Here is a 144179-nt window from a genome sequence, read left to right as displayed (position 1 = left end):
TTTTATTGTAGACCTAAAACTATTCTTTAAAAAATGGTCTTTTAAAAAAGTTACATTGCATGGGCTCCTTTCCCAGAGGTTCTGGTGTTAGTACTTTAAAAAATACTAATGCTCGGGCTCCTCATGGACTTTTTTTTTTTTTTTTTTTGCGGTATGCGGGCTTCTCACTGTCGTGGCCTCCCCCGTTGCGGAGCACAGGCTCCGGACGCGCAGGCTCCGGACGCGCAGGCTCAGCGGCCATGGCTCACGGGCCCAGCTGCTCCGCGGCATATGGGATCCTCCCAGACCGGGGCACGAACCCGTATCCCCTGCATCGGCAGGCGGACTCTCAACCACTTGCGCTACCAGGGAGGCCCTCCTCATGGACTTTAAAACAAAGACACCTGGGTAATCCTAATATACAATCAGTGTTGAAAAACCTACATATATGGGTTTAAAAGCATAGTAAAAATATGTTGATTTTGAAATAAAACTAAATCAAATTTTTAAAAATTGTTGTATAACTTACAGCAACAAAAGGAAATATATTTGTACAGATGAAAAGTGCTTCTTCTGTTACCATTTTCTCACAAATACCACTTCCAGAGCATCTTTATTTTATGTGCTGATTTCCTTTATTAGAACTTAATTTCTGTTATGGTTCAGATCTGAAACCTGTATTTTCTTCAGTGACTTGTGCTTTCAGATTTAAGACAGATGTTTTATCTATTCACCTTGCAATGATTTTAAATATTTTGAATAATGTACTACCACTTCTAAGCTACTATCACAACTATTGAGATATCATTTTAACTTACAAGTTATCAACTTCAAAACAACTGACTGCTTTAGGTGTTCTAGGGAAATCAAGCCAGCCCGCCACAGTTGCGCTAGAGTATCTTGCCCCTTTAACTCCCATTGATAATCTCTTTTGTAGGTGAAGAAGTGACAGAAGCATTAGAGAAGAATGATCTAACATCTGGCTGAATATTTGCTTAAAGAGTGTTAATTGATGGAGTTATCAATTCCAGCAAAGCTTTCTAATATTTCATCAGAAAGATTTGTAGTTGATCCTAGTCAGAGTAACTTAGTCCTAGCTAATTTATTGATTAAATATACAGATGATATGCAAATCTAAGTATTAGAGGAGACAGAACTGGCAATAATTTCTAATGTTTTGAATAAAATAATTAATATTTCAAAGCCTGATCAGTGGACTTAAAGCCTAAGAGTGATTAACATAAAAGTGCTATGTTTAGGTTTAACCAACTAATGGCCTAAATACAGAATTTGACTCACTGGTAGTTATGATGTAAGAGGTAGTGGCAAGCTGTAACTAAGAAAAGTAAAAAACAATATTCATGACATTGTATTTACAGACATAGGAGAGCTTTAGAAGGAAAAAATAAACAAATGAAGTGAAATTCTAGAGATGGAGAGGCTTGGTGAATTTAGCTCACAAGATATTTTCTTCCATGGTGGCATCTGCCATGCCTGGAGATGGACTGGGGATGTGCTTGCCACAGAGAGAAGGATGCAATCGGGGGCAAGAGAAACCAGCAGGGCTTTTGATGGCCACATGAGCTAGTGTGAAAGACTGGAATCTAGAAGGATCTCAAACTCCTGGTATGGTTTTTCCATGGGATATTTGAGTGCTAGGGTAGTAAGGGGATCTTGGGGGGCTGGACTGTAATAAAATCCCACACAATCTCATGGTGCTTTGAAGGAAAAGTCCCACTAGAGGGAGGGGTCCACAACATACAGATGACAAATATCCTCCTGGAGATACTTGAAACTAGAGGTGGAATGATTCTAATTAAAGCTAAAACCTAGCTTTGACTTAACTTAATTCCTGATAGGATTGTTTTGATCAGCCTCTCAACTCATCTGCACAACACAGGATAGGGTAAACCATTTCTTGGAGAAAATTAGATCAATTTTAGACTGTTTATTTTACATATGATGTCTAGTACATAATAAAAACTTAAAAGACTTGTAAAGAAGCAAGAAAATGTATCCAATAACTGGGGGAAAAAGTCATTGATAGAAGCAGATACACATATATGTTGAATTGGCAAAGACTATAAAATAACTACCTTAAATAGGTTAAAGAAATTGGAGAAAAGATTGACAAAAAGGATGAAAAGATAGAGGATTTTATTAAATAATTGGAAACTATAAAAAACAATGAATATTCTGGAACTAAAATATTCAAAATTTTAAATGAATTTTGCCATCATCTTGAACAAGGCAAAAGATATGATTATGGAACTCAGGGGCAGGTCAATAAAAAACCCAAACTGAAGCACAGAGAGAAAACAACTAAAAAGAACAATAACAAAGCATAAAGGACATAAGAAATACAGACAAATGGCTTAATATGTGTATAACTGGAATATCAGAAAGAGATGAGAGAATGGGATAGAGCAACATTTGAAAAGATAATGGCTAAGAATTTTCCAAAATAGATAGAAGATATCAGTCCACAGATTCAAGAATCACAGTGAACAGAACACCAAACAAGATAAATACAAAGAAAACTGCTAAGCACAGGTAGTGGCAAGTGGATGTGCAGTTCACATTTCATTGTCCGGGGCTGATCAAATGACCATACCTAACTGCAGGGGTGTGAAAAGAAAGGAAAGGAGAGCAAGATACTGGTGACAGCAGTGAACCTCAATATGTCTACACATGCCTATTTTACTAGTCTATACTTTTAATCTCCTTAAATTTCTCTGACCTATATAATTTACTTAATTTGTCTCTTTAGGAATCTTCTTTATAGTCATCTGAGTTTGATCTGTGCTTGAGAATGAAAGAAATATAAATTTGGTAAATTTCACTAATGGGGATTCCTACTGCCTTTACTTCCCCAGCACCTGTATTCTGCCATGTCACTGCAAGCATTTGGTTAGTCACTTCCAGAATCACTGGACTCACCTTCTCCCCTTTCTGAATCTTCTTTGGTGCTGCTGTTTGGAAACAGTCAAGTAAAAATCTGTGCCACTCTTAATAGTTATATGTTCTTCCAATTATTTAATATATACATATATATGAATATATTTATTCAACAAATTTGTATTGAGCACCTACTAATTGTCATGCTCTAGTTTAGGTTCTAGGAATAAAACAGTTAATACAAAAAATTTTTTTTACCTATGTAGAGCTTATGTTATTTTGGGGGGAGACAAAAAGCAAGCAAAATATAAGTAAAATATATTTTATATTATTGTATAATAAGGCTGGAAAGGAAAATGGAGGGTTGCAGTTTAAAGATGGTGTTCACAGAGGCATCATTGAGAAGGTGACATCTGAAGAAAGTAGAGAGTAAATAAGGGAGCTTTCTGAGGGAAGAAACAAAGACCAACACTTGAGGAGTAAGTAGAAAAATCCCTGAGGTAAGTGTGTGTGTGCTTGGTGTGCTCAAGGAAAAATAAATCAGCAAATGTGGCAGAAGAGAAATGAATAGTGTGTGTTGGGGGCAGAAGTATTGGAGATGAGGTCAGAGAGGCAATTCAGGCCAGATGCCAAGGGGAGCCATCACTGGCTTTTTCCTCTGGTTTAGCTGGGAAACCACTGGGAGGTTTTAAACAGACAGGTGACATAATCTGACTTGAATGTTAACAAGCTCACTCTGACTCATGTGGAAAATAGATTGAAGGGGGACCAGAAGAGAAGCAGATTCACCACTTAGGAAGCAATTGAAATAATAGATGAATGATGGTGTTGGTTTGGACCAACTATGAATGACAGATGTAGTAAGACATTGTTGAATTCCTTCAACATTTGAAGGTTGTGCTGATAAATATGCTTACAGGTGGATGCAGAGGTACAAGACAAAGAAGGAATTCTGTAACTCTAAGGTTTTTGGTCGAACAACTAGAATGATGGGAAGACTATGCTGGGCTTAGAGAAGTGATTGGAAACTCAGTTTTGGCCTTGTTAACTTTGAGTTGCCTATTAGATACCCAAGGGGAAATGACTGATAGGCAGTTGGATACAGGAGTTCATGGGTCAGGGCCTTCTAATGCTGATGGGAATTATTCACACTGAAATAAAAGGTTGCTAAGTAGTAACATAAAAACATATGAAAAATACAACACACTGCTAAAGGAAAACACATGTTCAAATTCAGAATACTCTAATACTGTAATATGGTGGCGTATTAGCCATTTAACTCTAGTATAAAGATTAAAGGACAAAAGTATAAAAATAACTGTAGCTACAATAGTTTGTTAATGGATATGCAATATAAAAGGTAAATTGTGCCATCAAAAACATAAAATGGTGGTGAGTAAAAGAGTAATTTTCATATGAGATTGAAGCTAAGTCATTAGCTTCAACATAGAATAGACTGTTGAATCTGTAAGATGTTTTATATATGCCTCATGGCAACTACAAAGCAAAAACCTACAGTATATACACAAAAGATAAAGAGAAGGGAATCAAAGCACATAGAAAATCAAGTCACAAAGGGAGATGGCAAGAGGGGAAGAAAGGAACAAAGGAGCTACAAAAAGCAAAACAAAACAACACAGAAGACTGTAAGATAACATTAGTAAGTCCTTACATATCAATAATTATTTTAAATGTAAATAGATTAAATTCTCCAATCAAAAGGCATAGAGTGGCTGAATGGATAAAAAACAAGAGCCAACTATATGCTGCCTATGAGAGACTCACTTCAGCTTTAAGGGCACACAGGTTCAAAGTAAAGAGAAGGAAAAGGATACTGCATGCAAATGGAAACCAAAAGACAGCAGGAGTGGATATATTTATATCAAACACAGTAAGGTTTTTGACCTTTAAGTCAAAAACTGTAACAAGAGACAAAAAAGGTTATGTAATATAAAGGGGTTAGTTCATCAAGAGGATACAACAACCATAAAAATATATGTACCCAGTATATGACCAAATACTTATAGACCCGAAGGGAGAAATAGACAACAATACAATAATAGTTGGGGACTTTAATACACCACATTCAATAACAGATGGATCATCCAGACAGAAAATCAATAAGGAAGCATCCTTGAAATATACTTTAGATCAAATTAACCTAACAGACTTATACAGAACATTCCATCCAAGAGCAGTACAATACACATTCTTCTCAAGTGTACACGGAGCATTCTCCAGTATAGGTCATATAACAGGTCACAAAACGTCTTAGCAAATTTAAGAAGATTGAAATCATACCAAGTATATTTCTGACCACAAGGACATGAAACTAAAAATCAATAACAAGAGGAAAACTGGGAAAATTCACACACAAAAAAACACATTCCTAAACAACCATATGGAAAAAAAAGTCCTTGACATTAGTCTCAGCAAAGATTTTTTGAGTATGACATCAAAGCACAAGCAACAAAAGCAAAAATTAAACAAATAGGACTACACTGAACTTAAAAGTTCATACAGAAAAAAGAATCAACAAAGTGAAGAAGTAACCTGTGGAATGGGAGAAAATATTTGCAAATTATATATCTGATATGGGGTGATATCCAAAGTATATAAAGAAATCATACAACTCAATAACAAAAAACCCCCAAATAATCCAATTAAAAAATGGGCAGAGGAACTGAATAACATTTTTCCAAAGAAGACATACAAATAGCCAAAAGGTACTCAACATCACTAATTAAAACCACAATGAGATATCACCTCACACCTGTCAGAGTGGCTATTATCAAAAGACAAGAGATAACAAGTGTTGGCCTGGATGTGGAGAAAATTGATCCCTTGTGCACTGTTGGAGGAAACATAAACTGGTGCCTCCACTGTGGAAAACAGTATGGAGCTTCCTCAAAAAAATTAAAAATAGAACTACCACATGATCCAGCCATCCAGCTTCTGGGTATATATCCAAAGGAAATGAAATCAGTATCTTGAAAAGACATCTGTACTCCTTCATTTGTTTCAGCATTACTCGCAACAGCCAAGACATGAAAACAACTTACATGACCATCGACAGAAGAATGGATAAAAAAATGTGGTGTATATATAACAATAGAAAGCTATTCATCCAGAAGAAAGAAGGAAATCCTGCCATTTGCAACAACATAGATGGACCTTAAGAGCATGCCAAGCAAAAGAAGTCAGAGAAAGACAAGTACTTTTTTTGTTGTTAAAATCACTCAGTTATACAATATAGTGTTATCAACTATAGTCACCATATTTTACATTAGCTCTTCAGACGTTATTAATTGTATAACTGAAAGTTTGTACCCTTTCACCAGCATCTCCCCCATTTCCTCCAGCCCCTGGCAATCATTTTTCTACCCTCCGTTTCTATGATTTTGATTTTTTTTGGGCTTTTATTTTTTTAGATTCCACAAATAAGTGAGACCATGCAGTATTTTACTCATAGAATCAGAGAGTTAGAATGGTGGTTGCCAGGGGCTGGAGGGAAGGAGAAATGGGGACATGTTGGTTGAAGGGTATAAACTTCTAGTTATAAGATAAATAAGTTCTGGGAGATTTTATACAGCATGTTGATTATAGCTCCCAATACTCTATTATTTACTTAGTTGCTAGAAGAGTAGATCTTAAATGTTCTCACCAAACAGGCGCACCCATGCACACACGTGTGCACACACACACACACACACACACAAGTGGTACTTAGGTGAGGTGATGGAGGTGTTAACTAAAATTATTGTGGTAATCACTTCATAGTACATACATGTATGAAATCATCACACGGTATACCTTGAACTTATACAATGTTACATTTCACTTATATCTCAATAAAGCTCGGGGAAAAAGAGAAACCAGCAAGGAGAAAAAGAAGAAAGAAGGTGCTTCAAAGAGGAGGTAGGAATATACCCTGGCATATGTTACTGATAATGCAGGTAAGATAAGAGCTGAGAATTGATCAGTAGGTTTAACCACTGGCAGTCATAAGAAGCAGAAGCACTGTGGATGTGCTGCTTATGCATTGTACAAAGGTCCGTTCAAATAGGTAAGTGGTTGTGAAATACTCCCTGCATCTGCTACATCCACGTGGAGGGCACAGCTATTTACAATGCATCCATTCAGATGGGTGCCCTTTTCTAATTTGCACAAGGCATAGTATTTACTAGCTGAGTCCCTGTTGACAAAGGCAATTTCTGGGCCAATCCCTGTTTGGAATGTGTTCAAGAGAGAATGGGAGGGGAGAAGTTGGAGACAGTGAGTATGGACAATTCTTACCCGCAGGGTAGTCTATCAGCAGTAGAAGAAAAATAAATTGGGAACTAGAGGGGGAGGTGGAATCAAATAAATTTTATTATTATTTTAAAAATGGGACATTTACTAGTACACCTGAATGCTGATGGGAAAGATTCAGTACAGAAGGATGTTGTGTGCTTGCTTTATTCTAGACACTATATGTTATCTCATTTACTACTTTCCATTGGAAAAGTAAGAAAATGGGAATGGAAAGGTTAAAAAACCACATCCAAAGCTACATACTTGTTTGTTTACTGCTGTTTTCCTCATGCCTAGAAAATGTCCAGCACATAGTAGGCAGTCAATTAATATTTGCTGAATATTAACCAGCAGTTGAACTCACATCGTTTAATTCCCAATCCTGAACCTTGAAAGGTTGGACTTTGGTACCTTTTTCATGCAGGTCTATGTACATGACGGCAGTTTATTTGCTTTTGTGGAGAGACAGAGGAAAGAAGACATTTATTCACAAGACTTATCTCCCTGCGGCCCAGGAGCATGATTTCCCATTTCTGCATGTGGCTTAGGACAATGTCTGGCACAATTTAAGTATTCAGTATGATCAAGGATTTGTTTATCCAAAAGCCACTTGATTATGGGAGTTGGATTAACATTGATTATCCTACAAAATAATTCATTCAATAAAGTTAAATTTAGAATCTGTTTTAAAGGCTGATGTTTTACTGATTATAAAATAATGTATGCTCATTATAGAAAATACAGAAAATGCAGAAAAGTAGAAAGAAGGAAATCAGTTCACCTCTAATCCCAGTTATCAAGAGACAATTGCTTTTGATCAATTTGGTGCATTTTCTCCTGTCCAATAATTTTAAGTTCATGCTGTGGAACTCATTGCAATAATAGTAACAACAACTCCGTTGCTTGTGCACGTGCAAGGTACATTACCTCACTTAAACTTCACAACCAGCCTATGAAGAAGCAATTAGTTCTGTAACGTTTTATAAACGAGGAAAATGAGGCTCAGAGAGACGGAGCCACCTTGTCAAGGCAGCCAGTGCAGCCATATTAATGCCCTTTAATTCACCCCTCTGATTTCAAGTGCTATTAAATCTAATTTTCTCTCAGGTTGATAAGGGTCTGTTCTACTTTTAAGTGTCTGTCGTGCACCTTTAACAATTAAACATTCTCCTTGAAATTCTTCATTGACTGAGGCCCCTTGAAGATTCCCGGCTGTCCTTTGATTCCTCTTTCTGATCTAAGCAGCCTGATTTGTAAACATACAGTTGCTTCATGGCCTATTGTTCCCTTTAACAATTCTCAAGCTCCAGAAAAAAATGTTTCCTCGGATTGTTAATATACATATATTTTACTGGCACAGAACCTGATACAAAGTCTTGACACAATGGAGATGCTGAATAACAAGAACAATGATTGTTGAATCAGTAAGTTCTTCCACATCTGTATCCTAATCTTGTTGCTACATTTTGGGTTACTTACTCTCCTTCTGGGACTCAGCATAGGATGAGGTGAGAGAGAGAATATGTGAGGACCTTCTGCTCTGTTTAATAACCTCTTTTATGATTTTATGGGGAAAAAGAAACAGCACTTTGAAGGCAGAAGGCTGAGGTAAAAGACTGTTGTTAGGCGCGGTTTGGGCATTTGATGCATTGTGTGGATAATGACAATGGTCAGTTCTTAACAGCATCAGTGCTTCCCGCATCGGAGCATTGTTAGGCTTATTTGCTGTGTTAAATCCCTGCTGTGTTAAAAGGGGAAATAAATATCCCAGTTTCATTTTCATATTATTTTTGCAAGGGAAAAGAGAATCATTTTTTGATATACCCAGCTTTTTAGCAGCCTGCCAAAGTTACTATTACCATCATTTGTTACACTGGCTTCAGAAAACAAAACAAAAAAATTCCTATATTCAGTAAGTCCGTTCAGAACCTATTTTATTTTTAACATTCAGTCATGCCTCTTTGCTGATCTTCCGTACTGCTGCTGTGTTGGCATTAGCTTTGCTATTTATGATTTCTGCATTTCTATTATGACTCTCACATGTTCTTTATTTCAGTGCAAAAATATATTTGACCTATCCTAAAAAAAAACAAAACCCTGCTTTTTAAAATCCAGGTCCTTCTGCAATTGTTTCTGTATGTGTCTTCCAAAGCTTGGTGACCAAATCCAGAACTGGGAAGGGAGGAGGTTCTACCTCATTTCTATTCCATTGGAGTGGAGTTCATCATTCCTTCTCAAGTATCCAGGAAGGTAGTGATCAAGTTTGAGGAAATATCTAACTATTGTTCACCTTCATGAACCAGTGCATTTTGGGTGAGGATATTGGAGCACATTCCTGCCCATTTTGGATATGCTTTCAGCTTTGATCATGTTTATGTTGGGAATCCACACAGTCCTACTTCTGGTTAAGGGTAAGGACCAGACTTCAAAGTCTGTCTCTATACTGACTAGCTTGGACTTCTCTTGTAAAGAGAAAAGAGGATGTGTTCATGTTTTGATCCTGCTTGGATTCCACATGGAGCCTTTCCTTTTCCCCCACTACAGGCTCCAACGTTGCAGCTTTTGCCTTGGTCTTCTCTTTATCCACTGCATCCCTCTCGTCTCAAGCCTAAATATGGGACATGTTAAGTTCCACTTTTTCCTGCTATTGCTTGCCAGCCCTGAAAAGCAATATATATTCTTATTCCACATGCTTTTATGTGCCCAGATAGGTATTAGGCCAGTAGTTCTCATCCAGAGTGATTTTTCCCCTAAGGGGATGTTGGCAATGCCTGGAAGCATTTTTGATCGTCGTGACTGAGGTGGAGGGAGTGCTATTTAACAGCAAAGGATGCAACTAAACATCTGACAGTGCACAGGGTAGCCCCCAACAACAAGGAATTACCTGGTCTAAAATATTGGTAGTACCAAGATTGAGATATCCTGTGTTGGGTCCTGAATATAAAAATTGTATAAATCACAAGACATTTCTTCATATAAAGTAAAAACATTTTATAGGTGCTATAGTATAAGACAATACTGGTTAGGCACAGAGAACATAAAATGAGTTATAGTAGGATTGGAGTAGGGGGAGCTGTCAGGACATTTTCATTGAACAGATAATGCTTTGTCTAAGACTTGAAAGACAATTGGGAATTTTTCTTGGTGTGTAGGGATGTGGTGAAGAGTGCATTTTAGGCTGAAGAAGTGAATGAAGCAAAAGCTAGAGGGCAAACCGACATTTCAAATTTAGAGAATAACGTATGGCAGAGGCATGGCATGTGCAGCTATGACATATCCTGTATGCAGAGCCTCACACACCATCCTAAATCATTGGTACTTTTTCTCCTAGAAAATATACTTAGCAGCAATGTGGGGAGAGGGGCCTGCATTGAATATTTGGAGACTGGAGCCAGGAAGCCAGTTAGGAAACTATTCTAATAGTCTGGTAAGAAATAGTGGGGTGAGAGGGAACGTGGCTTGAACTGTCAGGCTAGTGGAAACCCAGGATGACCATCCAAGGGCACGGCGACTCTCTGTATAACCCTCCCTCCACAGACTGTGTAGGAGACATAGCTGGTTACTGCAGGTAAAATTAACTAGGTCATTTTCTCTTGAGTCAAAGAAATATTCGCTAGAAGGAGGCTGTAAAGCATGTAGTAAAGGCAGGGTTTGCTGTGAATCTGAAAGTTTACTGTTCTTTGCCCATCATTTTCTAGATGGACTTCCCAGTTTCAAGCAAAAGGGTTAAGTAAATGAAGTGTGGTTCAACGGGGAAGTGAACACAGGCAAGGGGCAGATTTGGGGAAAGATAACATGTTCACTGAGACTCCTATGGGACATTTAGGGAGAGATAACTTGCAGGAAGAGACTGTCACTGATATTAGATTTGGAAACCATCAGTTTGGAGGTAATAAATAAATGTAAGATCAGCAAGAAGACCATATAGAGCAATTCAAGAAAAGGTTTTAATATAGAATACTGAAGAGCCCTGTTATTTAGACGCCAGCAGAATCAGAATTTCCAGTAAAGAACATAGAGAAAGCTGGTAAATAAGAAGAAAAAAGTGGTGTCAAGGAATTCAGCATAGATAAGTTTTTTAACCACTGTTTCCAGGGATGGGGATTTTGGCTAGGGTGGATTATTACATTTTAAAATACTCTTCTATTTGACTTGTTACATTGAGTACGTATCCTAAAAAATACTCTAATTTTAATTTTATTAGAGTATAATTTACTAAAATGTACTCTTTTGGTGAACAGTTTGATACCTTTTAATGAAGATGTTCACCCATGGAATCTCATTCTAATCAAAATATAAAATATTCTCTCATCCTAAAAAATTCCCTTGTGAACCACTGCAATCACAGCTGCATCAACTGCTGCCTGAGTCTCCAGCCTGCCGGCGTGCCCTATGGGGTCCAGACTTGCAGCCTCCACAATCGTGTGAGCCAATTCTTTAAAATATGTCTCTTTATAAATAATATAAACATAATTGTGAGTCTGCTTGTCTTTTCCTCTCTGTTATTAGTTATGTACACATTTAGGATTGTTGTATTTGATGAGTTAATACTTCCATTATTAAGAAATGCCCTTCCTAACTTTTACAACATTCCCTGTCCTGAATTCTAATTAGTCTGTTATTAATATAGCCACTCTTGCCTTTATATGGTGTTTGTATACTATATTTTTTATATTCCTTTATTTTTTATATTTGTCTCCTTACATTTTACAGGTAATTTTAAAACAGTATACAGTTGGGTCATTTTTAAAAATCAAATCTGACAATCTCTTCCTTTTGATTAGGGTGTTCAGACCATTTTTATTTAATATGGTTATTGATAAGGCTAGATTTAAATCTGACATTTTGTTCTCTGTTTTCTATTTATTCCGCTGTTTTTTTTCTCTATTCTTGTCGAATTTCGGAATAATTGAGTCTTTTAAAATTTCACCTTATCTTCTTTGTTCGGGCTTATTACCTATAACAATATTTCTTGTTTTGTTATTCTAGTGATTGTTTTAGGATTCATAGTATACATTTTAAATTTATCATGCCTTACCTTCAAGGGCATTATGCAATTTCACCTATAAGATACTTACAATAGTGCATTTCCATTTCTCTCCTCCAAGCCTCTATGCTACTGTTGTCATATATTTTACTTTTATACATATTATACATGCCACATTACTATTTTTGTCTAAATAGTCAATTATCTTTTAAAGATATTTAAATAGTTAGAAGAAAATCTCATATATTTACCCATGTGCTGCTGTTTCCATTCTCTTCATTACTTTGTGTAGGTCCATATTTCTGCCCGGTGTCATTTTACTTTTGCCTGAAGAAGGTTTTAAAGATTTCTTATAGTCCAAGTCCTCTCATAATACATTTTCTCAGGTTTCATATTTCTGAAAATTTTTTAATTTCCCTTACAGTTCGAAAGACATTTTTGCTGGGTATAGGATTCTAAGTTGGTGCTTATATTTTTATTATTATTTAAAATTTTTAGTACTTTAAAGATGTTGCTCCACTTTTTTTCTTTTCTTTTTTTTAAACATCTTTATTGTAGTATAATTGCTTTACAATGGTGTGTTAGTTTCTGCTTTATAACAAAGTGAACCAGCTATACATATACATATATCCCCATATCTCCTCCCTCTTGCATCTCTCTCCCACCCTCCCTATTCCACCCTTCTAGGTGGTCACAAAGCACCTAGCTGATCTCCCTGTGCTATGCGGCTGCTTCCCACTAGCTATTTATTTTACATTTGGTAGTATATATAAGTCCATGCCACTCTCTCATTTTGTCCCAGCTTACCCTTCCCCCTCCCTCCACTTTCTTCTTACTTCTATTGTTTCCAACAAGAAATCTGCTGCTGTCTATACGTTCCTCTTAATGTAACGTGTCTTTCTCCACCGCTGCAATTGTTAAGGTTTTTTCTTAAGTACTGGTCTTGAGCAAGTTGATTATTGTGTATCTTGGTGTAGTTTTCTTTATGTTTCTTCTGCTGGAGATTCATTGAGCTTGGATTTGTGGGTTTATAGTTTCCCTCAAATTTGGAAAAATAATCATACATTATTTCTTTCAATATTTCTCCCTTTCCTTTCTGGGAATTCTAATCACACATATATTTGGTAACTTGAAGTTCTCCAACAGCTCATTGTTCATTTAAAATTTGTTGTCTGTGTTTTATTTTGAATTAGTTCTATTGCTATGTGTTCAAGGTCATCAATCTTTTAGTCTTCTCTTCTGCAATGTCTAAACTTCCACTAATCCCATCCAGTATAATTTTCATATCAGATATTAAAGTTTTCACCTACAGAAATTTTGTTTGAATCTTTTTTTTATAGCTTTCATATCTCTACTTAACTTTATGAACATATGGAATGCAGTTATAAGAACATTTCAATGCCCTCTGCTAATTCTAACATACGTACCAGTTCTGTCTTTTTCTTTTGATGAATATTCTCTTCATTATGGTTCATACTTTCTTGCTTCTTCACATGTCTCATAGGTTTTGACTGGAAGGCAGTCATTGTGAATTTTACATATTGGTTGTTGAATGAGTGTGTCCAGTCTGGCTGGTATGAACAGGCACTTTTGTCAGCTCTCTCTGAGTGCCCTGCACTGTTTACTCTTTTTGGGTGGCTCTGTGCAGAGCCTCAGGTAGTCATCTCATACATATGTACTGACAAGAACTCTTCTGAATAGCTAAGCATCGTAATGGTCAAATTGTTAAATTCCTTGGTCTTCTCCAGGGACTTTAGAAAACTTTTAAAATAATTTTGATATGCGGTGAATATAGATGTCTGGTGTGGTCAGGATAAAGCACTCACATGCCACTTCATGTGCCCCATATCACTTGCATTCACTAATTTATATTGGGATGGGAGATCTCATGAGATAAAATAAAAGAATTGGACCTGACCACCAATGAGGTTCAAGGCTATACTGACATACCAAATGGACCACAGTAACTCTAATGGAGCCCTCTTCAGGAAAGGAAATAGGACCCCTGAGAGATTTCATGATACAAGACAAGGACTGAAATAGTGAGCCAGATATAGTGGGCTGAAAGGAGAAAGAAGTATTGATTCTCATATAGCTAGGTGGCTGTCACCAGAACTCATCCGAATCCAGCCATACATGGGATAAGTGGGAGGCCAGGGTGGAGTGCGGAAGACGTGAATGTAGCTACGTGCATGGACAAATTGAAAAAGCTGAATTGATCTCAGACAACTTTGCTGGGTACACATTCTCAGGGAACTTAAAGAACAATCACAAGATTTCTCACTGTATCACCTTTGCCCAGGTGAATGAGTGGAGAGCTACATAACAATGTACAATAGGCAGCCTGAGCTAGTAGCACTTTATTATGTCAAATGAACCCAGGGACTGTAAGTTACTCAACAAGGCTAGTAGCAAGGCTGGTGGTGTCACTGGCTCGCCAGCTCCAACTACTACTGTGGTGGCAGTGGTGAGGAATAGTGCTGGAGGGACCAGTTGACAGTAGCAAAGGTGCTAAGGTTTTAGGCAATCAGGCACCTAAAAGCAGTAGCAAGATTAGATGGCTAGATATGACTGGCATGTCTGTGGGACTAACAGAACCTGGGCTGCAAAGCCATGGTTTTACTAGCTGTGACAGTGAGTGAAAGTTATTGATAGCTGCTATAAAGCTTTGCAGTTCTGTGTTCTAATTAAGGGGCTCGCTCCCACCCCACCTCCACCCCCATCAGTTAAGCATAGCGCAGAAAAAGCTTTCTCCTTCTCACTTCAAAAATCATTGAGAAGGATTTCTGATCTAGTTATGGCAGTGGCAGCAATTGAATTAGGAATAGAATTCCAGCTTTGAATGGCTTCTTAGTAAGATGGTGGTGCCTAGGCTACATGATCCTTACCAGGAAGCAATTGCATGCTGTGACCATCATGACAGATTTATGGACATTTGTCAGCACTGTTGGAGATTCTCAGAAATATTGGTATAAGAGAATTCTATAAAATAGACTCCTACCTCCTTCAAGAGGTGGGGCCTTGGGGCTTTGATATTTAAATGCAAACATGAATGGCAATACATTTATATTCACTGTCTGGGGAAAGCTCCATACTTGAGCTATATGATTTAATATATAATTAGATAATTTAAGAAATTAGATAAATCTTGTTTGAGGTCCGTTGTGTCTAAAGCATCAAGATAGGCCCCATAAAGCACTGATCAGATAATTATGCCCTCTGTCTGAAAAAAACTTATAATTTCATAGAAAGCACTAGATGAGTGTACAGTGTCCATGGTATAATGTCCAGTACAAAAGGAAATCAACTTATTTTTTCTGGATACTATGTGCAGCCATTTAGTTAAATCCTTAGAATTTGGTTTCAACAAGGCATGTAGTGTGAGAAATGCAAAGTCCCAAGGAAGAAGCAATTCAATCTGATTCAGGAATACTTTTTTTAAAATTAATTTTTATTGGAGTATAGTTGATTTACAATGTTGTGTTAGTTCCTGCTGTATAGCAAAGTGAATCAGCTATACATATCCATATATCCACTCTTTTTTAGATGAGTTTCCCATATAGTCCATTACAGAGTATTGAGTAGAGTTCCCTGTGTTGTACAGTAGGTTCTTATGTCACACACACAAAAAGAAAACTACAGGCCAATATCACTGATGAACCTAGATGCAAAAATCCTCAGCAAAATACTAGCACACTGAATCCAACAACACAGTAAAAGGATCATACACCATGATCAAGTGGGATTTATCCCAGGGATGCAAGGATTCTTCAATATACGTAAATCAATCGATGTGACACACCACGTTAACAAACTGAAGAATAAAGACCGTATGATTATCTCAACAGATGCAGAAAAAAACTTTTGACAAAATTCAACACCCATTTATGATAAAAAACTCTCCAGAAAGTACATATAGAGGGAAACTACCTCAACATAATAAAGGCCATATATGACAAACCCAGAGGTAACATCATCATCAACAGTGAAAAGCTGAAAGCATTTCCTCTAATATCAGGAATAAGACAAGGATGTCCACTCTCACCACTATTATTCAACATAGTTTTGGAAGTCCTAGCCATGGCAATCAGAGAAGACAAAGAAATAAAAGGAATCCAAATTGGAAAAGAAGAAGTAAAACCGTCACTGTTTGCAGATGACATGATACTATACATAGAAAATCCTAAAGATGCTACCAGAAAGCTACTAGAGCTCATCAATGAATTTGGCAAAGTTGCCGGATACAAAATTAATGCACAGAAATCTCTTGCATATCTATACACCAACAATGAAAGTTCAGAAAGAGAAAGCAGGAATACTTTTGGGAGGAGTTGGGATCTGAGGCAGCACTTAAGTGGTGGGTAGTATTCAATATCTTAAATAGCACACACCAGGGAATAAGAGCGTTACAGGGAGAGGAAACCATGAAGGCATGAAGTAGAAAATGTGGGCATTTTGAAGGTTGGATGGATTATTAGGTATAATGCAGGGGAGTTGTTGAAGGCAAGGCTAGAAAGGTAGGAAGGACATAGGGAGGATTTCATTGACCATTAAAGGCAATGAAAAGTCTGAGTGTTTTGGGGGCAGAGAAATAATAGGTTTATCCGCCTCTGCATGATTTCCCTAGTTCCACAAAACTGGACCTACTTAACTTCCTCCCTCCCTACTTAACTTCCTCCCTCCCTCCCTCCCTCCATCCTTAACTACAACCCTGCCCAGGTTCTCATACCAGACTAAATAAAAAGCACGGAATATTACAACAGAGTTAGCATCTCTACCCCTAAATCCAGTGGGACCTAGCCTTGGCCACCCTCTATGACTCCTGGAGATACCTATCATTCCCATTTTTATTTCTAATGGGAACCCGATTTTCCCTCTTGGAAACTCTGGTTCTGTCTATGCCTGAATCCTGACTGAGCCTGCCATGCCCTTGGAAAACTATGGATACTATGATTTTCCCGATATCTGTGGTGTTCTCTCTTGCTTTTGGTGACCAGCCTCATGCCAGTTTCCATTTTTCTTCCCCTTTTTTCCATCTTATTTGCTAAAGAATCATTCATCTTTGGGTCAGATCTACAAAATGTAAAAATGATGAAAAATACTAATTTGGCAGCAATGTAGGGAATGGTCTTATTTAAAGCAAGTCAGTGGGAAGGCAATAAGGCCCTGAACTACAGTAATATGCAGGGGAAGAAAAAGAAAAGGAAGAACTGGTAGAGAGAGTGGGACAAAGAAAGCATTTACATTGCTGAATTAATAAAAAGAAACGAGATTTGTGGAGTGAGGGCGAATCAGGACTTGGTAACAAGGTGCAGGGAAAGCTGGGAGAGAAATCCCAAGGACCTGGATAAAGTTCCACACCTGGGTGACTAGGAGAGGAGTGATGTGAGCAGTCAGAACACAGTTCCACTCAATGGGAAATGCCCAGCTCAGAAAAAATGAATTTGAGAGCCACATAATGGGACTTGGATTGAACTACTCTCTATTTGAATAAAGTGAGAAAGTGGAGAGTTTGGAATGGGACATGTTGAGCTTAATGGTAAAATTGTTTAAAAAAAAAAAGCCTGAAGGAATATTTGAGGAAGATATGTAGCGTGTATATTGATTTGGGGAATCTCATATCTTGGTGTGATAGTGAAAGTCATTGTGGTATAAGAAGAGGTGAACAGAAAGAAAATAAAGCCTCTGAAGGCAAAATCTAAAAAAAAAAAAAAAAAAAAAGCACATATATGTTTTTAGTTATGTATGTGATAGAAGGAACAGTCCCAGTGACTGGAATCAGTGGCCGTGGTGAGGATGGCTAGGTGACAACAGCAGGAGGGGAGCATTCTAAGTAAACATGTAATCTAAGTAAAAGCAGTACATTTTCTAAGCAAATGAAGTTCCTTTGTAAGTTTCTTATATGTCTCTGCCATCCTCCACCAGAATAACACTTCTAAGTCTTATATAGAAATTCTGTAGTCTTATATAGAAATTCCACCACTGGCTGGCTTCCCAGGTCCCCAGAGTCTGTGATTATGTTAAACAACATAAAATTGCCTTTTTTTTTTTTTTTTTCTTTTTGCGGTATGCGGGCCTCTCACTGTTGTGGCCTCTCCCGTTGCGGAGCACAGGCTCCGGATGCGCAGGCCCAGCGGCCATGGCTCATGGGCCCAGCCGCTCCGCGGCATATGGGATCCTCCCAGACCGGGGCACGAACCCGTATCCCCTGCATCGGCAGGCGGACTCTTAACCACTGCGCCACCAGGGAGGCCCAAAATTGCCATTTTAATGGACCAAAATTGGTTGAACATTTGAAATTTTATATGGTTCCACCTAATAGGGCAGTGAGTTTCCGATGGAGATAAGCACAGCAAATAAACGTTGCCTGTTCTCAAATCCCAACCAGCTCTTCTATCCTGACAGATGGGCTGAACCACCTGTGAAATCTAAGAATTTCTTTTCCTTGAGAGGAGAAGCACTGCCTTAGGCTCAAGTAGGTTTCTGTCTGGTTCCATTCATTGCTGCCTTCCTGTGTGTCTTGACCCCATGCTTCTTGTCTTGAGCTCTCAGGTGATCAGGGTCCTAGTAGTATGTGTGGAGAATGGTGGGGTTCTCACAGATTAAGTCTCATGGAGACCCAGCATATTCGTGGACCTGGATGAGCATCATACCAGCTGGGTCACCTCTGGGCAAGTTGTTGCTTAGAAGTGAAGAGAAATTCTCTCCAGAAATAATAGAGAGGACTCCAGCTTGACAGTTGGTGCATGGGATGTCTGAGTGGTCCCCTGTGTTGATCCAGTTCCCAGACAACTTCTGGATGCCCAAACAGTGTCTGTCAGGAAGATACAAACGCTCCCTACTGGTCATGCTTGTACTTGATCCTTTCTTTTTTTGCCTTCTCCATAATATCTCACCATTCCTTTTGCAACAGATCTTGTTGAGGTTTTATAACAAAAGTTAGTCAAAGAATAAATTTTGTTCTCCTTGAAGGTAAGAAACACGTAATTTTAAACAAACTTCTGCAACAAAGGAAGTAAAAAAAAGTTTAATTTCTGTATCAAAACAACCTTGAGGGCTTCCCTGGTGGCGCAGTGGTCAAGAATCCACCTTCCAATGGGGACACAGGTTCGAGCCCTGGTCCAGGAAGATCCCATATGCCACGGAGTAACTAAGCCCATGTGCCACAACTACTGAGCCTGCGCTCTAGAGCCCGCGAGCCACAACTACTGAAGCCCACACACCTAGAGCCCGTGCTCCGCAACGAGAAGCCACCTCAATGAGCCCGCACACCGCAACGAAGAGCAGCCCCCCTCTGCCACAACTAGAGAAAGCCCGTGTGCAGCAACGAAGACCCAACACAGCCATAAATAAATAATTTTAAAAACCCAAAAACAACCTTGAACATTCACAACCTGCCACAACAGGTTGTCCTAAAAATGGTTAATAGCAATAACTTCTCTTCACACTCTGTGGACAAGGGTACTTTTTGAGACAGGTTCTCTTGTACAAATAAGAGCTGCATAGCTAGAAAAGTTTTCTATAAGGGTTTACTAAATGAGTAAGGAATACAAGGACAATGAAATCTTCCTTGTGGTAAACTGTGTTTATCATGTAAAGTTTGGAAAGATTCTGATCTGCTCATTGAAGGGCTTTGTCATTCTTGCTTCTTTGGTCTGGCCACTAGATGATGTCTTCTGGAAATTTTCAAAATTACAGTACTTAAAAAAATTGCTGGGCATTTGTACAGCAAAAGTGACAAAACACAAGGCCATTGTGTAAGCACTGATTCTCTGAGGAAATGCACAGGCCTGAGGTTTTGGGCTTCAACGGCTGAGAGGCACATTTTTGCCATCCATCGTCCTAAATTTAAACATGCCTACCATGATGTGTTTCCTTAAAGGAAAGAAAGTGTGGCATTTTATTTCTAGCTGGTTGTCTGAAAGAAAAGGCAGGATTTTTAATGGAAGGAGATAATGTCTGCTTTATGTATGATGAAGAATGGAGATTTCAGCAGTTTAGCTACACTGCTTGTTGTCTGGGGGCAAAGGAGAAGAGATAGCTGAAGTTTTGTGCAATAGAAGGGTGGTCCCCATCTCTTGCCATTCTCCCTCTGACTCATTTGTTCCTCTAAAACATACACATATATGTCACCAGGACACTTGTGCGGTTCTCTCAGCCAGGCAGTAGATTTTAGTGCCTTTTGTGTGAAGTCAGATATGCAGTGTTCATTGTTATTAGCTAAAGCAATTGCCTCTGAACCACCAGAGCAAACCGGAGGGTAATTGGCTGACTTCAGAGCAGCTGGTCGCTGGGCTCAGGCAGCGGCGTGGCACTGCGTTTTCCCTCCACCTTTTTGTGACTTATTGTCAGTGTGGCCACACCCTGAGGCCTTCCCAAATATTTTCTGTGTGACTGAAAGTTGCAGTGCTTTTTCTTAGTAATGCTTCCGGTTTCCTTTTGGTCCTTAAATATTTCATCTTCTCGGAGGAGGGAAGGGGAAAAGGGAGTTGGGCTCTAATCAGGGAAGACAGGATTGAGAATGGGATTTTACCCCATCTGGAACTCAAAACTCTGCACCAAGCCTAGTGCAGTTACTGAAACACCAGTCCAGTTTTGTAGCCGAAACAGGCCATAGAAATCCAATAAAATATATTGAGGTCATCACAGGGACAATTTTCTGAAATAGATGTTTTTGAAGGAGGGGATATCTGTGATCAACTGACTTTCCATCTCCCAGTCAAAATATTTGTTTTCTGAAGCAGCAAAGTGGCTTTTCCCCCCTAATATTCCCATATACTCATAGATGGCTGAATTCCAAATACCCTGCCATTATCCTTGAGTTTACAAATGGACCTGTCTGAAGGTCAACTAAATAATCCTTTTGAAGCTAAAGAAACTAGCAAACTGTAGAATCATTTGCTGTAAAAGTTAGAGTCAGCCAAATTAAATGAAGCTGCATAATGGGGGATGACCCCATAGGAGGGGAGAGATATTAGATTCATTCAGCTTGTGCCATTGCCATGAAGCAATAGCAATCTGGCAGCATCTCAGATGATGCTCTGCTTTGGCACACGTTCCTCTGGAACCTCTAGATGTGCCCTCTCCTCTATATGGATTTTAGTAATTTTTTTCAGAGCTAAATTTTAATCTTAAAATGAAACAGGCATTTTAGGATACTCATATACTCTTAAGAATTGGAGTGGCCTCTCTCTCATCTTAAATTTTTATCTTCTAAACGGAATAGTTGGGGGAGGGGGAGGGGCTTGTATGTGTGTATGCATGTGTTGGGGATGAGAAAGGTAATAACTGGGAAGACAGTCCCTTTCTGTTTTCCTAGATGCTGACAGTGACTGGTTATTCATCCCTACTTGGTGTGGTTCCTGAGAAAGATTTTGAAAATAGAAAAAAGAGTTCTAGATGGTACTATAGAAAATTTCTAGTCCATATTAAGTTGAGCAAGCCAAGGAAACCAAAGAAGTTAGGAGTCTTGCCTGGTGTCTTGTCTCTTGTTCATAACAGAGTCACTACAAGAACAGCAGTCTGTTTTCTCCCAGGACAATGATTTTTTTTTTTTTTAACTACAGTAGCCTACCTAGATAAAGGTAAGGAAAATGAGAGTTGGCTCTGATACTATGAATGAAACGATCTCAGGCAAAAGAAGTAACTTCTCTGAGCTTACATTTCCATCTGTAAGATGGAAATCATAATGACAATCATAGTGATCTCGTCACCACTGTGACGATCAAAAGACATGGTGTGAGTGAAAGCTTTTTTGAAGAATTTAAAATGTTGTGCGGATATTAGAATTCCTTGCTTCAATTAAACCTTTTTGTACCTTGTATTTTGGGGGTAGGCTGGTGACTGCGCTTGAGCTTTTGAAACAGACTCCTTGACAACACGGGTAAGAAGCATCAATGCTGAATGTTTGTAGTAACATTGTAGGTAGTATTTCTGGGTGTGTGTGTGCATGTATATATAGGGATGAAAGTCTCAATCCAGCCCTGCTATAACACAAAGATGGGCATTTAGAGTGAGATGTGTTACTAAAGTGAAAAACTTACTTAAAAACATAGGGTGAGGGAAAATGCAGGTCTCTGTTCTTTCCTGGCTAAATGGGCTGGGTGTCTCTTGGCCTGTGGGTTTCCTTGGAGCCATGTCTCTTAATGGCCACCAGTGCAGCAGAAGCCACCTATGAGAGCAGACACTGGTGTGTTCCAGATGTGTAATGCTAGACAGTAGCACCAGAGGGCAAGTTTTAAGAGCTAGAGAAAGGGGTGTAGTAAAAAAGAGATTTGAAAATCTTTTAATTTACTCAGTTTCATCTCAAGCATTCCAAAAGGCAGGGTTCTCTACCTGCATATAGAATCAAAATCCTGGAATAGAGACCAAATCCCAACTCTAAGTCAATATGAAGACACCCAGTACAAGCAAACGCTCAAGCAGAGTTCACAGTGACTAAAAGAACAAAGGAAAAAGAGAGGGAGATTAGGGCATTTTGCAAGCAAACAGCTTTTATACCTTTTGCACAAATATCTCATATGAAGATCTTGGGATATATGCTATTTGTTTATATTGAAATAAGCAGCAGGGCATTTCATCTACGAAATGCTTTGGTGATGAATTATAAACAGAGCAGGAATGGAAAGGCCAGTGAAACTCTTTTGTTGCCATCAGATGATATATAAAATATTTCCAGACACCAATTCTCTTGGAAAGTCTCCAATTTGGAAGATTATTTATTGGGGAGAGATGAATTCTATTAGAAACAAATAGAGTCGGGAAAACCGTAGACTGGGAATGAAAACTATTAAAATCAAATGGAGTCAGGAAAACAGTATTACAATGTTTTTCCTCCTAAATTTAAACTATGCTGTCTGAATATGAGTAGAAAACAGAAAAGATGGTATGCAGAAAGCAGGCATTCGCCCTACCATCCTGATCCATTCGTTGTAAGAAAGAACCGGCTACAAGCCATAAGATCTAATTACCCAGAATTGCCTTTCCTGCCCCAGAGCAATCATTTTGATGACAGCCTTCTCTGCACTGTAAAACAAGATGGGGAACCTGTGCTGTATAAACTGCCTTGCGCTTCCTTCCCTTCGTCTGCTATCAGCCTCTCCATCTCATTTATTTTCCACACATTAATGGTAGCAGTCACCTTGAGCCGGTGATGCAGAGTAATTTTCACAGAAACCTTGATCAGAAACCATAAATCAGCCTGATGTGCTTTTATGGTCTAATAACATTCCGGTTGCTCCTACAAGCCTGTATGTAAAACTGCACTGCAGTGAGTCCTTCGGATGTTTTTTTTTTCCCCTTTTCGTACAGTGCATGCGCCTGCGCTCTCCAGGGCTCTCCCCAACCCTGATCCCACCCCCCCTTCTCTTCTCACTCTCTACCTTTCTAGGTATAGTATTTATAGACACACATGTGCATGGGCATTTGAGTCACATGGATATAGTTCATTTCTAACGAAACCACATTTAAATGGCATTATACATACTCCTCATGGTGGCAAGGGAGGCAAATTCTCTCAGGAGCATAGATGATGCATTCATTGGGTTTTCATTGCTGCATCTTAACAAATGAACTGCCCCTGACCCCAAAATAAAATAGCATAACCATTTTGGGACCATTCGGTCTTTTAAATGATTCAATTATTTTTTTTCTTATTAGGACACTGGAGGCTGCCCCCATTCCTCAGGGCTACACCGTGGCTTGGTTGGCTTGAAGCTGAGCTGTATCTGATTCCTTGCACTATGGCCCACGGTCTGCAGTACCACTGACCACCCTGTCTCCTACTGCTCCCTAGGAGGCTGAATTAATATGGAGCAATGGGACCAGAGGAGAGGCAGGGAGCAGATCAGTGAGTTTGCAGGAGGGGGTGTGGAGGGCTGGGTGAATGTGGCAGGGAAGCAGTGAAAGGGGAGTTGGGTTGGCAGGTCAGGGGGCTCTGCTGAGAGATGGGGTGCTGGGCATGTCACCAGGAGCTGACAGTGACAGTGATGCTGCAGCTGGCAAAGAAGCTCCGGTGTCTAATTGGACTGGTGTGGGATTAGAGGTAGAATTAGCAATGCATCTGAGTTAACCATAGTGGGGCGACCTCACCCCAGCCTGCCCCAATAATCTAATCGGATCTGTGCACTTCAGCTCAGAACTAACAACAGCAGCAAAACGAAACCAGCTCAGGCCCAATCCACACATCCTTCACCTATCTGAGAGCCTGCCAGCCAGACATCCCCTGGGTGTGTGCGCCTGTCCGGAGCATGCAGCAATTTCTGGTTTAAAATGTTTCAAAAATACAGCCTCTCATAGCTGTGTTTTCCTCAGAATGGAAATATCTGCAGCAAGCCAGTGTCACTCCTGCATTGCCACTTGCTGAATTAGTACAAGAAATCAACAAAGACTGTTTGACTCAGTCTGAGAGAATGTTTAGCCTTGCTTTGGAAGTGAGGAAAGCTGGCAATGATCTCTGATTTTTCACTGCTAATGCATTGAGTGATAATTACTCCCCAGTAGACCTATATAAATTCCAACCTTCTTAACTGGTGCTTCATGAATATACTAAGGGGAAAAAGGTACCCTGGGGCATTAATCAAATTTGCCAGGGTACTACTGCTTACTGGTTAAAAGATACATCTGAAATTATTTATACATATATCTATTTTTATATGCCTACTAACATTGCTCATGTGTGCACTCATGCGCACATCTGGCGTAACAACAGGGCAAGCCTTTGCAAGGACGCTTCAAATGTCAGTGGAGGGGTAACTGCGGAACATGGATCTTGTCTTCATCTGTAGGGCTCTTTGTTTTCAACTGTAAATCATGATATCTAATTCCCTCACTTCACACATAATGGTGACCAGGTTAGGCAGTGGCCACAGCATTTGTTAAAATTTATTTCCTGTAGTCTTAAAAATGTGTTTTTCTGTTTTGAACCACCAATATTTCAGGAAGCTGCAACCAGCCCTGCACCCCAAATCTTCAGTAAAAGCTCAGTATTGAATTTTCAGAAGTTGACAGGCAATTTCTCCTTTTGCAACGGCCTGAGCTTTTCAGGATTGCAGTAGCAAAGGCTAAATGTGAAAAAGAAATGGGGGTGAGCAAAAGCTCTTTCTCTCCACAGCGGCCACTGCCCTTCGATTCAGAGACCAGCATTTGTTGTCTGTTTAGGAGCTATTTCTAAACCCTCCTAGCTGGAGGCAATGTACACCAGACCAGTGGGGTGGGAGCAGTAAAGGAGAAATGCAGTAAAGAACAAATTCTTTTCAGATTAGCTGATTGGCAGTTGTGAATAATGCAGCTCCAGCACTAAAGCAAGAAAGAGCAGCTTCAACCTTGGCACTCATTATTTTGCTGTAAGCCTTTTTTTGCTAGGAACATTCTTCTCTTTCAAGTCTTAAACTATGTTAACTCCTTATGATCTAGCCATTTGTCCAAAAGGGTGAACCATAAGGACCCTTTGTTGAAACCTGTAAGTTGTGGATGTGAAATGATAGCAAGAAACAATGGCATTCTCAAACACTCTTCCCACCTGCACTGAAATTATGACAGAAAAAAATTTACCCTCTGGGTTAAATACTATTCATTCTGCATCAGACCCGAAAGGCATTTTGAAAAAAAAATTAAAGAAATTTGGTACATATGTGGTTTATATGTATGGCTACATAAAGAACTCAGATCAGTTAAAATGGGAAGAGGATATATGAAATGGTCATTTAGTGATTCTAAAGATATTTTCATTCTTGACAGTCATGAGGATACAGTCCACCAGATTGATCTTTAAATCCTCTGACCTAGTTCTGAAAGTAAATTATCAGACCAATTATAGGCTGGATTTATTTCAAATTGATATAAAATAAACACAATATAAATTAGTCTTTTTGCTTAATTATTTCTATGATTTAACAATAATACGTTTGTGTTCAATTATGACATTTATTGAGAGAGAAGGAATTTTTCTACAAAATCATTTGTCTTTCCATGTATTTCCATTGTTTTATTAAAATATTTCTTTCCAAATTGTTTATTTTTATCCTTAGGTCCAATGATTACATTATAATTTTAAAATGCTATTTTTCTTATTATAAAATCAATAAATGTTTTAATAAAATACTAAATGGCTAAATATATAATTTGTCTAAAAGAAAATTTGATCTCTCAGACCCTTCAATTGTTAAGAATAAGGGATTACCTAGTTTCAACACTGTTAGTGGCAGTATTTGTGGAAACCTTCCATTGTTTTTTTTTTTTTTTTTGCATCCTAAATTGTGAACCTTTATGAATAGGAATACTATCTCAGTTATCTTCACACTCACCTCAACCTTGTTTAGAACCTGACTCACATTTGGCATTCAATATGCATATTTTGAATAAATACATACATAAATAATAGTATAGGTAGTTAATTGCTGGGATAATATACTATGTATTTTTAAAGTATGCTAGTTTTCTTAATTATACAGTACAATAAAATAACACATTTCTAGATATCTCACACAAAAAGCAATTTGGGAAAAAATATTAAACTTTTCTAACACTATTTGCATACACCGTTGTGATACTGTTATTTATAATTAGAAATATATATATATATATATATATATATTTGGTCCTTGTCCCATTTCTGCCACAGAACTCCCCAAACCCTTGACATTTTCTAAGTGTTCAGAGTGATGAAACTATCTTTTGTTATAGTAATGAACTGGCTTTTGGAAAGCACCTACTTTCCAAAGTAGTTGGGGGCTGGTTGCCAATGGGGTCAACCGTGTGATTTGAGGGTTGGAACTTTCAGTCCCACCCTCTGACCTCTGGGGAGGGGAGAGGGAATGGAGGTTGAGCCAATTGCCAATGGCCAACGATTTAATCAACCCTGCCTATGAAATGAAGCATCCATAACAACCTAAGTGGACAGTGTTCAGAGAGCTTCTGGGTTGATGAACAGAAGGAGACATTGGGAGAATGGCATGCTCCAAGAAGGCATGGAAGCTCCCTGCCTTTTCCCCATGGCTTGCCCTATGCATCGCCTCCATCTGACTGTCCTTTTATAATAAACTGGTGATCTAGTAAGTAAAATGTTCCTGAGTTCTAGCTGCTCTAATCTGAGGAGGGGGTCATGGGAACCTCTGATTTACAGCCAGTTGGTCAGAAACACAGGTAAAACCTGGTCTTTCGACGGCCATCTGAAGGGGGGTGCCCTTCACCCTGTACTTCGTGCCCCGGTCCGGGAGGATCCCACGTGCTGCGGAGCGGCTGGGCCCGTGAGCCATGGCCGCTGAGCCTGCGCGTCCGGAGCCTGTGCTCCGCAACGGGAGAGGCCACAACAGTGAGAGGCCCGCATACCGCAAGAAAAACCGTCCTAAGAAAGCCATTCCTGCCCCCTCAGCCAAATATGCTCCACCTCTCTGTCTGGGCTCTAAAGATTTCTCATTATACATTTACAGCTCATGCGTGTGGGACTCTGGTGCAGTCATGGTAGACATTTGTTCTCTTTGGTGTTGACTGTCAATGTTGTCTTTCACATATTTGCCTATAATTACACAGACAGGACAGTGAAGAATGACTCATAATATTCTTATGTCTACTGATAGGTATGTTCTAACTCTGCCCCCCAAACCAAAACTTTTGTCTTTATTAGTTAGTGTACATTTATTTTATTTTTCCCTTTAGACTTTTCTAAAGACGCTAGTTTCTTTATTCTTGTTTTTTTTTCTGGAGCATGTATCACAGAGTTTTGTACATGACTGGGGTTCTATAAAGATTTGAGTTTAAATAAATCAGATATAGTCTTTGTAGAGGGCATCAAAGAGGTAGGACAAAGAAGAAATCAGTTCTTCAATTACAAATTACTTATCAAGGACCTACTATGGTGATTAGGTGGTTAAAGGTACAGGAATACATAGAATATAGTAAGTGCTTGAAGGGAAGAGGCTACCTAATAGAAGGAGGCAGGCTGATAATTCTAGGCAACTACAATTTAATGCAAATATTAAGATACTGGGGACAAACACAGTCTTTTATTGGAACTCACAGAGGCACATCTTTTGGAAGGGTTTTTAATTTATTCCCCTCTTCTTTTCAAACCTTCTAAAGGTGCTTCGGTCTCGTGAGAAACAGAGTGGAAGAGAATTATGAAAAATTATTTTAAAAAATAGTAAGGGAAATAGAAGAAGGATGAGCAGGCAAAAACAACCCTGGAGAGACCTGCACACATTAAGCATGTACATGAGGGAGTGAATGTACCCAAGTGCCGAAAGGCAAGCCTCTAAATCAGAGATTGTGTGGAAGGCGCCCTAGGAGAAGGCTCTTCTCAGAACTCAGCAAGAACAGCTAAGCAGAGCAGCTACTGCACTGTGATTTTGCATCCCTGGTGTCAATATTTTCATCAGCTGCCAATAACAACTTGGAGTTGTGCATCTATTCCCTAAGAAGAGTTGATATGAAATTAAAGATCACTGTTACCTTCCAAATGTTTTCAAATTCTACCTGGGGGTGGGGAGAAAGTTCCCTTCATTGCTTTGATGATTATCATCTTTTATGTGTGGTGTTTTGTTTAGGTTAATTTCCAAGCAGCCACAGCAAATTCAGCCCCGTGCCCGATGCCTTGCTCATAGTATCACTTAAGAAATACTTGTTGAAAAAAATAAATGAATGTAAAGGTGAGACATGCCAGCCTATTTAAAGGGGTGATCCATATATTTTCCAACTCGGGACACTTCAGGTTGTAGGATAAAGGAATTCAGTGTTCTGTATAATTCACCTAGCAGTCATTATGATCCCAGGCGAGTGGGCATATGGCCATTTCTCAGGATGAATCAGGACACATTTTAGTAGTTAGTTCTGGCAGTTCAAAGTGGAATGGATTTATTTCAAGAGGCTCAAGAAAACCTCATTTTGAAGGCTCTAATAAAAAGTAAGGATGATAAAGAACACTGTTTTTCATGATAAGGAAAATTCTGCCTTTCAAGAGAGACATCATAATTTCTTCTAATTATAAGAAAAATGTTGCTGCCTTGAGTGCTCTTATTCATGTGTACAGCCAAAGGGATTTTCTGCATAAAAGAATAATTAGGTTCTATCCCTTCATAATAAATAAAAAAATCAGCTATCTTTCTTTTCTTTTATACCTTTTCCCCCTCATATTCTTTGACCTCTACTCTGCTGAATCTTTTATATGTCATGGAAGGAAGATTTAGAGGGGCTTTGATTTCTCCAGTTCCTTTGGTGGCTGGCAGTGTTTGCTGTGCTGAATTTGGAAGTGCCTAATTTGGGAATTCTGTTCATGTTGGGCTGTAAACTGATCAGATTTCATTTTATGTGTGAAGATCATTTTCCGTCCGTGGATTTAAACATTTTATTTGCCTGAAATACATAGTACATAATGCACTGTGGGCATTTATTTAGGAAAGCTCTTAAGCAACTTTGTTTTAGAGACAAAGGACATTCTGGGAAGCTAACCATATGAACAGTGACAGAGAAGCTGGGGTCACCCCACAGTTCTGAGATGGTGACTGTAATCACATCTGGAATTGCTGCATTATAAAGGAAGGTGCATAAGGAAGATAGCTGAGCACAATCAGAACTTTTCATTGACCTGATTTGTGTGGTCCATAATTCTCAACTGCGTAGATAACTGCTGTGAGAGGAAAGATGCGCAGCTGTAATGGAATTAATTCAACCCAAAATGTCAGCAAAGTAGAAAGAAGGACTGCTCAGATTCATAGTGAATGATAATATAGTTTGAACCTTCTGAGAGATTAGAATTTGTTAGACTTCAAAATGGAATATGATCTTTGGCTTTAAAATAGAAAAATCAATGATAAATATAGACAGAAAAAGAAGTCTCAGGGATTAGATTTTTCTAAGAAAGTTTAGTGGCTTTTTGAAATAATGATGATAATAGCCACCATTTCCTGACTGCTAAATCTGGGACAGACCTGGTTTTAGGATTTTAAGAACATTATCTGTACTCCGTACTGCAGCCCTGGACAGTGGAGAAACTGAGAGGTAAACAACTGATTGGCTAAGATCACATGGTCAAAAACTGGTGGTCAGACTTCACTTTTAAGTGGTTTTATATCAATATGCTATCCAACCTGGCACTGAAAAAAACCAGGATTGTTTTTTTTTTTTTTTCTCCTTATAGAGAGTTTTATCACATGAGCTAGATGATACCAAAGAGATAGGCAGTAACAATTTGGGTTAAGGGCTCTTTGAAATAATAACTGCCTAAGATCAGCAATCGATCAGGTCATATCTAGTTCAGTCATGAAGATGACCTGTGCGTCTGCTTGAAGAGGGGTGACTTCCAATCAATTGTTGAGGAGGGGAGAGCCTTCCTTTCATAGTTGCTCTTTAAAATCTTTCATTCTTCTATTTCACTAATTTTTTTCTTTATTAACTGTTATCTGTAGAGTTTCAGGGGCTATTCCTAGCATATCAGGAGAGGGAAATGAAATCATTTTGTCCACAAGAAGCACAACACCCACTTAAGCAGGAAGGTAATAGCCTTAATACGCCTGTGTGCTGTGCTTAGCGAGGCAGCACAGCATGGCCCTTGAGAGCAGGGACTTGAGAGCCAGACGAGCCTAGGCTGCCAGTTATATGCATGTATGACTTTGGAAAGTTATTTAGTCTCCTTGTGCCTCAGTTTCTTCACCTGTAAAATGGGGATGATGATAAAAAAAAAACAGGGCCTATGTCATAAGCTTGTTGGGAGGATTAAATGAGTTCATACATGTAAAGTGATGAGAACGTCGAAGGCCTGTAGCACAATGTCAGAGTAAGTAGGATATAAATATGGGTGGAGTATTTCAGGTACATTCTCTTTATTGAATCCTTACCATATCCCTGTTGGAAGGTTATGTTATATTTATTTTACAGATTAGTAAATGAGTCTAATAGAGATTAGCTAATTGGTCCATAGTCACTCAACTTGTAAGCATTCAAACCTCAGCAAGTCAAGGTCCTAAGCCAAACTGGGATATGAACCCAGTCTGTGTGATGTGAGTGGTTTTATTCTTTATATTCCTGGTTGAGGAGAATTTTGCCTTTATGGTTTTAATATATCCAATATCAGTATATTCATATATATGATATACATATATGATATTGTATACTGACCCTACGGCAGGCAAGAGTGCCAACTTTACCGAATGTCACAAAGTCCTTGTCCTATTATCCACACCTTTCATAGTGGAGTGATGAAGTACATGGCCCCTGGCCCCAGACTCTGCCTGGATTCGAATCCTTGCTCTTCTACTTACTCTCTGTACACTGTGGGAAAGTCATTAAATTTCCTCATGCCTTAGTTTCTTTATATTAAAATAGAGATAGTACCAATAATCTTTGTCAGAGAATGTGATAATTAAATGAGTTTATCTATTTAAAGCACTTAACCTGACACACAGTAAATGATACATAATGTGTATTATTATTATTATCATTATTTCTACTGTTATTTTTCTTCAATGGTTTCAGATTAGGAGTTTTAAGAAGCCTTGGCTGACTATGCTAAGACCTCTAAATAACAACAACAGGAACATGAGAGAATTAAACAATGTTCCACGGCTGATAATTTGAAAGATTATAAAAGAAGGAGGGAGACTTAATCCTGATAACGTTAGGATGAATAGTTTGTTCCCAGGATTATTTTATGGTTAAGAATTGCCATTCATTTTCTTTTAAGAGTCTTTTAAGGGTCTCTTCCCTCTACCAGAATTGAACTGAATACCAAACAATTGAGTTGAATCAATATATTTTCAGGGAATTTTTCTGGATTTTTATCAAGTATATTTAAGGGGAATTTCAGATTGACTACAGCTAATCAAAGAGGTTGTTATGAGTTGGGAGATGAGGGAGAGAAGGGATGATAATGTATCTAAGGGGAAGGTAGATATCCTATCCTTGAAGTTTCCTAGTAACGGTAAAGATTGTCTTCTGGGCTTGGCTACCTATCCACTCTGTATGTGTGAAACTAAATATTCCATGCTCTTCTCTTCACCGCTTTCTCCTGCCCAGCAGTATTGCCTTTTTTCTCCCTCTAGCTTTTTGTATAGCCTAACACCCTCTTTCTCTTATATGAGTCAGAAAATTAGAATATATTCTTATTTTTTTCTTCCCCTTCACTTGCCATGTCCCCTCAGCGATCAAGTCTTCTCCTTTAATTAAGCTCTACTCTGTACAGCCTCTCCTTTTGCGCCATCATGACTTTAGATGAGGGCCTTGTCAGGTCTCACCTGAGTCACTGCAATAATCCCCCTTCCCCTTCTACTCTCCTGCCCCCAGTGTTGCTCTACTCCAAAGGATATACAAAGTAAATTTTCTTCTCATCACGTGGCAACTAGTACTTAATATATTTCCACGGCAAGATTTCCATCCATGGCTCAATCTCTGGTCTTACTCTTGCTTCTCCCTCCCTCTCTCCCACAGTTCTCCATCCCTGAACAAATGCAAACCAATTGTATTAAAATCCTGGTGATTTCTCAAATGGGTTAATCTTTGCCTTTGTCATTGCTGCTCCTTCTGCCTGGAATACCCTCAAGGACCTCCACTTCTACTCATAAATGGTCACCTGACTAACTTCTCCTAATCATCCGCCAAGACCCCACATGCTATCACTTCCTCTAAGAAGATATCCCTGATCCCCTCAGCCTCCACCAGGTACATCTACTAAATCTTCAAACCTTATCAGTCCATATAGTAATTATTTGACCATTTTTCTTTCTAAGTTGCAAACCTCTGAAACTCAGGTATTAGATATTTCCTCTTTGTTTCTTAGGGCCAAGCACAGTGGCTTTCGCTGAATAAGTGCTCAATAAATGTTTGTAGGCTAATTAAGATCCACAGCAATAAAAAATTTAGTCTTGAGTCTCTTTGCAAGTGAGACTTTTGTAGGTAATTCAAATAATTAAACAGCAATAAATTAATAGTTTCTGGTCAAAAGTTTGGAATGTCTAAACGGTTCATATACCAATATCCCAAATAAAAGTTTGTTAGTATCTCCTATGAGTGAAGCATAGTGCTTAATATTTTATATTTTTAAAGAACTTTCTAGTTTTCAAAGTGCTGTAACATGCATTATCTTTGAGGTTCATGACAACTGTGAAGTAAGTAACACAGGTATTATCCTCATTTTACAAATGAGAAAACCGAAGCTCAGAAAGAGAACTGCCATACATAAAATCACTCACACAGAAGTAAGGTAATTTGAAATCCATTTTAGGACTCTAAAAATATAAACATTTAAGCCTTTACTACACACACTTATTATTTCCACTGTACCATACTGCTTTCACATTACCTACAATCAAGCTGGGGAAAATTAGAAAGAAGTAAAGTGTATTAATTTACAGAGAAGTGCCAAGGACTATGTGTATATTTTAATTCAGTCCTCAAAATAGCCCTGGCAGATAGGAATTATTAATCCATTTTACAGATATAGAAAATGAAGTCAGAAAGGGTAACTTGCTAAAGGTTGCCAAGTTATTAAGTAGGAAAGCCCAGATTTTAAACTGAGATTTGTCTAACTCCAAAATTCAAATATGCTTAATCCAAAAAGGGGGTGGCTAGCAGACCAAGGAAGCATGAGAGTCTTGAGTTTAATCTGGAATGGTATTCATAGCCAATGAGTCTGATCTGGTTCGTGGAAGGGACCCAACCCTAGGAGTTTTTTGGAAAGAACTTGAGGGTAGCTTCACCCCAGGAGAAAATGACTGGACTATAGCAGGACTCCAGTCATTAGCTGGTGATAAAGGAAGAGTGCTCAGTCTTCTCTAAAAAGGGGCTTGTTAAATAAGGGCTTACTGATTTTCTGTAGGGTTTAGAGCAGGGCAACCATCCAAGCAGGGAACTGGAATGGGAAGCAGGAACTAGGACAGGAGACAAATCACACATCAAAGGCACACAGGGAAGGGGAGTGGAGGGAGATGCAGCTCATCTTCCTGAGATAGCCTTCTCTTTCTCTGCACATCCTTGAAGTTTTCTTCTACTTTTATTCTCAATCCTTATGACTTCATTTACCATCTCTGTGTTGATAAGGCCCAAATGTCATAGTTCAGACCTGTCTGAGTTCAGACTCCTGGCACCACTGCATGATAGACAGCTCCACTTGGATGCCTGCAGACACTTCACGCTAAATATACACGAAGTTGAACTTACCATATACTGCCTTCATAAAACATACTTTTCATGTTATCTCTATTTCAGTAAAATGTAGCACCATTTATCCATTTGCCCAGGCAAGAAACTTGAGTGTTATTCTTTACTTATACATCTCATTAATTTTTCCTCGCCCTTATCTGATCAATCCCTTAATCTTACAATTCTATCTCTTTAATAGCTCCTGAAACTGTCCCGTCCTTTCTGTTACTCCCAGGGCTCAGGCTTTCGATACCTGATGATTGCCTTCAGCCTTGCTCATCTCCACACTGTGCTCCACAGTGAACTCAGAGTTATTTCTAATGGGCCCATCTGGTCATGTCCTTCCTGTGCTTTAAAACTTCCATGTATTCCTTGTTGCTCTAAAGATGAAGTCTGACCTCTTTAGTGTGGGGTATAAGGGCTTTTCTGACTTGGCGTCTGCCAACCTTCTCACCTCACAGCTTACTCCCCTCCCACAGAGTTTAGTCATATCCTCGATGCTCCAGGGAAGCATTTTAAAGTCCCTGAGGAGTGGGTGAGCAAGGGGACCTCTTACTTGTTCTCACTCACCCCGCTGCAGCAGGGGCCCCAATAAAGCCTTGCCTGAATTTCTTGTCTGGCCTCTAGTTAGTTTCTATTGATCAGGGAAGGCTGAGAGCCCTGGTCGGTATCAGATTTATGATGCCCAATGTGGGGCAGCTGTCCCCTTCTGGGGAGAGGATCCGGGCACCCACGGGACCACTGAACGCAGCTTTCCTGTGGGTGACAAGCAGCCACCTGAACCTCTTATTTCAGCATCACTGTGTTTGGTAAGTCTGCCTTCCTGGCCCTTGGGGGCCTCAGTACCCTCATTCAGGCAACGCTTTCCTCTCCCCCTTGTCCTTTTCCCTCTCCTGGTATCTCTCTACTTCTCCTTTCTCTGTTCTCTCCTCCTTCCCTCCTATCCTTCCGAGAGAGGGGACATCGGGCAGCTACAGCATCACTCCTCTCAGCTGTGAGGCCATGTTCCCTCTGTCAGGCAACGGTTCACCTTGACAGGTGACAAGCAGAGGTGGGAGAGGCTCGCCTCACACCGTGCCGACCCTGGTCCAGCAGGCTCTCCCTGATGGGAGATTTATGGGAGTGATAGAGGTTTAAATCTCATATAGTGTAGTAACTGAAAGTCTGATCCTCCCAGCATTCTCACCTTTATTTTCCTGCTCTTTCTCTTTTTCAGTCTTTTCTGTCCCTCCGAACTTTACCTCTCCCTTGACCCTTATACCTGCACTCCCGTCCCCTTTATCCTGAAAGCTTCTTGTTTGTGTCTTTAAGTTTTTGTCACTGGTATCTTTGTTTTATGTAGTTTTGTCTGTCTAACTACTCCTGCACGTCTCTGCCAAAATTGGGGGCACGGTGGAGCATTTAAACCTTTAAATACAAACGCAGCCTACAGTGCCTGAGACTCCAGCCTTGGGTTACTTGGTGGGATTTTAGAGAACAAAAAGAAAAGAAAGGAGCTTGTATTTTTCTCTCTTCCGCCGTTGCAATGTAACTATTCTTTCTGCCTGAGCTCCAGGGGCTTGCATTTCCCCCCCTCTGCTTTTGCAGTATAACTGTTCTACCTGGGCTCAAGGAGCTTGCATCTTTCTCCTCTGCCTTTGCATTGTAAGTATTCTGCCTGGGACCTCAGAGAACTACCTGATTCATCTGTAGCCCCCGGACTGAGGGGAAAAAAAAAAAAAGAGCCATTTTAAATTCAAGTGGGAAAACTATGAGATCTCTGGTTTTGTAGAAATGGGTTTGTCTGGTTTAAGCTTGTGGGTTTAATTAATACAGACCAGTCTTTAGAGTCATCAACATTAAGTATAATACTTTTATTGTACCTAGGGTTACTGAAAGTCAATAAGCACATATTGTTTCTGTTATGAAATTTGTCAACAGGGAATATAACCTGATATGATTAAATTTTAAGTAAATGTAACTGGGATAAGGACTTTTTGGTAAACTCTACAGGAATAATTATGTTTTGGAAACATCCATCTAAAACAGTCTCTCCAAATCTTGGTAAATTGAAACTAAGTTAAATGATAGGAATTCATTGTGTACACAGGCCATTTCAAGTAAGATGGAATATTGGAATATTCATTGTTAAACAGGTCTAAATTTACCTACTTTTGTCTTCTTGTGAGAGGGAAACTAAAGCTGTTTGGTGCCACCTTGAGATGTTCTCTATCAGTCTGTAGAATGCTAATGAAAAAGACAGTTTATGGTTGCTTAAGGAAAGTAGGATGCGTGTTTTCAGAAAAGGTATGAGGAATGGAAATATATTTTTGTTAAAGGAAAAAAGGTGTTTTTGTCCCAAAGCTGGTTATTTCTAATGGAAAGAATAAGGGGCAAAGTATGGTTACAGAAAGCTGTAGAAGGTTTGCAGAAGAGGAACATTGAGAAAAGAATTTTGTATGTGGTCAAGGTTTTCTAAGTTTGGATTAAATTTAATTAGGTAAATGGATTTTATTAATAGTAGGCTTATGCAAGACTGGATTTGGTTTCTCTCCCTCATAAGGGAACAGAATTTTCCTGGAATGCTGCTTTTGATATCAGATTGTGTGAGTTTCTGTGTCTTTAAGTGATCTGTATTTATTTTTGAAAATTTTTTTCACCTTAGCTCAAGGAATAATTGTTTCACAGCGACTTATGATTCTATCTGACCAGGTGTTTTAAAACTTTGAAATTTTTGACAGACTTCCCAAATATCAAATTCTAATGAGAGTTCTTTTGACCTCCAACTAACTTTGGGGTGCTTCAAAGGGCCCCTGGAGCGTCCCAAAGAGAGATCCTAAACTAATTGGGTTCATATGGTATGTTAAATTACATGGGAAACATTGTCCGAATTTGCTGTTGCCAGTGTCAGATGGAATCATCAGCCTCTCCCCAATTTTACTGTAGCCACCAAACAGATAGGGGAAAGGGTTTTGGGTTCTTCTGCTGTCTAGTCTCGCCCCTTACTCTATGTCTAAAACAATCACCTGTGGGAATCCTCCTACCTCTAGGCCCTCAAGTCCTGACCCCCGTGGCATTTTCCATTGCGTCCAACTCTAATTCCTCCAGGAGTTCCTTTTTGCACCTCTAGGACCCCCTTCACTCCAGGCCTTGGCAGCCCATACCTTATTACAGACTACCTCTTGGGCTGGCCACTTCCAAGCAGCCCACATCCTAGGCTTTATACATGCTCAATCTTAAGTAATACACCCCAACAAATTATTATAGGACATCGTTATAGGACATAAAGTTTATAGACAACAGATCCCCCTCAAGGAGAGTCCTGGCAACGCACCGGCACTGGTTCAAATGTCCCCTATTGTGGACTCCTCGTGCAAGGGACTGATGGCCAGAGATGTCTGGTTAGGTGATGGGAGAGTAAAGGACGCTCAAAATCCCATTAGGTAAGAAGGGAATTCGGAGGACACGCCAATCCCCTCCTGACAAAAGCCTCCTAGTAAATGTCTCTGGGATGCCGGACTTCATTTCTAGGAGCGTTTTTGGTCACAGGTTACTCAACATGGGAGGATCTTCTAAGCCAGAAGAAACACCTCTGGAATGTATCCTTAAAAATTGGAAATTTTAAAAAATAGATGGACTGAAAAGGGAAAAACTTAAGCTCTACTGTAACACTGACCGGCCTTCATGTAAGTTGGGGGATGGAGAAAAATGGCCTGAAAATGGTTCTCTAAATTACAATGCCATCTTGCAATTGGATCTTTACTGTCATAGGATGGGAAAACGGACTGAGGTTCCCTGTGTTCAAGCCTTCACGATCCTTTACCAAAACCCCAGTCTAAGCAGCTCCTGTAGTCAACAGAAAACAATCCTGACATTTTAGATGATCCCCTTTTAACCTTCCCCAACTTTCAGGGGCGAAACCAACTTTCTGCTGCTTCTCCAGAGGCACCTGCTTCTCCAGAGCCACCTACCTCCCTGGAAGCACCTACTTCTCCAGATCCCTCGGACCAATCCCTCACTCTGCCTCCCTATGTCTCTTTATACCCTCCATTGCCCCAGGAGGGAGAGACTAGTTCTTCCGGGGTAACTTGTAAGGGAACTTCCTATCACCCAGGATCAGGAGAAGTATGCCCTCTTAGGGAAGTGGCAAATGGGGAAGGGACAATCAGAGTACATGTGCCCTTCTCTTTAACTGATTAAGCCCAATGCAGACAGAGACTGGGCCTGTTTTCTGAAGACCCTAGTAAGTGTGCTGAAGGGTTTCAGGCCCTAACTCTGGCCTTTGATTTAAATTGGAAGGATGTCCAAATAGTCCTATCTACTTGCTGTATCCCTGAGGAAAAACAGAGAATTTAAGCAGCAGCCCAGGGGCATGCTGACCAGCTTGCCAGGGACCAACCCGAACATTTTGTTATGGCTGGAAACACAGTCCCAAATCAGGAGCCCTGTTGGAATTATAATTTCCGGGTGGGAAGAGAAGCCAGGAAACACATGATCCAATGTGTATTAGAAGGGATGAGAAAGTATATCAAAAAGCCAGTTAACTATGAAAAGGTTAAAGGAGTGACCCGAGAGGAATAGGAAAATCCAGCCCTCTTTCAGGGACGGCTTGTGGAAGCTTTTAGAAAATTTATTAACACTGATCCATCCACTCCCGAGGGTCAATCCCTGCTGGGACAACATTTTATCAGCCAGTCTGCCCCGATATTAGGCAGAAACTCCAAAAGTTAACAATTAGGCTCACGAAACCCTGTTGCCCCAACTCCTAGAAATGGCCTTTGGGGTATTTAATAATCGAGATCAAGCTGAGGAGAAAGAGAGAACTGGACGTGAAAACAAGCAGGCCAGGGCTCAAGCTAAACTGATGATCATAGCTGTCAGCCATGCCTTGCAACCTCAGGACAACCCAAGGGGGCCAAGGAAGTTTAACCATCTGCCTGGAGGTAAAACCAGCAAGGGCGAATGCTTCAAATGTAAGTCAACAGGCCACTGGGCCAAAAAGTGCTAAAAAGAACTCCCTGTTCTATGCCCAGTCTGCAAACAAACAGGTCATTGGAAGTGGGACTGTCCCCAGTCCCAAAGGGGAAGGGGGGCTCCCACTCCCAAGATGGCCATGCCGGATGAATGAGGTGGCCCAGGGATTCTGGCAGCTCCCCCCAGTGAGATTTCTAACTGTTTCGAGGAGCCCCAGTTGGTCCTTGACTTAGCAGGTAAGAAAATCAATTTTTTAATTGATATGGGAGCCACTTACTCTGTCCTGATCTCTCACACTGGGCCTCTTTCCTCTAAAAGCTATACAGTGACAGGTGTCGACAGAAAGATTCGCACCTGTTTCTTCACTGGACCTCCCACTTGTGTCAATTTGAACAGCGCTTGATCTCACATTCCTTTTTAGTTGTGCCTGAGTGTCCTACCCCACTACTGGCTAGAGACATTCTGGGCTCCCTTGGAGCCACATATTACTATTAGGAGGCCCCAAGCAGCCCCTTTTCTTGACTATGATTAAGACACATCAGCTGCAAGAACAAGGGCCTATTCCCAACCATATTCTACACACAGTAAACCCTGCAATTTGGGACAAAGGAATCCCTGGGAAGGCTATAAATGCCCTACCTGTAAAAATTAGCCTTAAGCTAGAAGTTGCTTATCCTAACAAGAGACAGTACCCCATAAAGCTGGAAGCAAAAAAAGGTTTGCAACCCCTCATAGATAAATTCTTAAAACATGGCCTCTTAGTGCCCCATCAGTCTCCATGCAGTACCCCTATTCTGCCAGTTGTTAAGCCAGCTGGGAAATATCAAATGGTATAAGACCTTAAAGAAGTAAATGATGCAATGGTCCCTGTACATACCCTTGTGCCTTATCCTTATAACATATTAGTCCAGATTCCTGGAGATGCCAAATGGTTTACTGTTCTTGACCTCAAGGATGCCTTCTTTTGCATCCCAGTTAATTCCTCATTTCGGTATCTGTTTGCCTTCGAGTGGACTAAGCCCCACTCAGGCCAAATGCAACAATATATCTGGAGAGTACTGCCTCAGAGGTTTCGGAACAGCCCACACTTGTTCTCCCAGGCCCTGGAAAAGAACTAAGGAAAATACACCTAAAAGAAGGGGCCATTCTACAGTATGTAGATGATATATTAATATGTACCCCACTATGGAGGCCTCAGATCAAAATACCATTGAATCCTTAATTTCCTTGGGACCTGGGGTTACAGGATCTCCCAGAAAAAAACCCCAAATCTCAAAGAAACAAGTTAAATATATGGGATATATTATAAACCCTGACAGACAGTTATCTCCAGATAGAAAACAAGCTATATTAGGCCTAAGTGCCCCAAAGACAAAAAAAAAAAAAAATCTTTGTACTTTCTGAGGCACGGCAGGATTTTGCAGAATTTGGATTCCAGGATTCAGACTAATGGCTAAGCCTCTATATGAAGCCACTAAAGGCTCAGATACGGAACTATTACTTTGGACTGAGGAACAAGAAAAGGCTTTTCATAATATCAAACCAGGGCCTCACCAGAGCTCCTGTGCTGGGCCTCCCTGATTTAAAAGAACCATTTATCTTGTACGTAGCTGAAAAACAGGGGACAGCTCTGGGGGTCTTTGTGCAAAAGCTAGAAGTTCCTCAGGTTATTTTTCCAAGCAAACTTTGTGGCCTGGCTGCCTCCGGGTGGTAGCTGCCCCTGCTTTATTAGTGGAGGAAGTGAACAAACTTACCTTTGGACAGCCACTGGAAATCCAGACCCCTCATCAAGTATGAGGGATTCTGGAAATTAAAGGTCACCACTGGCTAACTGGAGGCCACCAGGCTTTACTCTTTGACTCTCCAGAACTAACCCTCAAAGCTTCCCACACCCTCAACCCAACTATACTCATGTCCACAGAAAGCCCAGAACTAACACATTTCTGCCTTGAAACCCTTGACCAGGTTTATGCCTGTAGGCCTGATCTAACAGACCAGGCCATAGAAAACCCTGAGGAAGAATGGTTTACTGATGACAGTAGTTTCATTAAAGATGGAGTCAGAAGGGCAGGGTATGCTATTGTGAGCTCTTATAGTGTTATAGAAGCAAAACCTTTGCCAGCTAACACTTCAGCCCAGAGGGCTGAACTAATAGCCCTACCTGAAACCTTAACCTTAGGGAAGTAAATTATACATATATATATATATATATATATATATATATATATATATATACACATATATACAGACTCAAAATATGTCTTCCTTGTTTTACATTCCCATGCAGCTATCTGGAAAGAAAGAGGACTTTCAAATGCAAAATTTCCCCTGTAAAATATGGGGCTGAGATTTTACATCTCATAGAAGCGGCTCAAAAACCAAAACTAGTAGCAGTCATTCAGTGCCGCGGGCACCAAAAGGAAAATTCTCAAATTTCCCAAGGGAACAACAGGGCAAATTGGGAGGCAAAGAAAGCAGCCCTCATGCCCATACCAGATAGAAACCAACACTGAGAAAATTCGAAAAGCCACTTGCCTTCAGCAGATAATTAACCACTATTCCTAGCTATTCAATATGGGCGGGGAAATTGAAAACTGGTTCTCTAGTTTGCTCTCTTGGATCCCACAAAGTATAAAAAAAATTCTGGCAGGAGGTTTTCATGTTCTTATAACCCTTTTCTTTTCAGTCATACTGATTTATGTCACTTTTTTTTTTTTTTTTTTTTGCGGTACGCGGGCATCTCACTGTTGTGGTCTCTCCCGTTGCAGAGCACAGGCTCCGGACGCGCAGGCTCAGTGGCCATGGCTCACGGGCCCAGCTGCTCCGCGGCATGTGGGATCTTCCCAGACCAGGGCATTAACCCATGTCCCCTGCATCGGCAGGTGGACTCTCAACCACTGCACCACCAGGGAAGCCCTATGCCATATTTTGTCTAGTGCTCCATTGTCTTCCCTACCATTGTAAACCTGTGACTCAGACTTTTTGGTCCAAGAAGGAGAGCTGAGACCAACAGGTCCAGATCTTCCATTCTAAAAATAGAGAAACACATTAAACTTTAACCCTGAGATTAACAAAAATATATACCCAAGGAGAATGGCTTCTTGGCAAGAGTGACATCACCCCCTTTGTCTGGTCAACAGTTAAGGAAGCCCAAAGTTAACCTGGTTCCTTCCCTTTCCAGGCTCTTTAATGCTTATTGTTGTTCTTCTCCTTTCTACCCCTTGTTTGTTTAACCTTCCGGTTAAGTTTGGTCAAGCTTCAAGAGTTTGAAGTAAGGCTCATGATGGCTCAAGGAATTCAGCCCATTCCAGTGGAGAGTGGCCCAGGTCCCTACAGGTCCTTAGAACAGTCAGCAAGGGACTTCTACACCTCTAGGGTAGGCTAGGGTCTATGGCCCCTGTCCAGCAGGAAGAAGTTTCAGAAGAGACCTTCGGCCTCTTACCCCTGAATAAGGGTGTAGAGTCTTTGGTGGGGAATGAGACAGGCTGGGACCTGGGGCCCTTGGATGAAGTGCTACAGTGCTACAGTGCTTGCACCTAGACACACCTCTCCTTGACCAACAAAATACAAAGAAACTGTATGGGACTAAAAATAACTGTGTGCATGCAGCAGTGGGGCAAATTCTGGACCCAAAACATACAAAGAGACCAAAAAACCCAAACTGCCACTTTTGAAGAGCCTAGAGCAAACATGGGGTGTTTGGGAGCAAAAGCAGGGTCCTGAGCATGCTCCCTGCACACACCACCACCTAAGGGATGGGCAAACCACCTAAGCCATGCCTCCGGTCTGACCCCTGGACACACCCCTACTCTCACCCCATATAAGGAACAAGCTTCCCCTCCCCCCACAAGGGAGTGAGCAAGGGAACCTGTTGCTTGTTCTCACTGCCCCCCACAGCAGCAGGGGCCCCAATAAAGCCTTGCCTGAATTTCTTGTCTGGCCTCTAGTCAATTTCTATTGATTGGGGAAGGCCAAGAACCCTAGTCGGTATCAGGAATAGCCAAATGAGAAGACACACAGAACAAAGTTTAGGGAAGTGGGGTGCGCTGCTTGCACACCCTATCCAGGTGTGTCACCATCTCAGCACATCAGCGTGTTCACCAACCAGGAAGTTCCACTGAGCCTAAGTGTCAGGAGTTTTTCTTAGGGTTTCATTAAATAGGTATAATTGATTAAATCATTGGCCACATGATTGAACTCAATCTCCAGTCCCCCTCTCCCTTCCCAGAGGCTGGGCTGGCCCAAAGTTCCAGAGGTTTTATCTATATGATACAGATTTTGAAATCATTGAGAATTGATGTATGGGCTTGTCCATGTTTAATTTTTGTGAATATTCCATGTGTGTTGGAGAAGATTGTCAGATCTCCAGATTGGCACAGTGCCCTATACATGACAATTAAATAAAGACTTCTAATAACAAAAAAATAAAAAAAAAATAAAGTCCCTGAAAGTCTTCCTTGACCCCTCCCCCCACAACTGGGTTGGGTATCCTTCGTATTCCTATGGCATCCTTTGTCACATTTACCTCTAACATAGCACCTGCCATATTTTATTAAAACTGTTTAAATTTTATCTACTCAGTAAACTGTAAATTCTTTAAAAGAAGGAATGATATGTTTTTCACAGTTGTTTCCCCAGAACCTCTCAAGGCAGCTGGTACATAAAGGTGATCAACCAACATAAGTTGAATAAATGAAATGAGTCCCAGGGGGATCATCCTAGCTGGAGATCATAGGCCAATTCCAAAGTCACTGCTGGTAGGAGGATAATGAGTCTAATGACAGACATGGTTCTCCCTGGCTCTGGACCTTATACTAAATCTGTAACTAGAAGACATTCAATACCAGCACTGGCCAAAGATGCACAGGCAGGCACAGCTGGTTTTAGACTAAAAGCTAGTATTTCTGACCTAACTTCAGACTTTTATTCCTTTGTGTTCACCCATAGAAAAAATAACACAGAGCCTTGCCCCTTCTTGGGGTCCTGGTCTGTACAGAATCTTACAAGCTTGCTCGGATTACCTTCCCTTGGCTGTCTCACCCTTTGTGATGAAAAATTTCATAGGCTGAAATAAAGGAAGAGATGGTGTTAGCAGATAAAATTATATAAATTTATGGATCTCATAGGATTTATTTTACTTGAATAACTTTCATTATTCTCTTTAGATTGATTCTTGAATAATAAAGTAGGCTCACTTAAAAATAACAGATTGATATTTCTAGTTTTTTAGTGGACCATGTATCCAAAAACTTGCTTTGGTATGTATAAAAGCATCATGGAGAAAATCCATCCATTGGCATTGGGTAGCTTCTGAGTTTCCTTTTTTTTGCCACATAATCCCTTGGCTGTTCCTTTGATCAGCAGTGCAAATCCTAATTAAAATTTCATCTGATAATTTGATTTCACGATAAAGATCTATTCTCAGTCAGGAGCTTTGCCTCCTTAAATTCCCGAGGTTAATGAAAATCACTAATCCAATGGATAAACAGGCAATGGGAAAGTCAAATCATAACTTTCATGTTTTCAAAAATACTGTGACTTAAGGGTTTCTGGAGGCTCTTACAAGGAAGAGAGATTGAGATGCAAATTTCACTGAGAGGGAAGAGAAAACTTCCTAAGTGGGAAAGGAAATTATGTAAATGACGTTGTTTTAAAAGTACAGTGCTTTCTAGTGCCACAAATCTCACAGGTGTTGAGGTAGGAAAGGACAAGAAGGTGAAGTTGAACCTTGCAGAAAAAAACTTTGCAATGGATTCTGAAAATGAAAACTAAATTCTTGCTTCACATCTACTTGTCATGTGGCCCCTGAGTCTCTGGGCAGGCCCCTCAACTCTGAGTCTAATCAATGTCAAGTTCATCAAAAAAAGGTCACTTTCTTTCATCAAGAAACCAACAATGAACAAACTTGGGAAGTAAATTGATGGTTTTTCTTTTCAGAATCCTATTAGTTCTGGGAAAATTCCAAAAGACTTTTACAACATTCCCCAAATGGCCTGAGCTAATAGCAGAGTTCAACGTATTAACATTCAGCAGGATGAATCCATATTTATTTCATGAAATTTAATTATATACCAGAAGAAAAAAAGAACCAAGAGGGACATAGAAGCGATAATACCAATGCACTGAGAAAATAGGGAAAGGAGAACAGTCGCATATATAGCTGAGAGATGGCAAGAAAGAGAGTAAGACAGAAGCAAGATTTAAATATGCCCATGACCACTTATTCTGAATACTGCTATGAAATACTGGAAATCACCTCCTGAATTTAAAGAGAATCTGTTCTATGTTTGCTTTATATCATCTAATTATAACAAACCATCTGTGAAGAAAAACAGACATACAACACACATGCACAAACATAACCTCAACGTCCAGATGAAAAGTAAATTAAGTCTGTGTTTGTACACTTTACCCAGAAGGTCACTGGTTCTCATTTTTCTAATCCTCTCTTGTAATAAGAACGTCCATAAGGCTTCCCTGGTGGCGCAGTGGTTGAGGGTCCGCCTGCCGATGCAGGGGACACGGGTTCGTGCCCTGGTCCGGGAGGATCCCACATGCCGCGGAGCGGCTGGGCCCGTGAGCCATGGCCACTGAGCCTGCGTGTCCGGAGCCTGTGCTCCCCCACGGGAGAGGCCACGACAGTGAGAGGCCCGCGTACCACAAAAAAAAAAAAAAGAATGTCCATAGATAGTTCCAAATCATTTATGGGAAAGCTTTTTTTTTTTTTTTTTTGAGGTGGCTGGGAAATAGGATAAAAAGTACAATTTCAATTTAGAATTATAGAAAGATCAGTAATGATGGCAAAGCCACTGCCTACTGCCAGCCCTCAGGTATGCTTTGTGAAAGAAGTTCGTGGCTCCGGGCTATTTTGAAGTGAATGCAAATCATCAGTCATTGAAAAATCTAATACTAATTGAGTCTCTTGTCAAAATGTACAGTTAAGAATCTCACTGCTTTCTTATTTAAAAACAGTGGCTCTCTCCTAGCAAGGTAAAGGAGGAAGAATAGCAGGAGTGTAAGACTTGACCCAATAATGAAAAGGAATTTATTCTCATCGTTATCATCCTTCAAGCGGAAAAACAGGCATCACTATGACCTTGAACCTGAAAACAAGGGTGTGTGTGTGTGTGTGTGTGGTGTGTTTGGAGGGGACAGGGGAGGGTGTATCCATACACACCTTTTTGAGCCAACCACTTAGGGTTCTGTCTTTCATGGAAAGAAAGCCACAACAATTTTCATTCACATAACACATCCAGAAGTTTATCTCTCTCTTTTAAAAAGGTGGTTGTATTTGTCTTTCTTTCTCTATCAGACACAGTCCAGGGCCCAGCTAAACTTAAATGACTTAAATCACATACAGTGGATTCTAAACAGAGTACATGTAAATGTGAAGTGGTTACAGGAATAGAACAATTGGGTTGTATAATAGATTCTTCATTTCAATCCAGAAGTAAACAACTCCTGTGTAAACATCAGCTCTGTGAGTACCATCTCCCCTACCCCCCATAAAAACTGCTTACATTTTAGATGCAAGAATATTTGCATAGTGAAGAACTTTTATAAAGTCCAAATTACCGATAAAATTACCTGTGTATGGGTATCAGAATAAAGTGAAATAATGAATATTTACTGAGATTCTTCTATAGACAAAGCACATTGCTGGGGCGGATAAGAAGGCACAGTACAGTGTCAGCAACGTCAGTCCTCTAATGAGACAAGTGTCTGTTCTCAGGCAAACACTGTTCCCACTTACTGCAATAACCATACAAATAAAAGGGAAAAATACAGCAGATAGCGCACTTGTATGAAGTATACACACATACATACATACAAGCTACATAACTGAGAGGCTATATAGTATAGTGTCTGAGGGCACAGCCTTGAGCCAACTGCATTTGAATCAGCTCTACAGCTTCATAGCTATGTGACCTTTGGCAAGTTATTTAACCTTTAAGCATCTCACCTATAAATCAGAAACAATAATAATATCTGGGACACAAGAGTGTTATGATGCATAAATGAGTTAATCCATGTGAAGGGTTTATCTCAGTGCCTGGCATATGTAAGCGCTGATTCTATTATTATAAACCTGCAGCAGATACCAGACACATATACATAGATGGAATACATACATACCATAAACAAAAGCATTTAGGACAGTATATCTGTCTTCCAGAGGTTAAATCTAGTTAGAAAACAGATGCTATAAAGAAGTAGACATTAAAGCAGGGAAATCTAAATTTAAAAATGAAAAATACCAAGAGTTAAAGATGGTGGACCGAACTCTTGCATTTATTTCTGTACTCTCCCAAAAATCCATTAAAAGGAGTGTGAAGTACTTCTAAAAAATAATAATCAACAAGGACGAAAAGAAATGGAAGAAGAGACAAGGTATCTGTGTAAGTAGAAACCAACAAGAGCAAGCTAGTGAATGCTGCGGAACTCCAGAAAAATTCCAAAGCTGAGAACACTAGGGAGGAGAGAACGGCTAAAAGTATGTATAAGGAGCAACAGGATCCCCCCCACCCCACCTTTCTCTTCTCCAATACTTGCAAACAGGTGACTAGCCCTTTCCCCTTTTCTCCCCTAGGACACACCTACATACATACACACACTCAAAAGGCAAAATGGAACCAGAAAGAGCTGGAAAAATAGAACCAGAGAGGCCGTGGACTTAGCACATCAAACATACTGCAGGGCAGGTGAAATGAGGACTGAAAACAGGGCTCAGATCAGTCTGCATATTGAATCATGAGCTTCCTAGCACCCTACACACAATCTTACCCTCATCATCCACAATCCTGCTCCCAGGCTTATACCCATAGGTGAAAAGTTATAGGATCCCTCATTCATGAAATGAAATTGAAGATAATGCTGTTAAGAAGTCCTCCAGTGAAATGCTCAAGTTCAGCTGGGAGAAAGCTCTAGGGACCAGCACAGAGCTTCCCATTAGCTTTTGAGTACCTCACTTTCAAATATAAATAGGGAGCCAGGTTTCACCAATTAGTTGAAGAATACCTCTACCAGGTATGAGACAACCATACTAAAGACACTTGGATAAAACAGCCAATGCAAGGTGTAGGAAAAACTTTAGAGAAAGTATAAATAGTCTCAGAGTGATAAGTAAAGATATTTCACTTATGAAACAGTAACGGGAAACTGGGTACATGGAAGACAAAACAAAAAGCCAAACACAAAATGAGGCAATTATGGAATTAGAATCTGAGGATTAGTAATGAATATATTCAGCTGGTACTTCCTCCTGGGATACCAAAATCACTGTCAACAAAATGCACACCCTTTCCTTCTCCCTAACCCCCAAGCCAAGAAAAGTGAGGATGCAGGGATCTAAATCACGACATCTGCCCTAAAGGTTCTAGAGGGCTAAAAATACTCTTACATGTACGTCCAAACAAAGGGCTTACATCCTTACATCCTAAGGCAGGGGTAGAAATACATTTTAGGTAATGAGAATATTAGTAGAACTCCTTTCTTTGCAAAGGACGGAAACCCAACTCTTTAAGCTAAGAGAGTAATATTTTAGGGATAAAGCAAGGAGATATTGCTGGTATGAACCTGGCAGCGCCCATTAGCCCATGTGCACAGCTGTCCCTAGAAAATGGGTAGCAGGCAATGTTAGATGTTTATTTCAATGACAACACAGGAAGGTATATTTTTCTGTTTAAAACAAGACCATAGCTGTGTCAAAGTGAGAGCTACCACATCATAGTATGTGATTCAGGAGTCATTAAAAAATAATAATTAAAACTGCTATATTCGTCATTGCTTAATTACTTTACACTTGTTGGGGGAAAACTTGACATTAATATGATTTTTTTTCATATAAACTTGTAAAAGAAATATTGCCCTGAATAAGATGACTTTATTCACGACTGTTGCAACAGGAGAGAGAGATTAATGCTACAGGGGAGACAGACTGAACTCAACTCCACTGACAAAAGGTGGAAGGAGTTTTTTAAGTGTGAGGGTGAGTTAGTGGAAAAGTACTGGAGGAAGCTGGCAGGGAGGTTGTTCAAAGTGTTTGCTAACTGACACTTATTAAAGTTAGGCTCCTGCCCTCCCACAGAGACTGGGAGGGGGCACTATCTTTCTTGACTACATTTCAAAGGGATGGCTCCCAGGTCCCTGAGAAAGACATTTCTGGACTGTAAAACTGGCAAGAGGCTGGGAAGAGATTTACATCTCAAAGGGTCAGAAAAATAATTCACAATTCAAGTTTTCTAAAATAAATGCTGGAAGAAAAGGGAGGTGGAGCCTGAAGTCAGGAAGAACCTATCTGAAATTTAGTTGAACTGAGGAGAACATCAAGGCTGTCTTGGTCAATCTTAAGTATGAAAACTTAATAATTCCCTTTTTTTATAAATAAAGTAGAAAGAGCATGGCATTTGGAATGAAAAAGACAAGGAGTTCAAATTCCAGATCTTTATCTCACCAGTTGTGTGAATCCCCATTCAGTTATAGTGAAAACAAATATGGTAAATTAAATTAGATAATGTATGTAGCGTGTTTAGCTCAGATCCAGACACAGAGCAAGAATTCCTAAATGTTAGACCTTGTTATTATTAAAATGAGACTGAATTTAGATCCAGCAAAAGTTTCTGGTGTCTCCTGATATGATGCACTGAAAAGAACAAAATTTCACCTCTCTGATATTTCTGCCAAAAATGCATAACCTGAATCTAATCATGAGAAAACATCAAACAAAACCAAATTAAGAGACATTTTCCAAAATAGCTGACCTGTACTCTTAAAAATTATCCACATCATTAAAGAAAGAATGAGGAACTGTTTCAGATCAAAGGAGCCTAAAGACACATGATAGATAGCAAATGATCTGAGCCAATGATCTGAGATTTTCTTTTAGTGTAGAGGACATTATTGTGACAATTGGCAAAATCTGAAACAGACCTGTAGATTAACTAAAAGCATTTTACAAATGTTAATTTTCTGATCTGGATAAATTTTACGGTGATTATATGAGAGAATAAGCTTGTTTTTAGGAAATATACACTGAGTATATAGGGGTAAAGAGACATCATGTCTACAATATGCTCTCAAAAGGTGCAGAAAGAAATATGTATATGGAGAGAGAGAGAAAGGAAGAGAAATATAGAAAGCGAATGTGGTAAAATGTTAACATCTGGGGACTCCAGATAAAGAATATACAAGAATTCTTTATTCTATTTGTGGCAGCAGAATAATGCTCCCTCCTCCCTAAAAATGTCCACGTCTTAACCCTGACATGTGGTTATGTTAACTAACATGGCAAAAGGGACGCTGTAGATGTGAATAAGTTAAGGATCTTGAGATAGGAAGATTATCCTGAACTCTCCAGGTAGGCCCAATATAATCTCACACATCCTTAGAAGTGAAAGAGGGATGTCAGAGGACAGTGAGAGTTAGAGAGACATTTGAAGATGCTACACTGCAGGCTTTGAAGCTGTAGGAGGGGGCCATGAGCCAAGTAATGCAGGTGGCTTCTAGAATGTGGAAAACGCAAGAAAACAGATTCTCCCTTAGGTCTTCCAGAAGGAATGCAGCCCTGCTGACACCTTGGGTTTTACCCTGAGACTAAATTTGTGGTTTTTTGTTACAACAACAGTCAGAAAGAAATACACTATTCTTACAACTTTTCTATCAGTCTGAAATTATTTCAAAATAAGTTTTTAAAAAGCTTATGGCAGATATTTCTTAGAAAGACAGCATAATCTTTTAGCTGCTTTGGTCTAAATATTCAGAGGTGGAATCTGAGTTAAAAATCATGGAATAGCCATAAAATCTAAAAAGTAATTACACCAGAATCTCAGTAGGCTATTCAATAAAAGTCTACATTGAAATGTAGCACTGAGCATGTTTCACAACTATTTTTTTTATTGGAGTATAATTGCTTTACAATGGTGTGTTTCTGCTTTATAACAAAGTGAATCAGTTATACATATACATATATCCCCATATCTCTTCCCTCTTGTGTCTCCCTCCCTCCCACCCTCCCTATCCCACCCCTCTAGGTGGTCACAAAGCACCGAGCTGATCTCCCTGTGCTATGTGGCTGCTTCTCACTAGCTATCTATTTTACATTTGGTAGTGTATATATGTCCATGCCGCTCTCTCACTTCGTCCCAGCTTACCCTTGCCCCTCCCCATATCCTCAAGTCCATTCTCTAGTAGGTCTGCGACTTTATTCCTGTCTTGCCCCTAAGTTCTTCATGACCTTTTTTTTTTTTTTAGATTCCATATATATGTGTTAGCATACAGTATTTGTTTTTCTCTTTCTGACTTACTTCACTCTGTATGACAGACTCTAGGTCCATCCACCTCACCACAAATAACTCAATTTCGTTTCTTTTTATGGCGAGTAATATTCCATTGTATGTATGTACCACATCTTCTTTATCCATTCATCTGTCAATGGACACTTATGTTGCTTCCATGTCCTAGTTATTGTAAATAGAGCTGCAATGAACATTTTGGTACATCACTCTTCTTGAATTATGGTTTTTCTCAGGGTATATGCACAGTAGTGGGATTGCTGGGTCGTACGGTAGTTCTATTTTTAGTTTTTTAAGGAACCTCCATACTGTTCTCCATGGTGGCTGTATCAATTCACATTCCCACCAACAATGCAAGAGGGTTCCCTTTTCTCCACACCCTCTCCAGTATTTATTGTTTGTAGATTTTTGATGATGGCCATTCTGACTGGTGTGAGATGATATCACATTGTAGTTTTGATTTTCATTTCTCTAATGATTAAGGATGTTGAGCATTCTTTCATGTGTTTGTTGGCAATCTGTATATCTTCTTTGGAGAAATGTCTATTTAGGTCTTCTGCCCATTTTTGGATTGGGTTGTTTGTTTTTTTGATATTGAGCTGCATGAGCTGCTTGTAAATTTTGGAGATTAATCCTTTGTCAGTTGCTTCATTTGCAAATATTTTCTCCCATTCTGAGGGTTGTCTTGTTTATGGTTTCCTTTGCTTTGCAAAAGCTTTTAAGTTTCATTGGGTCCCATTTGTTTTTTTTATTTCCATTTCTCCAGGATGTGGGTCAAAAAGGATTTTGCTGTGATTTATGTCATAGAGTGTTCTGCCTATGTTTTCCGCTAAGAGTTTGATAGTGTCTGGCCTTACATTTAGGCCTTTAATCCATTTTGAGTTTATTTTTGTGTATGGTGTTAGGGAGTGTTCTATTTTCATTCTTTTACATGTAGCTGTCCAGTTTTCCCAGCACCACTTATTGAAGAGGCTGTCTTTTCTCCATTGTATATTTTTGCCTCCTTTATCAAAGATAAGGTGACCATATGTGCATGGGTTTATCTCTGGGCTTTCTCTCCTGTTACATTGATCTATATTTCTGTTTTTTTCACAACTATTTTTAAATTTATTTTAATATAAACCAGCATGCCTAAGATTGTGGATAATGAATATTGCCATTCTAATTAGCATATTAGACATATTTATAACTATCTCATTACATGTTTTCTATTCTTTCAAAAGATAAATCATTTGGGATAAAGTTCCATTTTACTATTACCAAATTTCTCCTCCCTCTTCTCCCAACCAACCTATTATTATTATTTTTTTTAAATCAAAGCTGTTCTTTTCAGCACCAATTAAAACTAAGAGCAATTTCTTACCCTCTATTTTCACCCAAACAGGAGAGATGAGATAATTAAAAGTGCACAGATGAATACTAAAGAGATAAACAGACACAAGGGTAAAATAATTGTTTCAATGTGTTAAAAATGTATAATGACTCAGAAGAGTAAATTCTCGATACTAATTGGGCAGGGTTTTTAAAAAATGTTAGCTTTGACCTGTCACTTGAAACATGAAGAGTGTGGTTTAGCATCTAATAAGATGGTAAACTGGTGAAATGTATATAGGCCTGGAAAAAGGCTGAGAGGTGGCTGAAAGAATTATGTTTAGAAGATAAGGTTAGCTGATTCTAGGGTTTTACAGGCGCTTATCCAAAGATGAAAGCAAATATGGGGTGGGATTAATGCCAAAAGAGACTTAGAGGTTAGAAGTCAGGACTGATCTAGAGGTCAATGGGCATTTAAATCCTAGAGATTATTTCAGCTTCTGAAATCATTGAAGTATTGACTGCATTGGGTGATTTTGTTTGTAAAAGTCTAAATGGTTTAGCTGTCATTTTGCTGTTCCTTCTCAGAGCCACAGCTAATTACCTATTAATTACAGGGGACTGAAATGAAAGTATTTACCAAATTGGTTTGTGCAGAGTAGCAGGCAAGAGAAACAGGCTACCTCCTCCTTAGCGTGCACTTCAACTCTATCATGTCACGCCTGGACAGGTTGTCAACAGTGCCAGTGACCTCTGAAAATAACCTTGGCCCCAAAAAGCAGATGTGAGCTGGAACATTTCAGCTTTCTATGGGGATGTTTGAGTCTTTGTTGGTTTAGGCTGGACCCTTGATATTATTTAACATGGTTTATTGTACATAATTCGATTCTAATATCTGGAGAGAGAGACATTTATTTTCAGCACCGAATTGGTAATTTGAGAGAGGGTAGTTTTAAATCCAGCGTGAGTGTTATTCATGCTGTATACCAACATACTTTAGAGGTAATTGTTTCTACTGCTTTTTAGGACACAGCTTGATGAATGAAATAAATTTGGAAAAGGAGAGACACAAAATGCAGAAATATAGACCATTAAAAAGCTTATAAACCCACAACAAATACTTTAATTACATTGGATGAATGTAAATCATGAATGCCGAGCAGCTGGATGCTATGAAAATGTAAATGCAAACTAATCAGTGGAAGTCGAATAAAGCTGGAAGCGGTATAAATCAAAATATCCATTGGGGAAAGCAGAGGGGCTGCCATCAGGCATTTTTATGTAACCACGTACTGGACATTCCGGCACATATAGACACACACATATAAGATAATAGCAAGATTTTGGATAGAGCATCAACTTTAAAATGGCTCTGTGGATTCCTTATTTCCATAATGAGCTTACTCAAAATGTGTGCCTGATTTAATTTTTATGAAGCCACTAAGCCACCCTACTTATTTTAATGATTTGGCTGGACTTGAAATTTAAAAATGGACTTTTCCTGGTGGTACCCTGCACTGTGAGAAGTGAACAAAGGGAGGAAGGGGCAGAGTTTTGGGATATTCTTTTTTTTTTTTTTTTTTTTCGGTACGCGGGCCTCTCACTGCTGTGGCCTCTCCCGTTGCGGAGCACAGGCTCCGGATGCGCAGGCTCAGCGGCCATGGCTCACGGGCCCAGCCGCTCCGCGGCATGTGGGATCTTCCCGGACCGGGGCACGAACCCGTGTCCCCTGCATCGGCAGGCGGACTCTCAACCACTGCGCCACCAGGGAAGCCCAATTTGACTTCTTTTGATGGAGCTCAGAAAAATAATAGGAGTGGTAATTTAGTGAATATTTATGAATTTTTTCCGTGCTTAAAGGCTAGTCAAAAAACATCTGAAGTGTGTAGATCCAAATATACTATCCATTTCTTTCTTTTTCTTTTTTTTTTTTGCGGTACGTGGGCCTCTCACTGCTGTGGCCTCTCCCGTTGCGGAGCACAGGCTCCGGACGCGCAGGCCCAGCGGCCACGGCTCACGGGCCCAGCCGCTCTGCGGCATGTGGGATCTTCCCAGACCGGGGCACGAACCCGTGTCCCCTGCATCGGCAGGTGGACTCTCAACCACTGCGCCACCAGGGAAGCCCTTGGGATATTCTTTATCTCATTAGCACACCTTCAGTAAATGCTAGTCATAAGGGGAATCTAAATAAATATGAAGGTTAACAAAATTCTTGTTATCCCCTCCTGTGTCATTTTAACTTTCAATACAACTTCCAGTTCTTCAAAACCCAAATGAGATCTTTACTGAGCCCCTCTCTCCAAAACCTTGCCTCTCCTCTGCTTTTTAGGTTTAAACCTTCACCTTTCCATCAGCACAGAAATCTATTTCCTTCTTTTCCTGGTGCAACCAAAGCAGAGCTTTCCTCCTAGCAGTCCCTAAGCCCTGGCTGAAAGATATAATGAATGAGAATAAAAACAAACAGCAAAACCTGTTAGATTTCTGCTTACAACATTCAGTGCAACAAAAATCTTTCCTTCTGCATTTATGCAGTATTTACACTGCCTAGTGATTCACAAACCTGGCTGGACATTAGAGTCATCTGGGAAACTGAAAACTACAGATGTTTGGATGCCTTCCATTAGAGATTTTGTTATCAATTGGTCTGTTGTAGGGCTTAGGAATCAGACATATATTTTTTAAAACTCCCTATGTGATTCTAATGTGCCTGGGAGTTGAGAAAACTACTTTGGTTGTTGCGTCTTACAGCCATGTTTATGAAAAGTATCTGTTTGCAGCACACTCCAGAGAAGAGAAACTTCATCTTCCTCTGATTTCCTATTCCCAGGAAAGACATCTCTCTCTGCCCAAGACCCAATCCTGTATCTTTGCTTATGATTCTGGCAAACAGGCTTGGTCCCCTACTCCTAAAATGACTGCCTTTTTTTTCTTTTTTGCTAAGCACATCAGTAGCTCAGTATCTAGAGACGCAGCCATAGATGCTTTGATATCTAACTATCACAAGTTATACCTACTAAGTACATTTCAGTACCTGCAGACACCTATTACCGCAGTGGTTTTAGGGGTCTTGCTTCCCCTAAGCCACTTAGGTCATAAATGCTGGTAATGATATAAGATTTGAGGATGCCTTTCATCTCTCCTCTTCTTCTAGAGCTCTGACCATTAGGGTTTCAAAATTTTTATTAATAAGCAGGTGAATGCCTTGTAACTCCCTGTGCTTTTGTTACATTTTGCTGGACCAAGAAGCTTAATCCTAAGGTTATTATGAGCCCTTGCCCTTATTATTTTGAATCTAAGTGTCCATTTAATATTGGAATATGCAATAATATGGACCACAGATCTCCAGAAGGCAAACCCTGGGCACTGTCTGGGCATGCAGACTCAGGAGGACAGGCAGCGGCCGTAGGTACCTGGGCATAGGAGGTAAAAGAGCAGGCAAGCACTCCTACTGGCCTTTAAAGTGGGGACCATGAGCACTGGTGAAATATGGCTCAGAGAACACCCTGGACTGTGACCAGTCAGACTAGTTTCTCCTACTATGGGAAGGAGCCTGTAAGGGCTAGACTGTTAGCAGAAGTTTCTTCCTGTGTGGGCTAAGATGAAAAAGTAGAGGAACAAGGAAACTTCTGTCTTATACAGTGGACGTCCAGGATGTTGAAACATGATGAAACACTGGACACTCTTGAACATGTAATATGTATTTCTCTCAAAGAGCATAGAGGAGTTGATAAAGCAGGGAAAAGAATCCCTTGAGCCCAAGATACAAGACTTAAAAGTTGTAATAAATTAGTGTTGAAAGAAAACTTAATGTCCCCTATTTAAGTGATATTTCAATCTGATCTACTGAGCTCTAGAGATTCCAAGAAACTCATTCCGGGACCACTGCAGGAAGGACCACTGCAGAGAGGAATGGATGGGGTTCTAGGCCCCGTAGCCCTCTGTTTTAATTAGAGTTGTTCCAACTTTAACTTCAACAAGATCTCATCTAAACAGGCACATTTCTTTTAAAGGGAATTTGGAAGACCTCCACTGAAGAATGCCAGGCTAACTACCAAGGACATTAGAAATGAATTACTATATCAGGAGCAATAGAAGACGTTGGGGACTCAGCAGTGCATGCCAAACACTGTTCAGTATTAGAATACTGCAATAGTACTCTGCTTCAGTGAGGAGAGCACCACTTGTCCACTTCAGTCAGGGAACAGTAAAGAGGCAAGAGAGAAGTTCTCCTGATTTGCCAGATCCCCATTACCTTCTGACTGAGGGATCAAGGGGGACTTTTACCTAGATTAAATCATGGTAGGCTTTGATTTAGAGCTCGGTTAATATGAAGAAACCTTAGCCAACAAAGGTCTCTCCATCTAGAAATACTTTCCTTTGGTTTACAGGAATTATACCATCTTGGCTCTTATTCTTTCTTGCTACATTAGGGTGAGCCATGACATGTATTTAGGATATGAGATTTCTAAGTGATGCCTAAGAGGCATTGCCTATACCAGGGATCAGCAAACTTTTTCTGTAAAAGGTCAAATAGTAAGCATTTCAGCTTTGCAGGCCAGACAGTCTCTACAGCAACGACTCAGTTCTACAGCAGTAGAGAGATGTGGAAGAGAGTGGGCATGGCAGAATTTGGCTCAGGGCCTGTTGTTTGCTGACCTCTGATGTAGACAAGAGGGCTGTTTTCTTCATTAAACTTTTCCCTTTTATGATCTAATAATTATACTACTGGCACCAATATTTTATAGAAGGACATTCTTCATAAATCCATAGATTTCTGACTTACCATACCATCAGCAAACCTAGACATGCCAGGTACATGCTGCTTACCATATACCCAAAATAAAGATTTTCCATTAGTAAATACCATCAGAAAACCTGATTAGCATATTTGCAAAAAACTCGACCCTATCACTTCTTTCTTTTCCCTCCTGCACCCCTCCTTCCTTTTTTCTCCCTTCCCAATTTGTCCCTAGGGTTAGAAGGATGAATTACAGACCAGTCACTAACACTTTCCTTCCTATACTGCTATGACATGAGCTCTGTGAGGCATTTTTACTGATGTGGTGTTAGCTAAGACTTGTGGGTAGGAAATGCAAACTCATACCTGGAATATGTGTCAGTTCCATTCAATATGTATCACTGCCTCTTCCAGAGTAAAAGGGGTGTAATATAATTAACTTTCTAACAAGTGGCTGGTTGGCCTCCTCAATGGATGGTGCCATATTGGAATATCACTGTCAGATTCTGTTGTTGGCATGTTGGACATTTGGCAGGTGCAATAGCTAAGTCATCCTTAGTGAGTGGGAGCCCATGCTGGCTGGCCCGTGGTAACTCCATTCGTGCATCCAATTTGTTAGCACTGGAGTGGTTAATAGAGTCTGGCTGACATCAACTGGTCAAGCCATTCTTTTGACTCCTTGGCTGTGTAGTGCCTCTTCCATGCTTCCATGGTGGTATTAAATTCTACACAATGGAAGAGTGCTTCACTGTTGATGAACTCTCTTTTACCCAATTTTATATTCTGTCCTTCTTGATATAGCAATCTCAGGATTCAATCCCATTATATGCTTCCTTACCTTGTGTTGATACATGTTGCTTAAGTCCTGAAACTTCTACAGATTATAGTCCCTTTCTTACCTTAGCCAGCCTAATGCTCCCCTGGCTAAGTATTGTTGGGACTTAACTCTAGTTATTGGTTTGGTGGCAAGGGAATGTGGTTGAGATAGATCCTGGGTTGGGGGTGTGTGTACATGTTTTCATTAAAGACAGATGTCTCTGCATCATTTTCAAGGAAAAGAAGGAGAATGCTAGCCTTTAGGGGGAAGGAGTGGGCCACCTCGCAGCCTCAAAGTGTTCAGGGGGATTGGGATTAAAGATTTAAGTGCATTGATTAGATATTGATTTAAGTGCATTGATTAGGTATTCCTATCCCAAGTCTCAAGGTCCCACTGCTTCCCAACCAGTGCCTTAATACCTTCATAGTAGACTTGCAATGGCTGGGAATTCAACTTTCCCTGAAGCACCACTATCTTTGTGACTGATCCTAACCTGATCCAAAGATTATCTGCCTTTAAGCTACAAGAGATACGAGTTCCTTTATCAACTGCCAAGGAGACCCTCTGATTTTAACACTTTATCTTAGATTGGTGATTAATCACTCCCAAGCTTTATTTTCTCCAATAAGTAAATGGCACTAGCAACAGCTACCCAATTCCATTGTCCTTATGATTACTTAATCTCTCACATACTTGAGACATTGCATTTTCTAGTGCATTCCATTCCACAACTATACAATTTGAGTTTACCATTGGGGAAAGTCTTAACAATTGCTTCAGTACAGGAGGTCAGAGATGATCAGACTAACTACCATCAGACTTACCAGTGGACTGGCAGGTAATCTAGTTTGCAAATTCTGTTTCCTTGGTCTACTCTTGGCATCAACTATCTTTATGTCTTCAGTCAGGTTTCCCAGCAAACAAACTGTGAGATGAAGAGTTACATGCAGAAAGTTTGGGTGTGCTTTTGGCAACACCTGTGAGGCCATGAAGGAATCAGGATTGGGAGACATTGAACTGCAATGGAATTATAACAAACCCTTGGTTCATCCCATGGGGGAAGTAAGGCACTGGGATGGCTAGTCGTAGTTGTCCCAGATCGTGAAAAGAGGGCCAAGGTCTTTGTACCTGCACCAACCAGTAGTCAATGGATGGGAGCTGCCCCTGGGAAGGGGATGTAACCTTAGGTAAGGCAGCTAGCTCCCTGTGACTGAGGAAAATTCCTGGTTGGAAGAGATTCAGCTGTGAGCCATCAACAGGCAACATCCTAGCTACTGGAAGGAATGAGTTCCTTGATTCTGAATGTGGATCAGAGATGTGAAGCACAGCATTTAATTAAGCAGTAATAGTGAAAATGGAAAGGAGAGGGTGTATTTGAGATTATTTAGGGAGTAGAAACAACAGGTCTTAGACACTGGGTTTGAGGAATCAGGGAGAAGAAAGAGGATGGAGTGGCACAAGATTTAACTTGGATGGCCAGGAGAAGAGAGATACCATTCATGAAAAAGTAAATGGTAGGATGAGTTGGGTTTTGGGGGAAAGACAGTAGTTAAATTTTGGACATTCTTGGTCACCTGTGGAGAATTTAATGGGGATTATAAAGTGTTTGGAAATAAGGATCTGGCAATTATGAAAGATTATAACTGGAAAAATTTAGCTATCAATTTAAAGAACATAGTTTGTAAAAGATATACAGAAAATATATATAACAGAGAAGAAATAAAGGCCAAAAGTGGAATCTGAAACATTTAAAATGCAGATACAGACAGACAGTAAAATTGTTCTAACCAAGGCCATGAACATGCTCCCATTGACAAATCTAACATATTTTGAAGTTCTTGGCTGGCCAAACTGGTGTATCACACTTGCTACATCTGGATGGATCCAGAGCTCTCCATAAAAGAGAAGCAGGTGCTGCATATTGGAGTATGTGGCCAGTTGATTTTTATCATAGGCACATTTAAGTTATATAAATTTGTTTTTTCTCTTCCTTTTTCCTTCCCTTCCCTTCATGAGCAATTACTTTCTAAAGGCATTAAAGTGGGGCAAAGCACATTGGGCTTCCTTGCCTGGGGCAGGGAGCAGTTGTGAGGGACCAGAGTGCAGTACTGGAATTTGATCAAGGTGAGGATGATGTTGTCCTAGGAAGGCAGTGCAGTGTGGGGTGTCAGAACCGAAGCAGGGTGACATGGGGGAAAATTTGCTAGGGTGATGAATTGTCATGGGGAGGTAGAACCCAAGCAGGAGGAGGAGAGTGTTCATGCCTGGGGTTGGGTCTTACATGGAGTATTAGAGACCAAACAGGGTAAAGAGGGTACACTTCTCCATGGAAAACAGTTTTATTAATTATCAGATATCCAATAATGTATTTGTATATGTGCATGCATTAATCATATTTCTCTTTCATGTCACATTTGATACTACTGATAATTGTCATACTTGAAACATTTTCTCTGCTAGCCTTCTATGACAGCTTTCCTACTAAATTATTTTCCTAGTTCCTTCATATTCCCTGCAGATTTCCATTCTACCTGCTCCTGTTTACATGATGTTTTCATTCTCAGCCTTCTATTTTTCTCATTCTACCTACCCTGCCTGTGTGACCTTATCAACTGCCACGGATATATTTACCACCAATGATTTACAAGTCCTGTATATACTAATTAACACTTCCCTGCAATGGTTTGGAACTAAGGGCTATTTAAAATCAATACAAAAACTTACAGAACCTTTTTTTCCTGATTTCCAGACCTAGATATCTCAAACAACTATTTCAAGCATCTAGTTGAGAGAATGCTTCCAAGATTCTCCAACTCATCATTGTCACTTCCAAACTGATATTTCTTTATCTTTGCCCTTTTATTCTGTTAGACGGCACAAATCCTTATCCAGCTCTCAAAGCCAGAAGCCATGAAAACAATAACTATGCCCTCCCCCTTCCTCTAACACTTAGTGACTCACCAAGTCCTGTGGATTCTACTTTGTATATCTTTCTTGAACCTTTCTGTCTCAATTTCTCTTTCCCATTCCTATTGTTATACCTCAATGCAGACTCTTTTCTTTTCTTAATAAGATTATTGAAAATGATGTCTCGCTCTCCAGTCTTATTTCCTCCAATTCGTTCTCCATACTACTTCTTGTGATCTTTTTAACTAAAAATATCATCATGCCATTCCCCTGCTTAAAATTCTTGAAAGGTTCAAAACATCCAAATTCCCTGGCATTGCCTGCATGATTCTTTATCATTTCGCCCCTGAGGCTTTTACACTTAGCTCCAATAACAATATCATTCTCCACATTTGGATTTGAATGTGATGACGTGAAACAGGTTTTTATTGAGGTATATCTGCATTTTGCCTGGAGTTTTTGAAGATAATTGTCCTCATTTGTGTGCAAGAAAATTTGCCCTTGAAACAAACGTGAAAAGTGCACAGAACATGTATATCCTACGGTCAATGAGTTTCTGAAATAATCAGAATTGTATCCTAGGAACAGGAGATGAAACATAGTACAATGACTGCAAACCTACCAATCTCTTGAAATTTAATTTTGTGAACTTGATTCTATAAATAAGAAAGCAAAAACCTTTCAAATCATTTTTACAAAAGAAAATAGTTTACTTACTTCTGCAGTAAAAAAAAAAAAAAAAAAAAAAAAACACAGTGGGGAGTAGGAAGATATGCTTGAGGCATCTCCCTGGTCCTCTTTATGGCCTAGATGAATTTTGAAATCCAGAATATGTTTTGAATATTACCTCCTCCTCTGGGATGTGTTCTGCCTCTTAAGTTTATGAAATAGCTTAAAGTAAAAAAAAATAAGTGAGCCAGTCACATGTCCTATAGGCAAGGCAGGCAGACAATAAATTGGAAGTAACCGTTTTACATTATTAAAATTTCATTAAAATTCTTGGCCATTAGGTGACATCAGCAATATTCCAGTAAAAAGTATTAGGAAAATAAATTCGTCTCTGAGTCTTTGAGTTTATTTTCACAGGCCTATACCTAATGTTTCTCAATGGATTGCTACCTAACTACTTCTGCTTATCCACATATAGTAGGGCACAGGAAAGTCGAATTTGAGGATGTAACCATACTCCCCATCAGTTTCCGGGCACATTTTTACCATCTTTGAATCCATTTTTATAAAATTATATTTATTTTCTTAAATGGTGAGAAATTAACAGACATTGAAAGCTACTTGCTAATTAGGACTGCAGGTTCATTTCACTATGTCGTCTACAGAACATATACCATTGCTTTGAGCATAGTAGATGTTCAGTAAATAATACTTGTGGTTTCGAGTTTAATTATATTTCATGTTGTTCTGTAGGAGAGGTCTGACATTTGGAGATTTAGTTGTGCAAAGCTAATTCTTCTATCAGTGCATTTCTCTTATTCTTATCTCTGTGGATGCATAAAAATATAACAGCATATTTGGTATTTTTACAAGTCTGCTTTAAAACTAACATTAGAATTTACTGACTGTATTGCCAAAAAACTCTCTCTCAAAAAAACCCCAATATTTTTACTTTATTGATAACTTGACAAGCTGCATGAAATCAAAGACATAGACCTATGCAATAGGATTTGAAGGAGCCCACTCAAAGAAAACTTCTATTCAACTGAGCATCCAGATTACCTAAGCAAGGATACTGAAATAGTGCATACACTTACATAACAAGCCACAGATGATGATAATTGAGGACCAGTGGTTCGGGAGAATGTGTCTGACCATTCTGTGCCCATAAATGCATCCAAGGTGCTGATTATCAGGCTTCATGAAAGACAGCCATTCTCACTGTATCTTTTTTTTTAAACCTTAATTATGCTCCTTCAACTTGCATCTTCACTGTATTTGACTAGACAATGACAATCTAAGCACATTTCCACAGAATGTGCAATCTCCATAGGAACGGAAAGTGCACTTGTAAATTTAAAGTTCAGCTTCTTGCTGATCATTTGGTACTTTATTTCCCACATGGATTTAAAGGGCCCCACTTGCCGAGGGAGCTGGGAATGAGTATACCAAGACCAAAATTCCCCTCTTATCATTATAAGAAAGTGCCCAGTTACTGGGAAAAATACCCTTAAAACTTTTACATCTTTTTGTTCTTTTATTTAAATGACCTCTGTGAAAGTGAGTTTTTCGTCTTAAGTTTTATGATCTATAGTTTGAAGGATTGTGTGTAATTATTTCAGACTAAATTAGAACATGCCAGGATTTTAAAAAGAATATAGCTTATTAGAGTCATTTGTTTAAAATCATATTTTAGAGAACTTATAGATTAACACTGGATTCTCTAGAATGGTTGTCTAAGAGAAAATGAGATCTAAGCTTCCAGGATTTTTTTGTAAATTATTTTGCCTATAAACACAGCCATTCTTTTCTACCATGACATCGTCACCCGCTGTTCTCCCGTCCTCTCCTTACTAGAACATATCTGGTTTAAGATTTAAAAAGAAAATCTATTAGCACAAGAAATGTGTATTTTACCCTAATAAAGTAAATCTAAGGTAGTAATTGTCATTGCGTATAACATGAAACCTGAAATACAGTTATCTTAGACAGAAAGAATACTGTAACTTTCCACATAAGACAGATTACTTAATTGAAATGTCCAAAGGTCCTTGTTTTCATCTATGGGGCAACTCTGTAACATAGCTCTAAGAAGAACATTCAGTTATTCAAAAAGTATTTACTAAGCATGCATTCTATACCAGGTACCATTTGTAGAAGTGGATAGGACAGACATGGAGTTCACATTTAACTGAGGGTGGTGACTGGGAGGAAGGAAATGATACACATGACCCTTGCAGATTGAGACATATCATAAAAAGGAAAGATCAATAGGATGATGTGTTAGAGGATGTTCCAGTTCTGTACTGATGCACAAAAAACCCCACACTGAGTGGGTTAGAACAATAACCTTTTATTTTGCTGACCAATTGCAGTTTGGTCAGGGCTTAGCTGGGACAGCTCATTCCTACTCTAAATGATAGCAGCTGAGGTGACTTTGCTCACATGGATTGCAATTTAGTACTGGCTGTTGGCTGTTCTCTAAGTGGGCCTCTTCATAGTACTGCTTTGGCTTCCTCACAGAATGGCAACTGGGATCTATAAGCACATCCCAAGAAACAGGAAGAAGTAGCTGCCGGTTCTGATGGACTGAGCTGGACACCTAGAAAAGCATCATTTTTGCTGTGTAACATTGGTTAAGCAGTCATGAGTCTGCTCAGACCCACTTCTTCATGGAAGGAATGGCAAATAATTTAACAGTCTTTCATTTACCTCAGAAGGTAAATGGAGGGAATGGTCAGAAGAGAACTCTTTGAGGGGTTGACATTTAGGTTGAGACCTGAGGCGTGCAAAGGAGCCTGAGGAAAAGGCTCATTTAACATTCATTCACCTATAGTTATCGAATAACTCTCATGCACAAGGTACTTTTAAAGACACCAGATACATAAGCATAAATAAGGTATTTGTCTCTGAATGGTTATACTTAAATGACATAGTAAAATATGTGAAAGAATAATGACAAGGCAATGTGGTAAGTGCTCCAAAGCATGAGTATCTATGTTTTGTGGGATTGTTAAACCGGATGGAGAATTCGGAGATGCCTTCTCAAAGGAGGCAAAGTCTTAGCTGTGTTTTGAAAGGCAAATCTCTCAGATAGATAAGGAAGAGAGAAAGTGAGGACTGTGGGAAACAGAAGCAAGGAATGAGTATTTGCAGATATGAGGAGGCACAGGGGAAAACAACAACCCAGCTGCAAGTAAGCTGAAATGGCTTGGCTGGAAGCTCATTTGTGAAGAATGGCTGAAGCTGAGTCTAAAAATGGAGGCTGTGTCTGGACCACGAAGGATCTTCAACATGCAGAGTTCAGTACCTGCTAAAGAGTTAGGGATGTATCTTGCAGGTAATGCAAAGCCACATGATGTTCTAGTTATGTCCCTGGAGTCAGTATAGCTAATAGAATTACACCAAGTATGTAACATGTCTGTCTTTTTTTAAATGTTGAATGCTCAGTTGAGACCACAACTCCTGGAACTGAAATGATTGAGTTAAAATTCTGGTACCATGACTTTCTCAGTGTGACCTTGGGTAAGTTACTTAAGCTCTCTGTGTCTCAATTTTCTCCTCTGTAAGATAGGCAGAATAATAGTTCCACTTATCACTGATTTGTTGTGAGAATTTAAGGAAATCATTCCATGTAAAGCATTTCGAGAAAACAGTACTTGGCATGTAGTAAGCACTCAGTGCTTTTAGTCTTATTATACAGTCCTAGAGTCTGTGAGACTGTGCCACGCCCATCTCCTGAGGCCTCCTCTGAGTTAAGGCAAAGCCTGCTGGAGTGCCCACACTGCTGAAATGGTCACCCCATGCTCCTGGAATTAAAAATTGCCATTGTAAAGAGTCAATTATAAATATAAATAAGAACATTTATCTATCTCTACCACATTTAACATAAACAAAGATAGTGTTCTGCCCATTAGAAAACCTTCTGGGATGAATTATGTTCTTCCAAACACTAAGTCAATTTAAGCACAGTTGGTAAAATAGACAAAGAAACCCCCCCCCAAAAAAAAAGTCTTTCCCCCCCCTCATCCTGCCCTCTGAATACTTCTCCCTGAACGTAAGTCATATCCTACCCTTCCCTTCCTTCCTCCTCGGTCCCTTCCCCAGACTCCTTCATTTCCTCCCTCCTACATAAGCATTTCCCTTTCTTATATCTAAAGAAAATCTATTAATACCTTCAATTAAAAAAAAATGCCCACTAGCCTTATAGTTAGTTTCTGATTGACAGCAACCATTTTCATTTGAAGCTAAACTGCTCTCTTTCAGTTGCCAAGTGGCGCTTGGAATAAGAAATCTTTCTTATGAAAGAAAATGACCAACTTTAAAGAAAAAAAAAGAAGACATTCAAAATCCATTTCAACCCAAACATTTCAAGCAAATGCTGATCAGTAGGCTGAACTCCTGGCTAGCTCGCCGGTCATTGTTGGTGACCGGAAAGGGCTAGAAAAGAATGCATGATTTCTGCATTCCAACACCTTCCAGTGCACTTTTGTACTCAAGTGGGTGGCACATGAGCCAGAGGTGATGGTGTGCGTCAAGCTGATGGATCAGAGCTGCTCTTTTGAGGGCAGTGGCTTTTTGTCATTGTCCTGTGCACTGGTGTGCATGTATGCAGGCATGTGGCTTCTCATCTCCGAGAGCCTGATGCTTCCTGACCCTTGTGGCAGCTGATTAGGGTGGTTAGCTGGTAGTGGCTGCTTTGTGGAATGTACAATGTGTAACAGCCAGCAGGAGACAGACAGTGTTGGGAGAGGAAAAAGGCATCCAAAGCCAGTGACATTAATATGGAGCTTCAAAACAGCCATTTCTACCTCACTTTCTGAAATTAGAGGCTCTATATGGTGTTATTATTGTTATTTAACATTTATCGAATGCCAACTGTGAAGCAGGCTCAGAATGGAATATTAAGAAGCTACAATCTCTACCCAGTGGGCCGGCAATTTAAATAAGACAAACAACACAATAAGCAGTGGGAGGAGGGGACTGGCTCCCACCTGCAGAAGATAGCGGTACCGATTCCTCTCTTCTCCATGAGCCCTTGGATTTTTCAGACTATTCTCCTTCCAGCATCCATCAGTCACCTTTGTGGTGTGTGCACACACCACATCACTCCTTGTACATCAGCTATAATGAACAAGTGCTCTGGAGGAAAGTGGAACTATTCAATGCTGCCGGGTCTGGAAGTGCTGACTTTGGCTTTCCAGGGAACACATTCTGTACTGATAAATGTCAGGACCCAAGGAACAAATTTGATTCCAGGCAAGTCCAATTAGACTTCATCACAGAATGACACAACACCCAACCTCACTGAAGAGTGTGTGGAGTCTCATCATAAAAGTGTGGGTGTTTAGTCATCTTGAAAAGATCAAAGGTCATCTACTCCTTGCTCATCATTAGCTACTTCGGGAATTTTTATTGTTGTTTGTTTTCAGTTGACTCTCCCTTCATGTTTGATTTATCTGCTTGAATTTGGGATATATGTTTAAGCAGAAATGGCACATTTATTTAATGCAAATCAAACTCCCTCCTCATATTTATTATTTAGATCAATAAATGGACATCTTATGCATTCTTTGCCAAAGGGCATAAGTACAAATTTTAAAACACCGGAGTCAGCAGCGTTCCAAAAATCCTATTTTGAAAGCAATTTCCTCAAAATAGCCTCTTCCCAAGGATCACCAAGTTGAAAAGTTATGCCCTGGGCTTTGCAAGTCACTTGACTAAGGTTCCACCCACCAAAATTAAAAGGGAATTTTGTAAACAAGTGAAAGTGTAAGATATAAAGTAAGGGTGGTTGTTTGAAAATGAATATTTAATTCTTTCCAGAATTGTGGGAACTAGGTTATATTACATCTTGAAATACAGCTTTCCAAACTGTTCTGCAGAACTAAGTGACTTCCCGAAGCTGCTCTGTAGACCCCTGATGGTGGTGGTGATGGTCAGAACCTGTAATTTGTGTTGAACAAGCTTCAGGAAACGTCTACTACATCAAATTAAAGACTGCTTCTGAGCCATGAAAAACCAACATAGGAAAGCACTGTGTCTGAAATAAACAAAAAGGTAACCAATGCTTCACAGAACAGGAGCAGAATGTGGCAGGGACTCTATACAGAGGATTCTCATGGGAAGGTTGAATTATGGTCATGGGCTTTCCTTTACTACCTCAGGAATAGAAGTCACACCTAGGAGTTATAAGCAACGGCTTTGTAGGTGACCCACTCCATCCCTTATAGTTTCAGTTCCATGCCCCTCATTTTCTTGGCCATACCATGACTCACTTCTTCTGACTTGAAATAGAATTCCACAGAGCCAGACCTGCTTCATCCTTGAAACCATTAACTCCCATTTCTCTCCTTTCAGCTTATTAACCCCTTACTTCTTAATGGGATTCACCCCTCAGCCTCGTCAAGACCTCCATTTCCTCGACTCTTGCTTGTTCTCCCAAACTACTTACCTGCAAAGCTACTCACTCTCTGTGGATTTTTCTCCCACTACCTTTAAACACACTTAAGCTTCTCTCATCGCATAAAAAAACAAACGACAAAATTCCTCTGTCAATCTTATGCCCCTCCACAGGTGTTATGTACACTTTTCCCTCTTCCCAACCTGGTGCCTTGAAAGAATCATCTACATGCAAGTTCTCTGCATTTTCACCTCTTTAACCCGCTGCCATTGCTCCACTGGAATTGTTCTGGCCAAAGCCATTGATACCCTTTTAGTGACTAATCTAAAAGATACTTATCTGAAAGGTTTTTGCCTTCCACTGATGGTTCTGCTGGTACATTTTTTAAAATTTTATTTTTATTTTATATTGGAGTGTAGCTGATTTACAATGTTGTGTTAGTTTCAGGTATACAGCAAAGTGATTCAGCTATACATATATTCATTCTTTTACAGATTCTTTTCCCATATAGGTTATTACAGAATACTGAGTTTCCTGAGCTAAAAGGTAGGTCCTTGATTATCTATTTTATATGTAGTACTGTGTATATGTTAATCCCAAACTCCTACTCTACTGGCACATTTACCAAACTCTTCACCATCCATGGAGGTGGTTAGCAGCCCCTAATAAAAGGAGATCTGGCTAGACATACTGGGGCCACTGGAAGTTTCTCCCCTTTACAGATAGCCTTCCCTAAGTAGGTCAAGAATGAGCCAGCCCAGGTTTCAGACCAACGCTGCCCCAATGCTGTGTTGTGTCTGCACAGGCCCCAGCCTGCCTTTAACCCCCTTAGCATTTAATACACTTTCATCCTCTCAAGACTCTCTCCTCCCTTAACTTCCACTGACATATTTTAGTTTTGGTTTTCCTCATTCTTTCTTGGTTGCATCTCATTATGAGAATAACTTCTGAAAGTAATGTATAAAGAAAAACTTGCATATAGTAAACTAAATTACCCTTGATAATTGTTGAAATTGCCAGTGAAATGTAAATGTGTCAAGATGTTCACACTGTAAGAGTCATGTAGGAAATTGAAACCTACTGAGAGAATAACGTATTCACGCTTCTCAGCTCATGCTCAGTTAAGGCTAAGTTTATTTAGTGACAACACCCACATTATTTACATAATTTCCCTCTCCCTTTTACTTTGCCTATGTACAGAGTGAAATTTTTATATTTTTAACACTCAAAACAATCTCAAACTTACAGAGAAGTTATAATTACAGTATAAAGAACATTTTTCCTCAATGATTGGAGAGTAGGTTGCCCACATGATCATGATAAGCAGCCCTCATCATCCTAATATTCTAGTGTGTTTCCAACAAACCAAGGCATTCTCCTATATAACCATAACATGACCATCAATATCAGGAAATTGTAATAGCATCATACTTTAATTTCTGAATGTATCTCAGTTTCCCCATATGGTCAATTATATAAAACTCCTGGCTGAAACCTAAAGTATAGCAGGATACAGAAACCTACTGACCAGTCAGTAATAATCATCAGAATTCATCATAGCTGGAGTAACAAACAAGACTTAGGCAAAGGACAAAAACTGAGTCCACATGCATGAACTAGTGGAAAATAAATTGGTCTAAATATTTTCTTCTTAATTGTCAACACGATTCTAAGCACTGGTATTCCATATATTGACCTTTTTTGCTTGTTTGTTGTTTTTAGTCCTCTATAAGCACTATAGAAGCTTTAATTGAGTTTTGGTATTTTGAGCCATCTTCTAAGACAAATTTTAAATTCTCATTCATCTTTCCATCAATTATGCCTGCTTTGCTTGTTTGGCTAATAATTCTACATCTAAAAATTCTTTCTTTAAATAGAGTACTTTAAATTACCAGTTCTCAACCGAGGTTAATCTTGCTCCCAAGGATTCCCAAACATTTGGGAATGTCTGAAGACATTTTTGATTGTGTTAACTGGGAGATGGGCTGCTCCTTGCTTCTAGTGCGTAGATACAAGAGATACTGCTAAATATCCTCCGATGCCCAGGACAGTCCTCCACAACAAAGAATTATCCAGCCTACAATGTGGAGTGCTGAGGTTGAGAAACCTTGCTCTAAAGCAAAGCATTTCAAACTGAAGATCTTTCAACCTCACTTCAACATGTTGATAAATACTTCTACAGCACATTGTCAACTGAATTTTACTGCTTTCTGAATTACTGTTATTTTAAAATTTTTATTTAGAGTTCAGGTTCCATATGGCTTATGTGGCCACACCTGAGAACTCACAGGCGGGGCCCATGTGGGAGTGTAGTCAGTTCCAATAAGACTTGGTAAGACTTACATTTATTTTTGGTCTAGGTGAAAAAATAGTTTAGATATTCAAATCAAGGGTGAGGCCAATCCTCAAAAGTAAACTGTGCTTCTACTGAGGAAATTTCTAAATTTATACATGCAAAGGAGGTGAAAGAATGGAATGGGTTAGGCGGTGAGACACTGCGACTCATAAAGTCTATCAAACTGTTGTGTTTCTGAAAAGACAAAGACTCCAAACACCAAGAACAAACATTTCCCCACAATGGTTACCATTAGCAACTACATCCTGTTGCTAGGCAAGTTCAGGTCAGCTTTGGGAGTGAATGAGCAGCCTCCAGTCATGGAGACATGGCAGTGAATGATGATGTACAGCTCCCCGTGACCTGCGGAGCGTATTTCAGCAGTCACGGGTTTGTTACTGCATGGGTGAGGGGAAGAGGTTTTTTAGAGGTCCTCACTTGATTACCCTCACCCATGCTTTCAAATATGAGCTGGCTTGAAGGACATCAAAAGTTGTTTTTACACAAAGTCTTTTGTTGGATGAAGCTAAATTTGAGTGCTAAATTTAAAGCTGTAATGAGAAACCATTTTTCATTTATCAAATAGCTAAGATGTATTTTAAAAAACATGGAAAAGCTTGAGAAGTCAGCATGGAAAAGAGTAAGAAACTTCAACCATAGTATTATAGCTCCTAAGGCAAACTGTGATTTAGACAATCAATAATAGTTTAACTGGGGAAAATAATATTTTAGTAGCAGGGGCCAAGCTAACAGTAAGCCTGTATATAATACTGTCTATCTTCATGTTACTAATGGGGATGCTACTTTGAAATAACGTGGTAGGCTGGGCCAGACCAAAGGGCCAACATAACTGGCTTACTTTCACTTTTCACTTCCCCCATAATACCTAGGCTTTAGCAAAGCAGAGTTTAAAAACTCCCAGGATATACCATATGCTATCATACCTCCATGGTTTTATACATATTGTGCCTTCTCTTATTTGGTTGGCAAACTCCATTTATTCTTTATAGTGCACTTTAGGTCATTTAATAAGATAATTCCAAAGAACCATGGTCACTTCCACCATGAAGTCCTCCCTGATTATCTTAGGTAGTCATTCCTTCTTATATGTTCCAATATAGTTCCCTCTAGTGTAACTACAATGATGATGTCTGTCTCTGAATTTTCTGAAAAAAGTTCTAATTTTAAATATTTTGACCCCAGGAGTTACGGTTTTTGGCTTTACTATATTGGTCAACATGTGGTCTCCTTTGCATAATGGGGCCCCTCTGGAATATGGGCTGTACCCCTCCACCTTTGTATCAACAGTGCCTCAAATATATCTGGATACAGAGCTCTGGCTTAATATGTTTGTTGGATATATTAGTGAATAGGCAAATGCATAATTATTTATAGCACCTTTCAAAGTCTCTGTGATATTTATCCTTCCAAAATGTTTCACATACTATACTTATGTACTACTTGAGATGAGAACTAAGGGTTGGAGAGATTAACCTAGCTATTTCTTATAGCACTGATGGTAAGTTAGTGCACTTATGCCTGTGCTCATCAATGTCCTGGATGCTCTATGTGGGGTAAATACTAGGCAAATACATGAAAAAAGTAAAGTTTGTTTTCAATGCCCCTCCAGTTATCTGTGTCCTTTTGCTACCATACCATTTTCTGGCACTCAATTAGCTAAAAATCTTATATTTTTCTCCTTGAATTTCAGGTATGTAGAATTAGATTAATCATAAGTTTATGACATACCTCATCATTGACCCATGTATGCTAAATTTTCAGTTATTTAGCTACAATAATTATTTTTAATAACGTAATAAGCATCCATGAACCCACCACACAAAACGAAGGCAGGACCTGACAATAACCTACATGTTACCATATAGTTCCTCCAATTCTGTTCTCTTGCCTCCCCACCACCACCTGAAAAACTGTCATCCTGAATCTTGTCTTTGTCATTTCCCTGTTTTCTTTTATGTAGTGCTTTATTTCATTGCATTTACTTGTATTCCTAGAAACAGAATTTTATTTTAGTTGTTTTTATCTTCCTATAAAGGATATCATGCTTTATTGCAACAGGTCATTCTTTTTGCTCCTATTGATATGCTTTTGTGTTTTTTCCAGGTTCTTGCTATTGTAAACAGTGCTGCTATGAACATTCTTGTGCATCTCTTCTATGGTGCATGGGCAAGGCATTACCTGCATACCTAGGTTCGAAGGTACATGAATGTTCAGCTTTGAGATAGAACATCCTTCTATTTTCCAGAGTGGTTTCACCAATTTACAAGTCAATGATCAATGTATAAGAGATTGTGTGCATCCATAATCTCCCTGACATGGAATTATGAAACTTATAAATGTTTCCTGATCAAATAGGTTCAAAATGGAATTTTATTATCTTCAATAGAAATGGGGATAGTGGACTTCTTTGCCTCATTCTGATTATAAGGGCAATAACATTTGACATTTCTTCATTTAAGATGATGTTTGAAGAGTATCTGTTTAAAAAGATAAGACCTCTATCAGGTTAAAGGAATTTCCTCTTATTTAGTAAGAGGCCTTTTTTTTTTATCTTGAATAAGTATTTAATTATATAAAATGCCTGTCCTGTATCTATAAGATGTTCATATTTTTTTCTAATATTAAACTAGCCTTGCATATTTGGATATACGCCACTTGGTTGAAGTACAGTAACTTTTTTTTTTTTTTTTTTTTTTTTTTTTTTTTTTGCGGTATGCGGGCCTCTCACTGTTGTGGCCTCCCCCGTTGCGGAGCACAGGCTCCGGACGCGCAGGCTCCGGACGCGCAGGCTCAGCGGCCATGGCTCACGGGCCCAGCCGCTCCGCGGCATATGGGATCCTCCCAGACCGGGGCACGAACCCGTATCCCCTGCATCGGCAGGCGGACTCTCAACCACTTGCGCCACCAGGGAGGCCCGAAGTACAGTAACTTTATTGTTTGATTTATCAGCTAAAATTTTATGCTTAGATTTTTTAAATGCAAGTTTTAAAAATATTGGAATATGATTGTTGATAACACTATAATATCTACTTTATCTGTGATTATAGCAGTTAGCTTCTCAACTTGGAGTATTTATGACTATACCATTTCCCTTGAACTATCTTTTATTGGCTTCAACAGATTAACACAAGGAATATATTAAATTGTTGTGTTTTTGTTTCTATTTATTGTTTTCATATTAACTTTAAACTTAATTGTTAAGACTACATAGATCTATTAGATCTCTTTCCTACACACACATCATATATGTATGATATGTATATATGTATCAATATGTATCATATATATGATGTATTTTGCTCAGAACCTTCTATATGTCAATTAGATAAAGTTTTAAAAAGTGATGTTCAGATCTTCTATATTCTTAGTGTTTTTATGTCTGCTCAGTCTATCAATAATCAAAAGAAGTATGTTGCTATCACTATGGTAGTATTTATAAGCACTCTCTGCAAACTTATCCATTTAAAAAAATATTTAAGGCTATTTTATTGTCTGTAAAGATGTTGAGAATTGCTGTATCTTTTTGGTAAATTGATTTTTTACCATGATGCTATGTCCCTTTGTAAGCATAATTTTTTGTTGTTGTTCTAAACTTATTTCGTCTGATATTAGGTTGCAGCAGTTTCTTTAGGTTAACATTTGACTGATACATTATTTTCTATCCTTTTCTTCATTTTTGTGTCTTTACGTTTTACATATGTTTCATCTGCACAGCTGTATCAGGTAAGTTTAATTCACTGATATTTATTGTAGTTATGTTATATATTGTAGTTATATAAACATTTAACCAGCCTTTTGGGTGTGGATGCCTGAGTTGGCCAATCCCCACTCATTTCTCTCAGCTCCTTATACTCTGCCCTGATCTTACTTTTGAGGGTAGAGGTCATCAAGCACTTCTCTGTCCTAAGATAAGGATGAAGAAGAAGCAAGGGATGAACTCCAACAATTCTCTTCTTAGTATCCCCCCAGAGCTTCACCTTGCTGCCTCTTGCCTCAGGTCAAAGCTGCATCCCTCCAACACCAGCTCAACACAACCCCTTCACCCATGGGTTTCTCACAGTTGTTTATGTGTGTTCCTCGACTTAGTCTTGAAGGAGGGAGGCAGTCATTCTGCTGCTTCACCATCATGGCATCTTATTAAAAAATATGCCAGTCTCACTAGCAGTCAAAGAAATTGACTTTAAAACAAGAGCAGAGCACCACTTTCATCTACCACCTTGGCAAGCATTATTTTAAAATAAAAATTCCCCAATTTAACAAAGATTTGACTAAATGGGTATTTTCACACACTGCTGATGAGTTCTAAGGAGATGCCACCTATTTTGTAATATGTATTAAAGATCTTGGAGTGCATAAATTCTTTCACACAGCAACTCCACATTTATATTTAACTACAAAACAACCATTGCTAATTTATGATAATTAAAAATGGAAAGTTTTGATATTGGGGACTTTTTACCTACTTGTGGTATGTCCAGAAAATGGAATATTCTATAGCCATTTAAAAGAATTTTTAAAGACCAAATATGAAATATAAAAGAGTACTTTATTAAAATATTAAGTGTTTATATCTGATTGATGGAATTATGAATGATTTAAGTTTTCCTCTTTTTACTTACTTGAGTTTTATAAATATTCTTTAGTGAATATATATTATTACATTGTTCTAACAAATTACTTCCTGTACATCACTTATCCTTAAAGCCCCCCTACTCACAGATGACAGAACTAATGTAATCAACTACTTGAGGTAAAAGACTAGTGGATTAGCCCTCCAGCATCTTTTGCATTTTAACTGGTAACTCTTGTCTTGCAAAAGAAGAAACGCTGAAAACGGTAGACGTACCAGGCGCTTTCAGGATATAGGATAAGTCTCACACCTCTGAATCATTTCATATGTCATACATCATCTTTTCTATTCTGGAGAGATAAAATATTCTCTTTCTCCCTCTATCTCAATCTCTCTCTCTCAAAATATGTGTATATATACACAAACATATGCATATATCATGCATGTATGTATACACACACACACACACACACACACACAATGGGAATTGGGGAAAGGAGGAGAAGGGTAGTATACACTGGGACCCACTGGCTGTAAACCAGGCACCAGAGGGTGTCAGAAAACAAGTATTGCTCAGATAAACATTGAAGCACATATCCTATATGATTCCTATCATGACGGACTTAATTTAAACACACCTACCCAGGAACCAGGTATTCAGTCATCACCACTCTTTTGGAGCAGAGGTTCTTAAACAGGGTTCTTTGGACCCCTTTAATAGGTCCATGGGGCATCAGAATGTTCACCAACTACTGAAATGATAGGCTAACTAATGACTTTGGGCTCTAACAACATTGTTTTATCTTCTACCTTAAATTTATTAATCTACTTCACTAGGAATGTCATTTAAAAAAAAAGGTAATTTGGTACAATCTGGAAAGAAAGCATGAATTTAGAGTAACTAATCCAGTTACTGAGTTGCTATGCTTATGGTATATCTACTACAGAGAGCTGCAATGTATTTTGTTTCCTTTCATAGAAATAGCTGAATCTAGAGAAGCAATAAAATCATTAAAAGAGAGAGAGAGATTGAGATAGAGGGAGAAAGAGATGCAAAGAGATGATCCATCCAGGATCCTTTTTCCCCACCCTTACTCAGGCCAGGATCATTTAAGATGGGACAGTTGCAGTGAATGCTTTAGGGCTTCCCTGAGGCTAGTCTTGGCATCCTACACTTTATCCTTTACAAGCCAGCCAAGGTTTATCCTTTGCAGATGCAACTCTGATCCCATCACTCCTCAGTTGAAAATTCTTTAATGACCACCCATTGCCTTAGGATAAATACAAATTGCTAATTTGTCTTACAAAACTTGGCCTCCAATATCTAACTTCTGCCTGAATTTCCACTGTCAATTTACCCCATTCTGCCCGTACCAGACTTCCTATTTAGCTGCCAAAGTACACTTCGCTCTCTGTGTCTTGATCCTTTTCTGACTGGTGATGGCTCATATGAGAAGAACTATAATTAAGGTCTGTATCAGCTATGAGAGTACAGAGTCTGTGCATGCAGAAGCTGAGAAAAGAACTGGAAAACAGGTAACACTTGAGAGGCTCTTAAAGGTCCTGTAGAAACACTGTACCTAATTCAATGCCAACACTTACAGATTCACAGACTATAAATTAAATACCAGGTATTTCAGCCTCCTTTTTACATAACATAAGGAATTAGTGTCTGTGTTTTTATGAATACTTTCATCCAGTCAACATTTATTTAACCAATATTTATCAAGTGCTGCTAAAATGTCAGATGCTCTTGTCAGTCCTGGAGATGTAATGAAATATTGAACAAGAAGTAGTCCCTGACTTCACATATCTAACATCCTAGAGACAAACAGTAAATAGATACATAGCGTAAGTCAAGTAGTAGATTGTTAAGAAGAGAAAAACAGAATAACAGAAGTACCTGTGTGCGAAGAGTTGCTGTTTTATATAGGATGTCAGGAAAGGTGCCTCTGAGAGGTCACATTTGAAGGAGACCTGAATGAAGAGAAGGATGGAGCCCTGAAGCTCTCTGGGAGGAATGTTCAAGGCCAAGGAGATGTCAGTTACTCTGAGCCTGAACATACTCAACTGGCTGAAGAGGGCCATGCAGGCCTTGGTAAGGAAGGACTTTAGATTTTATTCTAATAATGAAGGAAAGCCAGTGGAACATTTTAAGAAGTAGTGTATCTTGAACTGACTACTCATCCATGAATAGTTTATGCATGGCAGACCTGGGGGGAGAAGTAGGATGAGTTTATGTCCAGGTTTTCCAGGGACAGTCTCAGTTTATATGCATGGTCCTGACATAATTAGTAGCAGCACCCGCTTCATTCTCAGTGGTGTCCTGATATGGGCTATAAATTACATGGTCCCCTGGCTAGCACTCAAGTCTCCCCTTTTCACGACTAGTGACTTTTCTACGACACTGCAGTGCGTATCAATCTGTCACCAAAATTTCAATCTATTCTTTTTTTTTTCAATAAGGGAATTTCTACATATACAATGTGAAAGTAGGAAGATAAGCTATAATTTACAGAGAAATGTAAAAGTATGAAAATAAGATCTACTTTATAGAGAATAGAACTTATGGCTCACTTAGATGGAATATATCTATTCTGTACAGTGAGGGATACTGAGTGTGCGCAGTTTGACTCCACATACCTCTTGGTCAGACACTACCTGCCATCATATCTTCAATGGAGGCTTTGGCCAGCTGCAACCAGTCTTAAAAAGATCATGGTTACAATCTGCAGAAAGAGAAGTAACTGTATGTTTCTGAATGCAGGGATCACATCCAACGCCTTGTTTTTCCCCCAGAGCCAGGCACATTGCTAGGCACATAACAGATCCTCACTCAGTATTTTTCAACAAATGTTTTAAAAACTTGAATAATATCAGACCCTGAAATTTAAAGATACAAAGTAGGGTTTCACTACTAATTTTATTAGGCTGACACAGTATAATAATAGAGGGATAATATGTAACATAAAATATTTTACTGCATTCTGTCATTTTAGTGAAGTGTGACTTATATTACATTGTTTTTTTGTACCTGGTATTTCTGTCCTTAAATGTGACTAATCTTTCAATGAATAATTAATAAGTTAATGAACCTCATTTCTTAGACATAAAGCTAATTGATACAGTTATAAAATTACTCAGGTGACATTTAGTTATGTGAAATTATTATAACACTGTGATTTCTCTCCTTATTGTTACATGTATGTGTCCACATTCAATGGTTGGTCATATTACGTGGAATAGTAGTATACGGAAACATCTGAATGGTAGTTTATGCTATATGTGGTCAAAATTTAGTCAAATGTTAAACATAACAGTCATGGGTTTTTACAGATAGTCTTCAAAATGAAGTTATGTTTCCTTATGTTGGCAATCCCTGTCTGTTGTTAGACTGTAAACTTTCATCTAAGTTAGAAGGAAAAGGAGCTCGTCAGATAAAGTGCTTAAGGTACTAGAGCACCAGTGACAACTTAACACACCATTGTAGTTTTCTTTCCCCACTACTTTTTCTTAATTAATGTCACTGACACTTGTTCAGAATGAAACATGTCTCTTTGCAAAGACTCTTGAGATGAATAGAAAATCAACAACAACGAGACGACCCTGGGCTAATTTATCCTTTGTAACATCCCCAACTTAGGCTACTTATCCGTAACATTGGATTTAGAAAATTTTCTGGAATGACTTTTCTTTTGATAAATCAAAGACCTTTTTTCCCTCATATTCTAAAGTCCACTACTCAGGTTATTTGCAGTGGTCATTCTGTCAACCCCTCCAACAGACACACTTTTACACACAAAAGTACTTATCAACATTCAGGGCTGGTTGTTTAGTGGATATAGTACAATATGTTTTTCTGATCTTCTAAATGTAGTAAGTTTGTTTTGAGAAAATGGATGGAACCATTGGTGTCCATAGTGGACGCTCTGGTGCTGCTTCAGGGTATGGTAGGAAGAGCCCTGACCTGCAGGCTGAAGTCAGAAACCTGGGGTTCCAGCTTGACTCTCCGCCCTGGCTGGCTGTGGGACTTTGAACGAGTCATCTGGGTTCTCAAATTGGGTCAGTTCCCTCATTTCTAGGATAAGAAGGATTGCAGTGGATGATCTGTAAGGTCTTTCCTAGCTCTGAAAAATTTTAATTCTCTATTTAGTTTAGAAATAGAGGCCTTTCTTGTGGCTTTCTTATGACCTGGTGCTTTAAACCCTTTTGCCTTGCAGCTGATTCTCTATAAACTTAAACATTCATTCTTATGTATGCCATGTTTTATTAGAAATGAGTGTCAGGATATGTGGAGAATCCTATATTTAACATCTCAGAGTTGGAAACAAGTTTGATATAAATAGCAAGTTGTTATCTGAGTAGATTACAATGGATTTACTATCAAGCAAATTAAGTCACTGGGGACAGATGTGTTTTTAGAATTGTCTGAGACGATCAATCTGTGAGGAGAAAATTTTTGGTAGCTGCCAAGCTGTCCTGTATAATTCAAAGATATGTCACCCAAGCACTTCCTTTTCGGTGGCCAATAGAGTGTTAGCGGGAAACGAATAATCAGAGAGGGACTGGTGTGTGCTATTCTAAATTGTATACTACAGGCTTTTTTGGAAATTGTGAAGCATTTGGAATAATGAGCAGAAACGTTAAACAGGAAGCAATGTGATGGATAACAAAAGGTGCAGGAAGGAGACGAAGGAGAGGGAAATAATTGAAAGTCATACTAAGTGGTCAGTGAAGTATCTGACTTTTGTGGTAAGAGAAAATGGAAGCAAATGGTAGGAGAGGCCTGACCAAGGTTATGAGCAAGAAAGATCATCTGAATGCATTAGAATGAAAGGAAAATGGTGGGATTGGAGAAGGCCCATAAAGAAAATGTGGTAACTGGGCAGATGTAAGAGGGATGAAGAATATGTATGTTGAACAGTCAATGGAAAAAAGATACTTTTTTCAAAATGCTTCCCCAGTGAGATTGACAAAATTGGCATTTCATATCAATGTTGCAGTAACCAAATTTTCAATGAATGGTTAATTTTTTTCTCCCTTGGAGAAAAGTGTTATTTCAATAAAAAATGCTTTATAAAATGTTTTTCTGTTATATTAAAGATCTAAACATGAAAAAATTTTTTAAATATTAGAATTATAGGAAAATATTATGACCTTAGGAAGAGAAATAGTTTCTTAAAACACAAGACTGATACATTTTCCTTCATAACAATTATAAACTCATCTACATAAAAATACAATGTTAAACACAAGAAGAAAAAGAATTATTTGAAACATGTATCATAGACAATTATTATCCAGAATATATATATTTCCTAAAAATCAATGCGATAAAGACTAAAATTTTTTAAAGGTTCATATAAAATTAAGAAAGATAGGAACAAAATATTTTTTAAAGTGCTTTTCCAGTGAGATCTGGGTAATTATTACTAATGACAATATGCAGGCCTTTAGATAAAGGACATGGCAGTCTTTGCCCAATGAGAACCTTGTTTGTTCATTGACCCAGAAAATAAGATTCTATCACTAATCAGGGCCATTTGTGTTTAGCAGAAATGGAGTTAGCAAACTTACTCTGTAAGGGCCAGATAGTAAATATTTTAGGCTTTACACTTAACTGCATTAGTTTCCTAGTGCTGCTATAATAAATTACCACAAACGTAGTGGCTGAAAACAACACAAATTTGTATTTCATGATTCTGGAAGTCAGAAGTCCTACAATCAAAGTGTTGGCAAGGCTGTGCTCCTTTTAGAGGCTTTAGGGGAGAATGTGTTTCCTTACATTTTCCAGCTCCAAGACCACCTACATTCCATAGATTATGGCCCCTTCTTCCCTCTGGAGCCTGCAGCATAGCATCTTTAAACCTCTCCTTTCCTGACCCTGATACTGGGCTCACCCAGATAATCCAGGATGATTTTTCCATCTCAAATTCTTAATTTAATCACATCTGCAAAGTCCCTTTTGCCATGTAAATGAACATTCATAAATTCCTAGAATTAGGACAAGGATATCTTTGGAGGCCATTATTCTATCTACCATATGGGTCCTTTGGTCTCTTGTTGCATCTACTCAACTCTGACATTGCAGAGGAAAACCAGCCACAGACAACACATAAATCAGTAGGTGTGCCTGGGTCCTTATAAATCTGCATTTACAAAAACAGACCATGAGCCAGAATTCAGAATTGTCCTGTGTGCTCTCATTTGACAGCCCCTAGGATAGATTTTTTTTAAAAGCAGGAACAAATTTAATATAGAAAATTAGAGGCTTACACAAGCATTCAAAGACCTAAAAGGAGGAAAGTAAAGAGAGGGCTCTGCAGGCTTTCAGAGTATCCAGAAGGGCAGAAGTCCCAAGGAAACAAATGATCCTGTCTGTCTACAGTGTTGGCTTGGCTTGTATTCAGGAGGAAGCCTGGAAGCCCTGTACACTCAGTCTTCACTCACACCTGCCCTCAGTTATACTGAGTTTGGGGAATGTAATTTCCTGGGTTTTAGCTCCTTCATGGGAGAGCTTAGAAGGGTGTGGGTGGTACTCAGTACCATCAGATAATACCTGACAAAGATGGTGAGCTCTGATTTAAAAAAATAATAATTTGAAATGAGCACAGAGAAATGCCATGAAATGGCAGATACACCAGAGAAATACTTGCTGGAAAATGAATGGGATTCTTTCAGCCAGACTATATTTCCCAGCTCCACAGTTTGGCTGATTATACATTATAAGCATGTGAATGTGTCTGTTTTTGTTTTCACCAACGGGACATTAACAGTCTGCTCTAACAGCTCTGAGACCAGCCATAGCTGGACCTCAATCCTGTCTCCGCCTCTTTCCATCTACATGACCTTGATCACTGCCTTGGTGTTGGGTTCCTCATCAATACAATATTTGTGACAGTATCTGTCATATGATTTGGATAGGAAGAGAATGAGATAATATATGTAAAGTGCCAGTATAAAGTTGATGCTAAATAACTTATTATTCACTCTTCCTTATTAACTCATGAGACTGAATATCTTAGAGAATTTTAAATAAAAGATGGGTTCTCCATTAAATGTTCTTACTGGCAAAAAAATCCCAATTTGTCCAAGAACAGCTCTGACCCCAACTGTATCAATCAAGCAAATGTATCATATCTATGACTGTGGCAGGTGATAATGTAAGGATCATCATTTGCCATCTAGCCCTGTATCTCTGACTAAGATACAGCAGTGTTCTCAGAAGTTCTGGTGGAAGAAGTTTCCACCTTTTTTTTCCCCTTTTTCCTTCACTGACTCCCCTTTCCCCTACCTGTTCTTACCCCACCCCACAGAGGAAACCATCTCTCCTCAGGTACCATGGCTCACCTATCTCTTCCAATATCCAGTTGATAAACCAAATCAGGTTGACTAAGTGGACCTGGCCATCCTTGTAGAAGAAGGAGATCTCATTTTGGACTCAAGTCCCTAATGCATTGTCCAATCGAGCTTTACCATCAATCTAACTGAAGTCTGACCCACATTTGGTTCAATTTTCTTGTATAGAACCTGTGATGAAGACTTGGACTAAGTGGGAGAGGTAAGTGGTATGATTTATACACCAAACCCTACCTTGTACCTTAAACAATTGGCTTGGGACATTTTCTTTCTATTTTTATCTTTGGTTAATAATGACTTTCATTTAAAAGTTTATTAACATAAAGCTAAAAAAGCATGCTTTATTTTCTGCTTATTATTCAAAGGTATATAAAAACTTCACCAAAAATTATTGTTTGCTTATATGCTGTGCTACACTAATTTCTCCTTTAAGAAGGTGTGTGCCTTTATAATATAACAATTTGGTGACTAATTTTAGTAGACAATTGCAACGGCTTATGAGACAGAAAGGAGAGCTAGCATGCAAGAATATGCATTTGTGCATTTTACTTTTCTGGTACATTACACATTTTGTGTCAACTGAAGTTTCTACTTTTATTGTTTTCCTATAGGTGAGAAAAACTAAAGATGCATAATGTTCCCAAGGGTCATACAATTGATTGTAATAGTGTGCTAAGAACTAGCCAGAGACAGAAACTGAAGAAATACTCAGCTTTGCTGCTTATGGCTCTGATTCTACATCCAGCTCTTTATCATGATTTTTGGGCTGGGCTCAGAGAAGTCCCTCACATACCCATGTCCAGGAGTTCCTGACAGCCTCATGCACAAAGGAGCCCCAGAGTGAGGTGGAAATCAGCAGCACAGCTAAGCTGAGAAACCCTCCACTGCCAATCATCCTGGAGGCAAGAGCAAGTGAAGAATATGCTGTCACTCCTGGCATTTCCCCTTGTAGAGGAAACTGAGTGCTGGCTAATAGAGGCCAGAGGTCTAAGTAGCCTTGGGATGATTTCAGGGGGTTGATCATTGAGCAGCAGAAGGGAGAGGACCTAGCCTAAGGGGGGCTAGTAATCCTCTCCTATGAAGCAGAAAATCAGCTGGACCAACCCACTCATAAGGAATAAACTGGCATTAATAACTTAGCCCTTAACTTAGCTGACTCTGAACTACCATGTACATTCTGTTAAGTGAACAGAAAGATAATCTTATCTAAGGGCTTATCTACAAGCATTGATATATGCTGCTTATAGGAGAATATTTACAAGATCTACCTTTTCTCATTTATTTGCCTTTAATATGTGGCTAAGAATCGGTAAGAAACACCACAGAAGTGTTGAGAAAAATTAAAATTTATGTTGCTGGGCCTTTATAAAATCTAACTTTTGCTCCCAAACACTGAGTTGAAGATATGGTAGCAGGAATTCTTCCCCCAAGCTGCTAATGACTTAAACTTGAGGCAGCATATTTCAACCAGTTAGAATGCCAAATTAGGCATCAGCAAGGATGGATTCCAGAATCCTAAAGCTGGAACTATCATTAGCTTTCTGTAAATTAATTTCAGAGTGTCAAGTTCCTCATGAGAAATAGAGAACCTACCTGCTTTATAAAGTCACTGGCTGTTGAAAAGGCCAAATTATAAAGCAACTGCAAGAACATTTAGAGAATCTCAAATGTGTTAGAAAAAGGTAGGTTTCATCATCATAGACATCTACATTAAACTGACTTGCACACAGCATTGAGCTAAGTTGGTAATGTGCAGGTAATGCCATCCACAGATGAGTTATTTCTTCTAAGGGAAACTTCCAATTCATATTTGCAAATCCAAATATGATTCAAGAAAAACACTTTTTAGATGGATTAAGAATAGCACAAAAAGCCATGAGCAGGTATAAAAGCAAACTGCATTTGAGTTCATTTAGCAGAAAGTGACTACAGGGTGCCACATGTTATGGTATTAAGCTCGATTCTATTCAACATCTTTATTAATCATCTAGAAGATGAGCAAAACAGCACATTAATTAAATCTGCAGATGGTGCTAAACAGAGAGACATTTCAGAGTCCACTGTGGGCAAAGTAACAATATAAAAGACTCGATTTAAAAGGATGCAGAGCAAAACACTAATGAGTATTTGTGTTGGTACAATAAAGGCTCAAAACACACCTAGAGTGGAATATGAAATGCTGCTAAAGGCCTTGAACAGGGTGATAACAACTAGCGGTGGTAGGGATACAAATTAACATATTATTGTCAGCAAAAAGACCTGTGTAACTAAATTCCTATTTTTTCATGTCATGTTATCCCTTTGCCTGACATCCAGACAGAATTTACTCTATAGACGAGGCACGCCAGACGAGAGCAGTCGCGATGTGGGACTAGGGGTATAAAGGGACCTGACTGGATAGCTCCTCAAATATGCGCTCTAAGACTGATTTCACCAAACCAGCTCCTACTGGCCTGCTAAGTCAGGGACTTCTTCCTTCTAGGACCTTGCTCCACAGTTTATCCTACATAAAGCTACCAGAATCATCTTCCTCTAACACTGTTCAACATGTCACTTCCCAGTTGAATAAGTGAACAAATAGCTCTGAATTAAGACCCCTATCATTCTTTTTATTTTCCCCATTAAAAAAAAAAGTTAATATCGTTTTCAGGTTCTAAACAAAAACTATTCATTGCTCCCCAAATACTTAAAAAAAAAATCTTTTTAGGGCTTCCCTGGTGGCGCAGTGGTTGAGAATCTGCCTGCTAATGCAGGGGACACGGGTTCGAGCCCTGGTCTGGGAAGATCCCACATGCTGGGGAGCAACTAGGCCCGTGAGCCACAACTACTGAGCCTGTGCGTCTGGAGCCTGTGCTCCTCAACAAGAAAAGCCGGGACAGTGAGAGGCCCGCGCACCGCGATGAAGAGTGGCCCCCGCTTGCCACAACTAGAGAAAGCTCTCGCACAGAAACGAAGACCCAACACGGCCCAAAATAAATAAATAAATAAATAAAATTTAAAAGCTCAGAAAAAAAATCTTTTTATATGTGGTTTTCCCTAATTTTCTTTCCATCCCTCTCCATTTATATTAGGCAAGTTCCCAACAAGAATTAGATGCCACACTCAGAATACGTCACAAGGGTTTAATTACAAAGGGGCTACTCACAGAGGTATAGGTTTCTGGAACCACGTATTTGGCACAGTTTAATATGAGGTTGACTAGTAGACCCTCTAGGTCTAAAGGGATGAGGAACTTATCAGAACCTAGAAGAAGTCATGTAAGGTTGACAGCCTTGAGAAAAGCAGTGACATTTAATCCCAGGCATGTCAGGTGGAGACAATTTTGGTGGGAAATAATGAGGGTGATGAATACCTTGATCTCACTGTCCTCCCTCCATACAATCACCTTTTAGGGCTCTCCAGCGACCTGAGCCAACCAGAAATCAAAGGGAATGGAAGGTCATTCCCGTGGCCTGTATAGGTCCCCCTCCCATGGCAGGGAGCAGAGCAGAGAAGGGGGAGAGGCAAGTGGAAGGTACCTGGCATGACATTCTCACCTAGTGCTTTGAGAAGATGAGGGGTTGGGAATGAGGATACAGGTAAGTGGGCCACCCTAACTATATCCTAGCTTCCTCTTGCCTGAGGATATAATCAACAGGACATATAGGTAGTAATTGATTGTTACAACAAAACATGGTAAACTTTGGCCAAACTTGAGACCAAAAGTTCTAACATATATAGTATATACAGGGGAATATATGCAATGTTTAGGTAAGTTATAAAGAATCACAAGTGAACACCTGGAATCCATAATATCTTAAACAGACCATTATCCTTACAGTGAAGTCTCTCTCCAAACCATCCTTGGCAATGTCCCCCAATATTCACCAGAGACAAACACTACTCTAAGTTGTGTTTCATTCCCTTGCTTTTCTCCATAGATTTGATTTTAACTTTAAACAATGTATTTTTTAATATTGCCAGTTTTTGAACTTTTTTATGAGTGGTATCATGCTGTATGTGCCCTAGCATGACTTGCTTTTCAATCACTCAGTGTTCTGAGATTCATCCATATTGCTGCACAGAACTGTTCATTTACTTTCACTGTCATAGTGTTTTATCATATGAATATTTCACAATTATTTATTAATCCTCCTTTGATGGACATGTGTTACATATAGTTTACTGTTGAAAATAAAGTCATTATGAATATTCTTATTCATGTCTCCTGGTACACACGTACAAAAGTTTCTCTAAGATATATTATCTAGGACTGGTAATACTGGGTGACAGGGTATGTGCATTTTAACTTTATTAGAGAATTCCATAATTTTGTATCAATTTACTCTCCCAAGAGCAGTGTTTAAGAGTTTCTATTGCTTCTCATCCCCACCAACTCTTAGCTATGCCATTAGTTTAATTTTTTTTGAGCCTAGTGTATGCGAGATGGTATCCATTGTGTTTCTTTTTTAGTTTTCAGGTCTGATTGCTAATGAGTTTGTGCATCTTTTCATTCTTGTGTCCTCCTGTGTGAAATATTTTTTCATATGTGTTACCCATTTGGGGGTATTATTTTGTTTTTTTTATTTTCTTAATTTGTGGGAGTTGTATGTTCTGGAAATGAACATTTTGGTGGTTATGTTGTAAATACCTTCTCCTAAGCTGTACATTTAAAACTTTCTTTAATGTCTCTTTTGAGAACCAGAAGTTCTTAATTTTATTATAGTTAATTTTATTGGTCTTTTTCTTTGTGGCTTACATGTTTATTGAATAAATCTTTCCCTTTCTCAAAAGCATAAAAAGAATATTCTTTATTGTTTCAAAATGTTTTAAAGTTTTGCCTTTATATGTAAGTCTTTAATCCATTATATGCATCCTTTTCAATAATATTGTTTTTCTTGGCCATTCTTCTTCCATATAAATTTTAAAAGTTTTATTGAGATTATGACTGAAACTGCATTGAATGTTTAGGTAGAATTGGGAAGAACTAATATCTTTAGGATATTTAGTCTGTTTATCCATTTTGTAAAATTATATTTTCTATCCCTATTCTAGAAATGCAATTGATTTTTTTTTGCCACTTATTGATCTTTCATTCAGCAAAACTGTCAGTCTCTTGTTAATTCAGATAATTTGTAGAAAATTCGGGGTTTTGAATGTAGGCAAGACATCCATGAAAAATAGTTTTGTTTCTTCCACTCCAATTCTTATATTTTTGTTCCTTTTTCTTGTCTTATCATGCTGTTTAGGAGCTCCAGTATGCTGAATTAGATAGAGCAATAATGGACATCCTCATCTTGTTCCTGAAGTGAAACAGAATGAGTCTAACATTTCACCAATGGGTAGAATTTTTACTGTAAACAAGCATATTTTGAAACTGGAATTTTGTAACTCACATCATTTTTATGTTAATTCAGGAATTACTTTTGTTGAGAAATACTGATAGTTAATATCGTAGAAGTGGATGCTATAGAGGCCTAAATTTAAGCTTATGGATATCTGCCTAATATTCAAACAGATTTGGAAGAAAACTGGGAGAAAGAAATATTTAAATCTTTTCACTTTTCAACCCTCCCTCCCCCATCTCCAAGGGCCCCAACCCACTTCACTCCATTATTATCATCACTCAACTTGAAAAATAGAGTTGCCATTGTTTAATATGGTAAAGATTGTGGGAGCAATAGGTTTGAGGGTAAAACATCAGGAGTTCATTTTTTAAGTTTAATCAAAACATGCTTTTTAAATATTTAACTGGTAACATCAAATAGGTAGCCAACTGAAGAGTCTGGAGTTCAGAGTAGAGGTCCAGGCTAGCATAGAAATCTGGGCAACATCAGTTTTTATAGATGGTGTTTAAAGCCAGGAAGACTGGATGGAATCACCCAGGGGTGAGTAAAGACAGTAGAAAGAATCAAGGACTGAGGACTGGGAACTCATTTTAAGATGTGACATATGAAATGAAGTTAACAAAGGAGGCTAAGAAAGAGGCGTCGTTGAAGAAAGAGAACCAAGAACACATGGTTCTCCTGAAGTCAAGTTCTGAATCTGTTTCAAGGATGAGGGTGCAGTCATCTAGGTCAAATGATGCCAATAGATCAAGTAAGAAGAGGATCGGTAACTAAGCACTGGATTTCACAACACAGAGGTCTTTAGTAACCTTCATATCATTTGGTGAAATGGTTGATGACAGGTTCAAGAGAGAACAGGGAGATAGGACATCATTCCATGTATAGTTGTGTGACCTAATGTTTTCACTTAATATATTAAAAATAGAATATTTAAGCACACAGAAACTTTTATAACATCAGTTTCAATGGCTGGATAGTATTCAAGTGTAGATGTTCTACATTGTATTTAATTAATTCCATATGTTTGGATATATGAATTGTTTCCTCCCCCCCTTTTTTTGCTTGTAAGAACACACTGGAATAAATATTTAATACATTTTCTATTTCTGGAATTCTTCATTTATTTCCTTAGGTTAAATTACCACAAGCAGATGTGCTGGCTCAAAGGATACATGTAACATATGTCATAGCATATTAAAGAATATCATGCTATGGTGTTTCACAAAAGAATATATAAATGGCTAATAATGAAATTAGAAACCATGTTTATCTATTATCAATCCAATACATGCAAACTAAATATGTTGAGGGGCAGTTTAATCAGAATTTTGAGAGCTGTTATAAGACTCCCAGTTTAAGTGAAAGTAGTTGAGTGTCAAATCTGGTTTATATATATATTTTTTCTTTCCTTCTTTTATTCAATATTTTTTGAGTGATATACAGTATGCTTGACCCTGGGGAGACAACGACTATAAGATAAACATAATCCAGTTGAACTATATGGCCTTATATCATCCTACATTTCCTTAGCTAACAAACAGTATCTCAAATATCAAATAATTTTGCCTTTATCTCTTTTGCCAGTGGATAAGTAGGATTTATGTAATTTTTGGTGTTTAACTGATCCTTGATGCTGGATAGCAACCATTTATACCAGTGATTCAAAGAGAACCTTGACTGAGCTCACAATTTTGAGGTTAAGCAATCTCATCCCTTCTATTACTCCTAATAATTACCTTGCCATTTATCATGGGATATGAATTTTTATATTTTGAGGGCATGGCATGAGGGATGAATGTCAAGGAATCATAAACTGCTATAATATGAGGGGTCTGGCTTTTATATTTAGTTGTTGGTGATTGGGGATTGGTAGGATAGTAGGGGTGATTAATTTAAGATGTGGTTAAATAAAGGTCAGGCAACCCTTTGGACAAAGCTTGAAATGTACAGAGTCTACTCCCATGAGTCCAAAAGACAGGTCAATAAACCTTCCAAGATTCTTCGAGGCAAGTGGCTTTCTGTCCTCTCTGCCACTAAAAGAACCTAATGGATTAAATATGGAGGATTATTTGGTTGTTGTAACAAAAACAAACAAGATACCATTATACTAGTAAAGAGAGAGGGAGAAAGAATATACTAGGTATATTTTAAAGGGTGCAAATGAAGGAGCTCTCAGATACTGCTACCTCTCTGGAGAGTAGTTTGACGATAAGTTTCTAGAGTCTCAAACTGTTCTACTTCCAGTAATTTATCCTAGGAAAATATTTGGAGGTGTTCTCAAAGATTTATGTATTATGATGTTTATTATAGTGTTATTTATAAGAGTAAAGAGTTGAAAAGAATATAAATGTTCACCGATAGGGACTTGGTATAATAAATTAAGGTATATCCATGTTATTTATTACTATGCAGCAGTTTATAATCATATTTTCAAAAACTATTTGATAGCATGGAGAAATATTCACAATATAATGCTAAATTAAAACTGCCAGGTACAAACAAACAGCATTAAATAGCTACCACTTATTGAACATTAATTTTGTACTAGGATATGTATTCAGGGCTTTAGAAACATCTCACTTAATAACCCTCTAACAAATCTGTAAGATAACTATTGCTATTCTCAATTTATATATTATGTCCTATGAAATGGAGCAGCTTCAAATATGCAGAGGCACTGGAGGACAAATGTGTTTTAGAAATCAGAAATTTTCTGTGCTTCAAGTTCAAGGGAGAGAGAAAGTGGCAGATTATGAAATAAAGTTAGGATTTGCAGAGTGTTATATCCCCCATTATAATAGTTTAATCTGGTAGGTGATGAAGATACCTTCAAAGTTTTCAAGGAAAGGAGTGAAATTATCTGATTTCTGCTTTAGAATAATAACTGAAGAACTGTACCAGGGATGGAATTGCAGTTGGACACTTGGCAGTTGTTTAAATACCAGTCAGTAAAGGTTTTGTCTCTAGGGAGTGGCAGTGGAGACCGAGAACATGGGACAGTTTAGAGATACATTGTGGGTAAAGAACTAACTAGACTCTGAGACAGATAAGATGTTAAGTTCTAAGACACAGCAAAGGGAAGAGACAATAATGCCTTTAAGTTTCCAATATCAGCAGCTATGTGCACGGTGACATCAAATGAAGTAGAAACCTAGGCAAAGTTCAATATACAGGGCAGCTGAACCTGAGTTTGATTTTGAAGAAATTTTATGTGAGGAACCACTTTAAAGGAGGCAATCTAGAAGCAGAAGGTTTTGGGGAGAAAACTATGTTAAAGTATAGACTTGAGGGTTATTTGCATATTAAAGTTATTTGAAGCCATGGGAATAAATGAAATTTCCAACAGAAAGGATATAGAACAGGGCTTCTCAAATGGGCATGGATGGGTGTATCAGAATTGCCTGAAGAGATTTTCCAAACTATGTATTCAGTCATTGTCCACTCAAGAGATTCTATTATGTCTCCCCCTTTTATAGGGGATGGGGAGACTGGGGTTTGAAAAAGTAAGCAGGGCTGAGCTCATGTTTTTTGTTTTTAACTGGCAGCCATATTGATAGATGCTTAATAGACACTTTATAAGTGAAGAATTGATGGATGCAATTAGAGTTCTTGAAGCCATACTCCCTGAATGAAGTGTTGGGGTTAATATAACTCTGATCATGTCCCTAATCGGTGATGGGATATATCAGGAGTGATATTTCCTATGTAAGAGCAATAGGGCCAGAAAAATCACTTAGCATGCCTGAACTTACATGTGGTTTACATTTCTACATTGTATTTGTAATTAGATATTGAATCTTTGAATTCATTTTCCCATAGGAATAGTTTCCAGGCAAACTCATAAGAGCCTGTTTCATCCCAATATATTCTAAATAGTATTTATTTTCCCAAGAAAATTGGTACCAAATCATATTTTTGTAATTTGAGTAGAGCTTATTAAAACAGAGGAACCATAAAAATAAAGCAGAATGGATTGAATATACAAGGTGATATCTAAGCCAAGAAGATGAAGGATAGAAAAAAAATGGAAGAGTCAAAATGGGTGAGTTATTAATTAAGAGAAACGAGATGAGGAGATTTCCAGTCTCACTCCCAAGTGGTCCACTAGGTAATGATTTCAGCCTAGAACATTTTAGATGCTTAGGTGTAGAGATGTGTCAGCTATGAGTAGGAAGGAATCAGATGTTGACACTAGTCATCTCTTCATATGGAACATTTGAAGATATGCCCCTTAATTCATAAAGGTTTTTACTTAAATTATAAAAGAAAAACTTCTGTGTGGATACAGAGGGACCAGAAGAGAAGCATCAGAGATTAACAGAAAGTACATAGAAGCTCGTTAACCTCCACATCTTGCCCATTTAAGCTCTTCTTGGTTTAATGTGACATGATATTAAGTCATGTATTTTCTGTGCTGTATGTATATTAGAGAGCTATAGTGAATTACAAGAGCTATAATTTCCTTGCTTTATAGTTCTAGATGTTCCTCCCAGGGAAGAAAGGAATGTGGATGGTAATTCAGTAAAATTTTGTGGTATTACATTTGACTATATTAGAAAAAAATGAGTTTTACCATTAAATTTTTTAAATCTATTTTAAAGGAGCCAGACCGAAAATGAATAAAAGTACAATTAAATATATAGTTTGTACTTGAGTCACTTAGGTGGGATGCTATGTTAATCCCATGTAGGACACAATCAGCTCAGAAAGTTAGATTCTAGAATAGGAAATGAACTGTTAAGGACACTGTTACATTTCAAGTACCAGTGGATGGATGAGGATCTGGACTCCTACTCTCTATCTCTATTGTCACAACTGAAGACAGATAGGAAACACAGTTCAGGGGTAGAATTAACTAGACTCAGAGACATGCCTCCCACACAGAGGTTTAGAAACACACACCCACTACTCAGCCCTAGATTTTCTTTCATGTATGCATCAGAGCCAGCATATCCTCAAGTTTGCTGCATAGATGGTCTTACGTGCTCAGACACATGCCAAAGGCACACGCACGTTCTTACAGCTGGCCTTTCAATCTGAACTCTCCCTTGGGGGCTCAGTTCTCAAGCTGGATACAGCATACCTGGCAATCGGCCACTGAGAAGAATCAAAGGTGAATCTCCTTTGTGTTAGGTGGGGCAAGAAATGTAAAGCTAGGGTTTCATGTGGAGTAAGAAAACTCGTGTTAGAAAAATCTTTGGAATAGAGACTTTCATCATTTTGCAAGCCTCCAGACAGCACTTATTCTTTTATTTTCTAGCATGGGTAGGTGAACTTATGAGACCGAAAAGAATCCTTTACGGTGGAGAGAGACAGAGGGAGGGGGGGTAAGGGATAGAGAAGAAGGAAATCTTCCAGGAGCTGCTATAAGAAGGTAGGGTCCCTTTACAGGTGCTTGTGGGCTTGGCCAAAATAGGAAAGAGTTGCTACAATGAAAGAGACAAGGCACACAACTTAAAGGAGAAAACATAGTGGGAGTCTTAACTCTAGGTGACAATACCACAGTTTTTAAGGTTAAATAATGATTAAAAGTGATATTAGATTTTCTTTTCCTTAAATCTCTCAAACTGAGAAGAAAAAAAAAATTCCTAGACTATACTCAAAAGAGAAATACTATTAGAGGTATGGAGATTATCTAGGGGACATACATAATTTTTAAAAAGTGTTTGCAAAGTACATATATATTTTCTTCAGGCATAGCAGCACTGGAACAGCTTTGATGATTAAAAAAAGAAGAGAACCAATACTTAGAAAATATCCTTGGGAATATAATTTCTGGGTGGGAATACACTGGTTGTCAATGTCATCTCCACTAAAACTTTCAATTTTTTAAATGTAGTTTGAACCTTTCAGATCTGGCCTTTTGCTCTAGTTCTGAAAGCTAGCCTCCTACCCAGATTCTTGGATCCTGGTTGACCTGGTCAACTACCAATGCTTTCAACAGTCACTGGGCATACAACCAAGCTTTGAGTAGCAAGGAGTTAGATGACTTTTGCTATACTTTTGTTACATAAATTATGCTCATTTAAAAGGTATATTCTACAATATGAGTTACCATAAAATAAACACCAGTGCCGGAAGCTGCCCAATCATTAATATGGTCTGCATCTTATTTTTGTGAGTTTAAAAGGAAATCTGTGCTCGTTAGAGAAATGTGACTACGGGAGAAACCTGAAGGTAAGTGGAAATTTATAAGGAACAGGGCAGCATGATTAGTTTCTCTCAATAGGAAAATTTCAGGACAAATAAAATGTTTGTGGACTTGATCTTTAGAAACTCTGAAAAAGCTGTTACAGTGGTCAAGAAGTTGTATTCGTTGTCCAACCTGGAGGGGAAAAAAGCACTTTCCTCACCTTCTAAAGCATAATATTACCACAGTTCTGAAGTATCTGAGAGTATCTTTGCATAAGGAAAGGATTGAGATTCCCCAGAGGCCTGTGCAGTGCACTTCAGTGCCCTTCCTCCAAGAATGTCAATATCCTCAGCAAACCTTAGCTGAATCATAGTCATTACGGCCCAGACAATAGGCATCTGAATATCTCACAGCGTCTTCTTCTCAGTGTATAAAAGAGACTTTAAATTGGGACAGAGTGTGTCATGGCTAGGGGTCAAATAAGGCTTTTTCAAAAGGGAACACTGAATCCAATATCTAATACAACACAGGAGTTAGAAAAGTAGTTTTCTGTTCAACTTGCCCAAAGGTTCTTTGCTGCTTGACAGAGGAAGTGAAAATTCCTATACGGTATTTTGCAAGCATGACTCAGCCTCAAGGTGCATTCTACAGAATGGCTGGGAGGGCTATCTATGGCTTGTATACTCCAGCATGCCGCTCTCCCAGCAGATCTTTATTTTCCCTATTTTGTAAATATATTCAGAAAATGTAGTCTTAACCTTTTAAGTAACCCTGAAATTCACTTAAGAGTCTAGTTTTCTTGCAGAATAGGATCTCTAATTCCAGACAAGTATTTTTTTTGCTTGAATATATTATATACTTGAATTTAGCTAACATTCCCTCCAAGAAACACAGAAAGGTTCTCTCTCCTTTAAGCACTAAAGGGCACCATGTTGCACGATCCAGAGGACAAGCTGTTTATGTGTTATCTCAACATGTTTTGTCATCTCTGCTAACCTCGTGCATGTTTTCTGTCAATAGACTGTACATTTTAAGAGGTGAGAAAGTGGACTCTGAATCCAGAATGAGTTCAAATGTATTATATGACATTGACGATCACCAACACTAAGGACATTTGGAGTCGCTGATCTCTGGTTCATGAAGAATGAGTTATCTTGGTTTTAATAATTGACTTTAAAAAATCTTTTCCCTCTATTCTTTATCTGTGAAGTTGCAAGAGCTTTCTACCTGACCTTAGATGATTCCTTAGTTATATTCCTAGAGGGCAGATATAAGTTAATGAGCAACAAGGGAGGGGACAAGGAAGCAAGAACAAAAAACAGCATATTGCCTTCAAGACTATTAATGTCCCTTTGTGGAGAATGGCAACAGCTAATGTCTGGCAAGAGCAGTGGAGGAAGAAATTGCTGCAGGTTCAGGTGGGAGAGCGAGTCTCCTTGAGGCTCGCATGGATGATGAGGTTTGGAGAATAATCCTTCCATTAGGAGTGGGTCCTCCTCTGAGGATGGGGGTATTATTAATGTCCAGTACTTGAAATGTTTGATTTATTTCCTGTGTACTGCATGGGAGCAAAGCATTAAAGCCCCACACATCACAGATCCACAGAGGGTTTCTGCAAATGCACCTAATTCTCAAAGATGTTAGGAGATTTTGGAGTTTGGAGCATTTCTTTTGGTGTGTGGGCATACATCACAGTACAGAGATGCAAGTTATTTGAATGGAGAGATAAATAGGTAGGTAGGTAAATAGGTAGGTGGGTTGACAGATATCATCACTTAGGATTTTTAGTAGAAAAATGTCTGTACTGTGCCACTCTGCAAAGTTCTTGTATATGGAAAAATTGTTAAATTTAGATATCAAAATAGTTAAGTCATTTCTAGTGTACCTGCAACCACTGAAAGTGTCTAGCAGATTTTATTAATAATAAAAGTGACTTTCATAGAGCTGGATTTGGAATTGTATGCTTGCCTTAAATGTCAAGTCATTGTAATGAGGTATTAGCTTGCTTTGGCTTAAATCTGTATATTTTATTCTTACTCACTTTTTTTTTTTTTTGCAGTACGCGGGCCTCTCACTGTTGTGGCCTCTCGTGTTGAGGAGCACAGGCTCCGGACGCGCAGGCTCAGGGGCCATGGCTCACGGGCCCAGCCGCTCCGCAGCATGTGGGATCCTCCCGGACCGGGGCACGAACCCGCGTCCCCTGCATTGACAGGAGGACTCTCAACCACTGCGCCACCAGGGAAGCCCCTTACTCACTGTTAAATACCTTTTCTTAATCCCTTATTTTTGGCTCATTTGGTATGATTATCATTCCAATTTCTTGCCTCCTGAATAACAGATTCTAAATCATTCTCATTTTGATCTTTGATTCCCTATTAAAAATCCTGAAGCCTAACAGCTAATGATGCTATTGATGCATGCCAATGTTGCATTTAATCAAGGTTTTTGTTTATTTTCATTATTACACCACATCCTTCTTACCCTATCAATGATTGTTTTTGTGTTTTTCCATTTCCTCTTGCTCTTTTAGAAGTTGGGAACAGACATTTATGGTCAGTGAGACCCCCAAATGACCTTATACCTAATAAGGTGTTTTCACTTCTAATCAATATAATTTCATGGTTGACGCTTCTTTTTTGAGGAGGCTTTGGGTACTTCTGCATACAGTAGTTTTATGTCCCTCTATTTAAGCCCATAACATTTTTTCTTTTTATAAAATGCCTATGTGTAGGAGGCAAGTCCTATCAGACACAGGCTATCTAATGCTCTTAAGAGATATAAGAATTCTGTGAGTTTACTGAACATACTTATTTTGCCAAAGAACTAATCATTTAAAAGATGCCAGATTTCTCAGTGTGAGATAGCTGCCTTTTGGTTTTGAATTAGTCAAATGGGTTTCAAATTGGTCTTATTGTACCAGTTACCATAGTTGGACAATAGTTTAAAGAAAACCTGTGGTCAGCTGGCTAGTTGTACAAGCAAAATTTGCAACTTGTTTGGAATTTTGACTTCCTAAGGAATTATTCCAAAAAAATAATCTATGGAAAATAAAGGTGTTTAATAAATATTGTATGTGTGGAATTTGTGGCATGTGTTTAGTTCACTGAAAAAATACCCCAATCAGCTATGAGGAAGTACTGAGTTATCAGTGCTAATGAGACCAAATGTGTTGGTTCAACCTGGGTTCCCTTCTTCTGTTCCCAGCTATGAAATGCACAACTGTGTACTGCAGTCACCAGGAGGACCAAGTCACAGTGTGAATAGGGAAGGAAATTCCCTTTTACTACTGGGCGGGGGGGTGGGGAATCAATGAAGTAACATTTTCTATTTATTGTCAAGTAGGCATTACATCACCTTATGAAGAAAATTAAAGAACTGACGCAGGATACTATTAAGCAGTTATAAAGTATGAGAAAGGCAAGAGATCACTTTCATCTGCCAGAATCTCTTCTTGAAACTTGTTGGTACATTTGTAGAGGAACAAGGATTAAAAAGGGGCAAAATAATTAAACAAATATCCCATCTTAGATGTAAATTCCTAGTCCATGTGCCTCTCTCTCCAATGACTTAATGAAAACCAATAGAAAGTGTGAGATTAGGTACTTGTAAAAATCTTTTTAAATTGAGTGGTTCCAAGAGCAAGACTTAGCTGATAGCCAAGGTGATGATATTACACATCTAAGGAGTATGTGCAAACTGCTGCAAGTGCCCATGTGTATTTGATGTGCACAAACATTATACAGGGAAGAACAACAGTGACTCAGGCCTCAGGGAGGAGTACTATGCAGGGTACTATGCTTTTTTTTGCACAATAAAAATATCTCTTAAAATACTCTACCTCCCTGTGCTCTGATTTCAGCTACGTCAGTCAACCTACAGATTACTAAGAGATTCTCCAGGTTCTTAAGTGCTGGGATAGGAGTGCTCTGGTTAAGAATAATTTTAAAAAGATTTGATTAAAAATGAATTGAAATTCTAGTTTAAACTTCAATCTCTTAGAATATTGCTTTTCTTCTTCCATTGAACAATAGTGACAACTATGTGCCAGGCATTTTCCTACTTGAAGAAATAACAGTCAGCAACAACGAACATGGTCACGACTGATCTTCTGGTGAGTAAGGGAGATAGTTATCATCTCTTTCTCTACGCTGCCCTTGCCAACATTCCATCAAGAAGTCTGTTCTCTCTGTGGCGAGATGTATCCAGAATCCGATTATATCTTCACCGCTCCCCTGATACCCATAGTCTGAGCCACTATCATCTCACATGTGGATTTCAGCTACAGTTTCTTATCAGGTCTCCTTGTTTTTTAGTCTTGCTACCCTTACACATGGCCTGTTCTCAACGGAACAAGAGCGATGTTTTCAAAATGCAAGTCAGACCATGTTATTTCTCTGCTCAAAATCCTATAACAGCTCCCATTTCACTGAGAGCAGAAGCTGGAGCCCTTGTGCTGGCCAAAAGGGCCCAGGCCACCAACTCCTCAGCTCATTTCCTCATCTTTTCACCTGCTCATTCTCCTGCCATATTGGCTTCCCTGATCTTGCACAGGCCACACACACTCAGACCTCAGAACCTTTGTAATAGCCCTGCCGTGAGAACAATCTTCACCCAGAAGTCTGTTCTAAGTTTTTGCTCAAATGTCACATCTCCATGAAGCCTTCCATGACCATACTCACTTAAAGTTACAATCCATTCTAAGTACTCCCAATTTTCCTTGTTCTGCTCTATTCTTTCTATTTTTAAAAATCATTTTCTCACATACTATATAAAGTTATAATTTATTATTTGTGTTATTTTCTTTCTCTCTGACTAGAATAGAAGCCCCTTAAAGGCAGAGATTTTGTTCACTGGTATATGCTACAGCAAGCTTGGCACATAGCAGGCATTTAATAAATTTTGAGTGTTTAATGAATGAACCAAGTAAAAATTAATGAATAATTAAAAACTGTGATAAACAGTAGGCAATATTTATCTCAACTATTAAGTGCTTCACATAAAAGTGTATATAAAGTTCCTTTACCTTGAAAAAAACCCTATGAGACAGATACATTATCTCTATTTTAAATATGAAGCAACTGAGACACAGAAGTTAAAAACTTCTCCAAATTATATGCTAATAACTAGTAGAGTTGGGTTCAAAGGCAGGCAGCTGGGGTCCCAAGGAGGCCACACTCTTAACTGTGAAATACTACCACCTTCTTGCTGTCACGATGCCAGCAGTGTGATGAAAAAGCATATATCTCAGGGGAACTGGATCTGGTTTGGGAATTCAGGGGAGGCTTCCCAATCAAATGGCTTTAAATTGAGATAAGACAAGTAACACTTATCTGGTTGGAAAGAAGAAGCAGTCTTTCTAAGTCAGCTCAGCTTTTGAGAGCTGAGAGGATGGGAACTTTCCAAGCTGAGAATTAGTTTGCAAATTCATCTAATGCTACCAGGTGAGTGGGCTGCTTATTTGTCACACCTTCTCCTTTCCACACTGTGGAAAGATGAAATTGTCTTGCAGAGGGGTTAGTTACTGATCAGCTTGTGTGGAGAATTCCTCACACTGGCCGCATAAGTATAATGTCACTCAGCTTTTCAAATTATAGGACAACAGTTTGAGAAAGCAAAGATGAGGGAAATCTTATATCTTCTGTTAAGTGGACTGGGCAGGTGCTGTAAATGGGGTTGATTATGATCCCTGAGACTGAGTGGATTTCACTAGTAGGACTGAGGTAATAGGAAGAGACTAATTGGTTCCTGGAGGTGGTTTTGACTGCCTTGGAGAAAGCCTCAACTGCCTCTATTCCTAGAATTAACAGCATGAGGCAGTGGGTAGACCACTCATTTATATTTCTGTGTTTAACTACAAATGGGGGAAGTAACTGGAGCATGCACATACCAAGAGTCTCAGATGGGTATGGCATCCGGCTTCCTTTTCCCAGTACCCACCCCACTTATACTTCTCTTCATTTTCAGCATTCACTTGTGGTTCTAAATGTTCTCCTACAAGCATAAGAAGTGAACTACAGTGTGTTTCCAAGAACTGTATTATAGCCCACACTCCTAAAGATCCCATCTCCATGTTACTTCATATGTCATATGATTTATTTAATACTAATATGGCTATGAACCACTGGCAGAAAAATTTACTCTTTATGTGTCTCATACAGGGCAGTTGATAAAGTACATTTCTACGCATCCTTCTCAACAAAATTGCACTTCAAATGTAGGGACTAAAATTCATGGGTATCAATTTTTTCAGCCAATGTACTCTTATAAAGTTATTGATGGGAACTCACGTAATACCTAGCTTTTTAAAGATAAATTACATCTTTAAAAGAAATATTATATACGCTTGGTAATATTTAGAGATCTATGTTTTACAAATTGGCTATTATTATGAAGATGGTAAGATGAGGACTCTAAACTCAATTTGCCATCCTAATGAATCCATCCTAATTAATTCTCTAGAAAAATGGGTCTAGCCACTGCCTCCTGAAATGACTTGTACTTTCTAAATCCATGCCAATTTCTTGTCTAGAAAGCCCTCTTTTCCATCTCTCTTAAAATTCCATCTCTTAACACTTTCTCTGATCTACCCAATGGGAAATGAATGTCAGATGGAATGTAAATATTTTCTGTGCTGATTGTGACACTTAACGTTCCTTCATTTTTCATTCAAGAAATATTTTATTCTATTATTTCAATACTGTGATAGATTTAGGGATATAGCAGTGAAGAAAATGTACTTAGTCTTACACTTATGAAATATATAGGTAAATAATCACAGATATGTATAAGGAGAAATTGTGGTAATAGTTGTCTTGAAAAATTACAGGATGTCATGAGAAAGAATAAGGTTCAAGAAAATAACATAGAGGGAAAGGTCAGAGAAGACTTCCTGAGGAAGTGACATTTTAGCTGAGATTGGATGGATAAATAAAAGTTATTCAGGCCAGAAGTAGAAGGAAGTATTTGAGACAGAGGGACTTGCAAAGTCTTAGGTGGGAAATGTCTTGGTGCCTTCCAGGAACTGAAAAAAAAGTCGCTGGTCTCATATTTTAGGTATACATGCACCCTTCTTATCTCTCACAAATGGAAAAGAACTTGTTTTTTTATTTCTTTTTGCCCCATAATGTGTATATTGTTTTGTACACAGAAGGTACTCAGAAGTGTGCTACAGAACTTTGGCTTCCAGGAACTGTAAGTAACTTGTTTTGAACTTACCCTCTGATGTAAATAATTATTAAAACTGGACAAAACATGAGAATGACTTTCAGGCATTGGAAACAGAGCAGCCCTATCATTCTTGAGAAAAGGGGAAGCCATGAGGTAGGCTTATTATCCCCAGATCTTCACATGGAACACTTTCCACAACTTTGCAGTAGGGAGGCGAGTCCAGTGGAGAGCAGAAATCTGAGGGGAGGAGGTCCAGATTAGGGTTTGAAGCTGCTGAGGCAGCTGGAACTGGAGGGGCAGGGTATGGCAAGTGAAGTAGCTATATAGGAAGGGTACCCTGGAAGTTTGCATGAGGGTTCACCTTGTGTCCTTGGCTGAGGGCTATGATGCTCATGAACTGGGCATTGTCCATGAGGGCTAGCAGACAGTGACTTCGAGGAGGCCAAGAGCAGCACAGAGGTGCAGAAATTGGACAAACCTAAAAGAAGTCAGAATTTGGGCCAGCTAGAGTAGAGAGACTTCACTGAGTGATCTAGGCATCCAATCAAGATCCTGGAAAGACCATGACCTAGAGGAAAGGAAATACCCTAGACCTAACTGAGAAAAAAAGAAGTCCTGAAATCAAGCCTCTCTACAAAGCACAAAACCAAGTCTAAAAGGGTCAAAATAATCTACCCTCTAACTGTCAGATAAAACAAAACTTAACAGGACTAAAATGAAGACAACACATATGAAAATCTTCAGAGTAACATATACAATGAAAAGTTATTAGACAGACGCAGGGAAATGTTGCCAATAGTCAAGGGGAAAAAAATAATTCAGGGGATAGAGAGCCCCCCAAAAACAAACAGTTATAAGAGGTAGCAGATATGGCTTTTAAAACAGTTATTATAAACACATGCAAGGATTTAAATGAAAAGATGGAGAAATTTCAGCAAAGAAATAGAAACTATAAAAAGAAATAGAAATTCTAGAACTAAAGTATCTGATATCAAATAAAAGAACTCTGGGTGGCTTAGACAATAGATTAGACACTACATTAATAAAGGGTCAATAACATTATCCAAACTGAAGAAGGGAGAGAAAAATATTTAAAATATAAAAGAATCTCAATGACCTGTGAGACAATATTGTGCAGCAGGAAAAATTATCAAGAATGCATCAGATCAGCGGCTTCCCTGGTGGAGCAGTGGTTAAGAATCCACCTGCCAATGCAGGGGACCAGGTTCGAGCCCTGGTAGGGGAAGATCCCATATGCCGCAGAGCAACTAATTGGCATGCCACAACTACTGAGCCTGCACTCTAGAGCCCGTGAGCTACAACTAAAGAAGCCTGCATGCTTAGAGTCCATGCTCCGCAACAAGAGAAGCCACCGCAATGAGAGGCCTGTACACCGCCACAAAGAGTAGCCCCTGCTCGCTGTAACTAGAGAAAGCCTGCGCTCAGTAACAAAAAACACAACTAAGCCAAAAATAAATAAAAGAAAATACATAATTTTAAAAAAATGCATCAGATCAGGAAACTTACACAAGCCTCTTAGATAGCCTCATCCACCAGAGGGCAGAGAGCAGAAACCAAGAAGAACTACAATCCTGCGGGCTGTGGAACAAAAACCACATTCACAGAAAGACATACAAAATGAAAAGGCAGAGGGCTATGTACCAGGTAGCCACCTAAGTCCAGAAAGTGCAGCAAGTCCCATACAGGATAAACCCAAGGAGAAACACGCAGAACAAGATAAAACCCCAGAAAAAAACTAAATGAAGTGGAGATAGGAAACCTTACAGAAAAAGAATTCAGAATAATGATAGTGAAGATGATCCAGGACCTCAGAAAAAGAATAGAGGCAAAGATCGAGAAGATGCAAGAAATGTTTAACAAAGACCTAGAAGAATTAAAGAACAAAAAAACAGAGATGAACAATACAATAACTGAAAGGAAAACTACAATAGAAGGATTCAATAGCAGAATAACTGAGGCAGAAGAACAGATAAGTGACCTGGAAGACAGAATGGTGGAATTCACTACCACAGACCAGAATAATGAAAAAAGAAATGAAGACAGCCAGAGAGACTTCTAGGACAACATTAAATGCAACAACATTCGCATTATAGGGGTCCCAGAAGGAGAAGAGAGAGAGAAAGGACCAGAGAAAACATTTGAAGAGATTATAGTCAAAAATTTCCCTAATATGGGAAAGGAAATAGCCATCCAAGTCCAGAAAGTGCAGCAAGTCCCATACAGGATAAACCCAAGGAGAAACACGCAGAGACACATAGTAATCAAATTGGCAAAAATTAAAGGCAAAGAAAAATTATTGAAAGCAGCAAGGGAAAAATGACAAATAAAATACAAGGGAGCTCCCATAAGGTTAACAGCTGATCTCTCAGCAGAAACTCTACAAGCCAGAACAGAGTAGCATGATATACTTAAAGTGATGAAAGGGAAGAACCTACAAAAAGATTACTCTAACTGGCAAGGACCTCATTTAGATTCGATGGAGAAATCAAAAGCATTACAGACAAGCAAAAGCTAAGAGAATTCAGAGCCACCAAACCAGCTCTAAAACAAATGCTAAAGGAACTTCTCTAAGTGGGAAACACAGGAAAAGAAAAGGACCTACAAAAACAAACCCAAAACAATTAAGAAAATGGTCATAGGAACATACATATCAATAATTACCTTAAACATGAATGGATAAAATACTCCAACTAAAAGACACAGTCTTGCTGAATGGATACAAAAACAAGACCCATATATATGCTGTCTACAAGAGACCCTCTTCAGACCTAGGGACACATACAGACCAAAAGTGAGGGGATGGAAAAACATATTCCATGAAAATAGAAATCAAAAGAAAGCTGGAGTAGCAATACTCATATCAGATAAAATAGACTTTAAAATAAAGAATGTTACAAGAGGCAAGGAAGGACACTACATAATGATCAAGGGATCTATCCAAGAAGAAGATATAACAAGTATAAATATATATGTACCCAACACAGGAGCACCTCAATACATAAGGCAACTGCTAACAGCTATACAAGAGGAAATCAACAGTAACACAATAATAGTGAGGGACTTTAACACCTCACTCACACAAATGGACAGATCATCTAGACAGAAAATTAATAAGGAAACATAAGCTTTAAATGACACAATAGACCAGATAAATTTAATTGATATTTATAGAACATTCCATCCAAAAACAGCAGATTACACTTTCTTCTCAAGTGCGCACGGAACATTTTCCAGGATAGATCACATCTTGGGTCACAAATCAAGCCTCAGTTAATTTAAGAAAATTGAAATCATATCAAGCATCTTTTCTGACCACAATGCTATGAGATTAGAAATGAATTACAGGGGAAAAAAATGTAAAAAACACAAACACAGGGAGGCTAAACAATACATTACTAAATAACCAAGAGATCACTGAAGAAATCAAAGAGGAAATCAAAATATACCTAGAGACAAATGACAATGAAAACACGATGATCCAAAACCTATGGGATGTAGCAAAAGCAGTTCTAAGAGGGAAGTTTATAGCTATACAAGCCTACCTAAAGAAAAAAGAAAAATCTCAAACAATCTAACTTACACCTAAAGGAACTAGAGAAAGAAGAACAAACAAAACCCAAAGTTAGCAGAAGGAAAGAAATCATAAAGATCAGAGCAGAAATAAATGAAATAAAACAAAACACTAGCAAAGATCAATAAAACTAAAAGGTGGTTCTTTGAGAAGATAAACAAAATTGATAAACCATTAGCCAGACTCATCAAGGAAAAGAGGGAGAGGACTCAAATCAATAAAATTAGAAATGAAAAAGGAGAAGTTACAACAGACACCGCAGAAATACAAAGCATCCTAAGAGACTACTACAAGCAACGCTATGCAAATACAATTGACAACCTGGAAGAAATGGACAAATTCTTAGAAAGGTATAACCTTCCAAGACTGAACCGGGAAGAAATAGAAAATATGAACAGACCAAACACAAGTAATGAAAATGAAACTGTGATTAAAAATCTTCCAACAAACAAAAGTCCAGGACCAGATGGCTTCACAGGTGAATTCTATCAAACATTTAGAGAAGAGCTAAAACCCATCCTTCTCAAACTCTTCCAAAAAATTGCAGAGGAAGGAATACTCCCAAACTCATTCTATGAGGCCACCATCACCCTGATACCAAAACCAGACAAAGGTACTACAAAAAAAGAAAATTACAGACTAATATCACTGATGAATACAGATGCAAAAATCCTCAACAAAATACTAGAAAACAGAATCCAACAACACATTAAAAGGATCATACATCATGATCAAGTGGGAGTTATCCCAGGGATGCAAGGATTCTTCAATATATGCAAATTAATCAATGTGATACACCATATTAACAAATTGAAGAATAAAAACCATATGATCACCTCAATAGACACAGAAAAAGGTTTTGACAAAATTCAACACCCATTTATGATAAAAACTCTCCAGAAAGTGGGCATAGAGGGAACCTACCTCAACATAATAAAGGCCGTATATGACAAACCCACAGCAAACATCATTCTCAATGGTGAAAAATTGAAAGCATTTTCTCTAAGATCAGGAATGAGACAAGAATGTCCACTCTCGTCACTATTATTGAACATAGTTTTGGAACTCCTAGCCACGCAAATCAGAGCAGAAAAAGAAATAAAAGGAATCCAACCTGGAAAAGAAGAAGTAAAACTGTCACTGTTTGCAGATGACATGATACTATACACAGAGAATCCTAAAGATGCTACCAGAAAACTACTACAGGTAATCAATGCATTTGGTAAGACTGCAGGATACAAAATTACTGCACAGAAATCTGTTGCATTCCTATACACTAATGATGAAAAATCTGAAAGAGAAATTAAGGAAACACTCCCATTTACCACTACAACAAAAAGAATAAAATACCTAGGAAAAAACCTACCTAGGGAGACAAAAGACCTGTATGAAGAAAACTATAAGACACTGATGAAAGAAATTAAAGATGATACTAACAGATGGAGAGATATACCATGTCCTTGGATGGGAAGAATCAATATTGTGAAAATGACTATACTATCCAAAGCAATCTACAGATGAAGAATCACCTCACACCAGTTAGAATGGGCATCATCAGAAAATCTACAAACAACAAGTGCTGGAGAGGGTGTGGAGAAAAGGGACCCCTCTTGCACTCTTGGTGGGAATGTAAATTGATATAGCCACTATGGACAACAGTATGGAGGGTCCTTAAAAAACTAAAAATAGAATTACCATATGATCCAGCAATCCAACTACTCAGCATATTCCCAGAGAAAACCACAATTCAGAAAGACACATGTGCCCCAATGTTCATTGCAGTACTATTTACAATAGCCAGGTCATGGAAGCAACCTAAATTCCCATTGACAGACGAATGGATAAAGAAGATGTGGTACATATAAACAATGGAGTATTACTCAGCCATAAAATGGAATGAAATTGGGTCATTTGTTGAGACGTGGATGGATCTAGAGACTGTCATACAGAGTGAAGTTAAGTCAGGAAGAGAAAAACAAGTATCGTATATCAACGCATGTATGTGGAACCTATAAAAAGGTTACAGATGAACCAGTTTGCAGGGCAGAAGTTGAGACACAGATGTAGAGAATAAACGTATGGACACCAAGGGGAGAAAGCCACGGGGTGGGGGGTGGGGATGGTCATGTGATGAATTGGGGGATTGGGATTGACATGTATACACTGATGTGTATAAAATTGATGACTAATAAGAACCTGCTGTTTGAAAAAATAAAATTTAAAAATTAAAAAACAAAAAACAAAGAATGCATCAGACAAAAATATTGAGTAAACAACTGAAAATTCCCCAAATTTGGTGGAAAAGAGTCCCACAAAGATCCAAGAATTGCAATAAATCCTAAGTAGAGTAAGTCTAAGAAATAACATGTAAGCACATCATACTCAATTAAAGGAATATTATTATGCGCAACTTTGCAGTAATAAATTCGACAAGTTAGATGAAAAGGACAAAAATTGTAGAAAAACAAACTTTCTAAAACTGATAAAAATAGAAATCCTCAATGCTTCCCTGCTTATAAAAGAAATATAATTCATAGGTAAATATTTTCCCACAAAGAAAATATCAGGTTCAGATAACTTCACTGGTGAATTCTATAGGATATTTAATGATGATTAATATTTTACAAATCATTTAGGATAAATAAGGTGTGGCAATATTTTCTATGTCTTATAATGAAGCCAGCATAACCATAAAACCAGAATACACAAGGACATTAAAATAAAAATTATAGACCAATATTTCTTATGAACCTACTTATAAAAAATCCTTAACCAAATGGAATCAAGCATTATATAAAAAGAATGAATCAAATGGAGTTTATCCCAGGATTGTAAGGTTGTGACAAGATTTTTAAAAAATCACATTAACAGAAGAATAAAAATCATAATTACCTTAACTGAAGCAAAAGAACAAGCATTTGAAAACATTTAACACTCATTCATGACAAATTCTTAAACTAAGCATAGAAAAACACTTCAATTATAAATGACGTCTGTGAAAAACCTTCCTTTAACATGATAGTTGAAATTGACATACCCACCAATTTTTCCCTAATATCAAAAACAAGGTGAAGTTATTTATTCTTACTATTCAACATTGTACAAAATCTCCTACCCAGTGCAATATGGCAAGGAAAAATGCATGGTATAAAGGTTGGAAGAGAAAAAAATAAATTTATATTTATGCATAGAGGACATGGTTGTGTAATTATGCAAAAAATTATTATTTTTATGTAGAAAAATCCTACGAAACCTAGAAAGATACAATGACTAATGAATAAGACAGATCCTAGAACACAAGGTCAACATATAGAAATCAACTGATTTTAACATCAACTAATGATTGGAAGATATTAGTAAGCCATACAGTTTAACAGCACTCCAAAAACCACAAAATACTTAGGAATTTAATGAAAGACATATTTAAGTCTATACTAAAAATTACAAAACTTTGTTAAGAGAAAATCTAAAGACAATGTAAACTAAAAAAAAAAAGCCATATTCATGAATTGAAAATTCAATATTTTTAAGATTCCCATTTCTTCCAAATCTATAGATTCAAAGCAATTGCAATAAAAAAATAGCATAGACGTTGACAATCTGATTCTAAAACTTATATAAAAGTCAAAGATCCAGAAGATGCAATCCTCAGAAAAAGAAAGATTTGGAGACATTACACTATTTAAAGAATTACTATTAAGTGACAGTAACAGCCACTGTGGCACTGGAATACAAACAAACAAATAGATAGATCAATGGAAGCAAATAGAACATGCAGAACTAAATACTTACTTATATGGTTGAATGATGCCAATGCAGTTTAATGGGGAAAAGAAAGTCTTTTCAACAAACTGTTTGCAACTAAAGTAAGGAAAATGGTGAAACTTGATTCCCATTTCATGTCATATATAAAAATTAAAAGCTAAAACTCTATAAGTTCTAGCTTAAGTGATAGAATAATTAACATTATGACCTTGGGTTAGACAAAGACTTTTTATCCATGAGACAAAGAGCACTAAATATTAAACTAAAAAGATAGATTTGGTTCAATTAAATTTTAAAATATCTGCTTATCAATAGATGTCATAAAGAAAGTATTAAGACAGATGTGGGAGGAATGTGTTGACAATACCTATATGTGATAGAGGATTTATATCCAGAACATACTAAATACTCTTACAAATAAATAATAAAAAGGCAAACAACACAATTAGAAACAGGCCAAGGTCTTGAACAGATATATCCCAGAACTGAGATATTTCCTAGAAATGGACATTAAATACATGAAAATGTGCCCAATATCATTAGTCATCAAATTAACACTACAACATGATAATACTTCTAACAAAATGGCTAAAATTAAAAGATGAACAACTCTAAATGTTGACAAGGTTTTGGAGCAACCAAATTCTTATGTACTGTTGATGGGAGAGAATGTAAATTAGTATGCTTCAAAAACAATCCAGTAATTCCTTATGAAGTTAATTATATGCCTACCATATGACTTAGTGTTTCACTCATTGATATTGTAGTACTTTCCTGCTGTCGTTGGAACAAATTATCCCAAACTTAGTAGCTAAAATCAAAACAAAATTATTAACTTACCATCCTAGAATTCAGAAGTCCAAAGTGGGTTTCACTAGGCTAAAATCAAGGTGATGACCAGTCTCTCTTCCTTTCTGGAGGCTCAAGGAGAAAATCCACTTTTGTGCCTTTTCCAGCTTTCAGGGGTTGCCCACATTTCTCGGCTTACAGACTCCTTCTACTTTCAAGGCTGGCAACATCCAGTCAGGGCTTTCTCTCACCACATCACTCTGGCACTAACTCTCCGGCCTCCATCTTCCACATTTAAGAACGCTAGTGATGACAGTGGGCTCACCTGGATATCCAGTGAGTTCTCCCTGTTTTAAGGTCAGCTAATGATTAGCAAGATTGCTTCCATCTGCTATCAGAATTCCCCTCGACATGTAACTTAACTAATTTATTCCAGGTTCTGGGGATCTGGGTATCTGAGAGGCCATTATTCTGCCTACTACAAGTATTTATCTAAAAGAAACAAAAACATATGTTCATGATACACTTGCACAAGACTGTTTAAAGCAGCTTTATTCAGAATAGTACAAAACTAGAAACAACTCTGATGCTTATCACTGGAGGAATGGATAAACAAATTGTAGTAAGTTATTAGAGTGAAAAATTGTTCAAAAAATTTAAAAAGAACGTTTAATTGATGCATTAACCAATCCCTAAAAAATTAAAGTAAGCAAAAGAAGCAAGACATAAAAGTAAACACTATATATTTCCACTTTTATGATACTCAAGAATAGCAAAACCAAACTATGGTGATAAAAATAAGAATACTGGTGATTTTAGGGGGCAAGATTGACTGGAAGGGGGTTTGAAGGGGAAAACTTTATGACATTTTCTCCCATGCCACCATGGGAGAAACACTTGTTTGTATAAAATGAAGTCAGAGGTCTTAATGATGATCACCTGAAGAGATGATGAAGGTTCTCCAAAGGGCCTATGCTGGCAAACCTGATGCCACTTTGCAATTAGTATCCCTATGATTTAGAGCCTTTTCACTTCTCAGAAGTGAAATTTCTGAGATAGGTGATGGAAATACTTTATATTTTGGTCGAGACTGAGATATATATCAGCACTTACAAGATCTGTGCATTTCACTATGTATAAATTTTACTTGATAAAACAAATTTTGAAATATATTTGGAGTAATAAAGGAAAATACACCTACATTTCTATAATTAAACAAAAACCGAAAAAAGAAACAAACAAATAGTAGTAACAAAACTATCACTGTTACTTGTTGCTATGAACTTACAAATTTAATTTTTTAAAGTATACCCTTCAAATTCAAATTTAGTCTATGTAAATTTTTGCAACATATTTAAACATGGAGATCCTACCTTTTTACCTTGCTGGAGATATTTTAGAGATTTTTAAAAAGTGTAAATCAGATTTTTTTCAGCTTTATTGAGGTATAATTGAGAAATAAAGTAATAATATGTTTAAAGTGTACATGATGATTTGATGATGCACACATTGTGAAAAGATTAACACCATCAAACCAGACAAAATTTTTTTAAGTTTGAAGGGGAAAACTTTATGACATTTTCTCCCATGTCACAATGGGAGAAACACTTGAATGTATAAAACGAAGTCAGAGGTCTTAATGATGATCACCTGAAGAGATGATGAATGTTCTCCAAAGGCTCCTATGCTGGCAAACCTGATGCCAATTTGCAATTAGTGTCCCTATGATTTAGAGCCTTTACTGGCTTTCTTGTTCAGATCTCTCCCTTCAGGATTCAGGCTTGGGTCCCTAGGGCTAAGACAGAAGATAATCTGAATGTCAGATGTAGTGTTATGGTTAGAATCACCCCCATGCTCACACCCCCTCCCTTCCCCTCCCCCCCTACTCCTCAGCTTCAAGAGCTTTGAACTCAGAAAAAACCAATGTGCCTGGGTGCTCTCTACTCTTTCAATATTTTACCCCCAACAGCAGTTTGTGCAAATAAACTTCTTAGCTAAAGATACTCTTGGTAAAATATTGAAAGAGTATCCAGCAAGGGGGTATTCCTGGAATAAACTGCCTTAGCCAGTTTACTGAGGAGTCCATGATACTAGGGTGCTGGTTAGTCAGCATTGAAGCACCTCAAGGTAGAATCTTGGAAGAAACAGATGGTTTGGGTGAAGTGAGAATTATTGAAAAAATAAAGCTTTCACAAAATTCAAGAGCAAGTATCATGCATCTAAGAGGGTGAGTCATAACAGGTATAAAGGATATAAAAGGTCTCAGGCATTCATCAGTGAATGGGCTGCTGACGCAGGATCAAAAGTGAGCTATGTGGCTCCACAGAATGGAAACACAGAGGAAGCTGTAGTACTGAATTATCAACATAAGAAAAACTAAAATATCTAAGAAATAAGGTAGAGATCAGAGGAGGAGGAAAAACGATGCAAATTGGCATCAGGTTTGCCAGCATAGGAGCCTTTGGAGAACCTTCATCTCTTCAGGTGACCATCATTAAGACCTCTGACTTCGTTTTATACATACAAGTGTTTCTCCCATTGTGGCATGGGAGAAAATGTCATAAAGTTTTCCCCTTCGAACTTAAAAAAATTTTGTCTGGTTTGATGGTGTACTGACATGGTGTTAACCTTGGAAAGGCAGCAAAGGGAGTGTTGGTGTAGAGGATGATTTATGTATTTTTTAGGGCATTTGCTTCACCTCTTTACCAATCTCAGATATAAACATCCTTCAAAACTTAGTTTAAGTTACTTCTCTGTGAGAAGTCTTTTGTGGCTGGGACACCAGCTAGTTTGTTATCCTGTTCTCCTATTCACTCACACATTTACTCTCTTAATGAGGCAGACAGTGATACCCAAATTCTTCTCCTCGAAGTTTGGACAGGGATATCCAAATTCTTCTCCTAGACTATAAGAAGCAACACCTCTGAACCTGACCTAGGTTCCTGAAAGTCTGTGCAATTATGGAGCAGGGCAGGACTGACCTATGAATGCAGAATGAGAAATCATCACAAAGCAAAAGGAAAATAGTACACCATGCACACAGCCATGCAAGGCTAGTGGGGAATCACTTGCAGTGCAGATAAAATTCAGGTATAAGGTTATCAGACTATTGCAAAAAGGGTCAGAACAAGTGAGCAGGAGTCAAAACTAGGAGGCAATCACTACACATTTGCCTACAGCCTCTACAAGCCTAGGATTTTGTGACTCATAAACCTTTCCACAGTTATATATACAGTCATGAACCTCCTTAAAATTTTTTGAAGTGACTTCATCAATTTTGAACCATATCATCTGGCAAGATTCCAATGGAGAAAGGGCTGAAGGGGGAATTAGACAACCACTCTTGCATGGATTGTCAAGTGGAGACAAGGCAGCTAATGGCTGAAGATTAAAAAAAATGAAACAAAACAAAAAACCACTGTCAACCATATCCCCAAGGCATGACAGGGACAGAATTTCCTTTTTGCTCCCATCATTTAGAAAGTTTACTCTGTGACATGAAAAAGGGACGAGGCCCTGTTTTAGCCATTTTACTGAGGGGTATGGTGGAAAGGAAGACAGATAAAGAGACAACAATAGAGACAGAAACTGCAAAAGGTGGGTGAGAGAGAGAAGGAGAGACAGAGTGAGGAAGCTAACGGCTTTTTGACTTTTAAGGGGTTTGGGCACAGTGACCAAACTGTAGAGGGTGATGGCTAATTAATTTCTTACCTTTGATAATTGTTCTATGGTTAGATAAGGGTAAGAAGATGGGTAAAGGGCATCTTTGGGTAGTCTGTTTAAGTCTAAAATTAGATGTAAATAAAACATTTTAAAAATGACAAAAAAACCTCTCTATACTTCAATTCTAGACATGTCATTAAACATATACAACATACAAGTATACAAAGCTTTTTGTGACCTTGTTTAGCATTCTGCATTTTACACTTCAAAAATCAAGGGGCTTATTTCTATAATTTCCATTTTTAAAAAACGATGAAACAAAAAAGGAAGGTTTTAAACTGTGATTTATAAGCTCTTCTCTTCAAGTAACAGATTGTGGGTGTGGAGAGTTTTTATTCCCCACAAATGAAAAGCCAAATTAGATATAATAGTCACTAGATTTTATCTGTTTAATTTTCAAAGTACTGGAGGCGTCTTTCGATACTGAGCAGAATTTTGAACAGATAAATGTAACAGATAACTGGATCTTGTGTAGAACCCACTGAGGCAAATTTGCAGTTAGTATTGTTTTTATACTTCCCATCAACTTGTACCTCAGCAGTGGCATCCCTTATTTCTCTTTGATCTATCCAAATGGCTATTATGGGTATAAATTAAAAATTAAATAATATATTATTAAAAACAAAAACAACATAAAACTGAAAATTATCATGATGGTGCTAACATTAAATTGGATGAGAGATCTACTAAATAACTAAGTCGTCAGCCACCTCATTTTATTTGGGGTTTACTAACTACTTGAAATCCTCATCTAAAGGTATTCAGAGGTTCTCCAATTATTCCATTTTAAACAAAAATGTGTATATTTCCATTGTTCAATTTTAAAAACTAGAAACTAGAGGAGATGACATTGCTGGCTTTAGCATCTCCCTGAATAACATTAAATCTCTGATATTCACAGCCACTGTTTGAAAAACACAGGTCTGGTGATTAAGTGGGGAGTCAACCATTTTGAACTCTCAGCGTGTTTATACAGAACAAAATATAAAAAATAAGAGAGGCAGTTTTGTATCATTTTGGATACCTTCAGGTGCAGATTATAAGACAAGACATCCCTAGGCAGGATGGCTCCAGAGTTTGTTATGCATCCACTTAATGAGGACCAAGAAAACCCAGCTTCTTTCTATATTTCTGCTGCCACATTTTTCTACAGAACTTCCAGACATAACAATGTCCAAAGAAAGAATCTATTCCTCTGTGTCACTTTTCAAAAGAGAAGAAATCTTTCCAGGAGTTTTTTGCCACCCAGTTGACATCCTTTCATGTCTTGTTGGCCAGGATTATGTCACTTTTCCATTCCTAAACCAATTACTGGCAGTAAACCAATATACTAATCTAGGATTGATTCCTGAATTGAGAATATAGTCACTTCCTTGAAAGCTGAATACTTAGATAAAGCTAGTTTGTGTTGACAAGGAAGACTGAGTTAATGGGTATTGAGCGGGCAGTCTACCATGTCTACTAAAAATGACTTTTGGAAGAATTTAAGTTACCAAATTGCACAGAGAAGGGGAGTGCATAAATAATAAGAAAAGTTTAATTCAGTGTTATGAGAGCTATGAGGGAAATTATAACCAAGAGTGCACCCAAACTATGAAGCTTGGGCATTTATGTCACCAGAGATGGCTTCCTGGAAAAGATAACATATAGACTGATTTGGCCTGGAGGAACATGAGGCTGGAGGGTTAAGGGATTGGAGCAGTAAAGACAGATGAGATCCAAAAGGGCCTCCTATTCTATACCGAGTTTGTGGACCACCCTAGAATTGATTGAAAGCAGCTGAAGGACTTTAAACATATACAGGACATTATGAGATTTGCTTTTAAGAAAGATTGCACTATCCAGCAGGGACAGACATTTTACATCTTTCCTCTGACATTTTATGTTCTTTATTATCTGATCTTCTTATTTGGCACTTAGCATTCACATTCTGCCTCAAATTAGTTTTCATGTGTGAGAGAAAAGGGAATCTTATCTCCTAAACTACATTATAAATGCTAAGAAGGAAGAAATGAATGGCTGGTTACTCATATGCCTCTCAATACACAGAACATTGACTAGAGTCTAGAAAGTGCTCAGTTTGTTGCCATTTGTCAACTACTTCCATCACATTCCATCCACAAAGCTGCGCTAACTGTAACTCTGGATGGCGATGAAGTATGTTGGGAAAGGGTAGGGGTGGACTCCATCAGATTACGGTGTGCACGGCAGTTTCCTCATCAGTAACGCAGTTGACTATCATCCTTCTCTTCCTGAGTTTTTTTTTTTTTTTTTTAATTTATTTATTTTTGGCTGCGTTGGGTCCTCGTTACTGGGCCTGGGCCTTCTCTAGTTGCAGCGAGTGGGGACCACTCTCCGTTATGGTGCTTGGGCTTCTCACTGTCGTGGCCTCTCCTGCTGCAGAGCACGGGCTCCAGGCGCACAGGCCTCAGCAGCCATGGCACACAGGCTCTAGAGCGCAGGCTCAGTAGTTTTGTCACATGGGCTTAGTTGGGCATGTGGGATCTTCCCAGACCAGGGCTCGAACGTACGTCCCCTGCATTGGCAGGCGGATCCCCAACTACTGTGCCGCCAGGGAAGCCCTCTTTCTGAGTTTTAAGGATTAATATATTTCAGGTAAAACATCTGCATATTGGGGACTGAATGAATAAAATTTTATCTTATTTCTTTATTTTTCTCTCCCTCTATGGAACATAACCTCTATGACAAAAAAAAAAAAAAGCCTTCGATTGTCTAGCTCATCAAAGTATTGGAGGTACACACTCAGTAAAATACTGGAATAAATAAATGAATGAAAGTCTGCAAAAATAACTTTCCATACAAAAGTTAGAGATAATGGCACACGGAAGAGAGCCTTGGGCAGAAATACAATGATCTTAGGCCTTCAATTTGGTAAGCTTAGATAAAATACAATTTTTTTAAAAGGCATTTTATTTTCATTTATGTAGGCAGCACAGAGCCTCAGGTGTCTACAGTATATCCTAACTATCTCTGAATATTGATTCAACTAATTTCCCCTCCCGTACTCCCATGATTTCCATACATCTTCCTCCCTCACCCTTTTGCAGGGATCTTCAGGACCACAGCCTGCGCCGCTCAGCTCTTTCCTATCTCCTGGTCTACCTATAGGTGCAGGAGGTTAGAAGAATGCCCCATAGACCAGAGTAGTGGTTCTCAATCCTGGCTGCACCTGAGAATTACCTGGTGAGCTTTTTTTTGTGTGTGTGGTACATGGGCCTCTCACTGTTGTGGCCTCTCCCGTTGAGGAGCACAGGCTCCGGACGCACGGGCTCAGTGGCCATGGCTCACTGGCCCAGCCACTCCGCGGCATGTGGGATCCTCCCGGACCGGGGCACGAACCCATGTCCCCTGCATCGGCAGGTGGACTCTCAACCACTGTGTCACCAGGGAAGCCCCCTGGTGAGCTTGTTAACTAAAGATGCCAAACCCCGCTTAATACTAGAATCTCTGGGAGGTAGGGCTCTGATAATATTTTCCTGTGATTTTTATGAGCATTAAGTGTTGAGAATCACAGATACAGTACTTCCCAAAGTTCATATATGATTTTAAATATTCCTCAGTACATCTCTCTCAGTACCTTAATAACAGAGATGCATGAGGTATAGTTTTACTTTTTATTGAAGTATAATAAACATAAAGATAAATGTACAGGCCCATAAGTTTTCCAAACTAAACATACCCCTGTAATAGCAACCAGATCAGAGACACATTACCAGCATCTTAGAAGGAGTCCTCCTGTCCCCTTCCAAGGGTAACCGCTATCCTGACATTAATCAGTAAGGATTTGTTTTGCTTGTTTATTACTTTCTATAAATGAAATCATGCAGTATGTATTCTTTTGTGTCTGGCTTAAGATGCCTTTTTAAGGGGGAAAAGGTAGAGTGTAGGTCACATGGATTAGTAAATCTTAGGTAAATCTGGTGAAACCCAGAAAGAAATGTTGAAAAATTGATTTGAAGATATGGTAGTGAAGAATAGTTTAAAGCAGGGGCCCTAAAATTGGATGAACTCAGGTTTATGGCCTTTTTCTGCTACTTGTAAGAGTTGTGACCCTGGGCAATTATGTACCTCTCTATACTTCAGTTTATCCATTTGTAAAATGTTGTTAATAATAGTAGTACCGCATAGGATTGTTACGGGGTTTATATAAGACATTACGTGTAAAGTGTTTAGCACTGTGCCAGGATATAGAGTAAGCATTAGCAACTAGTAACACTTATTATTTGTGATTACTTAGAAAGGAAAAAGTAATCACTACTCACTAACATTAAGTGGAAACCACAAAGTTAAAAAAAAAATGGAATACCAGTCTTGGAAATCAGAGGCCAGGAAATCATAATACCATTGTAGGCAAGATACAGGAACTGGTCTTATGACGTCCTTCTCAAAACTTAGTAGGCATTAGGTTCCAAATCATGGACTATATCAGAATCACCAGGGCATTGTATTAAGAACAAAGATGCCCTGACCCTTGACCCACTATAAGTCTAATAAAAATTACCCCAGGTTTTCTCCAGGAATCCACTATTTGATCAAGCTCCCTGAATGAATCTGACTTGCTGCCAAGTTTTCACCACTGAACTGTACTGCATAGTGCTAAAGGGCAAGAGCTCCATCCTCGATGCTTTTGTAGCTACAACGATGCTTTAGTGTCTGGCGTATGTGTTCAATGAATATGTATTTGTTCAGTTGGGGAGAAAAATCTCTGTAACATGCCTATCACTATTCTGTTCATCAATTTCATTAACAATTTGAAAGAGGTTGAAGGCCTGCTTAACAATTTCACCAATGGCAGAAAAGACCAAGTGTATCAAAGACAAATGTAAGGTTTCAAAAAAATAAAACCACTGCTTAATCAGCATTTCATATAAAACGAAACCAACATCTAGTCGCTAACATATTAATGTGACCCAACAACATGATAAAGGTTATCAACAAAATAAGTGTTATCTTCAGATACGTGAATCAATGCAGCACACCTTTCTGTTTGTCTGCTCCAGGGGTAAGTCAGCAACTGAGCTAAATCCAGTCCACTGCTTGTTTTTGCAAATAAAGTTTTACTGGGACACAACTACATTTATTTGCTTACGTATCAGCTATGACTGCTTTTGCACTGCAACAGCGGGGTTGAGCATTTGCACCTGAGGTCATACAGCCTGCAAAGCTGAAAGTATTTACTCTCTGGCCTTTTGCAGAAAAGGTCTGTCAACACCTATTCTATTCTAAATCTCACTCTCCCCATCTTTCTTAGTAATAGGACCTACAACTGTTATCTGCACATATGGCTGCTTAAAGACTGCGTTTCTTGGTATTCTTTGCATCAGGTGTTTCATGTGACTGTATTCTGGCCAGTGAGACATGTGTAGAAGAATTTTGTTTCAGCTTTCTGAAGTCTTTCTTAAAAGATAGCCCCTTCACTCTTCATGCTGGTTGGAAATTAAACCCGATAGCTGGAGCTCAAACAGCCATCTGGTTCCACGTAGATAAATGCCTAGGTTTGGCAGCCTGGACCTGAAAGGGGCCTAAGTCCCTGAAGGTTTTGTGGAATTTCCATAATAGCCTTTCACTTCCAACTGCCAGACATTTTTTTCATTAAAAAAAAAAAAAAAGTATTTGTGTGTTTAGGTCACTGTTCATTTGGATGTTTTGTCACTTATATATGAACCTATCCTGATAGCTACAGATGTATAATGTCCAGATCTTAGGACTGATTCTGTTCAACACATCTGGACTCTTTCTTTCCTTGTGAAGTTACAGAACTCTCCATCACTGGAAGGTTTTAAGTCGATCCTGAGTAACCACCTGTCAGACAAGTGATGCAGTTCCCTGAATTGGATAGAGATTAAACTATATGACCTCCAAGATTCTAAGTTGGGTATTCCTGGACCACATTTTTCTTTATTAATGGAAAGTGTTAAATGGGTTCTTAGTTCAAGCACTTAAAATGATTAAAGTAACCAGCCAGAAAGCCAGCTGCCAAAATGGAAAGTGTAGAGAGAGTAAAATATCAGCACAATTTTAACTTTCTATTTGCAGCAAAGCAATGATTTGGATGGTACGTCAGGCTCTCATTGAGGAAAGCACTGACACTACATCAGATGACAAAATCTCCTGTCCAATAAGTTGGAGCTATCCATTTTCATAGAAATGCTGGGACAAAGGAAATATCATCACTCCATATAGGTGATTCCTTTAGCATAAAATGTATTTTGTTTTATTTTTTTACAGACTGTAGTTAAATTGAGCCCAGCATGAATACCAATAATCTATAAATACCTTTATGTATCCTCTACTAAATAAACAAGAAGAAATAGGAAATTCTTGGATGAGTAGAAGATAATAGTCAGGGACTATGTGACTCTGGCACAAACGTACCTTCTCTTTGTTGATGCCTCCTTATTTTTCTTTTTGCAGTATTCATCATAAATGTAGTTTCCTCAAGGATCGTGCTGTGACCCAGAAGGACAAGCCATGTTTTCTCATTATTTTCTTTCATAGTATCTCACATTTATCCTTCAGAGAGGTTGTCACAAATGTAATTTATCAGTCAGTTGTGAGATCCCCTCCTAGTAGACTGTAAGGTTCTCAAGCACCGTGGCCAAGTTTGTCTTACTGTGCTCTCATCCTGAATGCAGTGACTGGCAATGGAGACAGTCAATAAACACTTGTTAAATGATGATGATGCAATTAGGAAAGATAATCCTGCTCTTTATTATATGCTACCCACCCTGGGGTGCAGTTGCAGATTTCTCAACTTTAGATAACCTGAGGCAGGATTATTCTTTTTGAAAGAAGTTGTAGCACTTTAACCAAAAACAACAGCCACATCAGTGACAAGAAACTGGAAATCCTAATTGTGGAAATTTGTCATTTTATCTGGCTAGTGAACATCTGAGAACTTCGTCATATGTTTGGGGAATTCCCAAACTAGTGCTACAGCTTCCCACCCTAGAAGCTGAAAATAGCAGACACTCGCTTTCCCAGGCTCTCATCTACCTTGGGAGTAAGTAATTAATCTAGATTCTAGTCATTAGATTAACAAGCTTTTGACTTTGAATCAGGAACTCTGGCAGCTTTTGTGGCTTGAAAATAAGAACACCCATATAAAAATTGGTACCGTAAGTGGGTATTCCACAACAGAAGAAGGAGAGAGAAGATTTGAAGTGATGATGGTGGGAAGAATGAAGACTTGGCATGGGTTCAATAACATGGATTCCCTCTAGGAAATTTCCATTAGTCCAATCAAGCTACTGCTATTGATGAGTTTCCATTTGTCAACAGCACCAAATAATCAACCCGAACTCTTGGTGGGGCATCTAGATATTGGGTGTCAGGTTGATTACATGCGATGCATTTAACCATGAAAAGAACTTCAATTTTTCCATGTCAGAACAGACAGCTATTATTGGTTTGGACTTTCTTCCCCCATCTACCATGCTTCTTTCAACAACCATCCATGGAATTACTGAATGTCCTATACCACAAAATAGTGTCTCACATAACACTGATAATTACTTAGACTTATGTCTAAAACACAATTAAGGCAATAAAATGATTATTGTCAGAATTTCTAGTCTTACCACATTCTGCTTCACCCAGAAACAACTGGTTGCATGTAACAGTAGGACGTCTTATTAAGGTATATTTTAGTGTCAGCTGCAAACAACTTGTGAGGCTGAGGTATCATCTTACAAAGTGATAAATACTCTGAACCAGAAACCAATACACTTATTCCTATGGTTCAGATACACAGTTCCAAAAGCCAAGTTGTGGGAATACAAGTAATTCATGTCTTAACCTGGGTATCCTTAAAAGCACAGCTTATGGAAAAAGCTGTATATAGGTTATCTGTTTGGTAAGTGAACTTGGAAGGAGGAAGGAGCAACAGAAGGAATCAAGTGGAATGAATGTCACAGCTGATACAAGTTTGTATTTTCCAGTTAGCTACCAATATGGGCAAATGGTATTAAGACCTGTATCTTATGAAAAGCATCTTAGGATGTTCCTTCTGGGGAAAACATTCCCCACCCCCTACCCCAAAGTGGACAAAGGAGGCTCATGAGCTTCTGGCCTGCACACGCATGTGGTGAGGCATTCCAGGTCGCACCTGCACAAAGCTTATCAAAGCCTGTGTGGGTCTGGTCGCCACTGAGGTGGCTTGAGAAAGACACGGGGCTGAGAGGATTTGAAGGGCACACAAGTGAAATGTTTCATTTCACTGAAGTGTTTGATAGAGTTACTGTCACTGATTAACTTAACAACCCATGATTCGCAAAAAATGTTTGCTCCTAAGCCTATCATTCTTGGTGCTAATGACTTAGAAATCTTAATGCCAAAGAGGAAATGCTTCCACCAGGAGATGAGGGGTAAAGAAGTAAGAAATATATATATATATATATATATATATATATATATGAATATATGTATATATACACATATACATGTGAATATATGTGTATATATACATACACACAAATATATATACATATGTATATATATCCATAGTGTTGGTTCTGTTTCTCTGGAGAACCATTGGAGAACCATGACTAATAGTACACTAAATAAAAATGCCATGCGCTTGCTTTCCCAGCCTCCCTTCCAGCAATGACATGGCTACTTAACTAGATACTACCAGGAAGATTTGCCCTAAACTTTGAATGAGGAACCAAAGTTCTTTTTGGCTGACTACAATTAAGATTCTTTATTGATATGCATATGATCATAATGTTGTGAAAATAAAAAACGTTGTATTCAGACTGAAGTTTATATACATAAATTTAAATATATAATGTTTTATATATATATACACACACACACACACACACACACACACACACACACATATACACACATATTAAACTTCAGTCATGACCATTATTGGTGATTGTCTACAGGTCCTGTTCAGCCTCTCCCTAAGGAATACTTGCTGTACTTAGCTGGGGCTATTTGAGGAGGTAGCTAGCCAGTTCATTGTATAAGATTGGAGAATAAATTAGGTTTTAGAAACAAACAATTAAAAATGCCAGAGGAATGCTCTGTTACTCCCATGAAGCAATGACATGCTTATAAATTCAAAAGAAAGCAGGTTGTTTGCTGTATGAACAATGCTAATTAAAAGAATCATATACCAACTACACAGAAAAAACTTTAAAAGAAAACCTAAGGACAAACGGTGCTCTGTCTCTCTCTCTTTTTAATAGCTTATAATACTGCTATTTTGACTAGCTTTTCCTAATTCTATGTACAACTAACTAACAATTCTATGTATTTAAATGCTGAATAATAATTCTCATTACAGTTAACTCTTTACCCACCCTTTTGTGGAAAGTAAGAAGGTCAGGATTATCTTTGGAAGAAAAAGGAAGATGAAAGAGAATCACCCTATAACCGTCATCAGGATACTTTCAGAAATGTAGCAACAGAAATAAGAACCTGAATATGGCTTCCATTCTTACTTTAAGTACTGTCTGGTCACAGCCCACTGATATTTTCCAGTTCATCCATAAATAATAATAATTTTGCCTTCTTCATTCCAGTTCTCGTACCTATGTTTACAATTTTCTTCTTACCACGTTGGTTCTGTTACCTATGTTTACAATTTTCTTCTTACCACATTGGTTCTGTTATAAATACTCATGAGGTAGTTGCAGTGATAAAAATAGCATTGCTTTTTGACTGGCCATGACAAGGATGGATCAGAGAACAATGGACAGGAGACAAAGGTGGGACACTGGGATGCAGTTAGTTTTGGTGTGATGTGCTGATGAACTCTAGAAGGAAGATTAATGAAGTGGGTAGGAAGGGACATGACTGAGAAATATTTTAGATATTTCTCTGTGAAGAATTAAGGGAGGGCTTCCCTGGTGGCGCAGTGGTTGAGAGTCCGCGTGCCGATGCAGGGGACATGGGTTCGTGCCCCGTCTAGGAGGATTCCACATGCCGCAGAGCGGCTGGGCCCGTGAGCCATGGCCTCTGGGCCTGCGCGTCCGGAGCATGTGGAGAGGCCACAACAGTGAGAGGCCCGCGTACTGCAAAAAAAAAAAGAAAAAAAAAAGAATTAAGGGAATAAGAGGAAAAAAATTTCAAGCCTTCCCTGCAGCAAGATCTAATTGCTAGTATGTACAATAGGGACTGAAATTGATTATAATCTATTCATCTAAAAAGATGTGAAAAAAAGTACATTAATTCGACTTTGTGGTATATAGTTCTAAATATGTGGTTTCAAGATAAATTAAGAAATATTTTCGGGCTTCCCTGGTGGCGCAGTGGTTGAGAGTCTGCCTGCCGGTGCAGGGGACACGGGTTCGAGCCCTGGTCTGGGAGGATCCCACATGCCGCGGAGTAACTAGGCCCGTGAGCCACAACGGCTGAGCCTGCGCGTCTGAAGCTTGTGCTCTGCAACAAGAGAGGCCGCGACAGTGAGAGGCCCACGCACCGCGATGAAGAGTGGTCCCCACTTGCCACAACTAGAGAAAGCCCTTGCACAGAAGAGAAGACCCAACACAGCAAAAATAAATAAATTAATTAAAAAAAAAAGAAAGCTGTTGTATGTAGAAAACTTTAAAAAAAAAAAAGAAATATTTTCACTTTCTCATACATTAAATGATCTGACAATCTAGCTGTATTTGAAATATCTTATGATAATTAACATTAACAGTATTCTACAATTTCCAAAGCAATTTTACATGGATTATTTCATAAAGTTTGCATAAAATAGAAATGTTTTTAGTTTGTGTAGCACTTAAATTATATTATTTAATATTCACATACCTATCATATATTTCCTTTTAACTCATTCTGTTCATTCACTAACAAAACCTTTGAATTTATACTTTTCTAGAGACAACATACTGTTCAAATTTTATTTGCTAACCTATCTATCTAGAGGATGTCTAACTCATCCTTTAAAACCTGGTTACTGCAGGAGAGGCCTTCATCTGCTGGATGTGTTTGTTTGTGTATGTGGGGTAGAGGTAAGTTATCAAGAGAGCAGAAACTGGCTGTGTCTCCTTTGCTTGGTCCCATGAGGTCAACCAGTCAGCTTTATTTTCTATGGATCATCCCGTGCAATACCCAAGATCACTTAATGAGCCAAACTCACACTCACAGGTGGAAAATCACAGCTGAAAAAGAAGAGCAGCTTTATTAGGCTACTCAGTTTAGTTGAGAGGCCCAATTTCAATAAATTATACCACAGGTATGCACACATGTGCTGGTCAATGAACTGACAATTTTTAAAAATTTCACAAAACTGTAATGCTTTTAATTTTACTTAAATTTAGTTATAGCAAAGAACCTGTAGTAAGTTTGAAAAAGATGTCTGAACTTTAATGTTTCTTCAAGATATTAGTTCTTAAAAGTTTTCTTTTTCTAAAGTTATGATCATAGCCTGAGTTCATTTTTGTTTAACTGTATATATTTTTTAAACTATTCATTTATTTTATCTATTCTTAACTTTGGCTGCGTTGGGTCTTCATTGCTGCACGTGGGCTTTCTCTAGTTGCAGCGAGCAGGGGCTACTCTTCGTTGTGGTGCGTGGGCTTCTCACTGCGGTGGCTTCTCTTGCTGCAGAGCATGGGCTCTAGGTGCGCGGGCTTCAGTAGCTGTGCCACGCGGGCTCAGTAGTTGTGGCACGCAGGCTTAGTTGCTCTGTGGCATGTGGGATCTTCCCAGACCAGGGCTCGAACCTGTGTCCCCTGCACTGGCAGGCATATTCTTAACCACTGTGCAACCAGGTAAGTCCTTAAACTCTATATTTCTTAAATAGCTTAGGTTTCCAGGGAGTAAAACTGAGTCGGATGTCTCATAGGAATCACAAGAGAGTGCTTATGCCTATATAAAAATCAAACAATTTGAAACCTGTTTTTGATTTTTAAAGAACACCTTTTAAAGCTTATATTTACCTTCATGATGATTTTTCAAAAGAAATTAATTGAGAAAGATTAATCTGTAAACAAAATATCCTATAGAAGAGATAAATGATGTTCAGAGTACCAAACAAATGCATCATGGAGAACTGATAAATCCAAAATAACTACTCATTAACTCAGCTATCTGTCAGTTTTTTCTAAGTTACCTAACCAGTGGGGTGGTCAGGACACTCTGAGTCAGACATTTCCCATGCTCAGATTCAGACCACATTTTACTACCCTTCATATTTGAAACATGACCTTACACAGTTTTTTTTTCCTTCTTCTTAGAATTTTTCATTCCCTACTTCTTTTCTTATTCCCTACAGAGAAGGCATATGCCTTCCTTTCTTCATCATTAATCATGATCATCTCAATCACAAAATCTGTGTAAAGGTATCAATTTTATTGTCAAGAATATTCTTCATGGGTCTTACTGACTTTTGGTTCTAACGTGTACCAATTGAATTTGTAAATGTACCAATTTCAATTGTAAAGCATGACTCTTTAGTCTAACACCTATTCTTTTCCCATGTTCCTCAAAGAAAAATGTCATTTTTGGTTTTGCCTTTTTTAAAAATTAAGATTTATTGAGGTATAATTGATGTACAAAAAACTGCACATGTTTATTGTACACAATTTGATGAATTTGGACCTGCTGCATACACTCAGGAAACTTGGTTTTCTCTTAAATAATCATGATAATCTTATTCTCCTTGTCAATGATTGGTCTAGGGATATACATGAACTCAATTCTGGCCAACGATAAATAAGAGTGAGTATGCTAAAGGCTTCCAGGATAGTTTTAATTACTGATTAAACATGGAAAGAAGGGGGTGAGCAGAGAGGAAGAGTCTCTCTCTCTCTCTCCCTCTCTCTCTCTCTCTCTCTCTCTCTCTCTCTCTCTCTCTTCCACATACTCCTGCTGGCTTTGCTCATGTCTAAATGTGATATTTGAACTTCATTGGCCATCGTGTGATCTTAGGGGGGAGATTTTCAGAAGGTGGCAAAGTAGAAAATTGAAAAGAAATTGAATTCTTGGTGACAAAATTGAACCAATGAATTAATCTACCCTGGAGGTTCACTAACTGAGAATGTTCTGACTTCTGAAATTACAAATTTTCTTTATTGTTTAAACCAGTTGAGTTAGGGCTTTCTGCTGCTTGTAACTGCTACTGATAAGCTGACAGTTCATAATATCTTTTCATGAGATCTAGGTTTATTCCCCAATTCCTTGTCTCTTATATCTTACCTTTTTTTCAATTCCTTTTTTGTTTTGCCTCAGCTTATCTGCAAATAAGTATTTTGTCTGAATGTGTGTAACCTACACCTCCTATGGTTGTAAATATATATATATATATAGTTACTCCATGCTTGGTTGATATTTAGCTAGACATAGTATTTTATTTCAAAGTCATTTTCCTGAAAAATTTGAAGGCAATGCATCATTGACCTCTAGCTTCCAATGTTGCTGGTGAGAAGCCTCAAGCAAGTCTGGTTTTCATTCATGTGTGGGTAAGCTGTATTTTTCTCTGAAAACTTTTAGGATTTTTTTCTTTTTTCTTTTTTTTCGCGGTACGCGGGCCTCTCACTGTTGCGGCCTCTCCCGCCGCGGAGCCGCGCAAGCCCAGCGGCCATGGCTCACGGGCCCAGCCGCTCCACGGCATGTGGGATCTTCCCGGACCGGGGCACGAACCCACGTCCCCTGCATTGGCAGGCGGACTCTCAACCACTGTGCCACCAGGGAAGCCCAGATTTTTTTCCTCTTGATTCTTATAGTTTTGAAATTTCACAAGACAGTGTGTGTTTTCTTTTTTATTTTATTCCTTTGTACCCAGGAATTTTTTAACCTAACAACAGATATTCAGCTCAGAGAAATTTTCTACTGTTCCTTACATAATTTTCTCACTTCCATTTGCTACTGGGACTCTGATTAGATAGATGAACCTACCTTCTACATCTTTTAACATTCTCCATTTCTCTTTTCTTTTACCACTTTTATTTCATTATTTCTCTTTTATGTCCATATTTTCTTACACTAAGTTCCTCAACTCTTTCTTTCAAATTAATAATCACAATTTTATTATAATAATAAAAACATACATACAGTGCTTACCTATGTGCTGGGTGCCTATATTAGTTTATAGAGTACTCACAACAACCCTAAGTGGTAGATACTAATATAAATCCATTTTACAGGAAAGGAAATTGAGGTACAGAGAGCTTAAGTAACCATGAAGTGTTGCACAGCTACTGACTTGCAAAATCTAGATCAAATCCAGAGATTGTGACTCTGGACTTGGTCCTTTAAGCAATTATTCTATCCTGATTTACCATTTGTCAGCAAAAAGGTTGTGCAGAAGGTGTAGAGGTCATTGTTCAAGAGATCGAGAAGACAAGTGAATGGACACAGCTCCGGATTGTATCACAACTTCCACATTCAGGCTTCCTGAAGTCCAGGGGTCAATGTACCTCACCAGAATGAGAGGACTGCTACGTCAGGAAAGTCCAGAACTGTAGCTTCTGCCTTTATACCACTATCCCAGCACTCCAAAGTTTCTGTACTAACATATTTGAAACATGTTGTTGTATCCCTGTTGCATTCTTCCAAGTTCTTTTTCTTGCTATCACCAGACTAGGATACTGCTGGCAACATGTCTACTCTGCCTCTTTTGTTCTTTGCTCTTTATACCTTAACTAAGGCATTCTAGGAACCAGCCCTATGCTCTGTGATAACTTTTTCCTATATGAATTTTGGGTTGCTTTCCTGTTTCCAGACATTCTTCAAACTGTCCTAGACATTTCAGGCAGTCTTTCTTATTGTCAGGGCTGTTATAGATTTATTAATTCTTTGTATAATTTTATTGTTATTTTAGTGCTAGGGGGAGTGGATGTGTTCAGTCACTTATTTCCAGCCAAGTGCATGGCAGTCTGACTTCTTCCAGTTCCTGAAATACTCATCCTAATACTCACCCACTCTATGAAATAAGGAAAATCGTTCCAGGAAGCCCACTTCTGACATTATTTCTGCAATATAAGTAGGCACATTTACAAACCCTGCACAAAACCAGTGCATCTGCTAGAGTGCATACTCGCGTTGAATACATCCAGCTCTACCAGATACACTGTCTAATTTTCAGAGTGCACTTTGGGGTACAAAATTTTATCATTCTACTTTTGAGTGAAGGGAGGGCATACTAGTGCTTGCTTTAAAACATGATTGCACTTGGCAGCAGACATATAGTATTAAAATCATTGTGTAAAAAAATTTGGCCATTTTACAAATGGTATTATTAGTACTTATTAGGTCAGGCAGCACTAGTAGAACTATGATTCATCTGTTCCTTATATAGGAAAAAAAGATTAAATTCAGTAAACAAAAAATATGAACCATCAACAAAAAAGGAAACAATATGTCATTAAAATCAACAGTTATTACCAGAAGTTTTACCACAATCTGTGCATATTTGTAATAAATTACATTTTCTCCAGCATATCAAATACTTCAATTTAGTTTTGGCATTTAATCTACTGGAAAAGCCATTTATTTCTACTTCTTTGTATGTCCCTGAAGACATTGTCCTTTAAGGAACTTGCTTTTGAATCCAAATCGAAGATACAGTTAAGCATATTTAGACTGCTTTATTTGAAATGTTCCTAAAAGTTGTGGTGGGAATTAGAATAAAACTTGATGGAAGAAGATTTTGGATACTAGGCGAGGATGGTAGCAGGTTAGAGAGATTTTTTTTACTTGTCTCAAGGATGATGAGGAAATTTTTCACCAGCAGTCCTACTCAATGTTGACTGTACACATTGGCCAAAGGGAGCTGTCAAGTGAATTAATAGCTGGAACTTCTTAAACCTGGAGCACACTACTGTTGTTGCCTGTTGCCAGAATGCAGCTACTTTGACACTCAGAACTCTTTGTTTGCCAGACCCCAAATTATAAGTGATGGCATTTGTTATATCTTTTCATTTTTTTCCTTGTGTGGACCACAGGTAATTTAGCCAACTAGAAATGAGAATGAATTGTCTGTTCCATTAGTGGTCTCCATCAGTTCAGTGCCAATGATTTAGGTTCAGGCACTGTTGTCTCTTTTGTCCTCTGATCTTGCCATTTCTAGTGCTCAAAAGAGCAAGGCTTCAGTATGAACAAAAACAGTGAGTCAAAACATAGAGCGACTGCTGTAATAATCTTAATGACAAAAAATAATAACACTGTCACTTTACACTTGATCTGGTCGCATTGCTCTCTAAAATATGGACTTCTTATGACTTTGTTTTCCCAAATGTCACTCTTTAATCTTTTTTTACTCCTCATGTTAAAATAATATAAAACCCAATATGACAATCTTCATCACAGGATACTTTTTTATTACACTTTGCCGCCTTATCAAGACCATTTTCTCTGCACCAAAAAGATGGGTAGTTTAAGACTATACAGATAGAGTTAATTTCAAGAACTATGGACCTGCATTTAGATTAAAGTTTCCTTAATGCTCTGTGATGATGTGTTCTGTATGCATATTTCCTTTGCTTATTTCTTATCTACTGCTACCCTAGGCTTAGAATTACATTTTCTTTTACCTAAGCATATACGATACTTTGTGCAGATGTTCACACTTATTTATTATTTTCCTCATAAATATTAATTATTTATATCTGAACAGAAAGAACCCAGGAGGATTGGAGATAATTAATTTTTTCACTAATGCACCACCTGCTTTTATTGGTATAAAATATTTGGATAACCAAACTATTAGAAGTAAATTCCCAGTATTATAAATAGAATTTCTGCCAGAAGACTGAAATTGGATAAAAGTACTGGAGACACTTTTATCTTAAAATATTAATACTGAGCAAAATGACTACCAAAAATACAAATGCGATCATATTAATAATGGCAATAAATACATACATTGCAGCTTGGGCAAACATAGGTGCTGGCTTTTATAGCAACATTTGATTAATCATTATTTTTACCCTTCCCACTAGAAAGGAAAAGAATAGAGGAATTGTGGAATACATGTTTTTCCCACAACGAGTCAATATAAGAAATACAAATCTAAGAAAGCAAAATTATATGATTTCTGAAACCTATGCAACCTAAATAGACCTAAAAGAGTACTTAAAATCATCATTCTGTGCATACATATTCTTTCCTCCTTCTCATTTGGGAGCCAGAGACCATTAGCAGTCATTCATATCTAGCATGTGCTTACATGGTATAAACATGCTTGTTTGTTGGTTGGCTGGTTGAAGCCTTGTCCCAGAAAAGATTGTTTTAAAATTTTAGAAGGCACAAAAATTCAGTTAGATAGTATAGGAACAAAAGAACAAAGAAAAATGAGAATTGAAACATAAAATAGAGTCAGGAGTGAGGTTAAAAATTCATGACAAAAACAATCACACAGTTGCTATCAGTGTGTATGTAGCAATTTCTGACCCTTTGCAGGGGTTTTTGGAAAAAAATGTATTTTTTTCAATATTGAAGATATGATGTCAAGAAAGATTGTCTGTACTTGAAAATCTTACATTTAAGTTTCAGTGTAACTAACCAAGGAAGTAGAGAAAGTTGTAAAGAAATCAGGGAAGTACATATTTCTGTATGTCTCTTATAAACAGGCTTATTCTTTGAAAACTTGAAACATATATTTTAATTCAATTGAGTAAACATTTTTAAACACGTTAGTGCAACAGGTTATAATAAATATTATGAGGGAGGGATGCACCTAAAGTAAGAAACCACCAGGGAATAATCAAGTAAAGTTCAAGTATATACTCCAAAATGTTAAGATTTTATCTCTGAGTGATGTGATGACAGGTAGTTATTTTTAACTTGCTTTTTTATGATTATTGCTATTTTCTACATTTTCATTTTTTCATATTGAGGTATAATTGACATAACCTGTTAGTTTCATCTATATAAGTTACTGATTTGATATCTGTCTATATTGAAAAATGATCACCACAGTAAGTTCAGTTAACATTTGTTTCTATTTTCTCCAATGGAGATGTATTCGTTTATAACAAGAGACAAACACCACATGATTTTTCAAAATGAATGAAAAATAATCAAAATGATCATAGTTTTGGCTTCAAGAAGATTCAGAATACAATTAGACACAAATCATATACACAAACACTAAATAATAACAGAAAGGAAACACAGGATAGCATATATAAATAGTATGAAATTTGCACACATAATCATATTTCATCTTTAGGTCAACTCTGTTGGGTATTGTAAGACTTAGTATTCCCACTTTATGGTTGTATGCATCCAACTGCCTACACATTTTTTCAACTTGGATGCTTAGATGAAATCTCAAAGTCGAAGCAGGTTCAGAACTGACCCCCTGATGTTTGCCTTCCTCTCCAAACTGTTTTACCCAGTCTTCCCCTTCTCAACTGATGGTGACTCCATTGTGCCATTTTGCCAGAAATCTTGGAATCATTCTTGACTCCTCTCTTTATTTTCATATCACATTCAGTCCATAAGGAAACCTCATTGGTTCTACCTTGAAAATATCTCCAGATGTTCTTCTACTTTTCCTTACTTCCATTGCTATCACTCTCACCTATGCCATTATCACTTCTTGCCATATTCACATAATATACTCCTAACAGGTCTCCCTGCTTCCATTTTGTCTGCCACAATTGCAACAGAGCAGTCAGAGTGATTCTTTTAAAATGCAAGTCAGGTTACTTGGATATGCCAGAAACCTGCAGTGGTTCCCATGTCACTCGAGTGGAAAATAAAGTCTTGCAATGGACTACAAGGCCCTTCAAGGTCTGTTCTCTGTTCTCATTCTCTCTCTAAACTTTTCCCTTCCTACTCTCTTCCTTACTCATTCCACTCCAGACACAGCTAATTCTTTGCTCTTCATTGAATATCACAGACCTCAGGGCCTTTGCACCAGCTGTTTCCTTTGCTGCGCTTGCATTTTCCCAGATAGACATATGGTGAACTCCTTTACCTCCTTTAACACTTTGCTTCAATATTTGTAATGAGGCCTACCCTGATAACCCAAGTTAAAATTTCAACCTGCCCCTGCCTCTCCCATCTTCTGCATTCTTTTATACTTAAAAAAAATCATACTTAAAATCCTACAACATGCTACACAACTTATTTACTTACTTTGTACATTTCGAAATGTCTGCGAGTCTGTCTCCTCCCCCCAGAATGTGAGGTATTTGTTTTGTTCATTGACACATTCCAAGCATAGGGTTGACTCTTAATAAATATTTGTTGAATTTGATTATCTAAACTGAGATTTTCAAAAGATTACATATCTTGCCCCAATTCATAGGAGACAAAAGTTGAACAGATCTTCTTATTCTAAGTCCTTGCAATCCTTTAACTATTCCATGGGGTTATGATGAGTGCCTTAAGGGAGGTATAAACGACAGAGGTAATTACATTCAGTAAAGTCAAGAAGTGCTCTATGAAGCGTTTCATGACTGACCTTGCAGAATGGGTTGGATTCTGAGCTAACGTAAGGGAAAAGGACATGCCAAGAAGAAGGAAAAGAATGAGCAGAAACACAAATGGAGCTGCTCAGGAAATGTGGCTTAGGATCGATCCATAGTCTGGATTGACCAGAACATAAGGGGCATGGAAGACTAATGGGAAATGAGGCACAAATGAGCTGCTAAGGCTTTGAATGCTAGGCCTTGAATGCTAGGGTGAAAACTTAGTATTAATTTAGTAGTCACTGGGAAGCCATTTGACATTTTAGAACACGGGGTTGACATGATTAAAGATAGACTTTAGGAAGATTAATATGTCAGTTGTGAGTAGAATGCATTAGGGTTTGGAAAGGGTAGGTGAGGAGACAATTAGAAAGCTAATATGGTTGTCCAAGTGAGGAATAATGAGGGCTTCTGCGAGGATCGTGTAAGCGGGAGTGGAAAGAAGGGAAGAGATAAAGAAGACATCGTGAAGGCAGTGGAAGTAGAATGAATATAAACTGGTAAGTAACTGAGGAGTCACAGACACATAGTTTAATATGATGACAAAGGTTCTGAGCTGAAGTGATTTTGCAAATAGAAAATCAGAAGGAGTTAGTTTAGGAGGATCTGCTGTGTTCTCTTTCTAGATGCTGCATTTAACTACTGAGAAGTTTGGATTGGCAGAAAAATTAGCCCTCTGACGTGGGAGGGTAGCAGTCCTCCAGCATTCTTCTCTCCTCCCAGCCACTTCTATAGTGTCCCCTGTGAATAGCAAAATATCTCTTACAGGACAGTTTTCAAGCCCTCATGTGACTCACTGGCTACCCAAGATGCAAATTCACTTTCTGACATACAAAGAAATGTTTCTAGGTGTTGTTTTTATTTTATTTTTTTGTATTTTTTCTAGGGGTTGTTTTTAGTTTGTGCACTTTTTTCTCAATCAATTGCAATTGAACGTATCAACTCCGAACTCTGTTCCAAACAGCATTTGTTTCTAAGGAATATTAACTCAACCATAGTTGCCCTCACGCCTGGTGTTGCTTTTTATTACCTGGTTCCTCAACTCGGTCAGGACAGCATACAAAAGTGCCTTAATTGCCACGATGATGGGAACTGAATTAATCCATAGCAGATGAATGAGGATAATGAAATCATTTTCTTTTCTCTCAATGGTCTGTGCAGCATCATCTCTTCTGATACACTTCAGTGTCTGACCTTTTAAACTGACAGGATATTCACTGCTGAGGCTTTTTAAAGACATCTATCTCTCCACAGAAAAATGGAAGCCAGACATCCAAGACCGACTTATATTTGTCTGTGAATCAAGCTGTCATTTTTGTTCTGCCAGAGTCTGTTATCACGTCTGGACAAGTAATTATTCTCTAGGTTAGGTTCTTACAACCTTGAATTTTTAGGAAAGTCCTTGAGACTGAAAGCAGTCACTTTCTTGCTGCTACAGTTCATGAATATTAGTGAGTTATGTAGTGACTTGGCAGCTATTACTGCTATTAAGCATTTAGTCTATTAAGCACCCAGTGTTTTTAACTTTGCAAAAGCTTCTAGCCTCCATCTGTTTTCCCTATTTATTAAAATCCCTATTTAGTTCTCCTACTGCATTTAGGCGGCTGGCAGCACATTCCTTGTAGAGCAGGTGTAAGCTGGGACAGGGAAGGACAGGATGGAGCAAGGACAATCCATAAGCTTCTTTAGGTTCATGTATATTCTGGCAGGAATCATGAAGTAGGAAAGAGAGGGCTTCCTACTTAGTACTCACTTCTGCTGGAAACAAAGGCACCCATTAGATGGTGCTGAAGAAAGCATGGCTATGGCACAGTGAGGTGGGGCTGGCAGAGGACAGAAGGTCCCAGATTCTTTTGGAAACACACTTCAGTACTTGGAACATGAAATCTAATTCAAAGTGATGCAGCTCATCTAAGTTGCTAAGCATTCCAAATCCACTCAGAATTCAATAGTTTCCAATGAAAACCTTAGGTGAGATTTCAGGGGAAAAAACCATCAGTGAGTGATTTAATAATGTATAAAGAGACCGGCACCTCCTACGGAATTCTGTTTGAAATAGAGAACTGCTAGAATAAAATTCTCATTACCTACTTCTGCTTGGAGGAGAAACCATTTGCAAGCAGTTAGACAGTGGGTCAGTCACAGATATTACACAGTGTAAATTTAAGTTTGGTAGTTTGATGACAGTATTTCGACTATATTTTGAAAAGGCCTTTTGCCTTTTTCATGCTCATTAATCCAGGCAGAAACTCACTCAACCCTCTTCTACTCCCCACCCACAATCACCCTGCTTCTGGGGCTGTCATGATGAGTAAGATATGGCACACTGTCCAGAGTTTTATTCTTTAAAATATCATTAATAATATAAAAGGATTGGGCTCCCCTGGTGGCGCAGTGGTTGAGAGTCCGCCTGCCGATGCAGGGGACACGGGTTCGTGCCCCAGTCCAGGAAGATCCCACGTGCCGCGGAGCGGCTGGGCCCGTGAGCCATGGCCGCTGAGCCTGTGCATCCGGAGCCTGTGCTCCGCAACGGGAGAGGCCACAACAGTGAGAGGCCCGCGTACCGCAAAATACAACAACAACAACAAAAGAAAAGGATAGCTCAGCACACAAAATAAAGATTATAAGGAACAAAAGGAATGAGCGTGAGATCAGGCTCTCAGAATCCATCGCAGATTTATAGGAACAAAGAGAAAGGCATGCTTTCCGCCTTTGAAAAATAATAGAACAGGTGAAGGGGCTGTATAGATCCCAGTGCACATCTTTGTTTCCAAATGATATGTGACCCTGACCGTGCTTCATACTACTGGTTTAATGACAGCCATTTCCTCTCCCGTCATTTATGCATGAATGGTCCAAAGAATCTTAGTATTATTAGGTAAAACACTATTAAAACAAAATATGCTTATTACTTTATTACTAGTTTTCCCCCTACAAATATCAGAAAGACACAACATTTGAGGAAATCAGACTGTTCCTGAGAACAGTACCTTCTTATCTAAAATCTAATGCCTTCTTAAGCCTTGGAAATAGTTATCTATTTTGTGTGGGGTTATCCTCAGCAGAATACTTTTAACAAAACAAAGTAGGAATATAGGGCCCTCAATTCATTAAAAAATGGCACAAAACATGATTACTAAGTATGGGTATCCTCATAAATGTGCACACTTGACAGCAACCATTGAGTGATATCAGTGTGACATAGGTTCATGCTTATCACCACTTCCTGGTCCCCAAGGAGGCATCTCTTGTGTGGCATTTGGAGTACGGTGGACCCATGTCCCTCAGCTCTGCTCTTATTCATACCTCTTTCACTTAGGACTAGAGCAAGAACAACTGCCCCCTCAGTGGTTTTATACTTAGTCCTTGAATGTATACAGCAGTGATTATCAACGCTTTGTCATTTGTTGGCAAATCATCTGTAGAGTTTATAATGTTGAGGAACCTGTAATAGTTCTCATGGGTAGTTATTGTCTACCAACATGTCCAGCTGAAGAAACAGGAAATTCTAAGAACAAATCTGTTTACATACCATGTGATCTAAATAATTTGATGGCTGTACCAATATGAGAAAAGAGACAATTTCCAATTGTCATTTAGGCTTGAATTGTACGACATCAAAAAATAAAATGTTTCTTTGTAATTTTCCTATTTTGTACTCTTCTTATTTTGGTTGGAGTTTTTCTAAATATTGGACTCTCAAGGCCTTAATTATCAGAAAGAATATTCAATTTCTTTAGGAAATTATCTCCCTCTAGCTTTTAAGAATCTGAGGTTTACCAAACAGAAACAGTAAATGGGAAACTGTGTGTCTTTTTGAAGCAATTGGAAAAGCTAGAATACAGTCTTTCAACTTGCAGTGTACATTACCAAATGGGGACTATTTTCTACAAAACATTAAAGGCTCTTTTCCATGTGTTACTTGGCTTAGTGCTTGGGAAAAAAATCCTTGCATTTAGAAAAAAATGCATTAACTGAACTCCACAGCATGTCTCATCCAATCCTCAGGAAAATGCTCTACCCTTGCAGTAAGGGCTGGGGAGTGCAGCAGTTATATATAAGGTGGATTAAACAAATGAACATGCACCTTGAGATACCATATACTGGTTGGCACTGCAGCAATAAGGAAACTGTGAAATAAGCTTCAGGACAGATTTCTCTAATAGGCAACTTCAAAAATATTTTTGCAGTTGAAAGCTGTTTTCAGAAAACTGGAGGCACAGACTAAATGTTATTCCAAGGTTGTTATGCTTGAGTTCTGCTCTCAGTTTTGGTGCTTTCTTTTTAAATTCTTCCCCTGAAATATGAAAATGCCCAGCATGCTGCTGTCTTAGGACACAGGCAGACCTGACACATCCACTCTGTTCCTTGAAGTATGAACTGGAGATCCCATGCCTGTAGTGGGATTCAAGCCCAGTGTCCTCTACAGACATTTCCCCTGAGCTGTCTGGATTCAAAGTTCTTTTAATATACATCACTGAGTTTTACCTAAAGCTGTCTCCGCTAGTGGCATTACCTAAGCCTATTGTGTAACCATTACCCTTGGTCTGTGCAAGGACATGTCTGTCTTTGCTCTTGATCATACACCATCTGCCACAGAAGGAGCATTTCCAGGCCAGTGATTATGTTTTGCAAGAACCACAATTTGACCATTCCCACTATGTAGCAGGCAGAGAACTACTGTTATAGCACGGAGATTACCGTTTACAAATCTGTTCTATCCATTACGATTGTTCCCTTAGCAGGTGGTGGCTATATGGAGAGGCTGACATTTGGAATTCCCTACCTGCTAAGGCAGAGGCAGACTCACAGGGGTCAGAGATGTTTCTGCCTTTGAACCGTGGTGACTGATCCGACCGGGATGGACATCCCAGTTGTGCAAGCAACTAGTACAGAAATGCCATTTCTGTCTTTTACAACCCTGCCCACTGTGCTGAAGTCAGGGCTCCTGGAAGGAGCTAACAGCATTTTCTGGACAGCGCTGCCCTAAATGCAGAAATCCTTTAGAATGCCACCCCTGTGACTTAAAACCTAGCTTCAAATAAATAGCTCCACTCCAATCAAGTCAGAGGAAGTTAGTCAACATCTCTCTCTCCAAGACACTGGGGATTTTCTCGTAGGTCATAATTCAATCCTTCATTAGAAGGAAGAAAAAATGTAAATTAAAAATATCTCAGCCAAGCCATTCCCAGAAGCAATAACCGAAATCTCTGCTGGCTAAACAAGAGGCCGCCAGACTGCTATCAGAACCTCTCAGTTTGCTATCAGTTAGGCCACAATTAATTTAAAAATTTTACTTCCAAAGTAAAGTGAGGGAATACAATAATCCCAATTTACTTTTTTAATAAAAAGCTTAAGTGGAAAGGGTCCATTGGGAAGGCTCAGCCTGGGCCAAGGTAATTCTCATCATGAGGAGAGGCTCCTATTTAAAATGCAGAGTCACAGGACAGCCTGTGTTCTCTTCCCATAATGCTTCCTCTGAGCTTAAGCAAATTCTTTTATCTTTTTTTCCCTTTTGGTTTTTAAAAAAGGAAAGTTGGACTTGCAAACACTAGCAATGACTGCCTTAAAAAAGCAATGCTAAGGAGTCAGGAGGCTCTGCTGAAAGAATGCTCTTCAAAGGCTATAGGGAACAGAGGGATTAAGGAGCAGATCAGAAAAACAAAATGTATCAAACATATAATGCATCCAGAAAGGAGCTGGAATCTCCTTCCAGAAGCAGTAGGATATATCAGACTCAGAGGGGACAGCACTGGGGAATTAGAGAAATGGGGGCAGGCATCTGAAGCAGATGGTCCTAGGAGGTTTGTTCAGAAAGGTGGTCTGGACTAGGGAGAATCAACCTCGGGTCACAGAGGGCATCTGAAAAGGTACTGATTTAGTGTGGGATTCTACTATCTGGGCTAACCAATGACAGCAAACAGGGCCTTTCTCTGTAGCACCAGAACTAGTAGCCGGCAAATTATTCTGGGTCATTCTTAGGCCTGGTGAAACAAGGGAGGGGCAGAACTAAACTAATGCAAGCTAATACAAGATGGAGGTACTGTCACAGGAACAATTCGCCAATAACATTCTAATGCCCAAATCGAATGAATAGGATCTTTATTTGAACATTCTAGGTCCGATGACAATAACATCTTTTGTTTCTATGACAACACAGATTTGTTTCTCTTCCCATCCCTCTGTCTCTTCCCAGTCGCCTTCACTCTGTCTTTATGTATGGGCCATGTCTCAGTGTTCCCATGGGATCCATCTGTGGCGCCCTTTCCACCACACTTGTTCCACTCCTTCATATGTATACAAGCAATAAATAAATACTTCCAAATCACATTTCTCCCCCCTCCTTCTGAAAACTACAGTTACATAACCAAGTGTCTGCCAGAAATCTTCACCTGTATTTCCTAAAGGCACTCAAAATTAAACACCATCATATCTAAAATTAAACTCATACTCTTCAGGCTTTCCGCCATTCCTCCTGGGCAAATTGCCTTTCTCCTTATTTTTCTAAGCATTTTTCACGTTAACATCTGCTGAGGAGTGAACTGTGTCCTCCTAAAATTTCAGACGTTGAAGCTCTAACCCCAAAGTGATGGTATTTGGAGGTGGAGCCTTTGGGAGATAATGAGGGCTAGCTGAGGTCATGAGGATGTGGTCCTCATGATGGGTTTAATGCCTTTAATAAAAAAGAGACTCCAGGGAGCTTGCTCTCTCTCTCTCTTTCATGGACACAAAATAAGAGGTCATGTGAGCACATAGCAGCCACCTACAAGCCAAGAGAAGAGACCTCAGAAAGAATCCTACCTCGCTGGCCCCTTGATCTTGGACTTCCCAGCCTCCAGAACTGTGAGAAATAAATTTATGTTGTTTAAGTCACCCAGTGTATGGTATTTTGTTATGGCAGCTCAAGGAGACTAATATGCCATTTATCCAGTCACCCAAGACAGAGACCAAATATTAATTCCAGGCCCTTTCTTCTCAGCTACCTTCCATATTTAATCAAGTGTGACATTCTCATTCACTGTTATTTCTCTCTGACTTTCAAATATGTCCTCCTTTCTCTAATTCCACTGCCTCTCCTCTAATTCAGGCCATACCATATCTTATCTCGACTACTGAAATAGCCTCCTGATTGATGATCTCTGTGCTCTTAGCCTGCCCACCTCCTTAACGCTCCCACCCCCACAACTATCGCTTCTCCATAGTGGTACCATAGTGATCCTTCCAAAATACAAATTTGACCATGTTATGCACCTGTTTATAACTCTAATGTCTTACCAACAGCTTTAGGGTAAAATCTGAGTAATTCAGTATTTTCTATAAGACTTCATTGTCCGATTGAAAACAAGCAGAACCCTATGGGCCACCCCCACCTCCTGGGTACAAGGGCCTTTCCATGTCCCCTATTTCTTGTTTGTAGGAAAAAGGCTTCAGCCTCCTAGACCTTCTCTGAGTTGCAAAGGGTAGATTCAATCAGTTACTGATTAGGGAGGTAAGGGAATGCAGAAACAAAGGAAAAGCAGTCAAGAAACAATAGTTCAGCGATAAAGCAGAGCCCTAGTCCCTCCTCAAGGAATATACATAACTATGTATCTTTGAGTTCTACAGGAACTAAGCACCCCCTCCAGGTGTAGGATGATAACTTCAGGCTAAACACAAGTGTCCTGGAGCACCACCCTGTTGCCTCACCACCAACCAATCAGAAGAAAGTCACACATCCTGCAGCCCTCACCCCAAATTCTGCCTTTAAAAATTCTTCCCTGAAAACCATTGGGGAGTTCGAGTCTTTTAAGCATGAGTCACCTGTTCTCATTGCTAGGCCCTGCAATAAACCTTTCTCTGCTCCCAACTCCTATGTTTCAGTTTGTTTGGCCTTACTGTGGGTCAGACGCAGAAACGTAGGTTCAACAACGTGATCACCACTTATTTTCCAAGTTTATCCCCTGACACAACATCTTATAATACCAGATGACTTGTGCTTCCCCAAACACATCACATTCTTTAATATTTTGCTGACTTCTTATGTTGCTCCCTTCACTTGAAATGCTGTCCTCCCCAAAATTATCTTGCCAAATTTCTATTTATCCTTCAAAATGCAGCTCAAATGTCAACTTCTCTTTAAAGCATTTTTCTAATCCCTACTTTTTCTCACTATGCTTTTCTATCTTTATAAAACTTTTATTTCCAATAAGTAATTTCCTACAGTGTAATTCTTTTAAATAAATTTTAATAGATGCCTCCCACAAGTTTTTTTTTAATTTATCTATTTATTTTTGGCTGCATTGGGTCTCCGTTGCGGTGCGCAGGCTTCTCATTGCAGTGGCTTCTCTTGCTGTGGAGCATGGGCTCTAGGCGCACAGGCTTCAGTAGTTGTGGCACGTGGGCTCAGTAGTTGTGGCTTGTGGGCTCTAGAGCGCAGGCTCAGCAGTTGTGGTGCACAGGCTTAGCTGCTCTGAGGCATGTGGGATCTTCCCAGACCAGGGCTTGAACCCGTGTCCCCGGCATTGGCAGGCAGATTCTTAACCACTGCACCACCAGGCAAGCCCTTCCCACAAGTTTCGAATTATAATTATTTTATTGTTGTTAAGTTTAAAACATGTAATTTTATTATTGTTTCCCCTTTAATTCATTTTCTTTTAGAAGATCACTATTAATTTCTAAACATAAAAATGCTACCACATTTTAGTTGTTGATTCCTAATTTAATTGCATTGTGATAAGTATGTTCTGTATATTATTGACTCTTTGAAATATGCTAAGACTTCTTTTTCTGAGCTATTACTTGGTCAAATTTGTAGATATTTTATGTGAACTTCAAAACATTTGTATGTTCCGTTAGCTCGAGTCTATAAATATTTATTAAAGTTCACTGATGCTGTTTTACATGCTTGATCTATAAGTTTCTGATAGAAATGTGTTAAAATCTCCTTTTAGTTTCCATGGAGTTGGTTTTGTATATTTTGAGGCTGTGTTATTAGATGTATACAAACTTGTGATACTGATATCCTGGGAACTGTTTCTTTTATTATGTAATGTCCTTTTTTTTTTCTTCTATTCATGCCTTTATACCTTGGTGTATTTTGCAGTAGAATTTTGGGATTTTTTTTTTCTTTTTTTCTTTTTTTTTTTTTTCAGTACGCGGGCCTCTCACTGTTGTGGTCTCTCCCGTTGCGGAGCACAGGCTTCGGACGCACAGGCCCAGTGGCCACAGCTCACGGGCCCAGCCGCTCTGTGGCATGTGGGATCTTCCCGGCCCAGGGCACGAACCTGTGTCCCCTGCATCGGCAGGTGGACTCTCAACCACTGTGCCACCAGGGAAGCCCTCAGTGTGTGTTTTGTCTATTTTTTTCTAATTAGTATTTTATGATATATATTAACTCTTAATTTTCAAATTTGGTGTATGAAAAATTATTGGAAGCAGATACCTGGTAATATTTTATACCTCTGAATAGGTAAATTTTCTCCATTTCCATTTCTTTTTATTACACTGTGATTGACTGTTATATATTCAACAGTTTCAGGAACTAGATTATACCACTGCACAAAAACTGATTGTGCACATCTCTCTGCTTTCAGTGACATCACAGCAGTCACTTGAAATAGGCCACTGTAGCATGGTAGGATTATTTACACCCCAGAAATTTGAAAATTCTACAAATCAGGGCCTTTTTTCCTTCCAAAGAAAACAGTTGTTAAACATTTTTTAGCAGACCATTGGACATATTTGTTATGACCATCATTATATTTTGTGGGGTTTTTATATACCATTCTTTTTCTGCTTCGTTTTACTTCTGCCTTCTGTTCTATTGAGAAAAGTTTTCAATATTTCCTTTGAAGGCATTTTGTTTTGTCTGTCTAGATTGGAGGTTCTTTTTTTTTTGAAATCCATTTTTAAGGGAAGTTTTTAATCATGTGTGTGTCTTCGCTGTTGTTTTGTTATTTGGTTTTAGATTTCCTGCCTACCTTCTTTCATATCTGTCCATATCCAGAAATCCTGTGCTTGCCTCCAACCTGACCTAGCATGCCTGTAGTCATAACCAGATCTTAAAACAGTTTTTCAGAGTTCCTTACCTGCAATGATATTTATGTTATCACAGGTGAGATTACTTGCTTATTATTCCATTTGATGGAGGAAATATTTTTAAATAATATTTTTTTCTGACCAGAAACTAATATGTGTTCATTGCCAAAATACAGAAACATATTAAGAACAAACAAAAACCCAAATCCCACCCTACAGATATAGCTACTTCTAACTATATTTTTATAAATTTATGCAGTTTATATAATTTTGTATTTGGTGTTTCAATTTATATCACTCTGTATTACTCAACACATTTAATCTTTCTGAAAAATAATTTTAAGGTATGTATAACATTATCAGGTGGAAACACCATAATTTAAAAAGCCATCTTCCTATTGTTGAATATTTGGGACACTTGGCTTTTTGTTTGGCTACTAAAAAGTGTTGTCAATTACAGTACATACTTGTATATTATATATCCTTAGAAATTATTTTTTCAAGTGAAATAACTATTTCAAATAATGTGACCTTTTTAGAAACTTCACTTTCATATTGTCAAATTTCCCCATTGAAAGATTATAGTAATATATACTCCCATCAATACTGTAGGCATATGCCAGGGCTAATATATTTTATAATTTGTCTCCAATACTACTGAATTCAATATTGTTCATCCTGTTCTATTTTTTCTTATTATGTGGCTTAGCAGAGGCAATGAAAAGAAATTGAGTTGCTCAGGAAACATATTGAAATACTGAAATGGTTAGGTAGATATTCTTTGGATTTTTATCTTAAAGAAAATTAATTCCTCCAACTGTGTTATTCTCTGTATTCTCCCATAAGATGTAAAGAAGCATATTAGATGACATTAGAGAAAAGGTGAATGCATACCATTTCCTAAGAGCCAGGAACACTGGATACCACAACTTATCACAACTTATTTATAGCTTTTTTTCCCCCCAGGGACTATACACACTACTGTCTATCAAAACCAAGCATTTCCTAGACCTATGGACATATCAACATACCATGTCAAATACTGTAATGGGTATTTTTATCTCTACAATAATGAGAAGAGTTAATGATATACATAACTGTATTATCTGATTTTGATCAAGGGTTCTAACAAACATATGAGACAGTCTTTCTTTCTCTTACAGATACTCTCCTTTTTTTTCTACAAACAAGGTGAAATCTTGAATAATTTGTCCAGTGTCATTTCCCATACTATTACAGTAAACTTAGTGTCCCATTTTCTGTTCTCAGTGTAAATAGTAATCTTGCTTCATTTCATTGTCCTTTAAACAATTTTAAGATTATCTGTGTATAGTTACTAGATTAATCATTTGTACTAACCTGATTCAACAACAATTGATTTAGCTCAGTTGTATTTCATAGAGTGGACACATTTTATCAGTTGTTTTAGAACAGTGAAAAGATATTAAATCTCCCTTAGCTCTTTACTTTCAAGATTAAAAGATGCAGGTCACCCTATGTTTCTTTAAAATCTGATTAACAGACTCTTTACATCTTCTCCTGTTTCTCTTTTGAGTTATTTAAAAATTGTCACTAAAAATGTTTAGCTATGAAAGATAAACTTGG

This window comes from Mesoplodon densirostris, chromosome 4 (genome assembly GCF_025265405.1).
Source record: "Mesoplodon densirostris isolate mMesDen1 chromosome 4, mMesDen1 primary haplotype, whole genome shotgun sequence".
Lineage (NCBI taxonomy): Eukaryota > Metazoa > Chordata > Mammalia > Artiodactyla > Ziphiidae > Mesoplodon > Mesoplodon densirostris.
This window is presented reverse-complemented; position numbering follows the sequence as displayed.